Genomic DNA, 144179 nt, shown 5'->3' with positions numbered 1-144179 from the left:
CACCCATGTATCTTCTTTTTTATCTGTCCCATACTTGTTACTACACTACCAAATATATCTAGAGTATAGTTGGGAGAGAAAGAAGTATGAATGCAGGATCAGACTACACACTGTGTGTTTGTTGTCTGTTACCATGGAGACAAATAGGTTTGCAATGCTGTAGAAACAAAACTGTATTGTTGCAAAGTTGTTTTGCTTTTCATATATTGGTACAAGAGATACAAAATTGGTCGCAAAGGTGGACATAGCTTTAGCAACCGAGAACAAAATAATGAATATGAAAATGTGAGGAGATGCTGATAGCCGTGAACACATAAAGTGCATTTTTAGCAGTGTAATTTTTGTGTGTGATGACTGTGTTTAAAATTTAATTTTAGCATATTATGAGCCTTATAATTTTAACATTGCTGATTTCTTTTAATGGGATATTCAACATTAACTACATAATAGCTTATTCAAATTAGAATGTCATACTATCAGCTTACCAATGAAGAATGAGATATTTCTGTAAGTCAAAGGAACAAAACAATTGTCATTCATTGTGAGAAGCTTTATGGACCATTGCCAGCATGCAAAATAATGGGAGATGTTGACCTTTCTATGATAGACTTTTTCTGTCTATTTGCCCTCTTTTCATATGCATCTCTCCTCGCACCCAGCCCAGGTCTCAGAGCTGTATGTTATCTCAAATAATTACCCCGTACTTGCGCATGTCCCTAGTGACTTATGAAAAAAAAGCTCCTCATTGTCAATGGGAGAAAGAATTTCAAATCGCCTTCCTGTAGGCTAGTGGATCTTAATTAAACCACCCAGGTATTGAGACGCCCTGCTGATGCCCATATGGCATGACGAGGTTTGTACTGGAAATACATATGGGAAATTTATTTAAAAAGATTCACAGTTATCATTTTCTAACGTTTTAATTTGTTTCAATGGAAATTGCTATGTGATCTCATTATTATAATACAATGAAAATCAGGGATTATAAAAGATTGTATGATGTCAGAGAATAATTACTTATCGTGTTACGGGACTAAACACACATTAATTTTTCATGTTTTACTGGAAGAAAAGCAAAACTTTTTTTGTTGTTTTTGTTATATCGTTAGTAAGAGTGAAAAAGACAGAGTCTATTAAGCTCAACCTCTCGTTATGCTATGATAATGCATGTAAAACTCCACCAGTTAATTATCACAGGGCTTTAAATCTGGGGATAATGGAAGAATAATACGATATTAATAAATCAACTCAGCAAACATTGTTTGTCTTTTCTCAATGAAACCTCCAGGATTAGAAATGCATGGTTTCCTTCTTCCAAGACAGAGCCAGTCTTATGCAGGGGTTGGGTCTGGTATTGCAGCTCAGTTCCATTGACGTGAATGGAGCTGAGCTGCAGTACCACACACAACCTGTGGACAGGAGTGGCACTGTTTTTTGAAGTGAGCAGCCAGGTTACAGTTTTCAACTTCCCAATACAGCAGGTGGATGGGACTCAGGGGCGTAGCTAAAGGCTCATGGTCCCTGGTGCAGGAGTTCTGCTTGTGCCCCCCTTCCCTTAGTGTTTTGTGGCCAGGGGCAGGGAAGCATGTAGCCTTCTTGCTGGCAAAAATTGAAACGGCAACCACCCCTTCCCCCATGCCAAATTCTTAACCTAACCTCCTTTTTCCAGTCAGGTGTCACTTGACCAGAATGCACTTTCTATAATACGGGTGTCTTCTTATGTGGCACAAGGGTCTTTGCCCCCCCCCTCCCCCCAGGCTCCTGGGCCCGGTAACAACTGCTACCTCTGCACTCCCTATAGCTACTCCCCTGATAGGACCCATGCTTGTGCAAAGATTGGGACTGGTGAAGGTCAAACCCTGAAGACTATTTTAAAGGGGTTTTCCAGGATTACTATGGTTATTAAAAGATATGCTTATGTAGTTGCTTACATCATGTACATTTTCCTCATGCTTTTTTTTTCAATTTGAACTTCCCTGTCCTGTTTTCTCCATGTAAACCAATGACTTTGGTTGGTTTCCATCCTGTATGTAGCACTTCCTGTTCCTGTATCCAACCAAACCCATGATGCACTGCTCCTTTCTTTGCCACAGTTCCAGCACCACCCCTAACAATGCCCAGCTAGATTAGATAGACACTCCCATATCACTGCCCCGCCCATGGACATAACATCAGAGGAAATAAGAAAGACGTGGTCATGTGACCCCAGCCCAGAACAGAAGATAGGAGCAATGAAATAAAGGAAATACATTACAAAGTTATAGCTACCTTCATAAATTAGTATTTCAAAGGATGTTGGTGGAAACTGGAAAATCCTTTTAAGGCCTCATGCACATGGCCGTTGTGCGGCCGTTCCGTGCATTGCGGTCCCCAATGCACGGGCAACATCCTTGCAGCTGGCCGGACTCATTCAACTTGAATGTCCGCACCGCGAAAAAATATGACATATCATATTTTTTTGCGATGCGAAACTACAGAAAGAAACACCACGGAAGCACTCCTTAGTGCTTCCGGTGTTCCGTTCCGTGACTCCCTTCCGCATCTCCAGAATTGCGGACCCATTCAAGTGAATGGGTCCGCATCCGTGATGTGGGGTGCACAGGGCCGGCTGCCGTGGATTGCCGACCCACCGTTTACGGGCCGCAATACGGCTACGGTCGCCCAACGGCCGTGTGCATGAGGCCTAAGGCTGTTAGTTACCAGACATTTTAGTCATTAATATCCTCATTAATACTATGCCAATGTCTATCATCCTAGATTATTAAAGGGTTTCACTGGGAATTATTTAAAATGGCCTTCAGAAACCTGTCCTAGAATTGGAGCAGGACTGGTTGCTTCCATTTAAAGAGCTGCCTGAAGGAGGGTGTGGGGTGTGCTCTCACTACACTACTCTACAGTAGATAGTAATGCTGTGATCCTGCCAACCATATGCCATCATGGCTGAACAGCCTGACAGGAAAATCACCTAATATATTTACCCCACTAGGCAGCTCTGCAAGTGGTGGAAACTAGTCCATCTCTTGCACTCTGGGAAGGGTTGCTGGTGGCCATTATAAATCATTCCCTGAGAACCCCTTTGAGAACTAATGTCATCTGTAAATGTGGCAATACAGTTCTATAAATACAGGGTGAGGCAAAAGTCTGGAAACTCCCTTTTAACTGATGTGATTTGTAAAAAATTGCCAATGTGTGAAAGTATTAATTGGGAAGGAGATAGCATCATTTGGTGGAGGAAATGTTTTTGGCAGCCATTTTGAAATCCAATTCGGCAGCCATATTGAATTCAACTCAGGTTTTCTCAATGGGTATAGAGTCATGTGATATATGATTCTAGGCTAGAATTTAGGAGTTAATCAAGGTCAAAAGTTTCCTAAAGTGCTTTACATTACATGTATGATGTGTCCACCAGTATGCCGGATGCACATGGTTTAACATTTAATCCAGTCTTCGTGAATACGATGAAGAACCGCAGGTGACAATTCTTCACAGCACTAAGAAGTATCACCTGTAGTTCTTCACAATTGATGCCTCTTCTTCAAACAGCTGATTAGCAAAGGTACCAGGAGTCGGACCCCTGCCTGAGGGTAGGTTATCAATATGAACCCACTACATAACCACTTTAAGTCAGAGTAAACATACTCCTGGGCTCAACGATTATCTGAATGGCCACCATGAAATATAAGATTTCTAAATGGCAGAGATAACTCATACATTGCAACTTGCCCTCTGGAGAAGCTCTGATAAACCCCAATAAATTTGATTTTGACTTGGGATCCTGGGAGCTTCTGCTGAGTCTAAAGGACTTGTCTGTGATGAGACAACATCTTTAAATGGGGCATGTGTGAATTTTAGAAAAGTGTTCAACCCATATCTCTTTTATACTACTTTCATATGGATAATATATCTAGTGATTTATACTAATTGCCATGTCTGGAATCACAATCCAATCGCCAACCTTACATAGGATGAGCATAGTGATAATGATTTTGTTTTGTCTTCTTCTAGATCAACACAGAACAAAACAATAGGTTGAACTTGACCGAACTGTCCTACATGAAAAGATCTCCATGCCAAAAAGTTTTAGGTTGAGAGTATATTGCTCAATCTTGATCTTGCAGATCTGTTAGGCCTCTTAGAAATAGAATCTTTATTTACAAGGTGACTTAAGGAACACAGTTGAAGGATATTTCTGATGCTCCTTGCTTAAAGTTTATTTAGGCATAGGCACACAGATGTAATAGTGACACGCTAGAACTGTGCCTACTTGAAAAAATAATTGCCTTAGGCTAAAAGCTTCAAAGATATGGCTCCTTTTGAAAAAAAATATTTCCCCTTGATAAATATGCTGTATTTGTTCAGTCTGTACGTAGTCGGTATGTCTATATGTGTCACAACCTGTAATTGCATGCGTTTATAACTAGCCTTTATCTGTATATATATTTAATTATAACATATGGAAGAGTCGAGCTTGCCATGCCTAGAGCAGTATCAAGTCAACTGTGGTATATACAGTATACATCTAACATTTCTCTAGTCAGATCTTTTTGTGATTTCTGATATTAGCATAACATCCGAAATTATTTGCTGTTGCTTTTATTAATCTTGTAGGCCCTGGGTAATATACTGTATGTTTTCTTATTGCTTCTTGCTTTTATTAACAAGGTATTCCAGTATTTTAATATTGATGGCCTATCCTCAGGATAGGCCATCAATGTCAGATTGACGAGGGGTTTGACACTCAGCACCCCCGCCGATCAGCCGTTTCATTGTAGCTTCAAAGTGAATGGGAGCAGCACTACAGTTACCGGCTCATCCCACTGCACAATAATTGGTGGGGATGCATCGTCAAGGGTATGGAACACCCCTTTAAGGTTTTATCTAATTGGCTTCATAAAGTATGTAAAGGCAGTGTCGGACTGGTCCACCAGAGATCAGAGGATCTTCTGGTGGGCCCATGCTCTGATATCATAGTGGACCCAAAAGTCCAGAGCAAAAAAATAAAAAATATTTGGAGCCAATTGCTACTATAGTCTGTTTACTTCAATTAAAACCTATTAGACTTTATTGATGATATCGGGGTTTGGACCCCAAGCATAATTTCCTCTGGTGGGCCCAAGGAACCCCAGTCCAACACTGTGTAAAGAGTGTTAAAAGGAATGTATAGAAAAAACTAAAAAATGTTGATATTATATGTGTTACTATATATTACATATATAGTAACACATAGGAGGAGATCTATCAAACTGGTGTAAAGTAGAACTGGCTTTTGGATAGTTTTCTCATTGATTTCTATCAGAGAGTTTTCTAGGCATGCTCTGTGAACTGTGCAGAGGTCGATGTACAAGGAAAGAATCAGCTATTGCGCATGGTTGATCCTGTTTTTATCTATATATAGATGATATCTGTCATTGTAATCCTGCTTGTGATTAAAATGAGATGATTGCTGAGGAGTGATCTGTACAAACCAAGATGTAGCCCCTATTTTTAGGCTTAGTGGCCAGTGGGAAAACTGCAGAATTTTAAGATTTTTTAAAATATAGACCGTGACATGGAAAATTTAAAGGGAACCTGTCATCAACTTTATGCTGACCGTACTGAGGGCGGCATAAAATAGTGACAGAAATGCTGATGTCAGCGGTGTGTCACTCATCAGCTAAAAGTAAGTGGTTGCCGAGAACCAGCATCATAATCATTGCAGCCCAGGCCTGGAAAAGAGTCACATCTACCTGAGAAGAGTCATGGCTATTCCTAATCTCCTGCAGTCCCCGTCCATCTGCTGATGATTGGCAGTTCTCTCCTAGAGAGAAATGAAAAAACTAGGTAGAAGAATGTCAATCGTCAGCAGGTGGGCAAGGAGAACAGGAATTCATGAATAACCATGACTCTTCTCAGGGACCTCTGGGATGTCATATGAGCAGAACAAAGCAAACATGCCAAGGACCACGGAACACATAACTATTAACAAAGGAACCAAGACACGTGACAATGACTATAACAGAAGACCTCAATGTACTGAAACGGATCAGTGGGTGTGAACCCACTGCACCTCAGACTAGCAATACTCTGGAGGGGCGTAAGTAAGCAGCTACCTGGTCATCACTTGAGCTTCAGATGGTGAGGATAGGCTCGGGTAGTTTCCAGGGGCTACTCCAGAGCGTAAATCGAGTCAGTAGCAGTAGGATCAGGCGGCAAGGAGATAACAGACAAGGTACCGACAGTATATTGAGACCACAGACAGGCAGGAAGAACAGAACAGAGGCAGAAGCAGGTACCTGGGCCCCAAGCAATAGAAGCAAGGCGGCCAAAGGAAGTGCTGCACAGAACAGGCAGAGCAGAGACAGAAGCAGTTACCTACGCCCCAAGCACCATAGAAGCAAGGCGGCCCCAGGAAGAGCTGCACAGAGACAGAGAAGGGGCATTCCCCCTCCGGGGAACACAGGAACCCTCTTCTGAAGGCAGACATGGACAGACATAAACGGAACACCAAAAGCAGTAAGGACTGCCAGACAGATAATAACAAGAACATAGATCAGACACAGATAAGCTTTGCTAGGCTATACAGATACAGGACAGACATCAGGCAAGGTACAGGGCCAGAAGACAACAATACAGAACCAGGCGGAACACACCGAGGTGTAGATGGTAGGACCCCTTGGGTCAGCAACAAAGGGCAAAACCTGGCAAAGCAAACGTAGACAGACAGACTACACAGAGCACAAGGGTGAAACACCTACAAGACAAGACAGAACAGACTGACCTCAACACTCCACGCTCAAATGCAGAAATAGCAGCCTAACGAGCGCACCTGAAAGGACCCACCCAGGAACCAACCAGGGGAGGTTAACCTTATCAGAATCAAGCAGGGAGGTACCAAATAAGGTCAGGTGTAACCAGAAACCACATCATACCAAGCTGCGATACAGGACATTGCCTCTAGCAACCAGCATGCACGGAACACAGCAGCCAGTACGCAAGAGCGCAACCAACCTGACATACCCACAGGGAAACGATACAGGCAAAGGGGGTACACACACACAAGGGCAGGTTCACACTAGATACCACAGCCAGCATGCGGCCAAAAGCAGCCAGCCTACACGGAATCACCAGCAGCCAGTACGCAAAAGGCGTGCAGCCTGCACGGCAAACCATGTCACGGTGAACCGCACTGTGACAGCCGTGACTCTTTTCCAGGCCCCAGTCTGCAATGGTTATGATGTTGGTTCTTAACAACCACTGACTTTTAGCTGATGTGTGACACACCGCTGAAATCAGCATTTCTATTACTACTTTACACTGCCCTCAGTACGGTCAGCATAAAGTTGATGACAGGTTCCCTTTAAATTTACATAACCAAAAATGATTTACCAACATAAAAAGGTGATTCAAACAATAGTCAATTTTTTGATGACACATTCTCTTTAAAGTCTTGTTGTGGGGAGACATCATGACATCATAAATTGTATGGGTACACTGTGTAGACATGGCTCAACCCAAGAACAAGATGATCCCAAAAGTGCTCTCAGCAACACTTTAAGTGACATACTCATATAATGTTATAAGGAAATTGGAGCCAATGATGTAATGTAAAGTCCTGCCCTTTGTTCAGTACAGGCTCTTCACCAATTGTATGGTGGGTCATTCCACTGATGGAGAGCCATATGACCAGACCCGTCCATGAGTGACGTCCAAAGGCTTGGAGTCTTTCTATTGAAGTAAACCGGAGTAGCACTGCAGTAACCAGCTCCATCCATTTGGGTGCTGGGTATCGGACCTTCACCAATCTGATATTAATGTACTATCCTGAGGATAGGCAATCAATAAAAATCCTGGAAAACCCATTTAATTTGCTGAACGTGGAATACCGCTTTAAGGCAGTTTACAGTCGTTATCCATTGCCATTCATATCTTTTTGCTAGACAGATTTTTAGATTCCTAATGATGATGATCTATGGAATTAAGGCAAAGTAATTCCCGTAGTTGGCTACTGCTATTACAAACCAAGTCACACGGAAATTGTTCTTACATTGTACTAATGAGGACTTATATTTATACATGTGTTCATGAGCATTTTCATACCACTACGAAAGATTGCATTAGATGGAACAATTATGTGGGTGTAGTATTAACGACTATTGTCTTACAGTAATGGCAATGTTTCACTAATCTATTCTTATGAGAGGAACTCATAGCTTTAGCAGTTTTATTCCCAACTAACATTTATTTAATATAAAGTACAACTTTAAAAAAAAATACCGTACAATACAAGAAATGATAATGGTAGTATAGCAAAGTCGGGTAGCCTATACAGTGGAGAATCACAACATAAAGGTAAAGTCCAGGTGTAATATTGAAATATTAGGTTTTCAGAGATTCTGATTTTGATGACCTATCCTCGGGATTGGTCATCAGTATTAGATCTTCGGGGCTCGGACACTTTGAACCCCTGTCGATCAGCTGTTTAAGGAGGCTGCGGTGCTCACCAGAGCCTCTTCTCAGCTTACTAATTACAGTCGCTATCCAATGGATTGTATCTCAGCCCCGTTCACTTGAATGGGACTGAGCTGTGCCTAGGCCATGTGACTGATGCGATGTCAGATGGTCTAGGAAGAGGCCTAAGTGATCATCGGGTGCCATGGCCTCTTCATACAGTTGATCTGCCGGGGTGCTAGGACTCAGACCCCGGCCAATCTGAAATGAATGACCTATATTAGCATAGGCCATCAATATCAGAATCTCGGAAAATCCCTTTAAGACAATAAACAGACCAAGGAAGTAAAACTTATAACTAGACCTGAGTCCAGCATGCTAGTGTCTTAAATAATGTACCTTGCAATCTGAATGTTGTTGAGCTGTGGCCTCTCTGTCTGCCCTACCTGACATACGTGGCAGCCCCATCAAGAGATTAATTGCAAAAGCTTCTGGCAGACAGAGACAGCACTGGATTGCATCAAGGTAAGTGTGCAACACAATAAACATCTTCCCTGTAGAAGGACATAACGAAACTGTACAAGCAATCCTAGAGAAACATGTTACTCCTTGAATGTAATAAAACTAAAGTTGAGTATGAGATTCAAGAAAGCCATGTGACGTTCAAATCCACTCTGGGTTCATGTGTCAAACATGGGAGGCAAAGTCATCTATGAGATCGGTCATTTCTCAATGAATGACGCAATGTCGTTAAGAGTTTCCAATAGCTAAGAAATAATAGGTGTTTAAGGGGTGCACCGTCACATGAGTAGGCAGGCTTCATTTTTAAAGATAGATGTCCTAGTGGAAAGGCCTTGCCTCAGCTCTGAAGTAGAAGATCCCCATTTAGAAAGACTTAGGGCCAGTGCCGGATTCGGAAAAGGGGTGTAAGCAACTACCTAGTCTGTCACTGGGGATGGGAGGTACAAATAATGGTAAAACACCAAGCAAACAATTCTCTGCTTCCAATTTTTTTTCATACTGTCAATAGTACATTGTAAACTAGTAGCTGATGGTGCTGTAAGTCTTGGTGTACGAATTTCTCCCAAACCATATAGTAGGAAAAAATACATTATTAGGCCAGGTTCACCGTTTTGTTTTCCGTTCTTCTGATCCATCAGAACACACAAAAAACACCCCCAAAAAATGGATCCTGTATTTTAAGCACCAGTTATGCTCAGTTATGCACATTTTGCATCCATTTTAACCATTTCCGTCTGAGATCCGTTATTTTAGATGGAAAAAATAGTCTTACACGAAGTATATATAAAATAAAGGATCTCAGACAGAAAATGTTCATAACTGAGCATAACGGATGCTTAAAATACAGGATCCGTTTTTACTTGTTTTTTTCTGTTCTTCTGATGGATCAGAAGAACCGTCAGGCCTTCACTTTACTCTTTACTCAAGGGATACACGTTTGGTCCTACTATTGGGTATTCTCAATCAATCCATTTTCTATGTACCTTAACAGCATTGAACCTTTTAGATATCTATTTATTTCATGACATCACCAAACCATGGTAAATTGAATATATGAGGTTGCAACGTGATTCAATTCTTCTTTGCTCCCAGTTTAGTCAATGTATTCACATCTTAGGAGATACCTTGCACATGACCCTCCATTTCTACAGATGATGTGTCCTGGAGACGGCTGACAGCACATCAGGCCGAGATATTGCCTGGTCTTTGTTTGGGTTCAACCCTAAATGCTAATTTTCCTTTTCTTTTATGCTGTCAAAATGTATCACCATGCTTAAAAAATGAGAAGTTCAGAACCCGTTACCACAGAGTAAGGTTCCTGTAACAGCTTCTCTCTGACAGTGGCTGGGCTGTCACATCACAAGGAGATTTTCCTGCGTATCAAGGTGGGTTAGATGTGTGATAATGAGGGGAGAGCATACACATGCTAATTTAACTATTCATGCGAGCGGGCCTTGTCTTCGTTAAGCAGACCCAGGTAGCAGCTGCAAACTGTCAGACTCCTCTGGGCCTTACGCTTTTTGATTCCCATTTAAGTTCAGATTCTCTCACTGTCTGTCAGTGAACTCTCCTCTCCTAGGAGGCTGCGAGATCTCCACTGATTTGCTGCCTTTTGACATAAGTAAATGTCAGGAGGGGTTTAACCCCGTCTGCTCGGCATGAACTTTTACGGAAAAATTAACTACATGAGGTAATGTTTCCATGTTAAAGTCATATAAATATGTGAGGCGCTCAGCAATGATCTCGCTAGTGCTACAAGGAATACGGACACTAGCAATAGCAAACTGCTAGTAACCGTAGCCAGGACAGGACCTTGACATCCAGATTTTATACTCAACACATTCATTTTGCCACAGACTCCGCCTCTGAATTATCGTTTAGTTCTTCCGATTTTAAGGTACAGCCTCACAAGTCGGATATGCGGTTGATTTATCGCAGTGGATATGTGAGTGACAAATCCGGAATGTTTTACAGTAGTATGTCAATGATATTGGACGCACTGTGCCAACTAACCGGTTTGGCTTTAGGCTAAACCTAAGGGCATTGTCCTGGCGCCCCCAGGTATTCACCCTTTAACCCCTATACAGGGATGTGCAGTACACTGTGGAAAACCAGCCAGTCCTCTCCCTCCTGGAATAGTCCAATACTTGTAGTCAAGAAACAGATCAAGATCAGGGCAGGCAGAGTTCATGTGTATCCAAAAAACAATGTATCCTACATATCCGTGAAACAAGTCCTAGGTCAGGGCAGGAAGCAGAGAAGCAGAGTCGGTAAACAGGCAGAATTCAAACACAGAGACAAAAAGAACAGGCACACCTACACTAGGACTAGCAAACACTGGAATATTTAAAGATCAGGCAAGGAAGCGAAACAAACAGCCCAGCATAAATAGGAGGCCTGATCAGCACCTTAGTCAGTAGCTAGACGGAGAGCAAGAAGGAAAGAATAACTTTAGCAGTACTACAGAGTAGTTCACTGAGCGCTAACACAAATACACACAGGATGATTGGAGCGAGACCCCCATTTACCTTGGATAAGGTGCCAGATATTTAAACATATCACATCCACTTTCTGTTAAAAAAATTAGACTCGCCATGCGGATTTTAAATCTGCTGCATGTCAATTTATGCTGTGAATTTCCACCAAAGATTTCACCCTTTGCAATGCAGATGGTGAATCGGTGACAAATCTGGATGTAAGGCCTCTTTCACACGAGCGTGACGGATTAGGTCCGGATGCGTTCAGGGTGCGTTCAGTGAAACTCGCACTATTTTGCAAGTAAGTTCAGTCAGTTTTGTCTGCGATTGCGTTCAGTCGTTCAGTTTTTTCCGCGCGGGTGCAATGCGTTTTGATACGTTTTTCACGCGTGTGATAAAAAACTGAAGGTTTACAAACAACATCTCTTAGCAACCATCAGTGAAAAACGCATCGCACCCGCACTTGCTTCCGGATACAATGCGTTTTTCAAGCAGCCCTATTCACTTCTATGGAGCCAGGGCTGCGTGAAAAACGCAGAATATAGAACATGCTGCGATTTTCATGCAACGCAGAACTGATGCGTGAAAAACAACGCTCATGTGCACAGACCCTTTGAAAGGAATGGGTCAGGATTTAGTGCGGGTGCTATGCGTTCACGTCACGCATTGCACCCGTGCGGAAAACTCGCTCGTGTGAAAGGGGCCTAACACAGGCAGATTTTACTACAGGTTCCTCGAGCAGCACTGTGGCTCAGTAGTTAGCACAGGTGGTTTGTAGTGCTGGGGTCCTAGGCTGAAATCTGGTTAAGGCAAAACAAAAAAATTCTGGAGTTTGCATGTTTATCCAATGTTTGTGTGGGTTTCCATGCTAATCGGGAATCTAGATTGGGACCCACAAGTGGCGCCAATGTCTGTAGAGTGTTGTGGAATATATTGGCGCTACATAAGCAAGAGAAATTGAAGATTTTGCCTCAAAAACATGGCAAAATCCACTGCAGAAATTTCTAGTAATGATGAGCGAATTTCTGAAAATTTGTTTGGGGCCCGAATCATGTGTGTGATTTGATTCGGCCTAGAATTGACAGTGCTTCAAGCAGCATGAAAAGCAATACATCTCTATCTCTCTTTCCTTTGCAAAAATTCGCCAGAATGGAATGAATAGAAATTCTGATTCTATAGATGAGATTGTCAGCATGAATCACTATTGAGCCACCAAGTCTTTTGGCCTTTCATGAATGAATATCTGAAATGTGTAAGGCCCTAAAGGGGTTTTCCAAGACTTTTTAACTGATGACCTGCCCTCAGGAAGCTGCGAGAAGGTGCACCAGCGTCTTCTCAAACAGCTGATCGGCACTCTTGGAATACCCTTTAATGATAACAAATAAAAATCCAAATCTTACCTTTTCTTTTAATATCTATTCCTTGCTTTAATAAAGGAGTTTTCCAGGATTCTCATATTGATGGTGTATCCTCAGACTAGGTCATTAATATGAGATTGTCTGGGGGTCCGTCTCCTGGCCTCTTCCTAGGCTGTGTGATGTCACATGATGGCCAAGGTGCAGCTCAGGCCCATTCAAGTGAGCTGCAATACCAAGCACAGCCTCTATACAATGGACAGCACTGTGCTTGTTAAGTTGCGAGGAGGTGGCAGTGCTCACCAGAGCTCCGGTGAGAGCCGTGGCTTCTTCAAGCAGCTGAAAAACAGGGGGTATCGGAAGTCAGACCCCGCCGATCTCAAATTGATGACCTATCCTGAGGATAGGCCATCAATATAAAAGTCTCGGAACACCCCTTTAAAAAATAATGTCACTGTAGACTGGAAGATAACAGCACGGTATGTTCTGTACAATTTTAATTAATGTGTGTATTATCAGATTCATCAGATAACAGCCAGTCAGCTAGTTAGGCCTGTATATTGCTCATTTCCAGCCTTCAAACTTGATAATATGGTATTTTAGTTGTGCAGTTACATCATCATCACTGTCTCATAAATTGCACGTACCTGTCATGTGTATTGTAGTAAACAAGTCCATGTTAGATCGAATAAAATATACAACTAATTGGCAGTTTAAATGATTAGGATTTTTGGTAAATTAGCAATGGGTGATTTTTTGCTGGCGAGTTTAGTAATTGGCCGTTCCTCATCTACAATGAAGTTTTTGATGGCATTAAAACGCCATAGAAAATCACAGGTTTTTTATTTAAGGGTGTATTTCTATATTTAGTAATGGAAGAATTGTAACGCCTGTAGGTAAGGACAGACAAGGGCAGTAAGCCCTAACCTAGAACCCAGGCAGCTTTCCCTTCCTACTTGCAGTATAAGCCCTACTTGGCAGAACCGCAACTGGACGATGGTCTTTACTCTAAATAAGTGCAGAGAAGGACAAACACCAACAGACAAGCAAGCACCAAAGCAGAGTCGTACAGAAATGGGACAGAACCAGACGGGCTACACAGTACTGAGCAAGAGACAGAGGGTGGTCAGAAGACAAGCCAAGGTCAGAAGCACAGAGGAATCAGTACGCAAATGCAGGAAGAGGGACCAAAGCTGGTGAGCCAAACAAGACTATCACTGGCAATTGTGTATGGCCAGGAATGGATGTAAATAGAGCACCAAGTCCCTGGATCAGAATCTGATATGTCCATGACTTGGCGCTCCATTCGTCAGAAACATTAGTACACAGTAATAGAGCAGCTGAGCACATGCCCCCAGCACACACTGCAGGGAGAAACAATTATGTGATACATATAGTGGTAAACCTGAGAACAGAGCGACCATTCACTCAGTCACACTGTACTACCACCCCCATTCATCAGCTGCTCGCCTTTCATTCAGTTCACTGTGTCAAGTGCAGGATGTGTTTTGTTCTTTTTGTTTAATTTTGGAAATTCAGATGCCAGAACCAGATCTTCTTTTGCTAAAGTATGTCATCATACAGCAATCGTCCAATATGCTAAACCTCTAATTAACCCCTCTGAGGATTCCTGCTTTGCTATACATTGAATGAATATTTGACATACAGTATCTAAATAGACCCAATGCATAAGATCCAAGTAATCCACAATAAAACCATCCTAAAAATTATCGAAAATGTAATGGGTAGATTTACTATTGCAAATGCTCCTGGGGGTGAAGGGGGTTTGGCTTTAGATATGCCAAAAATGCACCATAATCCGGAAAAAGTAATCCACCTAATAGGTGGTAGAAACTTAGACTAGACAGTCTAGAGGTGCGCCAGATTTGTCATCCTGCCTTAGTCTCTGTGATCACTTGTTGCCTTTTTACACTGTCTAGTCTATGTTACTGCTAAGCCTTCTTCACACATCTCTTTGACATTAGTGAATGAATGGTCATTGTTTCGTCCGTGAATTGTCCATCTTTGGTCCATGTGTCTGTTTTGTGACCTCTGTGTCTCATTTGTGTTCCATGTGCCCTCCTAACCGAAAGGGGTTATCTCATGATTAATGTAACATAGTACATAAGGCCGAAAATAGACATCTGTCCATCCAGTTTGGCCTGTTATCCTGCAAGTTAATCCAGAGGAAGGCAAAAAAAAAAAACTGTGAGGTAGAAGCCAATTTTCCCCACTTAAGGGGAAACAATGCCTTCTCGACTCCAATCAGGCAATCAGAATAACTCCCTGGATCAACGACCCCTCTCTAGTAGCTATAGCCTGTAATATTATTACACTCCAGAAATACATCCAGGCCCCTCTTGAATTCCTTTATTGTACTCACCATCACCACCTCCTCAGGCAGAGAGTTCCATAGTCTCACTGCTCTTACCGTAAAGAATCCTCTTCTATGTTTGTGTACAAACCTTCTTTCCTCCAGACGCAGAGGGTGTCCCCTCATCACAGTCACAGTCCTAGGGATAAATAGATGATGGGATAGGTCTCTGTACTGACCCCTGATATATTTATACATAGTAATTAGATCTCCCCTCAGTCGTCTTTTTTCTAAAGTGAATAACCCTAATTTTGATAATCCTTCAGGGTACTCTTTCCCCCCATTCCAGTTATTACTTTTGTTGCCCTCCTCTGAACCCTCTCTGCTATGTCTGCCTTGTTCACAGGAGCCCAGAACTGTACACAGTACTCCATGTATGGTCTGACTAGCGATTTGTAAAGTGGTAGGACTATGTTCTTATCACGGGCATCTATGCCCCTTTTGATGCAACCCATTATCTTATTGGCCTTGGCAGCAGCTGCCTGACACAGATTTTTACAGCTTAGTTTGCTGTTCACTAAAATTCCTAGGTCCTTTTCCATGTCAATGCTACCCAGTGTTTTTCCATTTAGTATGTACGGGTGACTTGCATTATTGCTTCCCATGTGCATAACCTTACATTTGTCAGTGTTGAACCTCATCTGCCACTTATCTGCCCAAGCCTCCAATCTATCCAGATCCCTCTGTAGTAGTATACTGTCCTCTTCAGTGTAAATTACTTTACACAGTTTAGTGTCATCTGCAAAAATTGATATTTTACTATGCAAGCCTTCTACAAGATCATTAATAAATATATTGAAGAGAAAAGGGCCCAATACTGACCCCTGAGGTACCCCACTAGTGACAGTGACCCAATCTGAGTGTGTACCATTAATAACCACCCTCTGTTTTCTATCATTGAGCCAGTTACTTACCCACTTACAGAAGTTTTCTCCCAGTCCGAGCATTCTCATTTTATATACTAACCTTTAATGCGGTACAGTGTCAAATGCTTTGGAGAAGTCCAGATATACGACATCCATTGATTCGCTGCTGACAAGTCTAGTACTTACCTCCTCATAGAAACTGATTAAATTAGTTTGACATGACCGATCCCTCATAAAGCCATGCTGATATAGCGTTATTTGCTTATTTTCATTGAGGTACTCCAAGATAGCATCTCTTAGAAAACCTTCAAACACTTTACCCATGACAGATGTTAAATTTACCGGCCTATCGTTTCCGGGCTCTGTTTTTGGACCCTTTTTGAATATTGGCACCACATTTGCTATGCGCCAATCTTGTGGAATACTCCATGTCAGTATAGAGTCCTTAAATATCAGAAATAAGGGTCTGGCTATTGCAACGCCTGGACACCCTAGGGGTGATGTGCGTGAGCGTACTAGTAATAAGGTGCCGAGGATAGCAGTACTCACGGTTAAGTTGTCCATTGGGGCTGATGTGCAGTGGATGGGAAGACAGCACGAAATCCTCCGGAGCACTCTCTGTTACAGGGAACACCAGCCAGATGTTGGTTGAGGAGCCCTTGATGGTAATTGGGGTGTGAGGTGCTTTGGTGGCCCCTGGTTCGTGACGTCAGCAGCGCAAGGTGCAAATGTTTGCAGTAGAAGTGGAATGATGAGAGAGGCAGTAGTGGAACCAAACAGGAACTTTACTTCACAGTTGTAATCTTGCAGTGAATAGCAATTGATAGCAGCACTTTTTATTGCATGAAATTGGTAAAGATGATAAAGCTGCAAATTCCCATTAGCAGGCTCTGTGAGGCGCTGTATGTAGGTTCCAGCTCAACTTACTTATGCAGGAGTGGTGAAGATACTCTACTTGGTTCCTGTTCTTGCTCAGGCTTTCTATCCTTGCAATAATATGATTATTAAACACAACTTTGTACTTAGTTGTCAGGTGGTGTCCAGCCGCCGGAAGCTTCTCCTGGTCACTTAAACTTTGTACTTAGTTGTCAGGCGGTGTCCAGGCGCCGGAAACTTCTCCTGGTCACTTGGTGCTGTGGAGTCCTTAAGCTGGGAATGCTCTAACCTCCACAAGTTCAAGTAGATTAACTCCTGGAGCAAAGCCCAGGAGGACAGAGACAGAGTTTGTCTCCTAGACTCCTCTCCTGCCTCCTTCTAACTTCTCTCTCCCCACACTCTCTAACTTCCTGTGGCTAGCCTATTTTAAATTATGTAATAGAGACCTCTAGTGATGGCAAAGTGTAATGCGTTTGAACAGCCTGAAATAGGAATTTAGCAGTATATGATAAAGGAAAATACAGTAATGAGTGCAAAATTACATGAAATAGAAATAGCATTTTGGAGTGGCCCATACACACATAAGTGGGACACTACACTATGACACTACTTAACCATTTCTACCCCGGGCCAGTTTTCACCTTTCTGCCCAGGCCAAACGCTTTTATTTATCCAGGCCATTCTGAGATAGTTTTTTCGTCACATATTGTACTTCATGACAGTGGTAAAATTGAGCCAACAATTTTCATTTTAAATTATAAAAAAATACAAAATTTACCAAAAATTTGGATAAATTAGCAAATTTCCAAATTTCTATTTCTCTACTTTTATAATAGATAGTAATAACTTCAGAAACAGTTATTACATTACTAAAGCTATTAATTTTTTTTTTGTAAAACTTTCTTTTTTTTACTTATTTTTTCACTTAATTTATGTCCCACTCTGGGGCTTCAACTTTTGGGGGTCTGATCCCCTTTACAATGCATCACAATACTTCTGTATTGTGATGCATTTGCTGTAAGTGTATTACAGACTGTAATTCACTTACAGCCTGCTTCCTGTGAGATCGAGTGGGCTAGATCTCACATGCTGTCACGGAAAGCAGCCACGATGCCTAAGTGAGGCATCAGGTTGCCTTCCCTGGCATCGGATCCCACGTCACAGCAGCGCGGGGACGCGATGGAAGCTCTCTCCATCTCCACTCATCACACGTGCCATGGTCAGCGCTGACCGCGGCACATCAAGTGTTAATGCACCGTCATCTGTGTTTTCACCAATGCTGGCGCATACAGCAGAGGTCTGTCTTTCAGTTACTGCCGGACCTCTGCCGCTGATTGGGCGGGCGCAACTCCTGCACCTGCCCAATCAGCGCACTGTAATAGTACTGTGCTGGGCGGCAAGTCACGTCCCACTGCGCCGCACTATTACGCTGGGCGGGAAGGGGTTAATTCTCTTAGGATAAAGGGGTGTATGCCATCTGGTCCTGGCGATTTGTCTATTTTAATCTTTTTAAGACGCTGTTGTACTTCTTCCTGGGTCAGACAGGACACTTTTAATGGGGAATCTACTTTTACATTCTGCATTTCATCTGACAGTTTATTTTTCTCAGTGAATACAGTGGAGAAAAAAAATATTTAATAGCTTTGCTTTCTCCTCATCGCTCTCTGCAACTCCCTCCTCATTGCTCTGTAAAGGGCCGACACCTTCAGATTTATACTTTTTACCATTTATATAATTGAAGAACATTTTAGAGTTAGTTTTGCTCTCTTTGGCAATTAATCTCTCGGTCTCTAGTTTGGCTGCGTTTATTAGTTTTTTTTACATATACAATTTTTTTCCTTATAGTTTTTTAGTGCTTCCTCGCTACCTTCCTGTTTAATGATTTAAATGCTTTCTTTACAGTTCTATTTATCCACATTGGTTTCTTCTTGTTCCTTAACCCTTTATTCCTATAAGGTATGTACCTCTCACAATTAGATTTTAGAATGCTTTTAAAAATATCCCATTTTGTGGCTGTATTTTTATTTTTCAGTACTTTGTCCCAGTTAGTTAGGCCTATGGCCTCTCTTAGTTGGCTAAATTTAGCTTTTTTAAGTTTGGTATTTTTGTTCCTCCATGAAGAAACACTCTTTTGAATGATATAATTGGAAGGGTATTACTTTATGGTCACTATTTCCCAGGTGTCCCCCAACCTGCACATCCGTTGTTCTGTCAGTTCTATTGGTTAATTCTAAGTCCAGTATGGCCGTCCCTCTAGTCGGGTCCTAAACCAGTTGGGAGATGTAATTGTCAAGAACCTGTTTCCCTTATGAGATATACAAGTTTTAGTTTCCCAGTCTATATCTGGGTAGTTGAAGTCCCCCATAATAACCACCTCATTATGATTTGCCGCCTCGTCTATCTCGTTTAGTAGTAGATTTTCTGTGGACTCCGGTATATTAGGTGGTTTATAATAAACTCCTATTAGTATTTTATTATTGTTTTTGCCTCCATGTATCTCTACCCACAGTGACTCCACATGTTCATGTCCCTCACTTATATCTTCTCGGGCTGTGGGCTTTAGACAGGACTTTACATAAAGGCAGACCCCCCCCCCCCCTCTCTGGTTTTGGCGATCCTTTCTAAACAGACTGTAACCCTGTACATTAACCGCCCAGTCATAGCTATCATCCAGCCATGTCTCAGTTATTCCCACTATGTCATAGTCCTCCTCACACATCACTAATTCCAGCTCCCCAGTTTTATTAGTCAGGCTTCTGACATTAGTATACATACAATTAAGAGGTTTATGCAGTGGCGCCAATATAGGCCGACCACTCACTGGCTAAGGGGCCCCGTGAGGTTAGGGGGCCCGGCCAGGCTGCATGGCTCCGCCCCCTTCCCGACCTGAATTCACAAGATAAATACCAGCAATGGCGGATTATAATAGGGGCGTTTGGGTCGGCAGCCCCAGGCCCAGTGTCAACGAGGGGCCCATTGCCACCCCAAACTCCCCAGTGCCATTACATATTTACATTTTCATTTCTCACTATGCGCAGCGCTAGTGCTGAGCTGACAACAGCAGGCTGGGCCCCGAGTGGAAGGAGGGAGGGAGAGTGAGCAGCCGCTTCCTCCAATCAGGTAGCAGCTCAGTGCCTGATGTGCTCGCCCCTCTGTGATGTCTTTGGTGGAAGTTTGCTCCCACAGCTAGCTAGGGTTGACACCTGGAGCGCGGTAAAGTACCTGCACTGTGTTTACTTTATCAGCAGTGATAATTGCCGTGTATCCCACATGTTGACCCTCCTCTGGGTCCTCCTGCACTTCTCTTTGCTTGTTTACCCCCAGCACCGCCAGTCACTTCCTTCACACTATTCCTAGGCTGTGTGAGAGGGCAGAAGGAAGCAGCAGCAGAAGCGCTCTGCATGATGGAGCAGAGCTGAGGTGAGAGGAGCTGACAGCAGGGTGACTGTACTTACAGCTGTTAGGCTCAGAGTCAGACAGGAGCCTCAGCTCTGCCCACTGTAGTGCATATAATTATATATTCTTTTATATGGGACCTGTGGCATGTGCTGGATGCTCCAGATAGACGACCTCTGAGTGAAGGATGGGACATGACTAAAAATGCTCAGCTCTGCTCCCTGTTATTACCAAAGGGAGACGTTGAGCTGTGAGACAGAGATCTAATGCTGTGGACCTGCAGAAGATCTGTCCCAGGGGTCACATTGACCAGTGTGGACAGTCATTAACCCTATAGGCTCTCCTCTGCTTTACACCAGAGTATCTAAAAAATGTACCATTTATCTAAAAAATAAATAAAACTTAAAGAGTAAGGCCGAGTTCATATCCCATTTCTGCCATCTGTTTCATGTATTTATACAGTGGCATCCTTCATAGAGTTTGAAAGAAAAATGTATATGTTAACGTATAAGTTTTTTCCACTGGACTCTGCAGGACAGAATAGCGTTCGGTGCTGCACTTTTTTTTATCCATCCCCCCCCCAACATATACGTAAAAATGAATGGCAAAAACATGATGTGAACACAGCCTAACCTTTTATTTCACCCCTAATGTACCCCGCACCCTCACTAATCAGCTTTAATAATTGTACTTTTGATTTCTATGCACGCCCCTGGGTTTATGTATATTTTTTACCCTACACTTTTCCTTTTGAACTGTTCTAGTCCTTCCTTCCATTCCTCCCCCAGTCCCACTACCTTGCCTCCGGTCTCTATCTGCCCTATCTTCCCCTCCTATAATGTAATTTCACTCCCCCCCAGTCCCTAGTTTAAACACTTATCCAACCTTCTAGCCATCTTCTCCCCCAACTCAGCTGCCCCTTCCCCATTGAGGTGCAGCCCGTCCCTACGATAGAGCCTGTAGCTGACCGAGAAGTCGGCCCAGTTCTCCAGGAACCCATTCCCCTCCTTCCTACACCAGTTCTAGAGCCACTTGTTAACCTCCCTAATCTCCCGCTGCCTTTCTTGTGTGGCTCGTGGTACAGACAATATTTCGGAAAATACTACCTTTGAGGTCCTTGCCCTAAGCTTGCGACCTAAATCCCTTAAATCATTTTTAAGGACTCTCCACCTTCCTCTAATTTTGTCATTGGTTACGATATGGACCATGACCGCTGGATCTTCTCCAGCCCTTCCCAGTAATCTGTCAACCCGATCCGCGATGTGTCGAACTTGAGCGCCAGGAAGACAACACACCGTTCCACGATCCCGGTCTTTGTGACAGATTTCCCTATCTGTACCCCTAATAAAGTCTCCCACTACCAGCACCTGTCTGGCCTGCCCTGCTCTCAGTGTCCCCTGCCTGACTGGTAGAGGAAGGGTCCGGCTGCAGCAGTGCTCTCCCTGAACTGCCATCCCCCTTATCTTCTAACCTTGCAAACTTGTTGGAGTGTGTCAGATCAGGGCTAGCCTCCCTGGCACTCTTCCCTCTACCCCGCTTTCTAACTATTACCCAGCTAGTTACCTCACTTTCCTGAGCCTCCTCACTATCAGCCTCCCCCACATCTACCCCATAGAGTGCTTGCTCAGTGAGCAGCAAACTCTTTTCCAAATTTGTCAACGCTTCTCAGTGTTGAAATTCACCCGTTTAGATACTCGATGTGCGATTCCAAACGGGCAATTTGCTCAAAATTTGAACAAAGATATACACCCTCAAACAGCTGTTCCAGGACTGCATACATTAGACAAGATGTGCACTGGAGTGCGCTGTCAACATCCTCATATGCGCTAAACCATAAGGAAAAGACACCAGCTTTCGGACAGGTGTTTGCCCCTCGATAGTGGAGAGCAGGTTACTATTTGGCTATGCAAGAGACCTTTGATGTAAGTCTAGTGGGGTAATGTTGAGGGGCAAGAACCCCAAAACAGCTCACTGCAGATGAGTAAGCTCAAATTTTTTATATCTTAAGTCATGTTGCAAGGTCGTTGAATGATGATACATACGGTACATACCCCCCAGAAGGTGGCACTAAAGATGCAACTTCCTTCTTCCTGGATGAGACCTTATTTCCATTTACCTTTTTTCTAAGGAGCATTGTGTGGCTCCTAAGACTCCCTAACCCAACTGGTGGTCTCCACAAAGAGAAACAGAATCCCCTAGAACAACAAGAGGTTAAAACAAGTTTTTGGTGGACAATATGTTAGATCTCATGAACATATGTTAGATCTCATGGTGGTCATTAGATCTTAATGACCCAAATGTAATTGTCTGTGCAAGCAAACTAATAATAAAATGATAGATTTGATATTTTTATATGAAGTTAATACATTTTTTGGGACAAACATGAAAAATGTTTCCAGGTGTATCTGAATCAAAGCCAAGAATCTCTTACAATGTGGAGGCATACAATAGTAAAGATTACTAAAAATCTTGAAAACTCAACATCTAACAACTGTGACTATAATCCATAGTAAGTGTGCTTCGATCGCACGCTCGCGGAGCCTCCGAATGGTTTTATCTGGTGAAGTATGTCTTATTAAACATGGTCGTGGAAGCTCCAGAGTATTTCTCCCTGTTTTGTTTTCTTATTAAAATACCAGGTTAAGCTTTTGTCAATATCCATGTCAGAGTCGGTACTCTACCACGACAGCAATAATTTGATTTTAAAATTCCTCTGAAGCCCACTATTGACCATTCAGTGATAAAACTAATTGGTCAAAAAATAGGTGGTATTTCTGCAAAGCCTTCTCTTAGCTCTCTCTAAATTGGATTTAGAGCAATAGTGTATGCTCCATGTGAAGAACTGGCTTTTTGTTCTAGCTATATTACTAGATAGATAGATAGATAGATAGATAGATAGATAGATAGATAGATAGATAGATAGATAGATAGATAGATGTTAGATAGGAGATAGATAGGTGAACAGATGGACGGACAGACTGACAGACAGATAGATAGATACAGTAGATAGACATTTAGATATGAGATAGATAGATAGACAGACAAATAGGCAATAGATAAATAGATAGACAAAGGGATGGACAGACAGAAATAGATAGATAGATAATAGATAGATAGATATTAGATGGATAGATAGATAATAGATAGATAGATAGATAATAGATAGATAATAGATAGATAGATAGATAGACAGATAGATAGATAATAGATAGATAATAGATAGATAGATAGATAGATAGAAAGATAGATAGATAGATAGATAGATAGATAGATAGATAGATAGATAGATAGATAGATAGATAGATAGATAGTGATGAGTTTCTTCTTGGTATTTAGGCTGGTCATGCACATTATAGTCACCTGAACTCCATCCCTCTCAGCTCGCTTGGCAGCAATCTAACTTGCATGACAGCCTCCTGAGCGTTGGCAGATATCATTGGAGAAAATGATTGACCAGTTGGATTTCAACATGCACAATTTTTCTGTTTTTGGACAGATAAGCCACCTCCAGATGTGTCTGGGAGCTGTCTTCTCCCCTTGCCTTGAAAACACATGCATGCTTGGCACACCCTGGAGAGACAGCTGTCAGTCGAAGGAGGATTTGGCCAACAGCTATTAATTTTACCTACCATCCGCCATCTTTTTTATCCTAAATTTTAGAAAAATCCCTATGTCTATTCCTTACTAGGGGACCCGATCTCATATTAATCAGAGCAGAGGGAGCACTGTAGCAGTGGAGGTCTCCATGTATTACATGGTTGCATATTCAATGTGCGGTATGACATGTCCCCTGCATGTTCCCAGCATCTCCTGACGACTCCAGCCCATCATCAAGGGTTCTGGCCGCTGAACCCTCACTATGAGGCTCCCATGAGCGATGCTGAAGAATAAGGGGATGGGGATGGGGGGGGGGGGGGATGAATCCTTTTGGGATCAGCCCTTTACTTCTCTATTGTCATCATTAGTTCTCCATTCATCATTGCCTATAAAACGCGAGGACGTCCCCGAAGTTTACAAGGCGTCCATTCATTCCAGCGCAAGGGTGACCCTCCTCAAATGACAGACGCGTTTCCCGTCACTCATATTTTTTTGGGAAACTGAACAGAGGGGAGAATTGTGTCGGAAAGATGGCAAGTAAAGATCCATAAACATTTGTGCGCAGGAAACTTTCGCTGTCATGGTTTGACACAGGAAGGGTCTCTGATAGTACAATCTAGTGTCTAGAAATTATCTAAGGACCCCCTAATGTGCCTCATTGCAGCGGAGTGTCAGAAATGTCAGAATCTGGCAGTAATGAGAGGCTGACATTACCATGGGAGGGAGATGTTAGAATTACTGAGGTGGTACATGCATTTTCATGAGGGAGAGCACAAGGCGGCAGTCAGATCTCCCCGCCTGTCACTCTCCCTAAAAGAAAACATTGCTTATACCAAAGCACAATGGACAGGATTCAAGACTTTCTATGGGTAGCAAGGACGTGTACTATGTACTGATTTCTACAAAAGTTGCAATGAAACGGAAAAACTGATTGTACGCTCCTTTTTACCATTGTAGCTTCTAAACTCTTTCCTCGTTGGGGTATTTTCGGATGATTTTACTGCTTGATCCTCCCTAAATATGCAAGGGCAATGTAAATTATACATTGTGTACTCCATAAGGAACAATGGAAGGAATAGCATAAAATCCAGAGTGCTGGAAATTGAACGGGGTCTTGCATCATTACAACAAATCCCACACCGTAGCAGTTCTAGGGTATCTATATCGCCCCCTATGGAGGACGAAAGGCATTACCAAAGCATAAGAACCATGCCGATCAAAAGGGTAACCTATATTAGCAGTTCTATATGAGAATCATACACCAATGTATTATCCTACGTCCAGGTCACAAAAAACAGAGGTGACTAAAGTGCTTCAGTCGATAAGCCATTCTATAAGGCATTTCACTATGGAGGAAGGAGGAGAAGCTTGCTGACAGGCCTGATTACTGCCCTCAGATTATTGTGTGACATGTTGGCTTCCCAACATTTTTTCTGGCCTAGAAAATGTTGCATCTGACGTGTCATGTGCAGCTGACAAAGAAACTACACTTAAACAGGGAAATAAATAAATAAATAAATAAAAATAAATAAATAAAAATACATAAATAAATAAACTGCACCAGTTTTTATAAACTTCCACCATCGCTGATGGTTATCCACCACCTGGTATTGCAGCATGTTCTTTATGAATTTAGGCTAAAGCATAAACCTTATGAAGGCAAATCTCTTATATTCACAGTTAGTGAAAGGGGCTGTCCAGAATTAGAAAAAAAAAAAAAAAAAACATGGCTGTTTGCTGCCAGAAAACAGAAACAGCACCACACCTGTCCGCAGGTTGTGTCTGGTACTGCGTCTCAGCTCAGTTGAAGCGAACAGGGCTTAGCTGCAATGTCACACATAACTTATAGATAGGGGTGGTGGTGCTGTTTTTTTTTAGGAAGACAGCCATGTTTTTCTAATTCTGGAAAACCATTTTAACATACAACAGAAAATGTATAAAAGCTTTGATGCCACATGCAGGAATTTAACAGTAAAACATATGCCATGGAACTCCTTTAATCTAGTATCTATTCCAGTTTGTAGTGGATACAAGTGTTGTGTTAAAATGCTATAATATAATGTATAATATATTGCCATAATATAATTTAAAATATAATGCTATAATATAATGTATAATGTAATGATATAATATCATGTATAATATAATTTATGATTTATGCTATAATATCATGTATAATATACTTTACATTATAGCATTATATTATAGCAGATATTATACTAGATTATAGCATTATAATATCTGCTATAATATAATTAGAGATGAGCAAATTTCAGGTTATGAAATTCGTTCACACTTCGTTTGTTGGTAAAAAGGTGAATTGCGTTATGGATTCCGATATCACGGACCATAACGCAATTCTATGACGGAATGAATAACGGAATGCCTTTAGAGGCATTCCGTTATTCATTTGTACTAATAGAAGTCTATGGCCTGCATAACGGATCCGTCTCATTTCCATTATGCAGGGGAGGACTCTACTACATAACGGAAACGGGACGGATCCATTTTGCAGCCCATAGACTTCTATTATGATGGAATGAATAACGGAATCCCTCTACAGGCATTCCGTTATTCATTTCGTCATAGAATTGTGTTATGGTTTGTGGTAACGGAATCCATAACGCAATTCACCTTTTACCACCAAGCAAAGCGCATCTCTAATTGTAACCATATATATATATATATATAGTATATACAGCACAAATATTAATAAATATATATATAGTATATACACCACGTATATTAATAAATATATATATAGTATATACACCACGTATATTCATAACTATATATATAGTATATACACCACGTATATTAATAACTATATATATAGTATATACACCACGTATATTCATAACTATATATATAGTATATACACCACGTATATTAATAAATATATATATAGTATATACACCACGTATATTCATAACTATATATATAGTATTTACACCACGTATATTAATAACTATATATATAGTATATACACCACGTATATTAATAAATATATATATAGTATATACACCACGTATAGTAATAAATATATATATAGTATATACACCACGTATATTCATAACTATATATATAGTATATACACCACGTATATTCATAACTATATATATAGTATATACACCACGTATATTCATAACTATATATATAGTATATACACCACGTATATTAATAACTATATATATAGTATATACACCACGTATATTAATAACTATATATAGTATACACACCACGTATATTCATAACTATATATATAGTATATACACCACGTATATTCATAACTATATATATAGTATATACACCACGTATATTCATAACTATATATATAGTATATACACCACGTATATTAATAACTATATATATAGTATATACACCACGTATATTCATAACTATATATATAGTATATACACCACGTATATTAATAACTATATATATAGTATATACACCACGTATATTAATAACTATATATATAGTATATACACCACGTATATTCATAACTATATATATAGTATATACACCACGTATATTCATAACTATATATATAGTATATACACCACGTATATTCATAACTATATATATAGTATATACACCACAGTACATTGGGATTGTGATACAGTAGATGGTGAGAGAATATTTTATGTCCAGGCCTATTTATTTATTTATTTATTTATTTACTTTTTATTTATTTGCCTCCCTTATTTAGCACTACTATATTCCGCAGCGCTTTACAGACATTAGCATCACACTGTCCCCAATGGGGCTCACAATCTAAGTACCTATTCACCTGGAAGGTCAATCTACTAGGATTGTGACATCTCCTGACTTTTCTGCGGAGGCCACTTGCTGCCAGAACCCCCTAGGCCTCTTGATTTATATAGATTTGAAAGAGTCCCCCCTCCATTTGAAATCTCAAACGCCCATTCTTGCTAATCACAGTTACTGAAAGGGATTGTAATTCACAGATGATCATCAGTAAGTAGTTCACGTCTCAATAGGTTGACATGGTCTTTGCAGGGGAGAATCACAGGAAAGGGGGTGGGGGCTAACACAGCTTGTCTGACCCAAATTAGAGTGACGCACAAAAGCAAAGGGGTAACCCCTAACACCCTCTCTTCTTTAGGACTAAGAGGGATGGACAATAGAAGCAGCCGTGGGAAGACGAAAGAAAACCCAGGCTGCCCCATTCTAGTGGACCATATGGAAGTCTTGTTTTGTGTATGCGGGGAGAGCGGTGGAACACCGACCTTTAATGACATCTGCATATGGTACACTAAGGGAAGGAGCCTAATTCCTGACTCACAGCATATGCAATCAAAACAGCTATTCTTGCCACATCTCGCCGATATAAACCCCTTGGCTGCCACTCAGAGCTGCACTAAGCTGCAGGTTCACCAACAGCTCAGGGCTCCATTACTGGAAGACTGAGAATGATCACACAAATCACAGATCTGCCGGTCAGACAGCAGTAATACCGAGCATTGCCTGATAACTATTAGCTGTTCTCCTATCCTAATATCCTGTATGCTGGGAGTGAGAGGCGTGTGAAATAAGGGGGCACTCACTGACACGCTACATATCTATCTATCTATCTATCATCTATCTATCTATCTATCTATCTATCTATCTATCTATCTGTCTATCATCTATCTATCATCTATCTATTAATCTATCTATTATCTATCTATCTATCTATCTATCTATCTATCTATCTATCTATCTATCTATCTATCTATTATCTATTATCTATTTATCTATCTATCTATCTATCTATCTATCTATCTATCTATCTATTATCTATTATCTATCTATTTATCTATCTATCTATCTATCTATTATCTATCATCTATCTATCTATCTATCTATCTATCTATTATCTATCTATCTATCTATCTATCTATCTATCTATCTATCTATCTATCTAATATCTATCTATCTATCTATCTATCTATCTATCTCATATCTATCTATCTATCTATCTATCTATCTATCTATCTATTATCTATCTATCTATTATCTATCTATCTATCTATCATCTATCTATCTATCTATCTATCTATCTATCTATCTATCTATCTATCTATCTATTATCTATCTATCTATTATCTATCTATCTATCTATCTATCTATCTATCTATCTATCTATCTATCTATCTATCTATCTATCTATCTATCTCTACAGTGTTCAATGTAGAAAATTAGACATTTATGTTGTCAAAGTCTGATTGATGGGCTTCCAACCATTGCTTGTTGCCATAAATCCCACAGATGTAATGCAGAGTGCATTGTTTGCTCTGGCTGCTCTCATCTGCGTCTCCTTCCTTTTTTAAAGGGGCTATCCCATGAAAAAAATTCAGATAATGAAATCAGACATCAGATAGTACATGACAATTTCTTTCTAACAAAGCTAGAACCATCCCTGTACTTCACATGGATCCAGAGATCTCCCCATTCATTGCTGCAATTGCTCTGCTAGATTTATTTAAGGCTGGCAGCTCAGGGGCGTGTCCTTTCTTAGGAGGTGGACCTTTTCTTAGGTGTGTCCTTTCTGCTACAGCTGTCTCCCTATCACAGTTCGAGGGGGTGTGCTGTCTGTTGCAGTTCTCTCCCTGTAAGGCTCTAACAGTAGTTCCAGCTGCTGGCAGTTGAAGGATGGAACTGAGCACGTGTGACCACATCGCCCAGGTGGACAGAGAAATAAGGAAAAGAGCAAACAGTATGTGGCACTATTTTATTGACTCAGTGGCTATACTAAATTTTAAATTACATGCAATTTAAAAAAATATTCACATCCGGGTGTTTTTTTCATTGCACAACCCTTTAAGCAAATAGACACTTTAGATTGTCTTATGGGGGTCACAGTTCTCCTATTTACCTGATAGACGAGGGTCCCAGAGTTGAACCCCCAACCTACCAACAATTCATTACATATGAGTATGCTGTAAATGGTCAGAATACCCCTCTAACATATCTGGAGGAATGTCTGTATGACAGGTCTAGGATGTTTGTACTACATTACATTGCTGATAAAAACTGCCAAACACTTGTCTCCATATACCGCAGCTGCTCGCGTACAGTCGCCGCTAGAGATGAGCGAAGTTATTGGAAATTCGATTCGATGGCTTTGCTGAATTTTACAAAGAAATTCGCTTTGTGACAAATTACTTTGTCACAAAGCGCATTTCATTATATGTAGTGAGCGCAATGATGGGGAAAGGCGATGGAACTCTCAGATGCCACGTTCATCGCTGATTACGGCATCTGAGATTAAGGCCTCATGCACATGGCCATTGTCTTGGTCCGCATCCGAGCCGCACTTTTTGCGGCTCGGATGCGGACCCATTCACTTTAATGTGGCCGCAAAAGATGCAGACAGCACTCCGTGTGCTGTCCGCATCCGTTGCTCCGTTCCGTGGCCCCGCAAAAAAATAGAACCTGTCCTATTCTTGTCAGTTTTGCAATGGCTGTCCGTGCCATTCCGCAAATTGCGGAATGCACACGGACGCCATCCGTGTTTTGCGGATCCGAAATTTGCGGACCGCAAAACACACAACGGTCGTGTGCATGTAGACTAACATTGAGGGCTTTCGGAGGTTAATCCAGTAAAAAAATATATAAAAATTCTCACCTATTCCATTTGATTGCATAGAGGCCGCTTGGGCCATCTTGATAGAAGACGCTGCATGAAATCCCGTGCAGTAACATGATGACATTATCACGCCGGCCGGCGTGGTGACGTCATACATCACCAAGCGCGAGATTTCAGTATCTTCAATTAAGGTGGCCTATCCACGTGCAAATGGATGTGGTGAGTATGAATTTTTTTTGTTTTTACCGCCATTTGACGGAAAATTGATTAGTTACCACAAAGCACAAGGAGATTCGGCTTTGCAGTGAATGAAATTTTTCCTGAAATTTGGATAGAAATCCACTTCGGATACTTCGATTCACTCAACACTAGGCACCGATTAGCTACATGCTGACATGTATATATTGGAGCTCTATTACATGGTGAAAGCCAGTTTGGGCCTTAAAGGCAGATTTTTTTTGTTTGTGCCAGTTAAAAACCACATAGTAAGGCCTCATGCACACGACCGTTGTGTGCACCCGTGGCCGTTGTGCCGTTTTCCGTTTTTTTTCACGGACCCATTGACTTTCAATGGGTCAGTGGAAAAATCGGAAAATGCACCGTTTTGCAGCCGCATCCGTGATCCGTGTTTCCTGGCCGTGAAAAAAATAGGACCTGTCCTATTTTTTTCACGGCCAACGGTTCACGGACCCATTCAAGTCTTGAATGGGTCCGTGAAAGAACACGGGTGCACACAAGATTGGCATCCGTGTCCGTGATCCGTGGCCGTAGGTTAGTTTTTATACAGACGGATCCGAAGATCCGTCTGCATAAAAGCTTTTTCATAGCTGTGTACATGACTGCCCCCTGCTGCCTGGAAGTTGCCCCCCCCCTGTAGTTAACACATTGGTGGCCAGTGTGGCCCCCCTCCCCTGTAGTTAACTCATTGGTAGCCAGTGCGGCCGGCCCCCCTCCCTCCCCTGTAGTTAACTCGTTGGTGGCCAGTGGGCCCCCCCTCCCTCCTACTGGTAAGTGACAGGTCCGGCCGGGAGCTCCTCCTACTGGTAAATTACATGACCTGTCACTTACCAGTAGGAGGAGCTCCCGGCCGGACCTGTCACTTACCAGTAGGAGGAGCTCCCGGCCGGACGCAGAGATCGCAGCTCGCAGGTAAGTATAATGGTTCTACAAATTGCTAAGTAACCATGGCAACCGGGACTGCAGTAGCGTCCTGGTTGCCATGGTTACCGATCGGAGCCCCAGCGATTAAACTGGGACTCCGATCGGTACACTCCGCTGCCACCAATGATAGGGGGGAGATTTTAATTAGGAGGGGGAGGGAGGGGAGAAGGCCCACTGGCCACCAACGAGTTAACTACAGGGCAGGGAGGGGGGGGCCCACTGGCCACCAACGAGTTAACTACAGGGGAGGGAGGGGGGCCGGCCGCACTGGCCACCAATGAGTTAACTACAGGGGAGGGGGGGGGGGGGCCCACTGGCCACCAATGAGTTAACTACAGGGGAGGGGGGGGGGCCGGCCGCACTGGCCACCAATGAGTTAACTACAGGGGAGGGAGGGGGGGGGGGCGGCCACACTGGCCACCAATGTGTTAACTACAGGGGGGGGGCTGTCATGTACACAGTTCTTTTAGTATATTCTAACCTGAAGCGTCCCCATCACCATGGGAACGCCTCTGTGTTAGAATATACTTTCGGATTTGAGTTTCACGATGTAACTCAAATCCGACAGTATATTCTAACATAGAGGCGTTCCCATGGTGATGGGGACGCTTCAAGTTAAAATACACCATCGGATTGGAGAAAACTCCGATCCGATGGTATATTAACTCCTGACTTTACATTGAAAGTCAATGGGGGATGGATCCGTTTGAAATTGCACCATATTGTGTCAACGTCAAACGGATCCGTCCCCATTGACTTGCATAGTAATTCAGGACGGATCCGTTTGGCTCCGCACGGCCAGGCGGACACTAAAACGACTTTTTTTTCATGTCCGTGGATCCTCCAAAAATCAAGGAAGACCCACGGACGAAAAAACGGTCACGGATCACAGAAAAACGGAACCCCGTTTTGCGGACCGCAAAAAAATACGGTCGTGTGCATGAGGCCTAACACACAGCTTTCTTTTCTAATCTATTTTAATTTTCGATTGCACATTTTTAATTCCTGAACATGAGTATATGGCCGACCATCTTGCCTGAGCTGTTCCTACCAGCATTTAGAGATATGTTTTACAGCAGCCACCATGGGCCATAGACTAGTGTTGAGTGAACTTCTGTTTTCAAGTTCGGCGTACAAGGTTCGGGTTATCTAAGAATTCCGTTATGGATTCCACTACCATAACTTATGGTCCGTGGTAGAGGAATCCATAACAGAATTCTTAAATAACACGAACCTTGTACGCCAAACTTGAAAACAGAAGTTCGCTCATCACTACCATAGACACACTGGACAGAAGGGGACCTCATTGACTTCTATGAGAGAGGCATGCTCTGAGACCTGTGCAGAGGTCAGGAGGGAGTAGATAAGCTGTGATATCACCTATTGTGAATGGTGAATCCCATGTTATCTTTACATATAGGTGATATCGGTCATTGCAATCCCGTCTGTAATGACAAGCAGATAACTGTTGTAAAGTGATCTGTACAGCCTAATAACAGGCGCCAGTGTGAAAACTGCAGGGTTTTATGTTTTTTAATTGTTTTTTTTAATATAGATATTGATGTGGAAAGTTTAAAATAACCACCAAAAATTCTTTAAAAATAAAACCATTAAGGGTGAAGTGCTGGACAATCAGATGCACTTAGCATAGGATATTTTTTATTTTACATGATAAATTGTCACATTTTACAGACCCTAAGATGCCAGACTCAAGGATTTTTACTGTACTAATTTACAGTATTTCCAGGACAGTTGTTATATTTTTTTTCAGTCATGATCAAAATCATTTTCCCACCTCCCTGTGAAGTTCAAGCTGCCATAACTCATAATGAGTGTCTAAATGACGCACAAAGCATGTTAGAATAGATTTGGCAATTCTAGACGTGGCCGTTATCCCCAGGGGGGTTGGTGAATCCCCGTGGAAGAATACACCCATGCACCTCCACCCAAACAGGAAGTTATTCTCTGCTAAATTGTCGGAAACTCTTTTATGTGCTATAATAAAACCGCTCTATCCTTCCTTTTATTATAAGGCTTGATGTTTAGCACCGCACATGGCAGATAGACCATTGAACGTCTATAGTCGGTCTCCTGAACTCCCTGTTATTGTCAGCACAGGAACAAGAACGGAGGAGGCCGAGGAAATGGGCATTCAGGAATTGAGCTGGTAGGCTAGATATGTAGGTCTTTGTCCTCTTCTGACCCTCACACGAGCTTCTCCCATCCACCTTCCTCACAAACCAACTCTTTCACTTTCTTGTTAAACCCCCGAAGGATCCATTCCTAACCTTGCACAGCCCTGTGTGTCCACATAAAGCATGGGTCAGTATTAAGCGGCTGGCTCCGTCATGTGATATTTTTCACACGGACATGGGTGTGGACCACGTTTGACTCATTTCTACAAAGTATGTATTCACTCTCTGTCTTCTTCTCCATTCTATGGGATAAAGAGTCCATTTGTTTTGGCCTTTCAATGCTGTGTTTACCAACCTTTAAGACAATCATTTTATTGAGATGCGCAGTAAAACACTTAGTGTAATTGGTTTTGGATTGGAGGTGAGAAAATGTTGTTATTCCACAAGAGCTGGAAAATAGTCGCATTGTTCTTTGTGTTCGGGTGAAGATGAAACTTGTCTGGGAACGTCCTGGCTGAACACGGGATGTGTAAGAGGATCAGCATTACAGTATACTGCGGTGAGGTATGTACTACATGTGTGGAGAGAGAAAGGAAAAATAACATTTTTATCACTGTCAATAGGCAAAACTCTCTCATAAAAATGAACATAACATAAATCCCCCCAAAAAGAAAAAATAAAGAATTAAAATTATAGGTAAAAACCATACTCCTGCTTCCATATCAATCTCAATAAGTACCATTAGGTGGGTACTGCAAACGGACCACTAATTTATTGCAGACGGGACCAATGTCTTACCACATTCTTGGTCAGTTTGTTGAACAGGCGGGTCAAATGATGAGAGTAAAGATGATATGCAGGTTGTGGATGATGGTGATGATGATACCACATAGCCAGGAACACAGGCTCCTGTTCCTTCGGTGTCCCTGCACTACACCTGCCGACAGGCAAAGCACCCTCCCGGAAAAGAGCAACCCCACTTCTTGGTGGCTAAACCCTTACTTGATCCTTTAGTATCCTTGCCTTAAAGCTGGCTCTCTGGGTGTGCCAATGCATTTCCCTGACATTCAGCTGCTTTATCAGGGGACTAGATGAAAAAGTATATCCATAGGTCATTATTTCTTGAATCAAAACGATGTGAGTAAAGATACGTGGATCAAATGCACAATGGCATGTCAGATGTAGGTGCAGCCCTCAGATGTAGAGCTCATAATGTCATATACAAATATTCAGGCCAATTGGAGCTCTTTCAATTCAGCTCCAGACTGAATTGGTCAACTGATTGAACCCCAATCTAATTCTCAGGGTTTTATTCATCTCTAATTAGGAGTTTAAAAAAGCCTATAAATGAGACCTGGGTGATACATAAAAGGCAGACGTCAGCAGAAGTTGCAGATATCGGCAGGATTAGCTTACTGTCTTGCGTATGGGGCCTCTTAACTCTCCCTTGACACATAATTTTGGAAAGAGAAGGATTGGCCTGCTGGATTTCAACACCCAATACTTTTTATTTACATAGGAAATAAGCCATCCCTCCACCCATGGAGATTACATGCAATGTGCACCCATGTATGTGGAGAGTTTGAGTAGAATAACTGATCAAATTGAATGTTCATGGGTAAATTAAATTATCCACCAGGGCCATAGAAATAGGGAGTGTGGAGTGGAGAAAAGCGAACTTCTTAAAATTTGATCTGTGCCTGTTTCGGTCAAATCACCAGTCTGGTTCGATTGAGGTCTAAATAAATTCTATCCAAATCAAAAGTGGTTTGATTGCCTTGAAAAGTCTCTCTTTTTCTCTCCCTCTCTATTTCTCTCTCTCTCTCTCTCCCTCCTCGATTCTACCAAATTGAATCACACAAATTCTAATGAATCCAATTTTTGGGAAAAATTTGAGTTGAATTTCAGTATTAATTCACTCATCTCTAGTGTAGAGGTAGGAGGTATAACCAGGTCCTGTGCCTAACAGGTCTCAGATGCTTCTCTGACACATACAATGACAGCAATATTATACATAGCACATGGCAAGGGGGAGCTCTACTTTGCACATTTTGAATTGGGGCCCAGATTCAGGTTATCCCTTTAATATGTGCCTCTTGCTCTCCAATATCTCCTTGCATTGTGAACCATTAAATGAATAAGCTAACAAACTAAAAGGCAGAAGCTGATTTTAGGGTAACAGTGACCCCTCTTATGTATTAGGCCATTGTGCAGCTGCAAAACTTGCACACACGGTATGGCCATATACAGTGCTGCCCGTAATTATTCATACCCCTGGCAAATTTTGACTTAAAGTTACTTTTATTCAACCAGCAAGTAATTTTTTGATGGGAAATGACATAGGTGTCTCCCAAAAGATAATAAGACGATGTACAAGAGGCATTGTGGGGGGAAAAAAAATTCTCAGCTTTTATTTACATTTGAGCAAAAAGTGTCCAGTCCAAAATTATTCATACCCTTCTTAATAATCAATAGAAAAGCGTTTATTGGATATTACAGCAATCAAACGCTTCCTATAATTGCAGACCAGCTTTTTGCATGTCTCCACAGGTATTTTTGCCCATTCATCTTTAGCAATGAGCTCCAAATCTTTCAGGTTGGAGGTCTTCTTACCATCACCCTGATCTTAAGCTCCCTCCAAAGATTCTCAATTGGATTCAAGTCTGGACTCTGGCTGGGCCTCTCCAAAACGTGAATGTTGTTGTCTGCTAACCATTTCTTCACCACTTTTGCTGTGGGTTTTGGGTCATTGTCATGCTGAAATGTCCACTGGTGCCCAAGGCCAAGTTTCTCTGCAGACTGCCTGATGTTGTCGTTGAGAATCCTCATGTATTGCTCTTTTTTCATGGTGCTGTTTACTGTGATTAGGTTCCCTGGTCCATTGGCTGAAAAACACCCCCAAAGCATTAGGTTTCCACCACCATGTTTGACAGTGGGGATGGTGTTCTTTGGATTGAAGGCTTCTCCTTTTTAACGCCAAATGAAGGAAACATCATTGTGACCAAACAATTACATTTTTGTTTCATCTGACCAGGGATGGACTGGGACAATAAAGTGGCCCTGGACTTCAGCCAGACCGGCCCACTTTATTTTTCCCAAACACACTCAAAAAAAAACATGTGAATGGCGCTGTTATGGAGGGGATCTGTGAATGGCACTGTTATGGAGGGGATCTGTGAATGGCACTTTTATGGAGGGGATCTGTGGATGGCACTGTTATGGAGGGGATCTGTGGATGGCACTGTTATGGAGGGGATCTGTGGATGGCACTGTTATGGAGGGGATCTGTGGATGGCACTGTTATGGAGAGGATCTGTGGATGGCACTGTTATGGAGGGGATCTGTGGATGGCACTGTTATGGGGGGATCTGTGGATGGCACTGTTATAGAGGGGGATCTGTGGATGACACATACCGTATATAGCATCTTATGCTATGTGTCATCCACAGATACCCCTCCATAACAGTGCCATTCACAGATACCCTCCATAACAGTGCCATCCACAGATCCCCCCCATAACAGTCATCCACAGATCCCCCCATAATAGTGTCATCCACAGATCCCCCCATAACAGTGTCATCCACAGATCCCCTCCATAACAGTGTCATCCACAGATCCCCCATAACAGTGTCATCCACAGATCCCCCCATAACAGTGTCATCCACAGATCCCCCCCATAACAGTGTCATCCACAGATCCCCCCCCCATAATAGTGTCATCCACAGATCCACCCCATAATAGTGTCATCCACAGAACACTGTTATGGAGGGGGATCTGTGGATGACATTGTCATGGGGTGGATCTGTGGATGACACATATAGCATAAGATGTTATATACGGTATGTATCATCCACAGATTCCCCATAACGGTGCCATCCACAGATCCCCCTCCATAACGGTGCCATCCACAGATCCCCTTCCATAACGGTGCCATCCACAGATCCCCCTCCATAACAGTGTCATCCACAGATCCCCCTCCATAAGTGTCATCCACAGATCCCCCTCCATAACAGTGTCATCCACAGATCCCCCTCCATAATGGTGCCATCCACAGATGCCCCCCATAAGTGTCATCCACAGACCCCCCCCCCATAAGTGTCATCCACATGACAGACCCCCCCCCATAACAGTGCCATCCACGGATCCCCCTCCCTATAACAGTGCCGTCATCCATAGATCCCCCTCCCCGCCACTCACAGTAGTATACATTAATAAATCGGTATCCTGCAGGCTGCAGACAGTAACTTTAATTTTAACACAGCGCTCATCTCTTTACTACCTTACATTCAGCTCCCTCCAGCCTCCAGTAACAAGTGCGGGCGGCAGCGCTCACTCACTGACGTCACGCGCCTGCGCCGCCTAGTGGGAGGAGCAGGCGTGTGACGTCAGTGAGTGAGCGCCGCCCCCACACTGCCTGCTGTTACTGGAGCTGAGTCAGTGTAAGATAGTAAAGAGATGAGCGCTGATTTTAAAGTTAACACACTGACAGCAAAAAAATTAAAATGGCTCGGGACCGGCCGGGCCCCCCCGGGGTCCGGGCCCCTTACTGGGGTATCGGCTTTACCCCCCTGATGGCGGCCCTGGCCGGCCCATAATTCGATCGGCCCACGGGGATTCTCCCGGTACTCCCGATGGCCAGTCCATCGCTGCATCTGACCATAACACAGAAGACCAGAAGTCGTCTTCTTTGTCCAGAAAAGCTTTTGCACAAGCTTTTGTGTGCCTTATCTGGAGAAGTGGCGTCCTCCTTGGTCTGCATCCGTGGAACCCAGCAGTGTGCAATGTCCGTTGGATTGTTTGCCTTGAGACATTGCCACCAGCAGAGCCCAGATTCACCAGGATGGCCTTGGTGGTGATCCTTGGATTCTTTCTCACCTCTCTAACTATCCTCCTGACCTGCACAGATGTCACTTTTGGCTTCCGACCACGTCCTCTGAGATTTTCCACAGTGTGGAACATCTTGTATTTTTCGCTCAAATGTAAATAAAAGCTGAGAAATGTTTTTTTTTTTTCACAATAATGCCTCTTGTACACCGTCTTATTATTTTTTGGGAGACACCTATGTCATTTCCCATCAAAATATTACTTGCTGGTTGAATAAAAGTAACTTTAAGTCAAAATTTTCCAGGGGTATGAATAATTATGGGCAGCACTGTACCTGTATTTTCATGAGGCTTTGTTCACATAGGCATTGTGGCTTTTTTATGATAATAGCTAGGTTACTGTTTGAGATCCAGATTGAAAATGCATTTTGATCTTTTGTATCTATCTAAATCAGAGGCCCAGGTGTGTTGAAACCTCACACATAAAGATTTGGCCAAAAAAAGCAATCCTTGTTGGCATTGGGGCATACACAAAAAGATTTTTCTCACGACATGAATAACTGGAAGTTTAGGTTTCACAGGAGCTTTGTTCATTATGTAAAAGCACAAAAACACTGTTTAGGACAAATCCCTTTCAGAAGACCTCAGAAGTTACTTGCATAACAAACAAAAACAAGCAGCACCACATAACATGATCAAACTCCTCAAGGATTGATACTACTCTCCCTAGAAGATGTCACCCTATTAAGATCACTCCAAGAGCAAAATGGACAATCCTGGAAGAGATGAGAAAGAAAGGGTGACAGCAAAAAGATCTACAGAAGACTCTTCAAACTGAAAAATCTGTACACTGTGCAAGAATTATGCTCATGAAGGACCCTACAGAAGAAGCCGATGATGTCCCAAAAAAATATTGCGGCCCTTCTCAAGTTTGCTCGAGACCACATGGATGTCCTTTAGTGCTTATGGGAAAATGTTCAATTGGCAGATGAGGCAAAATTGAAACTTTTTGGCAAAAAATGTACTGCATACCAACATCAAAACCTTAAGCATGGTAGAGAGAGCATCATGGTTTGGGCATATTTGCTTGTCAAAGGACGGCCATACATAGTAACATAGTAACATAGTACATAAGGCCGAAAAAATACATTTGTCCATCCAGTTCGGCCTGTTATCCTGCAAGTTAATCCAGAGGAAGGCAAAAAAAAAAAAAACTGTGAGGTAGAAGCCAATTTTCCCCACTTTAGGGGAATAATAAATTCCTTCCCGACTGCAATCAGGCAATCAGAATAGCTCCCTGGATCAACGACCCCTCTCTAGTAGCTATAGCCTGTAATATTATTACGCTCCAGAAATACATCCAGGCCCCTCTTGAATTCCTTTAGTGAACTCCCCATCACCACCTCCTCAGGCAGAGAGTTCCATAGTCTCACTGCTCTTACCGTAAAGAATCCTCTTCTATGTTTGTGTACAAACCTTCTTTCCTCCAGACGCAGAGGATGTCCCCTCGTCACAGTCACAGTTCTGGGGATAAATAGATGATGGGATAGATCTCGGTACTGACCCCTGATATATTTATACATATTATTTAGATCTCCCCTCAGTCGTCTTTTTTCTAAACTGAATAACCCTAATTTTGATTATCTTTCAAGGTACTGTAGTTGCCCCATTCCAGTTATTACTTTAGTTGCCCTCCTCTGGACCCTCTCCAGCTCTGCTATGTCTGCCTTGTTTACAGGAGCCCAGAACTGTACACAGTACTCCATGTGTGGTCTGACTAGCGATTTGTAAAGTGATAGGACTATGTTCTTATCAATGGCATCTATGCCCCTTTTGATGCAACCCATTATCTTATTGGCCTTGGCAGCAGCTGCCTGACACTGGTTTTTGCAGCTTAGTTTGCTGTTTATTAAAATTTCTAGATCCTTTTCCATGTCAGTGTTACCGAGTGTTTTACTATTTAGTATGTACGGGTGACTTGCATTATTCCTTCCCATGTGCACATTGGGAGAAAGTCAACACCAAACACTTCTGGGACTTAGCTCCCAGGAGAACAAATGAATCAGGTGAAAATATTAATTTCATCCAATCCTTCTCTCACCCGACATCATCTGTCAGGGGAAAGTCATGAGTTCCCCACACACATTAGACTGTCTTCCAAACTCACTGTTCTCGATGGGTTCGTCTGACAATACACTAATGTGTATGGGGACCTTGCGATCGTTGGGAGGACAATAAATTCTAAGGTGTAAAAAAACATTTTGCAGTAGAATGTAAGGATGTAACAGTCCATGACCTCAAGCTGAGGTGTGATTCTGACCTGAAGCACACAAATACAGTAAATCGAGTTAAGAATGGTTGAAAAAGAATATTTTTGGGACCTGCCGTAAAGGGTCACTGAGATTTGGTAAAACTTGTGATAAGTCATAGAGACATATCAAAAGTTTTGATTAGTGGGTGTCTGAGAGCTGAAACCCCAACCAATCGTGAGAATGAGATGAGAGAAGTGAGTGCATATTACACTGTCTTTCCTCACTGCAGAGGACAGAATCAAGATCGGCCCATAGACTTTTATTGAGACAGTCTCCTGCTGCAAGGAGAGAGAGCAGGATGTGCACAGGCTTCTTATTCCTTGTTCTAGCGATCAGTGGGGGTCCTAGTGCACACCGCCCATTGGTTCAAAACATTTGATGTCTCTCTGAAATATGAAAGTTTTTACCAAAACTCATTATAACTCTTGATATGCTGTGGCATCCCCAGAAGAGGGCTGTGCATGCAGGAAATCCCAGAAACACTGACAAACTGAAATACATTTGAAGGGAGGAATGGTTCGATATCTCTCGATAAAGAGGTTTTCAAAGATTTTTAAACTGATGACCTATCCTCTGGATAAGTCATCAGTATCTGATTGTGGGAGTCCGACACCAGTGACCCTCACCGATCAGCTGTTTGAGAAGGCACCGAAGCTTGCAGTAGCCTTCTCGCGGCTTAGAGTAGGCCATGTGACATCACGTTTATCGGTCACATGACCTAGGCGCAGCTCAGCCCCTTTGTAGTAAATAGTGTCTAAACAGCGATCTGCTGCCCAGAAACAATGATTCTGTATGCTGACGAGTGATAGCTATAGCGACCCCTCGTCCTCATACTGTGAAGGAGGTCGCTGCATGTAAATGCTCGGTCTCCTTCACTGAGCAAGGAGCCAACTGTCGAGAAAGAACGCTTCCTTCCCAACAATGGGCTGTACATCGGAGCGTCTAAACCCGCCTTTAGATAACAATCAGACCACAGTTTAATGGTAATCAAAGTGATTCACGTAATTCCAATGGGTTCACTTACATTGTCTTTTAAGACGACTACAAAATGTAAAAAATGTTGATCTAAAGTATGATAACACGTTTTTCAGATACACTGGTGATAAGGTAGAGAAGGGGTAGGCAACCTGCGGCACTCCAGCTGTTGTTGTCAGCAACCTTCGGCACTCCGGCTGTTGTTGTCAGCAACCTTCGGCACTCCGGCTGTTGTGAAACTACAATTCCCAGCATGCTCCATTCATTTCTATGTGAGTTCTCAGAAGAGCAGAGCAAGTATGCATGCTGGGAATTGTAGTTTCACAACAGCCGGAGTGCCGAAGGTTGCTGATCCTTGAGGTAGAGAAAAGCCTGTATTACAAAGGACGATTGAGCAAGCGATTGTCGGAAGGGAATCGTTCCCTCCTGGCAATCGCTTGCTATCTAGCGGAGTAGACCGCTGCTATTTCATGCAGCGATCTCCTCCGCAGTGTGGGGAAGAGTGATCGCTATGCCATCGCTCGTCCCCATACTGTCTAGTGGTTTGCCTTAAAAATCAGAGTTGCCAGATGAACGAGCGTTTGCTTGTTCATTGGGCAATCAGCGGCAGTATTGCACTACAAGATAATCGCTAACGAGCGTTCATGCGAACGCTCATTAGCGATTATCGGCTGAAACGTCGGCCAGTGTAATACTGCCTTTAGGGAGAAAAGACAGCAGCGCGTCTATATCCTAACAGCTCACCAGATTTCCATGGCCTCCCAGTGAAGATTTCTATGATCTTTTAAAGTGTCGCTTTCGGGTGTCGTTTTTGTCAGAGGAACATATGAAAATAATTTACTTTTATCTCCCAGACCTCAGGATGAATAAACCTTTGATGCTTCCCAGTTACAAACAAGTGGCCAGTTGTGAAAGCTGATATCGTGATGACAGAAGAGGCAGAGCAAGCTCACTAAATCTGTCATTACAGGAAATGGTCGAATTTGGAGAAGAGTTTACTTTGGTTTTGCTCTAAGACACAAAAAGAGAGATTGTGTGATCGATCTGTGCTGTAATCCACTCTGTCTTTGTAGGGGACCAATAGATCGGGTTATATAAACATCCAGTGGTCATCAATGTTAGGGCTTGTTCACACGAACGTGCCGTGTTTTGAGGACAGCAAATTGCGGATCCGCAAAACACGGATGCCGCCCGTGTGCCAGAAAGGAACGGACGGCCCTTTATAGAAATGCCTATTCTTGTCCGCAAAACGGAAAATGACATAATTTTTGCGGGGCCACGGAACGGAGCAACGGATGTAGACAGCACACGGAGCGATGTCCCCATCTTTTGCGGCATAAAATGCGGCTCGGATGCGGAACCAAACCACGGTCGTGTGAATGAGCCCTTAAACGGGATGGTCTCCATGTAAATTACCTGCTCACCTGTTTGAAAGAGACAACCTAGAAATGCCTTGTGAATTTTAATATAAGGCTACTTTCACACTGCGCGTTTTGGCTTTCCGTTTGTGAGATCCGTTCAGGGCTCTCACAAGCGGTCCAAAACGGATCAGTTTTGTCCTAATGCATTCTGAATGGAAAAGGATCCGCTCAGAATGCATCAGTTTGCCTTCGTTTCGTCTCCATTCCGCTTTGGTGTCCGTCTGACGAAACTGAGCCACAATGTAAGTCAATGGGGACGGATCCGTTTTCTATGACACAATCTGGCACAATAGAAAACGGATCCGTCCTCCATTGACTTTCAGTGGTGTTCAAGACGGATCCGTCTCGGCTATGTTACAGATAATACAAACAGATCCGTTCTGAACGGACGCAGACGGTTGTATTATCTGAACGGATCCGTCTGTGCAGATCCGCACCAAACGAGAGTGTGAAAGTAGCCTAAGACGACCCATTTACCTTGATGGTTATTGTTCTTTTGTCCTCTGCTAAGCCTTTAACATATAATTACCTTTGACAAGTGACATCCATACTTACTTATCTCACTTAAACTGATTGCAGGGACTTTCTTGAGAAAGTTTTCAATGGAGGATTGTGAACAATGCCTCGGTTATTCAACGTGAAGTTACACTTAGACGTATTATTATTTGGACAGATGTGAAGATTATCTGTGAACTTATCTTCCAGTGATCAAAGGAACTGATGATATGCAACACATTCATGGGCCATGTCCCATCAACCATTGCTTTACCTGCAATCCATCATTCTTGCCGTGCTGTTATTTTGCACCCTAAATACATGAAATTAATCATCTTTTTTTTTTTGTGGAGTAGCCAGGTGTTTCGCCTCTGGAAATTATTATCATGGTAAAATGAAGCTGAGCTTTTCTTTTGTTGTTTGCGACCAGGACTATACAGAGAGTTAAAGCTGATGTCATACAGCAAAAAATGCCTCATCGCTGTCTCTGATTTAGATAAGACAGAACAGGGTGAGATTTTTCATGAGGGGAATTTTTGAAGTCAGTTTTGCTCAAATCTGACATGTTAATTCATTTTCTACACAATGCCCCTGCTGGAGTGCTGTTGTTTGCAACTTTTTTTTCTTTTTTAAATCCCATTTGATAAATCTGGCGTACACTTACTCATTTAGCTAAGCATCCCCATCTACTTTTCAAAAGTGGTGAAAGTAGCATCAAATCACAAAAAGCGGCACATTTTTGCACCAAAATTACAGGCGTCAAAATTGTCCCTGTTTCTTACAAAACCAGCATGCAGGGGCCCCAATAATTAAGTTTACCTAATCTTGAAGAAAGGTTAAGGGTACATGCACATGTTCAGGGTTTACGTGCGGAGAATGAAATCTGCAGGTTTCGCAGGGAAATCCATGCGGGCAATCTGCATCGTGTGCATGAGAATTTCAAATTCTCATAGAATACAATGTGCACAACCTACTGTGCAGATTTTCCGCACGCAATCCTGATTGTCTGCATTTACCCCAAAGGGGTTGTCCCATCAAAGGCAAACCCTTTCACAAAGGAACAATTAGCTGATTGCCCCAGGTCCCGCTGCTGGCACCACATCAGACAGCTGATTGTGTCGGGGAAGCTGTGGCCACTGCAGGGGACATGCAGTATTACATAGCGGCCAATCAATTTGTTATTTTTGGGGTCTATGCCCAAGGGTGGGATTCAAATATTTAACAGCAGGTTCCCTACTCAACGGCGGTTAATCAGCGTAACGACACATGTTTACATATACATACACTATATATACAGTACAGACCAAAAGTTTGGACACACCTTCTCATTCAAAGAGTTTTCTTTATTTTCATGACTATGAATTCATCAAAACTATGAATTAACACATGTGGAATTATATACATAACAAACAAGTGTGAAACAACTGAAAATATGTCATATTCTAGGTTCTTCAAAGTAGCCACCTTTTGCTTTGATTACTGCTTTGCACACTCTTGGCATTCTCTTGATGAGCTTCAAGAGGTAGTCCCCTGAAATGGTCTTCCAACAGTCTTGAAGGAGTTCCCAGAGATGCTTAGCACTTGTTGGCCCTTTTGCCTTCACTCTGCGGTCCAGCTCACCCCAAACCATCTCGATTGGGTTCAGGTCCGGTGACTGTGGAGGCCAGGTCATCTGGCGCAGCACCCCATCACTCTCCTTCATGGTCAAATAGCCCTTACTTTCAAAGTTTTCCCAATTTTTTGGCTGACTGACTGACCTTCATTTCTTAAAGTAATGATGGCCACTCATTTTTCTTTACTTAGCTGCTTTTTTCTTGCCATAATACAAATTCTAACAGTCTATTCAGTAGGACTATCAGCTGTGTATCTACCTGACTTCTCCTCAACGCAACTGATGGTCCCAACTCCATTTATAAGGCAAGAAATCCCACTTATTAAACCTGACAGGGCACACCTGTGAAGTGAAAACCATTTTAGGGACTACCTCTTGAAGCTCATCAAGAGAATGCCAAGAGTGTGCAAAGCAGTAATCAAAGCAAAAGGTGGCTACTTTGAAGAACCTAGAATATGACATATTTTCAGTTGTTTCACACTTGTTTGTTATGTAAATAATTCCACATGTGTTAATTCATAGTTTTGATGCCTTCAGTGTGAATCTACAATTTTCATAGTCATGAAAATAAAGAAAACTCTTTGAATGAGAAGGTGTGTCCAAACTTTTGGTCTGTACTGTATGTAACACACATACACATAATACACCATATATATATGTAACACACATACACATAATACACCATATATACACTACACACATACCACCCAACTTTTAAAAAGCTAAACAATGGAAAGGAAGCGCTCATTTCCAGGAACCGCTGTACTTTTAACAACCGGATCTGGAGAACCCGAGGGAACTGGAGCTCTTGTTCGGCATGGCTTCCGGGTTACTCAGCAATTCCTTGCACCTTAGTCAGAGGTCCATGACCACTGGCAACAGTGGCGTAACTAGCACTGACTGGTCCCCACAGCAAATGTTTGAAGGCCCTAGCCCCCCCCCCCCCATCTTCCCCAGAAACCCACTACTTCTGTGCAACCCTCACTCCTGTGGCTAGTCAAGATTGCTCTCTCAGACAAGACCCGGCAGCCGCTCTATCCATTTCCTACACCTATATACTGTATGTCATGTCACTGTATATACCGTCATTGTATAATACCGTTGAGTGGGTCCTGACAATAAAATTATTCAGTCCTCCTCTCAGGCAGGCCCCTTCTTAGTTTGGGCCCCATAGCAGCCGCTTCCCCTGCTTCTACTATAGCTATGCCCCTAATTGTCATCCTCGTCTGCCTTCTTAGTGGGTACAGACGTTGGAGCACTCGCTCTGGGCTTTAGCTAGGTCTGTGTGGCTTGAATGCCCTTCTTGCAGCCTCTACTGGATGTGGATACTACTCTTGACTTCTTAAAAGGCCAGTGCATGCACACCTCCTGTGCTCCCTGGCAGACTTTCAATGGGTATTCAAGTCATCTTCCCACAGGGGCAGGTGTGTGAGCAATAGAGTTTCTAGTCTTCTAGTTTCTAGGCTTCTAGTTTCCTTGTGAAGGTGCGCTATATACGTTCTGATCACCTATGCCCATCCTCTGCCACACTACGGTATTTTGACGCTTTGCTACCTCCCCCTGAATCTTACTCAGTGCTGCCCGCTATGACCTTTGGCCTGATTATTGGACTGAATGTACTCTGCCTGCCCTGACCTCGGCTTGTTCCTTGACTATGGTTTTGTCTGATCTCTTGGTGCTGTGCACTTGTGCCTCTTGACATCTATGGGTCAGCAGTCACTTGAACAGAGACTACTCCAAGAGGTTGCGGCCTAGTTGTTTTCCTGCAGCGAAGTCCAGATCCTTGTAGATGGGTTAAAGAGTGAAGAAAAGGGTGGGCTACATAGATAATGCCCATAGTAGTAACCATAAGCCAAATTAGCGCATGTGACACAGCAGATCCCCTTCCATTACACAATTGAATGGTCAACCATGTAATTTATAGCAAGCACATGTTAACCAGAATGGGTGAGACTCCTACAGAGCAGATCTCCCTTCTGGCTTATTGCTTAAGCAGGGGATGCCCTTCTGTGACATCAATATGTTATTTTTTTTCCCTTGATTTTCAACATAAACATACACACTTGCCTGAGCATACATGTTTATTTCAATGAAGAGAGGTATGTATCTCCTATGGGAATAAAGGATCGGTTCCATTGATATTCAAAAAGTCTGACCCCTCTTTCCCCATTTAATAAAACAGTAAACCAGGCTGTCTGTCATTGAGTATAAGGCAATGATGATTCTATTTGTGTCAGACGCCACCAAAGAGATCAATGTAATGGAGGTATGGGAAACTGATTGGTTTTACATTGATTATTCCACACTACTGCATTCTGTAAGTGCTCTTACATTACGGCTTAACCTGTACATGCCATTCATACGTTCCTGCTCTACTGTGACATTGGCATCTGCAAAGCACTGGCATCTCTAATCAACTAGGCTTCATCCAATCCATACTGCTTTAGCCCCAACATGGACACACTTGAATATTACCAAATCTATATTAGTGGACCACATAATATGAACATCTATGACATTGGGAAGCAAAGTTACCAGTTATAAATGCAGCTTGTCTATAACACATTCAAAGCCTTCCAAAGAGCAATTTTCACACCTGAAAAGATGTACCTGCAAAACCCTGTCTAACCACATGGTTTTCTATTGAACTGAGACCAAAGGCAGTGCTCATTGATGAGATTCATTAGACTGTCCTTTTAAATGGCAAAAGTAGAGCAACAGAATTTTCGGAAATTCCTATGGAATCCTGAATGACCCCATTAAAAGGGTTCTGCAGTGCCAAGATATTGATGAATTGTCCTCAGGATGGGTCATCAATATCATGGTGCTACACGACCCCTTGCCAGTCAATGGATACACAACATCATGAAGCCATAGAGCTACTGTGAACATAGCCTTACATTTCACTTCAGACATGTCCAGTGCAACAATCAACTAGTTCCATGAATATTTTGACCCAACTTCAACCACTAATAAAATCCAGGCCAGACATCTGTGTTTATTCCCAATGCCTACTATGGCTTGGTGCAAGGTTAGTCTTCAGGTGCATTTTCAGTAAAAAAAAAATTGACTGGTACTCAGACAACATTCTGTAGCCAGCAAAGTACCAAGACCCAAAATTGTATCGTCCTTTAGGTGAACTGAACCGTCCAGTTGGGTTCTTCTCCGGAGAACATTGCATCTACACCTCTGAACTGACGACTGGTAGGATTATAATTCCGTAGATAGAAAAATGCTTCCTGACATTGGGAGTAAGAAATATGTTGATTTCATAGGTAAATGAAAGCAGAAACGTTATCTTCTCAGGGACAAATGCTGTGCTTTCCAGTCCATAGTGCCACATTAGGTTGCAGAAAAAATGTAGACGTATAAGCATAGATCAAAAACAGGGTCAAGAACTTAATTTCCCGGTGACAGCAAAGTCATCTGGCTTGGAACATTATTTTGTCGATTTCAGATTCGTTCTAGGAAAAAAAATACACAGCGGAGAAAAGGCTGCTGTCGGAGCCCTCAAGAGCGGCGTGTGGCTCTAGTATTTATGGGACAGTTTACAAATACATTAGAGATGTCAGAGTGAAATAAGTGACATACTTACATACCAAGGGAGGCTGGACCAAAGGTGTTGGCATCGGGGAGCTGGAGATAAGCAGAGGCGTAATTAGCACATTTATCTTTTTTATACTGTCATTTTTCAGGCATATACGATCGTAATGTAAATTAGAAATAAAAGAGGGTTCATGGAAAATAGAATTAATTGCTGGGAGGTCAATTACAATGTAATAACAGAGTTACAAGCAGCGCATAATTTATGGCAACATTGTTGCATTTTCGCTTCCTGCTGCCGGTGACAATCTTTCCTGATCTTGACTATCAACTGAAAGTCAACTCCTCAGACAGTAATCTCTGCCCTAATGAATTTCATTTGCCGTACAGAAAAAAAAAAAACTTGAGTGAATCACAACATAAGAGCTGTTACAGCCCTTAATGGCATTCTATGGATTATTGATTTTTGATTTACTTTCTGCACGCCAAAAGCCCATTTTAACAGCACCATTACCTCCATAACGATTAGAGACAAAAAGTTAATTATGTAATTATAAAGCCAATAACAGACTTGTCTGGTTTACTTTGCCTAGTCAGTTTAAACATTATCTCTGGCGCACACATCATAACAGGCGGGATGTGAGAAGAGAGATTAACGTCATAAAAGAAGATGTGAAATTTAATTTTCTAGGCCACGGCTGTCTCGAAAACCATTAAGTAATCAGAGTTTTGCCTCTATTAACAGCATCTTTGCTTGGTGAGGAGGAGGGCGGTAACAAATTATACAGTTATATATATTGCTTCTTACCCACTTGAAGGGTAATGCAGCATTTCATGTTAATACCATTTAAGTCTATCATCTACCATGGTATAATTAAATAGACTCCAGCTTATGTGCCTTAAAACCTAGAGCGCTCACAATGGCGATGTTTAGTAACATGATGTAATGCCGTTATTATATTGTTAAATATCAGAAGACAGCAAGAAGCAATATCATATCTGCCCTCTGTGGTTTCCAGTTTGATGGACTTTATCTATACTCTGAATTAAATTATTTATGAAGGAAAAAAATGAGACCGGGCCTTAGAAAACAAATGAATAAAAGTAGCCCCCGTGGTGTAGACAGGCCCAAATGGACAGCACAAGTAGACAGTAATTACATAGTGCAGCACAAAATACCCCCTAAGAAACTGTTCCTCTGTGGTGGCCATCAATAGTGACTACATTTTGTCCTCTTCCTCCTCTAATTGTCTCTAATTAAAGAGGTTTTCCAGGCTTTTAGTATTGATGACCTATCTTCAGGAGTCATGATAGGTCATCAATATCAGATCGGCAGGGGTCCGACACCCGGCACCCCCGCCGATCAGCTGTATGAAGAGAAGGAACACGCCGTCTCCTATCTCTCTTCCTGCTCACTGCTACTATGTCTATGGCAAGTAGGAAGAAAGACAGGAGATAGCACGTGCACACACCGCGTGTCTTTTCTTCATACAGCGTATCGGCGGGGGTGCCAGGTGTCGGACCACAGCCAAACTGATATTGATGACCTATCCTGAGGATAGGTCATCAATATTAAAAGCCTGGAAAACCCCTTTTAGATATAGAGCATGGAGCTTATGAGATGAGGTGCAGGCCACAACACCAAACCAGACCTACCTTCAGCATGCTGCCTGGACTGCCTCTAGTAATGACCCCTATAGTGCCCGTAGTAGTATGCTTCCCAAGTAGCCAAGAAAAGAAGAAAAAAAGTCCTGTTCCAAGTCGCCACCTGCCACAGATCTTTTACAGCCTGCAGCCATAGATGCTTGTGTCCCTGAGCAATTTGTACACTGCCTCATATAGTAGCCTGTGGTCTATGAGGGTGAACAGAAAGGAAGGGAGCCAAGTCCCATCACAGTATTCAACTACATCATCATACTGAGGAAATCAGGAGGGCACCTGCAAATGTACCTCATGTACCATATGTACCCGAAGTACCTGATGCTCCTATCGTTAAGTAATGCTAAGAACAGCCAATCAGTTATGTACCCGAGGAGGGCTGGGGCAGCCCCCTGGACATTGGCTCACCGGGAAATTTCCGTTTACAGTCTATGGCCAGTTCGCCCCTTCTGGGCTGCAATTCCGAGCACAGTTGCTGTACAATGAATGACACTGTGCTTGGTATGCAGCAGTCACCAGAGCACCATGGCCTCTTTAATCACAACTGATTGATGGTGGTTCTCGGTATCGGAAAGCTACCAATCAAATAGGTGATCCTAATTCATCAATATTTTCTTCTTTGCATTAACCACATTTCAACCCCTTCCAATATTACTTTGACAGCTGTGCTCATCACACACACACTCCATACAACCATATACAAACACCAGTGATGCCCACAAATGGCAAAAACACCTGGTTGCTTAACACCTTTGATGTCACAATCACAACAGTGATTGTGACATCAACAAAGGAAGGGTGCTCCCATTATAAGGACAGAGGAGCTGGTGGTTTTATGGAATGGCCCTCAGGACTTTTTTCCGATTAGGGCTGTTACATGTCAGCATGATGGAGATGTAAAAACGGAATATACTTCACCTGACATTGGTGGCTATGCCCTAAATTTAGAAAATCTTAGCATAGGAAATCTGTATGAAAGTGTGCAAAATGAAGATTCCTATCCCACATTGTTTGGACAGATGAGAATATATGAAATCCTTAGAATGATGGTTCTTCAGGCTTTTGACTCCACGTGGGATTGGGCACCAATAAGTTTGCACCTGAATTTTTGTCTATAATAAAAATATATTTTAGAAAGAAGAATAATGGTGTTAGGACATACCTAAGATTCTGTGTAAACTCTGCATTGCATTAGAATTAGATATTTATAAAGTTTATAAAAATTTTATTCTAGAGATGAACGAAGTATCGAAAACTTTGATTAGGCTGTTTCGCCGAAATTTACAAAAAATTAGCTTTGTAACAAATTACTTCTTTACAAAGCGCATTTCTTTGTAAGTAGTAGGTGCAATGACAGGGAGCGGCGATTGCCCCGCTCCCCATCATTGTACCCCTCAGATGCCATGTTCAGAACTGATTACGCCATCTGACAGTAATAATACAGTGTAAAATAAATAAAAAAAATTAAAAAATCATACTTACCTCCTTTGTTTGATCGCAAAGAACTGGCCATCGCATGGGATGTCGTGTAAGTATGATTTTGTTTTAAAAAATTGCGCCTTTTAGGGAAAATCGATTTGCTACCAGGAACCACAAGGAAATTCGGCTTTGCAGTGAATCGAACTTTCCCTGAAATTTTGCTTGAAGTCCACTTAGTGGACTTCGATTTGCTCAGGTCCGATTCGGTCAAATTGATTTGAGTCGGAATAAATTTGACCCAAATCGACAGTGCCTTGAAGAACCTCTCTCTCCTTTCTCTCTTCGATTTTCCCAAAACAAAGAACACAAAATTCAGGTTCAGTAGAGTCAAAACTTTTTAAAAACTTGGATTAAATTTCTGAATTTTAGAATAAATTCACTCATCTCTAATTAGAATACATAGATATTCCAATGTAATAAATAAAAGATAAAAGTCCTGTGTTGGCTCTCTCAATCCGGTAAGGCAAAAAGCTTAAAACTGTGCTGCCTCATAAAGACAAAAATGAGTCAGTTCCTTAAAGCGTTCCTTAAGCTTCATTTCACCCTTAAGTAATATGATGTGCAGTAGTAGAAGTGCTGGCCTTGCCATATGATGTGCATCATTACCACCTGCTTAACCTTCCTATAGGCTCTTCTGATATTGTTAAATTAATAGAACCTTTACATGACAATCCAGCCCTTTGCTCATTTTATGGCTAATCTTCACCGAAACCCTCATCATCACTTCAATTCAGCAGCTGCACTTTCATTTTGTGAAGACAGAAAGAAGGGTCCCACGGGCCCTCCTCCTTTATTGACTCATACAAGGAAACTACGCCTGTGGCACATACAGACTAAACTGCTAAATAGGCTGTGTCCTGATGCCTGACAGTCAACATATGTGTAAAACCTCTATGTTTAGAGCGTGCAGTGTGCAATGTGTCATGCGCCATTTTCACCTTCACCTTATATATTTATCAATGTCATGGAGAAGATATTTTTTTCAGTTTTTGGGCGATGCAGGCATGTCTTCCTTGGTATTTTACAGCAGCAGCAAAGTGGATGCAATTTAAAGAGTTATGCCATGACTGATATAAAAAATGATATATAGTACATGACAATATCTTTCTAACAAAGCTAGGACCAGCCCTGTACCTCACATGGATCCAGCGATCTCCCCATTCATTGCTCCAATTGCTCTGCTAAACTTATTTCAAGCTAGCATCTCTCCTTTCTGCTGCAGTAATCTCCGTATTACAGCTCAGGGGTTGTCACCTTTCTGCTGCATCTCTCTCCCAGTAACTGTCACAGTAGATACGCGGGTGGCAGTTGAAGGATGAAACTGAGCATGTATGACCACCTCAGTAGGTGGATGTGCATCTTGCTATACAGATTAAATCCAAGGGGCCTCCATTATAAGAAGTACAGTTCATATGTCACAGCTTAAAGGGGTTGTCCGGGTTCAGAACTGAACCTGGACATCCCTCCATTTTCACCCCGGCAGCCCCCCTGACATGAGCATCAAAGCAGTTCATGCTCCAATGCTCTCCTTTGCCCTGCGCTAAATTGCGCAGGGCAAAGGCATTTTTAGGAGTTCCGATGACGTACCGGGGCTCTCCATGGGGCTGACAGGAACCCCGGTGACGTCACCGGCACTGATGGGCGAGATTTAGCTCTGCCCTAGCCAGTAAAACGGCTAGGGCAGAGCTAAAGCCCGCCCCTCAGAGCCAGTGACATCACCGAACACACTGCCGGGCGGAAGTTACCGCCCGGCAGTGTGCTATTGAAAAAAAAAAAGCCTGTGCCCTGCGCAATTTAGCACAGGGCACGGGAGCGCATCGGAGCATGAGATGCTCCGATGCTAGGCTCAGGGGGGCTGCCTTGGTGAAAATAAGGGTATGTCCGGGTTCAGCTCTGAACCCGGACAACCCCTTTAAGCACTTCTGTAACAAAGTAAATTACAAAAATAACATTTGAATGATATCAAAATAACATTTAAGGGGGTTATCCAATAGTACAATAAAACAAATACCCCCCCACAATGCCCATCCTATAGAAGATACTTACCCACTCCCAGGCACCCATGTCCCTCTGGCTCCCTGCATTGGCCACCATTGGGGTAGGGGCAGTGGTGGGTGGATTTGGAGGAGCAGCCAATAGCAGGCCGCGATGGTGACCTACCTCTCTAGCATCACGGGTGACGCTGGGGAGGCTGGTCGCTGTCGCGGGCTGCTGTTGGTTGCTTCCCCCATTGCCGGATGTTTTGATCCACTCAAAGGGGAGATGCAGCGGTGGCCGTGCAGGGATCCGAAGGGACGCGGGCCAGGAAAATATTGCCTATAGGAGGGGCCCAGGCATTGTGGGGGTTATTTGTACTATTGGATAACCACTTTAATGGCACAACATTGAATTAACACACCTTTCATGATCATGATGACATAATTGCAATTGAGCTGTGAGCCTGAGGTTCTCCCCAATTCTGTTTCTAGAGGGTCCATGTCAGTCTACTCCTTGGGTCCCAGTTCTACAGGCCTTGTAGGAGCATGAGGAAATAGGAATTGCACAATCTATTGAGGACCTATAGATCTATCCAACCCAACTGAATAAAAGGACATTATGGGTCCTTTTACAGGAACTAATTGATGATATAGTATGTTGCTCATTTTGGGCTTTCACATATTTGCCTTAACAAATAGCGACATAAAATGTTTGTGTAGCTGGTCATTGTCGGCAGCACATCCCATTACTACATGGTAATATGTGCTGCCAGTAGAGGAAAATTGTTCTGCTGCCATAAAAGATCTGATCAGTGGATAAACGTCTGCTGATTGGCAGATGATTAGCAGGACGTTTACCTAGGCCAATCATCTGCAACAAATTGGCCCATAATTGACCCATTTAAAGGGCCCGTAAAGCTAGACATACACATAAATGTCGCAACTGATAGCTATCTCTCACATTTTCTCCATAAACATGCATGTTTGACTTGGTCAACCATGCGTGTGTTCAAAACAAGTAGAGGGGAGAAGGCAATAGTATCTTCCTAAGAGAAAAATGATCACACATGTTGAAATTACATATTCCTGACCCTTCTGTCCCCTGACATCTGTCAAGATGGGAGGCCCCCATACACAATGGATGATCCCATCAAAATCTGTATGGCTTGCTTAAGATGTCTAAAATTTCAAAACAAAGCTCTTTTGTCCAATCTAATTTGTGGGTTTGGTGTAAGGGTGCTCATACACGATCAAAAGATGTCAGCTGAGCAATCGTTCGACCAACAGCTATCTCTCCCAACTCCGGTACTGTAGTTGGCCAGTCCGTCCCTGCTCTCAACTCCCCCATATACTTACACATTCGGTTTGGTTGTGTATGTGTATTCAATGGGTAGAGGGGAAAAAGGCCCTGCCAGACAGTTCTAGTGGTGGCTTATCTCCTGAAAGAACAAAAGGATTGGGTAAAAATATTTGCTTCGCCCCATCCTCCTTTTTCCTGGCATCATCTATTGGGGAAGAGTCATGAGCACCCCATACACATTAGACTGTCGCTGGAACCACTGTTCTTGGCTGGATCTGATGATAAACCAATGTGTGTAGGACACTTTAGATATGAGACAACATTTTGTAGTAAATTATTAATTGCATTTAGATATGTACTGCCAGTCAAGAATCTTTGACCACGAGATCATCTTCTGAGATGAACCATAAGATTAGTTTGACCACTTAATACATGTTTGTTACTCTGTCTTAACAATAATTGATTGAGACAGTCTTGAATCCCCAACCTCCACGCCTCTTCGTAACTTCCACGTCCTTTGGTCAGCCCTAAAGACTTGCTGATAAGAGTCCTTCCCACATGAGAGATAAACCTGTGCTCTGCAAACAGACATTTCCTACAGGTTTGATGGGCCAATTACACTACCACTAATTAAGTGCTGGCATCTGTAACAGACTGAAGCAAACCAGGAGGTTGATGGATGAGGGTTAAGATGTATGTGACAAGATTTAGTCCCAGCCTTTGTGTCAGTGCTATTTTAGCTGTGACACCTGCAACACCTCATCTCAGAGCTGACAGATTCCGACAACACAGAATCCTTAGCCTTACGGTATAAATTACTGGGTTGAAAAAAACTTCTTTTAGAGCAGGATCACCATCTTGTCCATTATATCAGACTATGCAAGTAAAAAGAATGAACACATATCGTAGATATTGGTATCTATGAGAAAATTTAATTCATTCTGATCAGGGGTCAGAATTATTTGTATTACAATTCTGGTTTGGAGCTGCCTGTTTCAAATGTTACCTACTAATTTCTTGAAGACTTTTATTGTTAAAGGGGTTAGCACATCTGAAAAATGTATGGCATATTGCTAGGATGTGCCATCAATGTCTCCCTCTGGGACTGCGGCTCCCAAAGTGAACGCGAGCACACTGCCCATGTGCAATGAGTCCTGAGTGAGAACGTGGGTACAGAATGTGGATTCTGAAATGTGAGTGGCACAATCTTTTAAAGGGCTTGCCATTAAAGTCAAATCGGTGCAGGTCCCATGTCTGGGACCCACTCCTATCTAGAGAATAGAGCCCACAAATTGAAGGAGAGCGTGCCACGCATTGTTCCATCTCAAACATTGATGACATATTGCTAGGATATGCAAACAATGTCATATAGATGCAGGTTCCATCATTGCGACCCCCTCCTATCTCCAGAACGGACCCCCCAAAATTAAGGAAGATCAACCGAGCATGCACGGCCACCCTCTCTTTGACCACTATGGGAGTTCCGAAAATAGCAGAACACTGGCTCGGCTATTTCCAGGCAGTTTCATAGTGATGAAGGAGAGGTGGACATGCATGCACAGTGCAGTCTCCATTCACTGTTATGGGACTTCCAAAAAAAGTCAAGTGTGCTTGGTCGTCTATATTCGGATCTCCCACAGCAGTGAATAGTGAGCATACCATGCATGCACGGTGGGCTCGCCTTCACTTTGGGGCGCCATGTTCTGGACATAGATACGGATCTCAGAGGTGGGACCTGCACCTATCTGACATTAATCACATATCCTAGCACTAGGCCATCAATGTATGAGATGCAAAATTTTATAGCCATGACTGACTATGGTTGTTGTCACCTCTGGAAATGGAACGTTATCTAAGATATAGTATCCTGCTGAATATCATAATAAAGAATCAATATTAGTCTTGGAGATCCAACTGCTGGGATTCGAAGATTAGGACTGATTTAATCCCATTTGTAATGAGTGACCCTTAAGGAAGTCATGGATGGGATAAATTCTGTTCATTTCAACTGTCAAGATCTAGGGAACAGAAGTGTCATAATGGACCCCCAATGTCGATAACACATAGGTAATAAAAGAGGAAGTCTCTTTTTGGCCTCAATAATAGGCCTCCGAAATCGATTGATTGCTACATGCAACTTTTTCTTGATCCATCTCCCCAATGTTTTTTTTTTTTTACCAGATGATAAACCATCTAATTTTTCTTTAACTGAAATATAACTTGAAGCATCAAGATCACACAATAACATGAAGTGTAAAAGAATCCCAAAAAATATAACATTTTCACTTGAGTTTGACACCATAGATGCAAATATAACCATTAACAGGATTAATTAATGGTCACATTGAACAAAAAGAACCATTACATCTCAAAGCAGCTTTACCCAGAACTTGTCTTCTGGTCCAAGACAATAACTTAAAAAAAAAATGGAACCCTCTTCAACCAACACACAAGAATTACTCCCAAGGGCTTTTCTCCCAGGCAGGCTTCAAAAACACACTGGAGCGACATGTAGACATTGCAGAAGCTACCAGGAAAACGCTTATCTATAATGAGTTCATGACTTCCAATCTAGAAGGGAAAATTTCCTGCCCTCTGTCAAGGCATTTGTATGCACAACCCCAGGCAACCTCTCCTGAATGTCTCTCTTGTATACATGGAGAGCCTCCTTTGCGTAAGCAAGATCTTCAGGAGAATCTTGTCACATTTTTGACAAATAAGATTTCCATGGAATGTCCATTTTTAGGAACCCACGATTGACACATGTGATATAGTCTTATATTTTAGCCTAACCCCTGGATTAGATAAAAATCAATTCTTGTATGAATGATTTTCTAAAATGTCTGAAGGTAAAAAGGTCCACTGTTCTCATGGGACGTGCTCCAGACCCACCCATATGGAGGCATTGGATGTCTTTCTCTCTGTTATTACCACAGCATGAGACAATGTTCATTTTTATGTTATGTAACAGACTCCGGATGCAGGTACGTGGTGCTCGCATCTAGAGAAGTGGCCCATATAACAACAGTAGAAAGACTGGCACTATCTTGCAAATCTTCTTGGTATATTGTCATCTTGCATCAAACAAATAGGGCGTTTCGGCTGTAACTCCTTTTTTGTAAATCCTTTTTTGGAAAAGGCTCTTGTTAGACTCGAAATGCGTCACATGTTTGATCCTTTCTTCTAATGTTCAGTTTTAAGTCATATGTCCGGGCTACTGCTCCACATACAGTATGCATGGGCATGGATGTCAGGTTTCTCATAGGTTAGGCAGTGTTTACCATGCTGACCCCTAGTGTGAAGCCATGCCACCTTTAATCTGGGTGTATACAGTGTGTACAGTGAAAAAAATAAATAAAATGAACATTATTCCTCATAGAGTATGTGAACCAGTCGTGTACCTCATACGGGTCTAGAGCTGAAACTATTCATTGCTTAAATTGCTATGTTAGATGTTCTTCTGGCTGGCAGCTCAGGAGATGTGTCCTTTCTCAGAGGGGATGTCCTTTCTACTGCAGCTATCTCCCTATCACAGCTGAGGGTCTCTTCTTGGGGCGGGGGTCCTTTCTGCTGAAGCTCAGTGTAACTGTTACAGGATGAAACTGAACATGTGCGACCACCTCAGTAGGTGGATGTGCAGATTACGATACAGGATTGAACACCAGAGGGCATCATGGTAATGACACATATCTCACAGCTGGATTTTTATGCTGAATTATATTATAAGAGCATTTATTGGCAGCACAGTCCCTTTAAGACCAGTTGATAGTGATAACTATCAGGGCATTATTTTTGTGATTAACTGTATGCACTTATAACTAGGGGAATGATGATGGCATTGGAAGTCAAAAGGCAGTATGGTCTTTGACTTCCTGAAGAGGCCAGGCCAGTATATAGAGGGCTTTTGTCACGAGAGAGAGGGAATTTGCCTGTGTGATGGGTCTCCTGATGACAATTATTTTTATATTGCCATCACTTATCCATCATTAATATCAATCACTAGCATTCTTCTGTGTCATACATATTATTAATTAAGAAAAAAGGTAGAGCATTTAAAAAAAGAAAATTCTGAAATTGTGCCCTCCCCCTTAATAATGCCCTAAACAGTTTCCTACACTGCCTACCTCTCGCCCAACTGTATGAGGGTTCATCTAGTGATTTCTATAGCAGTTGTAATCTGGTTACCCGATGTTCCAGTAGCACAAAACTCGTCTCGACCAAGTGCGCTTGGGAGAAGGAGAAGAAGTTGCTGCCGAAACCTTGTGGCCTCGGGCAACTTTCTATTGGAGGAGAGTCTAGAGATCCCTATACACATAAGGGTATAGCCACACGTTGTAAGTACTGTGGATTTTCTGCAGTGAAATTGCACGCAGAAAATCTACAACATTTGCAGTAGCAGCAAACTTGATAAGATGTTTTAAAAATCAGATTAAACTCCGTGGAAAGTTTGTGCAAAGAAATCATCTGCTCATAAGTTGACAGGTTAATGGGGTTATCAGGTTAATAGGATTATCTAACCACTATATTGACACCCCAATGAACAGGCACCTCATATAGGTTATATTTACCCCACTCCCCGGGAACCCTTGTCACTCCTGATCCTTGTTCGGCAACCGCTGCATCTCCCCGTCGCGCGGATCAAAACACTTGGTAGCCAATAGCAGGCCGCAGCCGGGACAAGCCTCCCTAGCGTCACCCGCGATGCTAGGGATGTTCGTCCCCATAGCGGTGGCAATGCGGGGATTAGGAGCAACTCGGGTTACGGGGAGTGGGGTAAGTATAACCTATATGAGGTGCACGGGCATTGGGGGAATCATTATAGGCGTTGGATAACCCCTTTAAGGCTACTTTCAAAAATGCGGTACAGCCTTCCGGAAGGCTGTTAAGGCATAAATTCTCAGTCTATTTGCTGGGTTGTGGATGGATCTCTGCAGGACCCTGATATAGTTAGTGGTGCCGGGAGGCATTCTGGTAGCATCTGGCAATGCTGGATCCGGAGAACCAGAAGGCTGTGCCGCAGATGTGAAACTAGTCTTAATTTACTGTCAAATCCGCAGCATTTATGCATCAAAATGTGCAACAAATTCCACTGGTTCTGGTGCCGATTTTACTACTGTGAACTGGGGCCAATTACACAGAATTTTTTCAATTGTGATACTCCGCATCTGACCCGATGGCGTGGGGCTGTACCACTCATCACACATCCCGACATAATCATAGAGTCCCCCTGATTACGCACTACTGTACTTTTGCCTCTAAATGCAGATCAAATATCCAGAGGGGTCCGTCCGTCCCTCCCTCTTTTAGTAGACTTCCATAGGGGAAAAAACGCTGTGACAATCTGTGACTTTGCCATGTTTTCATTTTTTTTTCTTTTCGCTTTTAGTAGATACAACAGATTTCTATAGACTGTGAATACCATTTTCATTTATTTATGCCATGAACTAAGAATAAAATGTTAACCTACTTGCCTGTCCCTTAGGGTGAGGGTTAAGATGTGTCGAATATCGCTCATAATGCTTTTAAAATTCAGAATCAGGAAAAAAAATGGCTTGGCTGAAGAGCTTGTGACAATATCAATTATTTGTAGGTGCTAAAAGCTTAAAGACAAGACTTGCTGAAGAGAACTGTGGGGAGTTCCAAGCACTGTCAGGCAAGTTGGAATGAGATGGCAGGTGACAAGGACATTAACGCTACACAGACCATAGACCTTGAGCTGAAAAGACAAATGACAGCACAGAAAAATAACTGTTCCTGTCAGAGAAAAACTTGGACTCAAGCTCGACTCATATTCTTCCAGAGAGGAGCATCATTTTAATTATGTGGATCCACGCAGACCTAAAATCATTTTTAAGAGGACCTCTCACTAGGGATGAGCACGTTTAGCCGGCGCCAATCTGAATTCATTCTACCCGAATCAAAAGTGCTCCAATTTGCCTGAAAATTGGTGTATGACTCTCCCAGGACCCATATTTGTTCCCTATAGTCTCTTACTTTTTGGTTTATTTAAAAAATGTTCTCACTCTCTATCTCTTTCTCTTAACCCCAAAAATTGTCCTAATCAAATCACCAAAAATTCATATTCAAATTCAGCATAGGCCCTTAGTAGCCGAAAGTCGAAGCCCAAGCTACACAGCATGGTCAAAATTGGAGGGAGCCTGCCACTACAGAGCTGCTCCCATTGACTTCAATGAAAGCCTGAGGATAGGCCATCACTTACTAAAGGCTGGACAACTCCTTTAATCTTTAGCTCGACCGTTCGCCATACATTTTATAGGAGTTTACCAGAATCAAAATGTGTCACCTATTCATGCAATAGGTGATGTGCCTGATGTGGGGGCCTTACTGGTGATCATGGGTGAATTGGCTATAGACCTTACAGGAAAATTTCACTGTGGGCCAATGCCCAGGGGGCCACCCAAGCCTCTATCTCTGCTGATGGCTGGCTACATAATAAGTAGTAGTGAACGAAGCACACTTCGGTTCCAAGATCCAAGGTGGCTTTGTTCAAAACTTTGTTTGAATGCTGTACTGTGACGCGCTATTGATGGCCAACTCAGATAGAAAGCTTTTGGGACAATATACTGTACAGCACTGTAGTATGTGGTATTTTGCGCTATGGTATTGCTGACCCCCCTACTTTTGTTGCCCCGCCTACTGTCAATTTAGACCCTCCAACAACATGGGGCCACTTTTAGGTAGTTTTTCCAGGGCCACTTTAGGTTTCCAATCCACCCCTGCTGGGAATGATGTGTGGTTATGGTTTCCTGTCCTGTCCATGGTAATGGAGCCGCAGTCATGCAAGGTCTAGCTGAGCTCTGTCCTCGTCTATATCAGTCAGTCCCATAGAGACAGCATGGGGTGGCAGTGCACATGGGTGACCACTGCACCGTTAAAATGGAGGTACGAGAAAGTCATTGCTTTTATCGGTGGCGGTTCTAGCAGTGTGACCTCCCCCCCCCAGACTCTTATCACCTATCCTGTGATTCTGGGATAGCCGCTTTATTGGACAGTACTTACAGAATGATGCTTATTGTTACATATTGTTGGTAGGTAGACCATAGGAATAATCAATGTATGCTGAGCTCTGTGCAGACTGCAACTTCCAACACAAGCACAACATGAAAGCTAATAAGGCTGTGAGTGATGTACTCCAGGATGTGGAAGTCAAGTGCCTGTTAAAGACACACTTGATCCCAAGCAGTCTATTGCCCGCATGTCTCGCCCGTGGAATCAGCTGTTTGCCCAGAATAGAGCAACAGTATTCAAACACATTCCTTTCTAATATTTCATGTTATTTTACTGTTTGAATGGTGTTTCCAAAAATTAACCAAGAGCTCAGAATTGCGATCAAATAAAAAAAAAAAAAAAAAACTTTAAAGTTCAATCCCTTGCCACTTCTAGTGCCACTGCTACAGCCGTCGGGATTTGTTGGCTTGGCTGCATCAATGATGTGCCTGTATACCCTCTCATGTCCTCAGCAGTCGCATGCCATGGAATATACTGGCACGCCATCGCTACTACTAGGTAAACAAAGGTCTTGACTCATTTTTGAATAACTAACATAACCTCATGCGCACGACTTTATCCGTTTTGCTGTCCACAAATCGTGGATCCACAAAACACAGGTCATCAAAACACTCCACCACCATTTTTTTTCAAACTCCTCTAGAAATTTCCTAAAACGGACAACAATAGGTCATGTTCTATTTTTTTGTGGGGCCGTGGAATGGACATGCGGATCTGGATGTGCTGTCGGTATCTTTTGCAGCTCCATAGAAAAGAATGGGTCCACCTACGACCCCCAAAAATGCGGATCGGATGCGGACTAAAGCCACGGTCGTGTGCCAGAGGCTTTAGGCTGTTTTTTTGTTTGTTTTTTTCATTCGACAAATCTAATTGTTATCCACATTATTAAAGAGTTTATAGACTTTTATATGTCCATGCACCAGTTTATCTCCATATTGAAAGAGCCCATATACAGTACTTTGGGGAACAAAGGATAGTTTTGCCAAGTACCCCAGACAGAATATACTAGGAGACCATTCTAATTTCATAGACTGACCATATATTTTAGTGTTACATTTATGGACCCAGGGAGATATATGTTCGCGGCTGGCACGGTCTCCAAGCTGGGATGTCGCATTGATGAACTCAGTTAAGAAAGTAAAATGACTCTTAGAATTAAAGAGACATGAGCATGTGACTCCTTTTCAGATGGGAATGCGCTCATGAATGGGCTGCTTGTAATGCATCAGATAGAACCTCACTCCATCAATCAGAGGCACAATGATTACTGCCTGCAATGGTGCGATGAGTGAAGACCTAACCTATCTTGATTTCCCCAAGCATTTTGTGTTTGTATTTAGCTAAAGCCAGAGAAAGGCTTGTCTTGTGGTAAGATAAGCAAATGTGACACAGAGGACACAGGACAAAAAAAAAAGATTGATGTCAAATCAGGGGCATCGATTGTGGAGGTCTCATTTTGTACAGGTTTTTGCAGGTTGATTTTGAGGAAAAACAGAGAACTGACCTAGAAAATTCTGCGAAGTATTAATGTTATTACTAGTATGAGGCCTATTTCACATTGGTGGCAGCGGTTCCGGTAAAGAGCTCTCTGTTACTTGATTGCCCGTAGGCCTTACTCACAATAATAGGGTTCGTTAGAGATCACTGTCGGATCCCATTATAGTCAATGGGGCCAGCAGGCATTCTGGTAACATCTGGCAATGCCGGATCCAGAGATCCACGGTAGATTGGTCTCTGCTGGAACTGCTGCCGGCATTGTGCCTTTACATGGGATGAGGGACAATACAACAGGCGATTGTTGGGAAGGAAGCGTTCCTTCCCGACAAGTGAGGAGACCCCTGCATTTACATGCAACAATCTCCTCCACAGTATGGGGGGGGGGGGGGGGTGCGATCTCTAATGGCCATCGCTCATCCCCATACTGACTCGTTGATTGGCAGAAGATGCTGTTTGCACAGCACAATCTGCCGCCGGCAAACGACAATTTTTGTGTCTGCCTTAATGATCCATTACCCGATGAACAAGTGTTTCGCTCGTTCATCTGGCAATCGGTGGCACTTTTACACCACCAAATAATCGCTACCGAGCATTCCTATGATTGTTCATTAGCGATTATCTGGCGGATTCTCAGCCTGAATAAACCCTTAAGAAATCTGGGACATTGATGGAATATTGCTGGGATATGCTATGAATGTCAGTGAGGGTCTCACCTCTGGGACATGCTCCCTTCTAGTTAAAGTGAAGGAGAGCACACCACACATCTGTGGCAAACTCTCCATTTATCGCTGCAGGATTTCCAAAAATTGCCAAGAGAGCAGGCTCAGATATTTTCTGGGTCCAGACTCCAGTAAAATACAAGGCAACTGTGACGCAGAAAAATGAATCAGGCGGTATACTATCAGCACCAGGATCACTATTGTGAAGTTTTGTGTCTGTGATTGTGAATTATGTGATTATGTATACAGTGGTCCCTCAAGATACAATGGCCTCAGGATACAATATTTTCAGCATCCAATGGTCTTTTCTGACCCATCGTAAGTTGAAACCAGACTCAACATACAATGTCTCAGACCCAGATCCAACCAATCAAGTCCACTTCTCTGGTAAAATAACGGTATAAGTTACTACTTTAGCAGCTATTCCTGACTATTATATGGAAGGACTTGTTTTATATGTCTTAGTTATCTGCTTATTTTTTATTAAATCTTCATTTTCTCTTATTTTGGATGACATTTTGGGGCTTGGGAACCGATTACTCAGCTTACAATGGTTTTAACATACAATGGTCGTCCTGGAACCAATTAATATTGTAACTCGAGGGACCGCTTGAATTGGGGTAATTCATATTAATAAGAAAATTGAGTGGCATAGCTTTAAATGCTGCCGCAGCATCCACTGGGCATGACTGGCAGCCTGAGTAAAGGTTCTATTACACCAGCAGATGTCATACAGATCACAATAAACTCTTTAGCAACAAAAATTTAGCTTTTTTTACACATTGATAATCGTTTGTACTTGTGGTCGTTACTCGTTCGCTTTTAAATAGTTTCTTGTTATTACATGTAAAGATGGTGGACAGATGTTTGGTTAAGAGGTCGGTATGAGATCTATTATCGAGGAGCGTTAATTTTTTTAGCATGCTTAAACATTACGATGGACGAGAAACAAGCGATTTGTCGCTCATCTTTGATTCGTTCATACTTATTAAATCACACGATTCTCCTTCACTTTCGCTCGAGTCTGTATGATATTCGTTCCGTGTAATAGGACCTTTATACCATGACACACTGCACTGACTCCTATCCTGTCATCTCTCTGATAATGAATTCACCTAATGAGCAATTGTCTCATTATACTCTCCTGACAGTAAACTACATGTCTTGTGTGTTTAAAGATAAGATTTCTTTTCTCCCTCTCTTTGTCAGACGTCTTATTATCATCGCAATGTAAAACCCCAGAAAACACATGCATTTCCTGTTTGGGATCTTAGATAGCGCCTATGACACGTGTCTATATAACCCCTCCTGATTGGCCGAGTCTGACTGCAAGTCATTGTCATAATTTTATAATTTCTTTATCTTTCCTGCCCTGCGGTGCTTTCTTCTGATCTCAGGGGTAGATTGACCATAGAACCTACAGGGAAATTTCCCGGTGGGCCGATGCCCAGATCGCCACTCAAGCCCTTTTGATGGCCACAAGCCCGGTACATGATGATCTGATGCTCAATGGCCACAGGTGCTCTTCTGAACTCATCTGTATTGCCATACTCATGATGGCGATACAGTTGAATACTGTGCTTGGGGTGGCAGGATTTTGTGCTGCACTGCGGTATTTGGTTCTGCTGGAGCGGTATTCTGTGCTGCACTACGGTATTACAGGCCACGCCCACTTCTGTTGTCCCTGCCTACTTGTTTTGGCCCGTCTTCTGTCAATTTGGACCCGCCTACAAAATGGGGCCACTTTTAGTTTTTTTTCCAGGGCCACTTTAAGTTCCCAATCCTATCTGTAAAATGACAATACAACAATACACACTTCGCAAAAGTTTCTGATTCAAATTTTCGGGGGGGGAATTCCTAACGTTTTGAACCATTTGCTCATCTCTAGTGGCGATATTCAACGTTTCCATATTTTCTGAACGCATGTAAAAAAAATCTTAAGAAATACGATTTCTATCCTGACCACAAGGCCCGTCTGTGTTTCTAATGCTGCGAGGAAGAGGAATGCTGCCGTCGTAAACCGCTTAACTCTGACACCTCGCTCCCCCAGCACAAATACGTATCTATATAGATATATACAGGGCAGAAGCCAAAGTAAATTTTATCCGCAAATTGCATCAGCGAATCTCACATTTGTCCAAATTGTTTTACTTCTTTTGCCCAAGTTCCTTCTGCAGATTAAAAGCAAAGAGGCTGTGCTCTGGTGTGCGCGGCTAACGGCATTAGCATCGATTCTGGAAGCGGCTAAGTACTAAATTAGCAGCTACATGTGCAGAAAAGAGGTTGACATGTCAGGAGATATTAAAACTGTCCATTTAATGTAAAACTCAGATAATACATGAGTTAAAGTGAGAAGATGAGAGAAAGCTTTTAAGCATTCCCATAAGATTGATGGCAGAATAATATTATTGAACACACCATTGGTATATCCAGGATGCTGTTAGGTAGCACACTATGAAATAATTATAGTAAAAAGCATACGTTGGAGCCGAAGACAGATAGCAGAAACATATAATGAATTATCAATAGAAATCAGGAGATTCAGGTTACGTTCCACATAGACAAAATGCTCCCTGGTCCTGCCAATCTGCCAGAGAGATGAATATTTAATGCTTTCTTCCGGGACAGGCAATTTCTCATCATTTGATCAAGCTAAAAATGTTTCAAAAGCCTCAGTCTGGGCCGATGTTGTGGTTTTGTATGGGAGACAAATTGAAAATTAAAACTCTCAGCTTACAAAATGATTTGTGCTTTGTTGGTAGATGTGCGGAGAGAGTTTACAAGACATGCACTGCCGGTCTAACATCGGCCTTGGCTTCTAGATACTAGACTGTTCGCGCTCACTCCGCCGTATTGCTTGCCCAGGAAACCAACAAAATTGGAGGAGGATGTTTATGTTGTCCTAAATGTAAGTAGTTGAATGTGTAGAATCTTATTTTGGTCCTTTTTTTATACATTTTTTTTGGCTACTGGTGAGGCCGGTCTTAGGGCAAAAACATGGGAGGAGACCAGTTTGGGATGATTCAGATGGTGGTGTTGGGAGAGAAGGTCATATTTGAAGGAATTTTCTAAGATTTTGATATTGATGGCCTTGTCCTCAGGATATGGTTTATGGGTTTTGAAAAAGAATATGGTAAAGAGGGAGACAAATCTATCATTTTGAGGAGTCATATACAAAAACTACAGAAAAAATTGTATGAGTGAATCCTGCTGACAGCCTGCCCTCGGATTGACCATCCTGTGGCTCTATCTACCTACTATAGCTGGCACCCACTGGTGCATCTATATTATTGATAGAATTTTTGATGCGGTCGTGTCTTGTGCAATTTAGCCTGATTGGCTGCACACGTTTTTAGACATTTGACCTGTATCATCCCTTCTTTTGTACCATCTTCCCCCTTTCAATGGTCGCACAGGCCCCATCCATAGTCCTGTGACCACCATTGATCTCCCCTGATGATATTCTTTCACGAACTGAAACGTGACATGTAGGGAGCATTTTTTTAGGGACTACTAGGGAATCTGTCCCCACAGGGCCAGGTATCCGGACGGGGATGCTCCTTGCGGGGCAAGTTCCCCGTATAGATAGGTAGGGCGTACTAGCCCCTGCCCCCTTCTCAGGGCCGTCTAGGGTTTATTACCCTGTCACCCACCTATGCTGAAGGGGCACATACACCTATCCTCTTCCAGTGTGGCTATCAAGTACTACAGGGCCGTCTCCACCATCAACCATCTCTGTGAGAAATCCTGGTCTACAATCGGGTGAGAACGTTCCTGTTATTTACTATTACATCTTTGGCCACACTGTGTATATGTACAAGTTATGCCCGCTGGGCTGTCTTTCATTATGTTTGTTGTAGAGGCTCATCCTCTAGTGTCTATGTATTTTAGATTGTATCATTATTAAATGCTAAGTTTTATCCCTCTGTCCTATGGGATTAGTACATACACTAATTAATTTTGGGATTAAGTAGGCCTGGTCGTCAAATCTGGCCTTTTCGCTTTTCTATGAGTGAATCCTACCTAATACCGGACTTGTCCAAACAAACAATCATAGGGCAACTTTTTGCAACTTACTTCTAGAGTGCTTTAAGAGGGGCCCTTCTCACACACTGCGGGCATATCGCTAGGATATGCCACCAATGTTTGATAGGTGCAGGTCCCACTTCTGGGACCTACTCCTATCTTTAGAATAGAGCCTGCAAAGTGAAGGAGAGCGTAGCTGGCCTCCATTCATTTATTTTGGACTGCTGAAAATAGCTGAGCCCTGGCTTGGCTATTTCCGTCAGCCCCATAGAAGTGAATGAAGTGGCGACTGTGCTTGAGCGTTGTGCTTCCCATTCATTTTTATGGGACTCCCGAAAATAGCAAAGTTATTTCTAGCGCTCCCTTAGAAATGAATAGACAGCGTCCTCAAATATGCGGTGCACTCTCCTTCATTTTGAGGGTTCCGTTCTAGAGATAGGTGTAGGACTCGCACCTATCAGACATTAGTGGCATATCCTAGCGATATGCCACCAATGTGTGAGATGGGCCAACCCCTTTTTTGAGGGTGGTCTCATGCATAGCTTTTTTTTGTAAAATACCATAAAACTGCATAATTTTAAAAACACTGTTGGTAAAACCACCCTAAGAAATTAAATTTGAGCCTGAGACAGTTGCTGTGGGCAATATGTTCAGTGTTAATGTTGGACAGTTCCCATTTACCCAACCTGCGGCCCTCCAGCTGTTGCAAAACTACAACTCCCAGCATGTCCTGATAGCCGTAGGCTGTCCAGGCAATAATGGAAGTTGTATATTTCAGCAGCTGGAGGGCCGTAGGTTGGGAATCCCTGGATTAAAATGTTCCAAAAAAGTCAAAATGAAATTTTTAGAAGATCATTAAGACAAGCTCTTGCCATAGCATCTGTGAAATGACACTCTTCACGTTCTGTGCTAATAAGTAGGGTTTAGCGAACCCAAACTGCAAAGTTCGGGTTCGTGCCAAACTTTGCGAGTTCGGTTACCCAGACCCGAAACCAGACTTTTTCACTGAAGTTCGGTGTTCTGGTGATTTTATTATTTTCCATTATAACATGGTTCGAACTTTGACCTGAAGTTCGTCCGAATCCAGCGAATCCGAACTTCCACGGGTTCGCTTATCCCTATTAATAAGCCAAATGTTGGATAATGAGTGCAATGTATACAGAGGGCTATTATCTCAGAGCTATGCTCATCCATGTCATGTTGCCCTTATTAACATAATTTGCTTGTGCTTTACACAGCACTTACTTTATTTGGATTCTGGTTGTGTATCAATAGAATATTAGGCCAATTTTCGTTGCTGTCATCTAAGCACTTATGGAAAACCATTAACCTAACGGAGAAGACAAACAAGGATTACCTGCGTGGAATACCCTGCTCTCTGTGTATGCTTTGCACTCAGGTTTTGGCCTGTTAATCATTGTATTCACGAAGCAACAATGGAAAAATAATCTCCTCTCTGCTATCCCTGTCATAACACTTACAGGCTGATGTGCGCTTGGCACAGGGTAATGCTTCGCCATTTACAGCTGTTCTAGACCTTGACATTTACCTGATTATGATATAAGGCCAAATGTGTCTTTCATTTCTAAGTAGACAGTGACAAAAACAGAATCCCCTGCAGCCCGGCACTGTGCATCCATCAGGCGGTGTATTCGGTCGCTGTCACATTTGTCTTGTAAAGTTATACCTCTAACGTTGTAATAACAAGGCCCCGTGTTTTGCGTTCCCCCAAATCACAGATTTGCAAAATAAGGACACTGTACTCATCCACGTTTTTTGCTGACCCATTGACTTCACTGTGTCCGTGGTTCTCATTTTGCTGACAAGTATAGGACATGTTCAACTTTTTTGTGGAATGGGTCCGTGGTCCACATTTTGCAGACATATTCTGTCTTTTTTGCAGAACGGACATACGGATTCGGAAAGCACACCGTATGTCCGTTATGTAAAAAGACAGAATATGTCAGCAAAATGTGGACCACGCACCCATTGAAGTTAATGGGTCCACCAAAAAAATACAGATGTAACAAAGACTGTATCCATATTTTGCAGATCCGAGGTTGGCAGACTGCAAAACGGACATGGTTATGTGCATGGTGCCAACTTTCCCATAGTCAATGGAGCTCTTAGAACAGGCATCAGCAACCTTTGGCACTCCAGCTGCTGTGAAACTACAACTCCCAGCATGCACATTTACTCAGCTGTTCATGTAACCCCCAATAGACGTGAAAGGAGGATTCTGTGATTTGTAGTTTCAGTTGAGGGTTGCTGACACTTGTCGTAGAACATCATCATGGACATTTATAGCATATCCAATGGATCCTAACACTTGAACCCTCTCCGCTATCCTAACCTGGATGCAGTGACTGGTGGCCACTACACCAGAAGTTTTTCATTTTAACCAGTTCCCTACCTTCGCTCTACTATATACATTGCAGCGGTAGAATGGCAACTGTGAACCTCTGTATAAATATAACAGCTCCTTCACCTAATGCACTCTGTGACCCAATTGTTACTACACAGCCATGGGCACAGGAAAAGATCTGGAGCAGTGCTGATACAGTACCAAGTTATTAACCCCTAGATCCTGCAGTCAGTATTGAATGCGGCATTTAGATGGTTAGATGGAAAAAGGGATTCCCCTCTGTCACCCATTGGCTCCTCCGCAATCGTGGGGTGACAATGGTTGCTATGGAAGACGTACATCATACAAAGGCCTTGGTGGCTACCAAGTATGGAAGCCTGTTAGATACAGGATCTAATAGGCTGAGGAAGTGGTGGGCATAATACACTGTACTACATAAGTTGTACAATGTATTATGTAAGTTATCCAAGGACAGGACTAGTGTTCAGATTTGCAAGTTCGGCGTTCAGGTTAACTAAGAATTCCGTAATGGATTCCATTACGACAGACCATAATGGAATTCTATAAGGGCATGCACCACAGAAGCCTATAAGAGGCATTCCGTATTGCATTCCGCCATTAAAGAAGTCTATGGCCAGCATACACTTCTATTATGACGGAATTAAATACGGAATGCCTCTTATAGACTTCCATGGTGCATGGTGTCATAGAATGACGGACCATAACAGAATTCATTACAGAATTCTTAGGTAACCCGAATGCCGAACTTGCAAATCGCAAGTTCGCTCAACACTTGACAGAACTAGTAGGATGAACAGATACAGGCAACATAATCTCCTGTCTCTGCACATGCGCAGGATGTCTCCATTTAATGTACAGAATACAAGGCACCCAGGAGCAGCCAGAGGAAGCAATTTCCTCCTCTTTGCAGGCCATGGAGACAGTAGGTGACAGGTAAGAATGTTTACATTAATGACACTGAGGCAGCTGGGGGCCTCCAATAGGTCAGCTTGGGGCTGGTAGACAGTCATGGAGAATACATGACGGTATATGGCATTTTGACAAATTCAGTTAGAAATTGGCCATCCCTTTTAAGTAGACACTACACTTCCAACAGACTTTCAACAAACGTTGCATAAATCATTAGTACAAGAGATTATATGAGACTTTGTAATATTCCTTCTTCCCCTCCCCTCCCTACTGAAGTGTTCACTCATTTTGAATTCTCTGCTAAATCCATGTTGGACTGTCAAGATGAACTATCATCTCCTGAGGGATCAAGTTACATGCTGCCCATAGAAGTCTATTGAGAAGGCATGAGGAGGAAGGAATGAGGAGGAAGGACACACACACATAGTCTGGAGTAACTAATAGATTTTTTTTTTTCTCACCTCAAGTGCTTTATTCGCTTTATTCATCAATACACTTGAGCACTACTTTATAATGTCCCATATGGTGGTGTCATGGTTTCCTTTTCTCTGTGTGCAGTCTATGGGAGACATTATAGCAACTAGCCTCTGTCCACTAGTTCATGGACAACTGAGAATTAGCAAATAAAAACAGGATAAAAGTCAAAGAATGGGGATAAATAATGTTATTCTTCATGCATACAGATAGTAACTAATTATATAATCACAAGCAGTTCCTGTACAAGCTGTTGAATGGGGTCATAAATTTCAGAAAAAAATTCAGATTCTCAAAAACCATCAGAAAAATACAGTCTTCTTCTACTGCAGCCATGTATATCATCTTAGATGCTGTGATTGGTCATAAAATATCATATGTAATAAAATATTCAGCATAATGGAGCCCTAGAGTGTTATTACTGATTATGTCCTTTTATAAAGGAGAGTTACAGCATGATTGATATAGAGTAGAAGTCTGCCATCCTGTTCTGGTAATATGTATTATGGCAGCAGTTTTTTTTTAGTTTGATCCTTGAAGAATCCAATAGAATGAACCTCTGTATTTGATGTGAGGCATGCAGACCTTCCGTTGGACCCTATCTAAGTTTAGAGGAGCTGTATGGCTGTCTAGAAGTCATAGGCACCTGTACGGACGTACATTACACCTTTCATATATGTAATGTAATTATGCTAGTAATTTCCAACAAAACTTAAGATCACTTAGCATGTGTATTATCAACCTCAATGTAGTTCTCTAAGTCTAAGGAAAAAATCTTGATTAAGACTCCCTTTCACTTTTTCACTCTGTAGCTTCTCCTCGTCATCATCTTTCTACGAGGTCCTTAACTTTTTTATACTTTTCAACTTTGTTTGCTTTGTTGCGTTTTTTTTTTTTTTTTAACCTGTGAGACCTTGAATGATCAGAGTGGGATTGAAGGTGTCGTAAAGTGGATTTACAATTATTATGGGCACTGATTGCAGAGCCACAAGGTAAACAGTCCAAATCTACATAACCAGGGTATGTAAGAAGATCATCACTTTACTTACAACCACAGGTAGGCCATGAAATCACAGGAAGCTACAGTTCAGGTTCAGAGCTTGATTGTGCCTGAAATTAGAAAATTTTGTAATGTTGTATGGTCCTTCATTTTTGAAAAATTAGGTGAAAATCCATGAAAGACCAAGAGACAAAATATCAAATATGTGTGCGTCTCATGCCCACAGCTGCCCCACTCCCCCTTAAAGGCACAGGTGCCATGCTACTCACCCAGGCATGACACCCTGCTGGCAAACAGTGATCACTATGGGGACGAACAACGGCATAAGCGATCGCTCCTCCCTATACTGTGGAGGAGATCGCTGCATATAATAGAAGTGGTCTCCTTCACTAAAGAGCAGGCGATTGCCAGGAAGGACACTTCCCTTCTCAACAATCACCTACTAATCTGCAGGTCCAATACAGCCTTTACAACATGACCCTCAGACTGGTTAATGACAGTAGCTCACAATTATAGGTTTTATGTTGGAAAAAGAAGAAGTTCAGAGCCAGGACCCACCCTCACCACAGGTCCCCACATGGTCTGTCTCCATACCCTGCACAGCTGGTGAACGGGAGCCTCATTGTGCGGGGAAAAAACTTTAAAGGAGTGCAGCTCTGGCACCCTAGCAAGTTTCCAAGGTCCCAAAAAATGGAAGCCCCAGAAAATGATGGCACATCCCAGCAAACTACAGTCACTTTCTAGGATGGGAAAACCTCTTTAAACAATAGCCTTCAAGTGTATGCAACGACACACATGTTAAATCTACCAAGAAGTCAATAAAAAGAAAAAGACAAGTCTTGGCATCTGCACCGTAAGAATATCCTCTTCATAATCCCTCAACGTGCATCAATATTTACTGCGAACATTGACATTTGAAGACAAAAACACTTCAAGCCACTTCGACATATGTTCCCATGTACTCCATTGCTTCTTATGTACATTTTGTATAAATTTAAATATTCAGCCGGAGGGACTGTGGGGACGGCCAACAAAAGAGCTAAGGGAAGAGGCGCTGTTTATTTTTGTACTGTTTAAGTGGAATTGGCATTTTAAGGAGCCTGGGTGTATGGGTAGAACAAATGCTGTTTTCTTTCTCGAATTTTAAAGCTCGGACAAGACTTATTGTTTTCAAGCCTTGACTGTTTAGGAAACATATCTAATTTGTAACAACTGTAGGGCTGTCGGGAACATATTACTCGGATTCACACCTTCACAATGGCAATAGGGTAACTATCCTTGAATTTCAGCCCCTTTGTAATACTTCAATGAGCTTACAATGTGCTGAATTAGAGGCATATTAATGGCCAGATGCATTGCAAGCTCATTCATTCCAGCCTAAATCTTCTTATGCAAATACCCCATGAATCGAGTTCAAAGCGTAAGGTTTTAAATCGAGCTTCAGCACACACTAAGACAAGTCCTCCCTGCTTTTCAGCAGAAGCAGCAGGGCTTAGATGGAAAGTGACATGAGAAAAGTTTGGGAACTTGTTTTGATAACTGAACATGATCTTGTTATCATAATCTGGTGCTGGTAACTCGCACAGAATTTGAAACCTCAGAGAGCGAGAGAGAGATAATCTTGCCCATTGTAGTTGTATGTAGTGAATTCTTGGCTTGGTGAAAGCTATCATTGAGTAGAACAGTCTGAGGCTTTTCAAGCACATCTTTTCATGCTAAGATCTTTTTATCCGATGGTAATTACTGAAGCCATTCTAGCAAAGCATGAAGTGTTGCAGCATTCAGAAAAAATGGTCCAACGAAAATATCAAGGGAGCTATTAAGATGGTGGTCTATTTTATGAAGGAGAGCAACTGATAAAAGAGCAACGTAAATATTTTTTTGCGCGATCCCTGAATGACAAAGTCATGTTATTATACAGATTGCAGTGCGAGGTGACAATGACACAGAAGTAGTCGTGAACGTCGGCATCAAGAGGAAATCGCATTGGACTGTAAAAGGAGGTTTATACGTTTATTTTCATGTTGGTTATATAGTGCTAACTTATTGCTTTTGTCAATGTTCATGTCAGTCCTTGTCCCTAGTGGTGGTCGAAATTACATTTTCCTGTGGGTTCAGCTACAAAATATTTTTTTTAAATCAGGAGTGTCATGGCGTTGCTCCGTGTCCACAGCCGTCCTGCTGCCTAAGGCACACACAGCCTTGCTCAGTCTGCTCTGCGACCGTAGTCCCCTGCCTGGAGCTGGAGGCTGCTAGGCCTCTTCCTCTGTTCAATAGGACACGCACTTCCCTGGTCCTTAAGGACCCAGTGAACCTCAACTTTACTCTCATCCACGAATGGCTGGCCATCTATGTATACTTAAGGCACCTTTTATATGGAAAAGGTGCCTGAGCTTTAGGCTTTCTACTAGTCATAGTTATGGTGTGCTTATATCTAACTGCTCCTGTACCGAACCTTGCCAGTTTACTGTCTCTGATCCGCCACTGACCATTGCCTGTTCATCCAATTGACCCTTAGCTTCCTTCCCTGAGCTGGGACTTTTTTTTTACGGATATTCACAGAATGAAGTACCGCACACCGCTGTCGCTGGTGCTAGCAAAAGACTTGTTAGTCGTAATCTGTAGTAGAAAGATACACACAAACTCTGCCTGCCCTGACCTCGGACGGTTTATTGACTACAAGTATTGCCTGATCCCTTAGTGCAGGTATGCTCAACCTGCGGCCCTCCAGCTGTTGCAAAACTACAACTCCCATCGTTCCAGGACTGCCTACAGAATCAACCTACAACCTACAGAAGGGCATGGTGGGAGTTGTAGTTTTACAACTGCTGGGGGGCCGCAGGTCGAGCATCCCTGCCTTAGTGTTTTTCAACTCCATGGGTCAACTACCAACTACACTTAGATTATTCCAGAAGGTAGGGGCCAGGTGGCTTCCCTTCAGCGAAGGCCAGATCCCTGTATTGGGATTAAAGGGTGAAAACCAGGGGAGCACCAGATCAACGTCCTTAGGGATAGCCCAAAGTCAAACTGGTTAGATGGTGCAGTGGTTCCACACACACTGCCTGTTACAAGGAGTGGATCATAAAAGGAGAGAGTGTATAAAGATCAGATATGACTTCCCTCTTTTTTTAATTTACTCTTGGTTTTTAATTTCAAAATTTTAACCTAAATGTGCAACTGTGTCTATCTCATATACACCAATTTAACAGGAAGTCAGTAAGCTGGTCTGGAAAGCATGGAAGAAAAAATGGAGTACCTGGAAGTAGGCCACCAAATATGATAGGGAACTACAAACACTGTGCAGATGTTCCCTAGATGAGGGACAAGGAAGGTGAACATTTTTGTCAGAGTATGCCCAAATTTATAATATGAAATATCAAGGGTATGACTACGCAGTGCGGTCATGGTGAGGTTAGAAATGACAGTATGTAATTTTTCAATAGAAGTCAATGGCAAAATATGTTTCTGAGATAGACCTGGAACTTTCAAAGTTGTGATGACCTCACATAAAACATGTACTTCTGCTTGTGGCTGCTGACTGCATGAGATATACAGTTGAGTAGCCGCTTGAGGGATATGTTTTACCAAAGGTGTTATTATTTGAAGTTAATCAAAATGCTAAAGAACTGAAGAAAATTCACAGTTCAAACAACAATGGTTACCGATCGCATGCATTTCCTAACCACATCATGACTGCACCGTGTGGCTGTATCCTCACAGTGTCAACAAGAGAACCCACTGAAAGGGGTTTTCCACCTTTTATTAAGTAATGGTCTTTCCTCAGGATAGGCCATCACCAGCTGAGGACCCCACACACTCACAGATCAGTCGTTTGGCAATAGCTCAGGTGCCAAGAGCAAACAGCTTTGTTTACTTTGTAGTGGACTGAGCTGGTCACTGCAGCTGCTTCCAAACAAATGACGTTTGTGTGCTGTCCATTTTTCTCAAGGATGCATTCACTTGAATGGGCGAGACTATAATAAAAGCCCAACCACAATAGAGCCTGTATGAACCAATGGTCTGCACGGAAAATCAGTAATGAGAACTGACCCATTCATGGCTCAATTTTCAGAACATGTTCTGTCCATTCTACACTTGGACATCATACAGACATGAACATTGCTAATCTCTAATAGCCCTCAAAGAGAATCTGTCATCAGATTTTTTGTCATTAAACCAATGCCATAATGTTATAGCACTTATTAGCCAAGTTCTAAATATGCCCTTTTTTAAAATCATGGGTTTCACTATCTATAGGTAAAAAAAACTATATTGGTGCGCACTGTGTGCAATCCACATACCTGGACTCATCAGGGTGACACTGGAGCTAGAGTAATAGCTCTTATCACACTCATTTGTTCTTGACACCCCCTTGGGCTAGCTTGTGCTGAGATCAAATACCCCAGGGGTTGTCAATCAAGATGGAATGGAAGTGATAATAACAGCTGTGATTTTGCATGGCTCTACCACTCCCCAAATAACTTGAGATATATGATTAACACACAGTGCACCAATATAAATTGGGGTATAAAGAGGTAAACAAAATAACAATAACTTTTACAAAGACAGGTGCACTCTGCGGTCTTGCTAAACCCTCATACTGATGTAATGTTGAGATATTAGCCAACATATCCTACTGTGGAGGACATGTCTGAGCCCGAGCATCGCGTCAAGGTTTCTCAAGTAGCTCGGGACCTAACTCGAAACCTACCTTTGCCGTATGGGCAATACCTGGAGCCAGTGGGCAAATTACAGGCGCGCAAGGTCCAACTCACAGCAAACTCCCAGTTACCTCCAGCATGCAGCCATGCTTACAATGGGAGGAGGGAGAGAGCTCTGAGCCCCACCCAAGACTGGCTGATATAGCCCGGGCCTCACATGTGCACCAGAATGTTCCCTGTAGATGGAAATAAAGGCACCTTCAGACTAGGAGTTTTTCCACCTCCAAACAATTCTATATATAAACTAACTATAAAGCGGTAAAGCAAGGCCACACAAAAAACTAAAACAAAAAAATTCTAAAGTTGTATGGAACCATAACCAGGTCATGTGCAAATTTCCCAACAAAATTGAAATAGCTACAATAAAAGACTGACATGCAAGTAGATAGGGCAGGTTTAATGGTCAGGCTACATTTTGCAAAAACACATCTGAAGTCTCCCAAAAGCATGTGGCAAAAGGTGTTATGGTCTGATGAAACCAAGGTTGAACTTTTTGGCCATAATTCCAAAAGATATGTTTGGCCCAAAAACAACACTGCACATCACCAAAAGAACACCATACCCACAGTGAAGCACGGTGGTGGCAGCATCATGCTTTGGGGCTGTTTTTCTTCAGCTGGAACTGGGGCCTTAGTTAAGCTAGAGGGAATTATGACCAGTTCCAAATACCAGTCAATATTGGCACAAAACCTTCAGGCTTCTGCTAGAAAGCTGAACATGAAGAGGAACTTCATCTTTCAGCATGACAACGACCCAAAGCAAACATCCAAATCAACAAAGGAATGGCTTCACCAGAAGAAGGTTAAAGTTTTGGAATGGCCCAGCCAGACCTGAATCTGATTGAAAATCTGTGGGGTGATCTGAAGAGGGCTGTGCACAGGAGATGCCCTCGCAATCTGACAGATTTGGAGTGTTTTTGCAAAGAAGAGTGGGCAAATATTGCCAAGTCAAAATGTGTCACGCTGATAGACTCATACCCAAAAAGACTGAGTGCTGTAATAAAATCAAAAAGTGCTTCAACAAAGTATTAGTTTAAGGGTGTGCACACTTATGCATCCATATTATTTAATTTTTATATTTTTTCTTCCCTCTACCTAAAAGATTTCAGTTTGTTTTTCATTTGTGTGGTACAGTTTATAGGTCACATTAAAGGTGGAAAAAGTTCTGAAATGATTTAGCTTTGTCTGATTTTTTTACAGCACAGGAACCTGACATTTTAACAGGGGTGTGTAGACTTTTTATATCCACTGTACATTGGAGCACTCTATCTGCATATAAAGCTATTCTAATGTTCTGCCGTGCCAACCATTTTCTTCAGTCTCAGGAAACTTATACCAGCTTGAAAAATGTAGCATAAGTGACCCACGCCTGTATTTCGCACACATTACGCGAATATTACATTGCCGACTATCGCAATCAAGAATATAATCTCAAATTTGCGAATATATGATGAATATTCGACAAAATATTTGCGAAATTTTACGAATTTGAATATTGCCCCTGCCGCTCATCACTACAATTCACAAACAGAAATAATAATAAAAAAAAAAGCAAAATAAAACCTGCTTCTTGCATCTGAATAGGATTGTTTTGTCAGCAAACACATGGATTTCTGCAAGACTCATTCAGTTGTATTTGATAGATACAGAAATTTCTGTACAAAATCTGCAGATTTTTGTGCATTTGTTTTATAGCATTTTATTTACTTATTTATTTATTTACATAATGCTTTTAAATATTTTTTTCCCGGTGGGATTCAAGATGTGGCAGGGAAAATCAGACATTTGCCTGCAGGTTATGATAAGTAAAAAAAAAGTTGGAAAACGCTTGTACCACACAAGTCATCATATGCTGCGCATGTTCGGTTTCTGACCTGACAAAAATTGGCAACTGTCAGCCGTCTGTTAGGAGGATCCTAGGTGCTGGGCCTGTTTCTTGCTGTCTGAGAGGTCCAGAGGGTTAAGGCTTTGCTCCTTAAACAGCAGGGAAAAGAACATCAAAAAGGTGTAAATTTCATTTTCCCAGTTTTGATGAAGTCAGGCATGAAATGAAATGTAATTCTCTCAAGTGGTGAGTGTTTATACCATTCAGGCCATTACTTCTGCTTCACAGAGCCCAATGGGCTAACAGGCATTTGAACACGTTAACAGAGTTTTAGGATGGCCAGATGGAGTCCTGTGTGTTTTTTCGCTTTTTTCCCTCTCTTGCTTTCTTTTTATACTTGGGATGAAAAGACAGCTTAGTATTGGCCTCCTCCTGCCTTCCTTGTGCCAACTGTGTGAAATGTCAGCTTTACGGCTACTTCTTTCCTTTATCTTTCAATGCTGGTGGTAAGACTCTTAGCCTTCTTGAAGGTGGGAAGACACACACAATGTTTGATCTATACAACCACACACACACATAATAAATATATATATATATATATATATATATATTATAAATGGTATATATATATATACACAAAACAGTATATATATATATATATATATATATTATACATAGAGTGCAATATTTCAAATTATACTGGGATACATAGTTCTGTGCAAAAGTTTTGGAAGGTGTGGAAAAAATGCTGAAAAGTAAGAACACGTTCACAATTAGAAGTGTTACATAGTTTAATTTTTTATCAATTAACATTTGTTGTGACCACCCTTTGCCTTCAGAACAGCATCGGTTCTTGGTTGCACAAATTATTTTAAGGAACTCGGCAGGAAGATTGTTCTAAACATCTTGGAGAACTAACAACATATTTTCTGTGGATGTAGGCTTGCTCAAATCTTTCCATTTCTTCCTGTAATCCCAGAAAGACTTGATGATGTTGAGATCAGGGATTTGTGTGGGCCATATCATCACTTCCACATCTAGTTCTTCTTTACATTGAAGATAGTTCTTAATGACATTGGCTGTATGTTTGGGGTCGTTGTCCTGCTCAAGAATAAATTTGGAGCCAATCAGATGCCTCCCTGATGGTATTAAATGCCTTTATCTCGAGGACTGCCTGTATCCACGTTGAGGACTGTAAATGCGGTGGTCATCCAAGGAAACTTAGTGAAGAAGATGAAAGACACATCATGTTTACTTGCCTTTGAATTTGGATGATGTCCAGCAATGCCATGAATTTGTAGGAACCAGTGGGACCCAGGAACACTCATCTACTGTGTGGAGAAGTCTGACCAGAGGTGGTCTTCATAGAAGAATTGCAGCCAAAACGTCTAGAGGTTCAACTATGCACAAATACATAGAAACTGATGTGCGGAAACATGGCAGCAGGTGCTCTGGACTGATGGATAAAAATTAGAAATATTTAGCTGTAACAGAAGGCAGTTTGTTTGCCAAAGGGTTGGAGAACAGTACAATAGTGAGTGTCTGCAGGCAACAGTAAGTCATAGTGCAGGTTTCTTGCAAGTCTAGGTCTGAAGTTCAGCAAATGGACTTGGAGATTTAGTATGAATTAATGGTATCCCCAAAGCTGTGAAATACAGGCAGATACATCTTGCAATACCATCACGGAAGCATCTGATTGGCTCCAAATTTATTCTGCAGCAGGACAAGGATGAGTCAAACATACAGCCAATGTCATTTAGAACTACCTTCAGCGTAAAGAAGAACAAGGAGTTCAAATCTTAACATCATTGAGTCTGGGATTAAATGAAGAGACAGAAAGATTTGAGTAAGCCTAGATCCACGGAATACATGTGGTTAGTTCTCCAAGATGTTTGGAACAATTTCTCAGCGAAGTTCCTTAAAAAACCATGTGCAAGTGTACTAAGAAGAATTGATGCTGTTTTGAGGGCAAAGGGTGGTCACACCAAGTATTGGGTTGATTTGCACTTCTCTTTTGTTCATTTACTTTGCATTTTGTTAATTGATAAAAAATAGACTATTAACGTTGCTGGATTTTTTCCACACCTGCCCAAAACTTTTGCCCACCTGCCTAAAATAAATTATGAACACTTTTAGTTTTGAAAGCTTTCTTACTTTGCAGCATTGTTTTAATACCTGCCTAAAACGTTTGCATAGTATTGTACAGTTACATCAAGTTTTGCAATTTGCATAGAAATTTTTGAACACTATACCCCTACACAAATTGTTGCCTATGTAACAAGCCATAACAATCTTCTACTCCCTGTACTTAAATGGATACAAATGTCAGAGCACACCTAGGTTACCAAGTCCTCAAAATAATTTCCCGTATTACACAAGTATGCGCCGTGCATGATTACAATACAATGTGGAAGGAGGAATGTGAAGAAGTAAAACATTTATTGGTTTTAATGAGCTTGTTGATAAGCTCTTACATAGTTCTAGTTACTTTTAGCCGTGGTACATTGTTTCTTTCCATTCATCAGAGCTCTCTGTCTATAACCTGCAATGTCATATAATGACTCCTAATGCAGGACGTGAAGGGAGAGAGAGAATTTAAAATGTGCAATGAGTACAGGCCATGGTTAGAAGTATGTGGCCTGCATGGTCTGAGTTGTGAAACCTTAGAGTAATAGCTTTGGAAGACTCTCTCCAATTAGTAGTATTTTTGGAAGCATATTATGAACTGATTTCTGCAAAACCTTTGAGGTGGTGATGACCCAGACAGACTTTGCTTTCAATGCTTGTTTGCACAATCTGCAAGTTTTTATAAGAAAAAAATATAATAAAGAAATCTATGTTTTGCCAGCAGAAACACTTCATGAACCATAACTTACATAATGATATGTATTAATGCAAACACATAGGTTCACCTAGATGGGTGTGTGGTGTGGAGGCCACTAGCCAAAGAATTAGTGTAGTCACCCAAGGGCCATGTAATGTCTGTCTGTTGTGAGAATTTCAAATGTGATTATTTGAGGACAAAACTTTTTATTATAAGTTGCAGTTACTAGATTACTGGAGAAAGGCTATCAATGCAGGGGATTATTCTAGCCAGATTTGGGGTCAGGAAGGATTTTTTCCCCCCAAGATAAAGAACATTGAACTTTACATCATGGAGGATTTTGCCTTCCTCTTGGTCAATTTTGCGGGATACTAGGCTGAGTTGGATGGATGCATATCTTTTAGCAGCTTCACCACCCATGATATAACTGTATATCAGAAGTGCACAAAAGGCATATTGATCGGGATCACAAGCCGATCCTGCTCTGTACTTAACAGGTGTTTCAGTTGTATAATACATCTGACAGCAGGCCGCAATGACCAGGATTGGAAATAGCTCTGATCCTAGTCAATTGACCCCTCAACAGCGACCGTGGCATCTGGGCAGTTAAACAGAAGGAGAGTGATCCCTCTGTCCTCCAAATTGGATCTCCCATTGCAAAATTACAGCATTTTGTTGGAGCAGACTGGGGCCTTGTAAAGGCTCCCAGATCTGCCATAGCAAACTGCCTTTTAAGCTTTGCCTGAGGAAGAGCTTGCTAGGAATCCAAATAGAAAAAAACCCTCAAAAATATAAAAAATTCTAATCACTCCCCTTTCTTGATTTTACATATATAAAATAAAAGATAAACATAATTGGCATCACCATGTCTTAAAATACCCAACCTATTATAAAATGAAAATATCTATAATACCTGATGAATTCCATAACGGAAAAGATTATTAAAATAGATGATTTATAGTTTTCTTTTTAAAATCAGCTTGCCTCACCTCCCTCGAAAAGGGAATAAAAAGTGAACAAAAGCATGTTTATGCCCCAAAAATGATATCAATAAAAACCACAGTTCACCCTGCAAAAAATGGAAATGATTTTTTTTTTCCATTTCAGCCCAAAAATAATTTCCCCCCATTTTACAATACATTATATGGTAAATTAAATGGTACCGTTAAAAAGTACAATTTGCCCTGCAAAACAAAAGCCTTGATCTGACTATGTGAATGGAAAAGTAAAACATTTATAGTTTTTTTGTGAAAAAAAACAAAAACAGAAAATTGTCTGATTCCTGAGAAGGTTAAAAATTGTTGCTGTTTATTTCACTTGCTTATTTATGCCTCCTCCCATCAAAGTAACGTCTATGGCAATAAATGTATATGCTCAGCCAGTGGATTCGTTCTAGGTGGGGCATATGGAATGGTTCATTTTGTTTTTGCTTCTACCACATTTAAACTCTTTAACTTAGATTCAGCTTCAAGGCTGCATTCCAGAAAATAGCAGCAAGTTAAAGATAACATATACCTGCTCAGCAGGCTTTCTAGTATGCAAGTTCTATGCCCCCCAAGGTGTGGTCACTAAGGGTATAAATATCCAGGGCACATAGAGAGGAATCTCTAATTATAATGTCTTCCAATTATGCTACCTTATCTCTCTGTTATCTACCATCTTGGGTATCTACCATATAGAATGATAAATTACCAAGTTTTAGCCCAAAGCTAAGTGACTGTTTATTTTGTATACTTGTTACCTTTATATACCTCTACTTATTATCTGTATAAGCTGTATATGCCTTTTTATCATTGCTCTACACTGTCCTACTATTCAGTAAAATGACTTATTATTCACTTAGCAATTATGTGAGCCTATGTATTCCCGTATCCCAGAATACACTGTAAAACATTGGGGCATCAAAGTTCTGAGCTGTATTATCCATTCTTTGCTAAATATGAAAATGTTTTATACTATTAAAGATACACTAAAACACTCTTAAAATTTCCATGAGCAGATTGATATGTAGCTTTGTTGGAAAAGATTGAGTAAAACTTATATTTCATTCATTTAAATTCCTGTTGATTCTGGGACTTGAAGGAGGCGGACTTATCAGTGAGTGAACGCAATGTGTGTATGCATAGTCATAAAAGGAAGGCTGTCAATCACTGATAGGACTGCCTCCTTGATTTTAAAGCTCAGAACAAGCATAGATATAAATGTATAAAAAACACGTTTTACTGAATCTTTTTCCATAAAACTATATATCAATCTGCTCTGACTTCATGACCGGATGTACTCCTGTTTCTTCTTGTTCAGCTGCATAATGGACATGCTTCTAAACTGGAAGAAACAGGAGCACATCCAGTCAGGATGTCAGAGGATGAGCCCACAGCCAATTGGGTGACCTCATAAACCCAGCCTTGCGGAATCAACAAAGCATTGGAAGGGTAAGTACTAGTACTGCCTAAATGTATTCCCTCCACAGGTTAGCTGAAAGACCCATTTTAGGAACAGGCCCAGAAAATCCCTTTAAACTCCAGCCATGCTTTTAGCTGCATACATGGAGGATATTTTTGCACATGTGATACCTGCGCATATTTATACTCTGTTAGGAAGATGCCTCAAGTGCACATGGAGGAGAAATTTTGGAGTCTTCTAAAGTCAATTAGATGATTTTTTTCCCCATATCACCATTACTTAGCAAATACAACTTTTATTGCAGTTTAATTTATTTATTCCCCTTGGAACCACATGAAATTGGATAACCAGCCATCTTGTAATGTGACATTATTATAGGATTCATCATTCTAGCTACAGAAGCTCTTTGGTGATGACCTGCAGGACAGTTGAGGACACTGAATTCCCTGCAGGTTACTTGCCGATTGGCTAGCAGGTTGTTGTTTTTTTAAGAGCAATGTCTGCTGGGCAAATGAAGGGAATGGAATGGGAATTTATTTAACTTATAAATGTTTGCTAAAGACATATTAATCTTATAACCAGTTTTAAGAAGCATGTTAAAAAGCTATGAATTTAGCAGGTGTTATGGAGCAATGATGACTATGACAGATACGTTTTGCAACACATTCCAGGATTCCATCATGTGATGGGTCCTCCATATTTCTGTTCTTTGTTGCTAGTATTAAAAGGGTTGTCCCGTAATTAATGTAAAAATTAAAATCATACATTATATATACATGTATAGTAAATGGCAATCTCTTTCTAACAAAACTAGAACCATCCCTGTACCTCACATGGATCAAGAAATCCTCCCCAGTCATTGCTGCAATTGCTCTACTAGATTTATTTCAAGCAGGCAATTTAGGGGGGAAGGGGTCCTTTATATGAGAGGGGGTCCTTTCTGCTTCAGCTTTCTCCTTATCACAGCTCGGGGAAGGGGGGGGGTCTTGTCTGTGGCAGCTTACTCCCTATAATTGTCACAGCTTCTAACAGTAGATACAGCTGGTGACAGCTGAAGGATGGAACTGAGCATGTGTGACCACCTCAGCAAGGTGGACAGAGAAGTAAAGAAAAGAACAAACAGCCGGTGGGGCTATACAGATATAACTCAGTCTCTATACTATATTTTTAATTACATGCAATTACAAAAGTATTCGAATCCAGGTGCTGGTTGTGAAAACATAGAATATTTTCCTGGGACAAACTATTTAACACTGCACTATTCTGACATTAAAATGTAGTATGAAGAGTTATTTACAATATATTATATTTCTGCATTGAAACAAAAAAACTTGGATGCAAATCAATCGTATCTAAAACTCGGCTTATATGTGGAAGATACAAACTGTGAATCAATGAGGAAACATCACTACTAGTGTTGAACGAACCCGAACTGTAAAGTTCGGGTCCGTACCGAACTTTACGATTTTTGGTACCCAGACCTGAACCCGAACTTTGCCGGAAAAGTTCTGGTTCGAGTTCGGTGTTCGGGCATTTAATAAAGCTTGTTGAAAGGCTGCAAGGCAGCCAATCAACAAGCTTTTAAGCTGTGTGCCCTTAGAAGCCATCACAGCCATGCCTACTCATGGCATGGCTGTGATTGGCCAGTGCATCATGTGACCCAGCCTCTATATCAGCTGGATCACGTGTAGCACCGCCCATCAGCTCTCAGTAGTGAAGGGACAGAAAGCAGGCAGCTGACATGAGGGACAGTGTTAGTGCGATTTTTTGTAGGCTGTTAATTCTGTGGGTGACCTACAGCGACCTTTTGTGTGGGTGCAATGCAACATTGTACTTTGTACCCCTGACAGACAAATATAATAGTTAATCCGTCTGTTAGTTAGGTGCACGTCATATAACTATTTATTGTGTGAAGTACACCTGCACTGCATGCGTGACAGGGAAAATGATATAATTAATCCGTCTGTTAGGTGCACGTCATATACCCATCTATTGCGTGAAGTACACCTGCACTGCATACGTGACAGGGAAAATAATATAATCTGTCAGTGGGTGACCTCAAAGAATGAGGAGAGCATCAAATAAGGGACGTGGCCCTGGACGTAGTGCTGCTGGTGTTGGTGGAGCTCCTATTGCAGGGAGAGGACATGGTCGATCTGTGCCAGCTACATGCCCAAATAAAGCACCTTCCTAAGGTGCACGTAGGCGACAGAACGCTCAGCGTTATTGTGTAGGCCCGAATACCGGTGCATGAATGGTGAGGCCAGAACAGGTAGAGGCTGTAGTAGATTGGGTGGCTGACAGTGCCTCTAGTTCCTTCACATTGTCTCCCACCCGGTCCCCTGCAGAAAGCGTAGAATTGGCACCTGCAGCCCATGGGCATCTGTCTTTCACCTCACCCCCTTGCAAATCAGCCAAGCAGTCTGAGCCCCAAGTCATGCAGCAGTCTCTTATGCTTTTTGATGACTCTGTTGGCAGGGTTTCCGAGGGCAGTCCACATAGCTCTGCTCCAGAAGTGGAAGAGATTGAGTGCACCGATGCCCAACCACTTATGTTTCAGGATGTGGACATGGGAGGACCACCGCAGCACGTCTCTGATGATGACGAAACACAGGTGCCAACTGTGGCGGCTTTCTGCAGTGTGCAGGCCGGCAAGGAGGGCAGGGATGAAGAGTGGGTGGAAGATGATGTGGAGGATGACGAAGTCCTAGACCCCACATGGAATCAAGGTCATGCAAGTGACGTGTGCAGTTCGGAGGAACAGGTGGTGGTCACACAGCACCAGCTGCACACCAAAAGAGGGAGCATTGTGCAAAAGCAGAGTGGCCGTCCCCTAGCCAGTACGCCTGCTACTGCCCACCGCACCCAGGGACTGAGCACACCAAAGCCAGCTCCAAGGAGTTCCCTGGCGTGGCAGTTCTTCAGACAATGTGCTGACGACAAAACACAAGTGGTTTGCACGCTGTGCAATCAGAGACTGAAGCAAGGCATAACTGTTCTAAACCTGAGCACCACCTGCATGACCAAATGCAAAGCACGAGATGCAGTGGAGTAAACGTCCCTCTTCTGCTGCAGTCTCGGCCTCTTCCTTCCCCTCTGGAGTGACAGTTGCACCTGCCACCCCACAAACAGAGGATGTGGCAGCAACACCACTAGGTCCGTCACCGTCACCAAGCATCTCCACAATGTCCCATGGAAGCGTTCAGCTGTCCATCTCCCAAACACTGGAGAGAAAGAGGAAGTACCCCCCTACCCACCGGCGATCCCTGGCCCTGAATGCCAGAATTTCAAAATTCCTGGCCTTTGAAATGCTGTCATTCCGTCTAGTGGAGACGGTGGCTGTCCCACAGTACGTCGTGCCCAGCCACCACTACTTTTCCAGGCGAGCCATCCCTGCCTGCACAACCAACTGGCAGACAAAATTAGGTGTGCACTGCGCAACTCCATCTGTGGCAAGGTCCACATAACCACTGATACGTGGACACGTAAGCACTTGCAGAGATGTTATATCTACCTAACTGCACACTGGGAAAATGCTGTAGAGGCAGGGCCTGAGGCGGATAGCAGTTTGGCGCATGTCCTTCTGCCACCGAGGATTGCAGGATGTTTTTCTTTGCCTCCTCCTCCTACTCCGCTTCCTCCTCTACCGCTTCCTTATCAGGTTAGCGTAACACCTTCACCACCAACTTCAGCGCAGCTAGGGGGAAAAGGACAGCAGGCTGTATTGAAACTCATCTGTTTGGGGGGAAAAAAACACACCACACAGGAGCTGTTAACGGGCATGGAGCAACAGACTGATGAGTTGTTGGTGCCACTGAGCCTCAAGCCTGGCCTGGTGGTGTGCGATAATGGGCAAAATATCGTAGCAGCTCTGGGCCTAGCCGGTTTGACGCACATCCCTTGCCTGGCGCATGTGCTGAATTTGGTGGTGCAGAGATTCCTTAAAAATTACCCCGATATGTCAGAGCGGCTGCAGAAAGTGCGTGCTTTCGGCATTCTCACCCTGCTGCTGCTCACCTCCTCATATGCGACGTTCCCACAAGGTGGAACTCCACCTTGCACATGTTGCGAGCAGCAGCAGGCGATAGTGGAGTTTTAGCTGCAATACGCACGGGTGAATCGTTCTGCGGAACAGCACCACTTCACCACCAACGTTGCACTGTTTTGAGTACTCCACCAACATGGCCAGTGCCGATGACGCCGTCCTCAGCGTTACTATCCCACTTCTATGTCTCCTTGAAAAAACGCTTCGGGCAATAATGGAAGAGACTGTGGCACAGGAGGAAGAGGAGGAGGAAGAGGGATCATTTCCACGGTTATGAGTCCAGTCATTCACAAGTGGCTCGGAGGGTGGGTTCCTGCATCAACAGAGGCCTAGTATGCAATTGTCCAGCCATGGCACAGTTCTGGAGGATAAGGATGATGATGAGGAGGAACCGTGTTCACAGCAGGGTGGCACCCAAAGCAGATCATGGGCATTACTAGAGCGTGGCTGGGGGGATACAGAGGACACAGACGATACACCTCCCACAGAGAACAGCTTGTCGTTGCCTCTGGGCAGCCTGGCACACATGAGCGAATACACGTTGCAGTGCCTGCGCAACGACCGCTGAGTTGCCCACATTCTAACCAGTGCTGATTATTACTGGGTGGCCACCCTGCTGGATCCCCGCTGCAAGGACAATGTGCTGTCCTTAATTCCGTCACTGGAGCCTGATCGGAAGATGTGCGAGTATAAGCGCACGCTGGTAGACACGCTGCTGATGGCATTCCCACCTGACACTGGGGGCTCAGTGGAAGCACAAGGCGAAGGTAGAGGAGGAGGAAGAAGTCGCCAAAGCAGCTGGGCCACCCATAGCACCTCAGAAGGGAGGGTTAGCATGGCCGAAATGTGGAAAAGCATTGTCAGCATGCCACAACAACCAGCACCACCAGCTGATATGGAACATCTTAGCAGGAGGCAGCATTTCACCAAGATGGAGGAGCAGTATGTGTGCACACGCCTACATGTACTGACTGATGGGTCTACCCCATTCAACTTCTGGGTCTCCAAATGGGCACTTGGCCTGAGCTTGCCCTTTACACCTTGGAGGTGCTGGCCTGCCTTGCGGCCAGTGTATTGTCCGCCTGTCCACAGCCAATGTGGACAAGCTCACGTTCATTAAAATGAACAAGGTATGGATCCCACAGGACTTATTCGTACCTTGTGCAGAATAGATAAGTATACCGGCCGCACCCAACCATTATTATGCTGCAGCGCACTTTCTCTTTGTTTTCTTTTTTATATTTCCCAATTTGGGGTCTTCCCAAATTTATAAAAAAATAAAAAAATTAAAAAAAACACAAAAATAGTGTTGACTAGCACTTCCTCCTACACCACCGCTTTCACCCACATTGCCACCTCCACCGGCTCCTCAACCTCCTACTCCACTTTACCTCCGCCTCCTAGTTCAAGATTATAATTTTTCACTTTTTTTTATTTACCGGTAAGTTCTTTTAATTCATTTCCCTATCCACATTTGTTTGCAGGGCAATTGTCCTGATTTTACCCCTATTTTGCAGCCCTCTAGCCCTTTCTATGATTTTTTTACAGACATTTTAGTGCCCCAAAGTTCGGGTTCCCATTGACTTCAATTGGGTTCGGGGTCAAGTTCGGGTCCCGAACCCGAACTTTGCGGCAAAGTTCGGCCGAACACGGCGAACCTGAGTTTCCAGGTGTTCGCTCAATCCTAATCACTACCTCTTCAGACATATTTGAGAAGAATTTGTGCAAGGTTTCTTCTCTATTAGTCTTTCTTCATTTTCATCACCTATTAAAATTATCCCGTAGCTTTACTTGTAGATAAGATCACACTGTACTCGCAGTACAGTACTCTGCAGTATAATCCCTACAGATCAGTTGCAAGGAGCTCTATTACAGAATTTATTTGCAGCCTTTCTATGCGCCTCTTCTGAAGATTTTGCATTATTTTAGAAGATTCCCAGTGATGCAAAGTCTTTTTTTTTTTTTACAAAGCTTGCCAAATATATTAGACTATTAATATTTGGAAAAGTAAAAACTTAGGTGATCATTTACGAACAGACGCTGCAGGTAAGTACTGACACTCACTGTAATGCTGTAGCCATGGTGTTTATTGGCATTACAGTGATTGGCTGGCGTCATCGGGTGCTATAAGGCTCAGTCTTAGTCAGGGAGAGCTGTGCTGTAGAAGGGACAGATAGTGTAGGGAATTAAATTAAATTCTTTTGTTAGGCAAGGTTGGTGTTAGAGACCCAAAAGTCCTTTTAAGGACTACTGTTGTGTCTGGCAGCAATATATATTTTTGGGTCAACCTGCGCTAAATTGCGTGCAATTGTAGAGACCAAAAAGTCCTTTTAAGGACTATTGTTGTGTCTGGCAGCAATATATATTGTTAGTGCAACCTACACTAAATAGCTTGCAATTGTTTGGTCACTGCAGACAGCGACATTACCTGCGCTACATCTTCTGTGTAACGTGTGCGCAGCCTAAATATCAGTGACATCCAGTGTACTTTTTCTGTAGACGGTGTCCGCTGCGGACAGTTACATTACCTGAGCTACATCTTCTGTATAACTTTTGCGCATCCTAAAAATATCTGTGAAATCCAGTGTACTTTTTCCGTAGACGCTGCGGACAGCGAAATTATCTGCGCTGCATCTCCTGTTTAACGTGTGCGCATACTAAAAATAGCTTTTCCGTAGATGCTGATGACAGCGACATTATCTGCGCTACATCTCCTGTTTAATATGTGCGCATACTAAAAATTAGAGATGGGACAGGGGATTCGTCGAATCCACGAATCCCTTCGAATCTTGCTGGATTCGTGGGATTCGTGGACTCGAATCGCGACGTAATTTACCGGATACGAATCCGACGAATCCCGGTGGTGCCCAGACTGGTGGTGACGGGGGCAGGGCACTCTAGAAGATGAGCGCTTCGCTGCTGCGACAGAGGAGGGAGAGGCGTTTCCTTTACCTGTTCCACTGATAGGCTGCCGGCACAAGGCCCGCAGCCTATCAGAGGGCGGTGCAGGCGGCACAATGACGTCATCGCGCCGCCTGAGCCGTACAGCGCAGGACACAGGCCAGAAGAGGCCTGCATCGCAGCGGAGGTAAGTAAACGTGTTTTACTTTTTTTATCTGTTACTGGCACATTGGAGAGGGGGGGAGGTGAGAGGCACTATGATACTACTGGCACATTATGGGGGGAGATGGCACTATGATACTACTGGCACATTGGGGGGGAGGCACTATGACACTGGCACATTATGGGGGGAGATGGCACTGATACTACTGGCACATTGGGGGGGAGGCACTATGATACTGGCACATTATGGGGGAGATGGCACTATGATACGGGCACATTATGGGGGGAGGTGGCACTATAATACTGGCACATTATGGGGGAGATGGCACTATAATACTGGCACATTATGAGGAAGATGGCACTATGATACTGGCACATTATGGGGGGAGGTGGCACTATAATACTGGCACATTATGGGGGAGATGGAACTATGATACTGGCACATTGGGGGGATATGGCACTATGATACTGGCACATTATGGGGGGAGATGGCACTATGATACTGGCACATTATGGGGGGAGGTGGCACTATAATACTGGCACATTATGGGGGGAAATGGCACTATGATACTGGCACATTGGGGGAGATGGCACTATGATACTGGCACATTGGGGGGGAGATGGCACTATGATACTGGCACATTATGGGGGGAGATGGCACTATGATACTGGCACATTGGGGGGGAGATGGCCCTATGATACCGGCACATGGGGGGGAGGAGAGAGGCACTCCGCACTTGATACTGGCACATGGGGGGAGGAGAGAGGCATTTGATACTGGCACATGATTAGGGGGGCATCTATGGGGACCAGTGGCGTAGGGATCGCCATAGCAACCATAGCAGTGGCTATGGGGCCCTACGCCACTGGGGGCCCGTCCGGGCGGCTCGGGCCTGGCTGGGGAGGAGTCAGGACTGGAGCAGGGCGCACGCAGGGCCGGGCCGACACAGAGGCTGGGGAGGGTCCAGCCAGGCCACTGAGTACCTCAGAAGATCTGATGGTATATTCTAACCCCCAGGCATTCCCATGGTGACGGGGACGCTTGCCTTGGGGTTAGAATATACCATCGGATCTGAGTTTTCATGAGCTCAGTGAGATCGTAAAAACTCAAATCCGATGGTATATTCTAACCCCCAGGCGTTCCCATGGTGACAGGGACGCTTGCCTGGGGGTTAGAATATACAGGGCCATGCCACTCACAGCAGTATATTTATAAACTAATCAGTAACTACTTTAACTTTAATCATTGCTCATTGCTGATCTCTTTACTTGGATGGATTATTTGGATATCTTACTCTGTCTTAGCTCCGGTAACAGCAGGCAGTGCGGGCGGTGCTCACTCACTGACGTCACGTGCCTGCTCCTCCCACTAGGCGGCGCAGGCGCGTGACGTCAGTGAGTGAGCGCCGCCCGCACTGCCTGCTGTTACCGGAGCTAAGACAGAGTAAGATATCCAAATAATCCAAGTAAAGAGATCAGCAATGAACAATGATAAAAGTTAAAGTAGTTACTGATTAGTTTATAAATATACTCCTGTGAGCGTCGGGGAGGGGGATCTGTGGATGGCACTGTTTAGGGGGATCTGTGGATGGCACTGTTTAGGGGGGATCTCTGGATGGCACTGTTTAGGGGGGAGATCTGTGGATGGCACTGTTTAGGGGGGAGATCTGTGGATGGCAGTGTTTAAGGGGGATCTGTGGATGGCACTGTTTAGGGGGGAGATCTGTGGATGGCACTGTTTAGGGGGGAGATCTGTGGATGGCACTGTTTAGGGGGGAGATCTGTGGATGGCACTGTTTAGGGGGAGATCTGTGGATGGCACTATTATGAGGGGGGGGGAATCCAGTGGATGGCACTGTTTAGGGGAGGGGGATCTGTGGATGGCACGGGGGGGGCCAAACATTTTTTTGATATGGGGCCCATGCATTTCTAGCTACGCCCCTGATGGGGACACTTACTGGCACATTATTGGGTGGCACTGTGGGGCCACTTCTTATTGGCACATTATTGGGGGGCACTATGGGGGCATCTACTGAGGCCACAAAGAAGGGGTATTTTATATGGGGGGCTCTGTGTGGTACTAGTATTATCAGGGGTATTATCTGTTTCTGCAGTATAGTATTGGGGAGCACAGCGAAACAGTATTGGGGGTGTTAGGATGATTTGTCCAGAAGATGGGAGGATGATGGAAAAGTAGTAAACTAAGATTTTTTTTTTGTCAAACTGCAGAGACGAAAAATGGCTGAAAAATGGTGGTCTGGTCTGAAGGTCTGAAAGGAGAAGATGAGGAAAGAGAACATCTGCATCAAAGGAGACGTCACTGGATGTAAGAGGTATGTGGCGCTGTATTACCCTGTATGTTCTGTAGTGATAGGAGCAGGGGCGTAACGATCGCGGTCATATAGGGTGCGACCATGACTGGGAGGTGGAGGTTCAGACAAACTGACGCGGTCTGACTGTTTCTTACACCGTTCACACAATTATGTACAGGATTCGTAGGATTCGAGATTCGAAAGATTCGATATATTCAAGAACCTTTTCGGATTCGGATCTGAAAAAAATTGGATTCGTCCCACCTCTACTAAAAAAATCTGTGACATCCAGTGTACTTTTTCCGTAGACGCTGCTGACAATGACATTACCTGCGCTACATCTCCTATATAACGTTTCCGCATCCCAAATATCTGTGACATTGACTGCAATTTTTTCTTAGCCGCTGGTGACAGCAGCGCCATTGCCTGTCATACTTCTTCTGTATAATGTTTTCGCATCCCAAATATCAGTGACATTGACTGTAATTTTTTCTTAGCCGCTGGTGACAGCAGCGACATTACCTGCTCTACATCTTCTGTATAACGTTAGCCGCTGATGACAGCAGCGACATTACCTGCGCTACTTCTCCTGTATAACGTTAGCCGCTGATGACAGCAGCGACATTACCTGCGCTACTTCTCCTGTATAGCGTTAGCCGCTGGTGACAGCAGCGACATTATCTGCACTACATCTCCTGTATTACGTTAGCCGCTGGTGACAGCAGCGACATTACCGCAGCCGTTTTATTAACCAAAATTACATAATTTTATTTTAACAATAATTTAACCCAGGCGAGGGAGGTCCTAGAAGCCCCAACATGTATAAATCCACAAACCAAAAACTGGACAATCCACCTTGCCTCCAGCCGTAGAACACCAGCTCGGAGCCACGAACTGATGGACGCCTCACCGACTAACCAAGTGCCAAATCCTGAGAGTCCAGCCCCACCTTTGAGGCCCTCCCATTCTCAAGCACCAACCCATTCCACCAGCTCCAAGGACCTCCCACCGCTTCGACTGCCGCGACATAATAACACCAACATGCCTCCTAGCCAATATAGTCATGCACCCCGACTGCTACCAATCCTAAACACCTGCCTTTTACCTTAGAAGGGAGGGTGGGCGCTTTTCTGACCGTTATTAAAATGGCCACCAGACACTGATGCCCTATATAAAGACCTCCACTATTACCACACCCCTCCACCACCTTACTGCCAATTAACCCCATGCTTCCCGGACCCTTATACCAAAATTTCTCATGAAGGCCTACCCTTAGGGTAAACCTCTAGTACGGCCTTATTTGATCAAATTATTGTTGACATTCTCGGGCCCTATTAAACTAAAACCCTCGACCTATACTTTTTTCACCTTTTTCTTTATTTTTTATTTTTTTATTTTGTTACCCCCTAGTAATAATAACACAGAGACGTGAGTCGGATTTAATCGGCCACAGCAGCCGTTTTATTAACCAAAATTACATAATAATTTTATTTTAACAATAATTTAACCCAGATGAGGGAGGTCCTAGATGCCCCAACATGTATAAATCCACAAACAAAAAACTGGACAATCCAGGTTGCCTCCAGCCGTAGAACACCAGCTCAGAGCCACCAACTGATGGACGCCGCACCGACTAACCAAGTGCCCAATCCTGAGAGTCCAGCCCCACCATTGAGGCCCTCCCATTCTCAAGCACGAACCCATTCCACCAGCTCCGAGGACCTTCAGCCACCAACAACGTGCAACTTGACCACTCTATAACCCTCAGGCTTGCACGTTCCTCCAAACCCCTAAGGCCCTCCGGATCCCTCCCTGAAGACCCAGTGACCACAGATCAATCCCCACTGCATTAGGTGAACCTCATCTGCCCTCCAAAATTCCCCCACGCCCGACTCAAGTTCCACATGCCTAACTGCCACCGCCCCGCTCTTGGCCACAACCCGCCCAATCGCTCTGTTCACTTTTATATGGGCCCTGTTAACCCCTTCTAATGACCGTGCCTCCCGCCAGGTTTTTCTAAGAACAATGTCAGACCACACTGTTACCAACTGCAGAAACAATAACCAAAGCCTTAACAGATCAAATTTGATATCCCCTACCGGTCTAAGTCCCAAATCATTGCCTCCAAAGTTAAGCACTAAAATGTCCGGAGACCTATCTAACCTCAGAAAACTATGAACCTCCTTCAACACACTCCTCCACAACATACCTCGCGACCCCAGCCACTTCACGACCGCGACTTCTCTCTTAAAACCCAATTGGCGTCCGTTCAGCCGAACATCTGCCATCAGCACCCCCCAGAAAACGAAAGCGTGCCCAAGGATCCAGACTAACACCGGGGAAGAACCTGCAATTTAACCACAAAAAGAACACGTTACTGTACATCCTGCTATAACTACCCCTCATAAACTTCCTAGCCGCACGTAGGAATGAAACATGACGGATTCCCATCTTCCAATTCTTTTTATAAAATCGTCGCTCGTCCCTTACCTAGCTGCCTCAGTTGCTGCCCCAATTCTGAAAGAGTGACCCCTAAAGTCTGTTTGGTCCACTCCCACCCCTAATAAACATTTCTTAAAAACAGCCACAAATTGGAACCTTGAAAGAAACGACCCATCACCATGTCTCAGAAGCTGACCACAATTGAAACTCACACCTTCCCTATAAACCTGCAGAGACCTCAGGGGACACAACGAACACTCCGGCACCGAAAATAAGGTAACATACAGCCTTCTGCCCTCTGTATCCGTCTTATACGCTCGAAGCCAAAAAAACACCCTATCACGGAACAGGTCCACATCTACTCCATAAAGACACCCAGCAACGCTAACACTCTTGGACACCAACTCACCCAAACGAAACGCCCCAAAAAAGGCCAGAGAAAAAGCCAGCTGAAACAACCGAACTTCCCCATACGAACTACATAATAATTCGGCCTGTCGACCAATTCTTAACTGCAAAGCGAACGAAACTGGCCGTCTTCAATCTTCTGTTCGCTAACCCCTCCACTAACCCTTCAAAACCTGTCTCACCAGAAAAGCTTTAGTAACATTAGCCATGCTCTTTAACCTAAACCCGAATGCCAATCCTGCAACACATTTGTTTAATTGTGCCACTGTCCAACCCTGCTCCTTGCCATGACCCAGGAATAACAGCAATGGTATTTCACCCTTGTCTACTACCACCCCTACTGTTTCACACCACTTCTCCCACTCCCTCCAATCTCTCCCATACGCGGCCCAAGTACCTGCACTCCAAGAAGCCTGCAAAAACCCTTCTATGGTACCTCCAAGAGCTCCCACAATGACTCTACCTCCACGGCCCCACTCAAACCCACACCTAACCCCCAAGCCGGTAACAGGGATGAACCTGTTGAAATGGTCCATTTTCATGAACTTTAGACTGTGTCAGGTGACCTTTTCTTAGTTTCTATCGTCAAAACATCTTCTAGGCATCACTTCTTAGATTCAAGGTCCTTTTTTGGCCAGGTTTGGTCCTAACATGCAGATACACATAAGAAGAATATGGGCTGAAGCCGTCGATTTTGATGGAACTAATGGAACTAAATGACAATTTAATGTGTATGATGGTGTTCCGACTTTCCCTTGATGGCACATGTCAGTGAAAAGGAGGATTGGGCATGTTGGATTTCAATATGTCTAATCTTTTATTCTTATAGAAGATAAACCACTGCAGGAGAAGTCTTGCACCGGGTTCTTTAGCCACCACTGTTGAAGGAGAAATATCTGTTGACCTGGCACCTGATACTTGTTCTCCTCCGTGGGTCATTTGGGCAGACCCCCAGCATGACTCGGACATGCAGAGGAAATCATTCTTACCTGCCCCCCACCTCTGGGTTCCAGCTCCTTCACTCCACCAACGCTGCTGCAGCTCTTTGGTTTACATACGTCTACATCCATTTTGATACGGGTAACGTGGCTGCTGCAGCCAATAACTGGCGACAGTGGTGATATGTAGTGATGAGCAACATAGAAAATATTTGTTTTCGCAATATTTGGCTAATTTTTGGCCTAATCTCAATAAATTAGCAAATTCTAGAATTTGTGATCTCCAGTCATTATTTTCTTGATTGAGAAAATCGGCAATGTAATATGCGTGTATTGCGCGCACAATAAAGGTGTGGCTCAATTTTGCTACATTTTTCAAGCTGCTAGAAGTTTCCTGCACAGCACAGTAATTCCTATCACACTGCCTAACACCCTGCACTGGAACCTATCAGCTACACTATATCAGGATATAACCTACACTGACTATCTCCCACTAACTATCTGTATTATATATATGAGCTAACTAACTATGTAATTGACTCAGCAAAGCACAGAGCACAGCAATGACACTGATCTCTCTCAGAACTGCAAAAGAAAAAAAAAAACTGCAGAAAATGGCTGCTGGGGAGGTTCTTATCTAGTAAGGGGTAGGCAGCTTTCCTATTGGTTGCTAGGGATGTTGCTAAGCTCAGACAAAGACATTGCAGCCTTCTCATTGGCCCACAAGCAAGAAGGGAGGTTACTGATGAAAAAAAATCTAGAATATTCGTGATTACGAAGATATAGCATTATATTCAAAATCTTCGTGAATTCTCGAAGTGCCGATATTCGCGATAAAAATTTGCGATTCGAATATTGGCGATCAGCACTAGTGATATGTTCCCTATGTGCCACATGACTCAATTACCGCCACGGCAGCAACCATGTTACCTGGCGTCCAACCAGATGTTGACACAGGGACACCAGAGATCTGAAGCGACAATGAGGGAGAACAGGAGCCGAAACCTAGGTGTGGGGTTCAATTTAGCATGGTTCCCTCTACATTTCCCACCACCCTGGAGGCTCTACCAAAAAGGTACCCAGGGGTAAACAACCTCGTTAATGCTAATTGTATTTAGGCAAGTAGGCTCTTTATATTATTATTATTATTATCTGTACATTGTATGACATTGCACTTTAGAGAGGGGCTCCAACAGAAGTTACTCTACTGAGCACTATCCAATTGAAGACCTTCTGGTCTGGTCCATACTTGGACAATAACAAGTATTTTTTTTAAATTCCACAGTCACTTTTTTTTAACTTCTCCTTATATCTACTGCAACTTTAGAAATATGTCTTCTGCAGTTGGATTTTATCTTATGGCAAAATAGGAGCCTTTTTTTAATGTTCTTTGACCAACTGGGACCTTCTATTTCTGCATTTAGATGGTCTTCAGTAACTGAATATCGGAAGGTAAACTATGGCCAAAGGGACAGCGTTTAATTATTAACCTGAGTGTAATTAGTTATTCCACTTTCAGAAGTTGTGTGGTTACTACAGACAAGAGTTTCCTATTAACACTATACTTTTTGTGCCAAACCTTTGATACTAATAACATTTTTGTCTTACTAGAGTGGGAACAGAAGAGCTTTAGTAAAGGCTTAAAGTGTCATTAATGCATGTGACAATCCCGGGCCCATTGAAGTGCATTAAGTAGATATTATAGTAAAACAAAGACTTTTTCAGCATAAACATCATTTGGCATGCAGGGCAGGCTTGGAGCATTTTATGGCAGGCCTTATTGTTCCTCCGCTCACCAGGTGAGCTTTAACTTGCAAATTTTTCCCTCAAAGGGTGGAAAACTTTATACAGATCAAGTAACAAGTGCATTTTAGTGCATGATGTAAAGAAAGAGATTTGCTTGAACAGAAAGCTTCCACGGTGCTATACAAATTAACAAAGTCACAGCACGAGTATAAACTCTGACCTGCAGAGAGTGACTTATTTCTACGAACAAGGCTATGTAGTCAGATGCGGGCTGCAAAATCCCAGCGACTAAATACCCAAAACAAAAACAAAACAGTTTTTTTGGAGAGCAGAAAAATGTCTCTGCTCTCTAAAGGCGCTTATGGAGTGTATAATTAAAGGTTTTACCGCTTAAAGGGTTATCCCGTGATTAGAGTAAAAAAATAAATAAATCAGACATCCGATAGTACATGTCAATAACCTCTTTCTAACAAAGCTAGAACCAGCCCTGTACCTCACATGGATCCAGAGATCTCCACATTTATTGCTCTGCTAGATTTATTTCAGGCTGGCAGCTTAAGGGGTGTGTCCTTTCTGCTGCAGTTCTCTCCCTGTAACTGTCACACCTTCTAACAGTAGATACGACTGGTGGCAATAGAAAGGATGGAACTGAGCACGTGCGTCCACCTCATAGGAGTGGACAGAGAAATAAGGAGAAGTGCAAACAGCAGGTGGCGCTATACAGACACATTTTATTGAATAACTCACTGGCTATAATACACTTTTAATTACATGTAATTACAAAAGTATTCAGATCCAGGTTTGAAAAATGAACCAATCTGTAAACTTGTAGCAGGTTTTCTAGTAAGCAGATATTAATGGCCTATCCTTAGGATATATCATCAATATCAGATTGATGGGTATCCAACATCCACCACCCCCACCAATCAGCTGTCTTGGGCAGCAAAAACTATACAGAGGATGCAACTGGAACCAGAAGAGGGCCATGCTGGGATACCGTAGTATTCTGGTGCTGGATACTATACAGTGGTTGGAGCCTTCAGTTCACTGTATAGTTCATGGTGCCAGTGGTCAGACTTGGGCTGGCCCACCAGAGTACCATAGGATCATCTGATAGACCCAATCCGTGACACAATAATGGGTCCTTTATAAAATAGTGACCCTTATAAAGCAGGCCCCCTAAGGTCTAGGAGAGCATGGGCCTCCAGAATAATTTCCTCTGGTGGGCCCAAGGAAATCCAGTCGGATGCTGCCAGTGGCTGCCCAAAACAACTGTGAGGGTACCTGGTGTTTGACCCCAACATTCTGATATTGATGACCTATCCTGGAAAACCCCATTAAATATTGAGGGTCTATTGTCATGACTGGTGGGGGTTTGACTCCTGCCACCCTTGCCTATCAGCTGACTAAAGAGGTACAGCTCCATAGTTATGGCAGTGGCTGTATCTGGTATTACAGGTCACTGTCCTATACAAGTGAATGGTACTGAACTACAAACCAGGCACATCCACTAACAAAAGTATGGAGCAGTGCCTGGTAAACACAGGTATTGTAAGGAGAAGCTATCAATATTAGGGTATGGCCATACGTGGTCTAGGGTAAAGCCCAAATGCATGTGCTGGAATTCCACTGAGGAGAGCTGTGGGTTTGTGCAGATTTTGTTGTGGATATTTTCTGCAGCAGGTGGATGAGATTTGGTGTGGATTTTGTTACTGTGGAATTTCAGCAGACGCTTTTGATTTTTCATCATTGAAAAAAGCAGTGGATTTGAAAGTGTGGCCATACCCTTAAGGCCTCTTTCACACGGGCGTTGCGGGAAAAGGTGCGGGTGCGTTGCGGGAACATGCGCGATTTTTCAGCGCATTGTAATGCATTTTGCACACGTGTGAAAAAAATCTGAATTTTTGGTACCCAAACTTGACTTGGGATCGGTGTTCTGTAGATTGTATCATTTTCCCTTATAACATGGTTATAAGGGAAAATGATAGCATTCTGAATACAGAATGCATAGTACAATAGCGCTGGAGGGGTTAAAAAATTTTTAAAAAAAATTAACTCACCTTAATCCACTTGATCGCTCAGCCCGGCTTCTCTTCTGTCTTCTTCTTCTTTGCTGTGTGCAGGAAAAGGACCTGTAGTGACGTCACTCCGGTCATCACATGGTCCGTCACATGATCTTTTACCATGGTAAAGGATCATGTGATGGACCATGTGATGACCGGAGTGACGTCACCACAGGTCCTTTTCCTGCACACAGCAAAGAAGAAGACAGAAGAGAAGCCGGGCTGAGCGAACAAGTGGATTAAGCTGAGTTAAATTTATTTTATTTTTTTAACCCCTCCAGCGCTATTGTACTATGCATTCTGTATTCAGAATGCTATTATTTTCCCTTATAACCATGTTATAAGGGAAAATAATAATGATCGGGTCTCCATCCCGATCGTCTCCTAGCAACCGTGTGTGAAAATCGCACCGCATCCGCACTTGCTTGCGGATGCTGGCGATTTTCACGCAGCCCCATTCACTTCTATGGGGCCTGCGTTGCGTGGAAAACGCACAATATAGAGCATGCTGCGATTTTCACGCAACGCATAAGTGATGCGTGAAAATCACTGCTCGTGTGCACAGCCCCATAGAAATGAATGGGTCCGGATTCAGTGCGGGTGCAATGCGTTCACATCAAGCATTGCACCCGCGCGGAATACTCGCCCGTGTGAAAGGGGCCTTAACCCCTTAATGACCAGCCTGTTTTGGGCCTTATTTTTTTCACTGTTGCCTTTGAAGAACTATAACTTTTTTTATTTTATAACTATAGCTATAACTTATTTTTATTAATCCATATGCAGGTTTGTTTTTTGTGGGACACAAAGGTGCCATTTTGGGGTACACAAAACCTACTGATTTATTGACTCTTTTTGGGAATAGGAAAAAATGGCAGTTTTTTGCGGAGTTCATTTTTCGGCATAAATGACATGATAACTTTACAGGGTTATGATAATACTTCCAAGTTTTTACATTTTACTACTTTTGCGCAATAAAACCCCTTTTTTTAAAAAGAAGAAAATGTTTTTGCATGGCCGCATCCTAAGACCCATATTTCTTTTATTTCTCTTTCTACAGAGCTGAATGAGGGCTTGATTTTTGCAGGAAGCCTTGTAATTGTCATTGGTATCATTTTGGGGTACATCATTTTTTAATGCTTTTATTTATTTATTTTTTTGTGGTGAATAAGCAAAAAGTAGCAATTCTGACAATTTTTTTCAATTGTTTTACATTACTCACTGTACGGGATAAACTATATGGCAATTGCGTAGTGCAGGTCATTATGGACACAGCAATACCATATATGTGGAGGGGATTTTATTTTAGTAAAAAAAAAATTCCCACTAAAAAGTGTTTCACCAATGAAAAAAAGCTTTTTTATATTCAAAGATTTCATAGTTAATAAATGTTTTTTTTTTTTTTAACCATTTAATAACCCCACAAGGTGAGTATAAATAGGCAACCTTTTGATCGCTTCTGAAATACAATACACTATTTCTATAGTGCATTGCATTTTAATGTTAGCGATATACTGACATTGACCAGCATTAAGCAGCATACTGGAAAAACTCTAGAGGCAGGCCTGAGGCCTACACTAGGTCCCGGATTGCATGCACACACATTGGCAACCAGCTATCTCATTTTTGGAGTGCTAATGGGAGACAGAGAGAGTCTGCTCCCTCTGTAAATGCATACATGTCAGGGGAGCTATTTCCTGTGGCATTTTATGGATTAAAAGGCCCAGATCGTCGCTCCTTCCGGTCTCTGGGCAATTATAGCAGGAGTTTGGCTCTCATGTGAGGGCTGAGCCCCCGATGTCCACTGCATGGGAGTCCTGTGCAGAACTTAGACTGGACCACTGTAAAAAGGCGGCGGTCCAGCCTAAGCCCCTCGGTGACCGCCGTAAAAAAGGCGTATTGGTGGTAACTAAGTGGTTAAAAGTTTAAAAAAACAAATGCTATGGTATATATAAAAAAAAAAAAGGGCCAAGTGTTTAGATTTAGATAGATCGATAGATAGATAGATAGATAGATATGAGATGGATGGATGGATGGATAGAGATACCGTAGATGGATAGAGATAGATAGATAGATAGATGATAGATAGATAGATAGATAGATAGATAGATAGATAGATAGATGATAGATAGATAGATAGATAGATAGATAGATAATAGATAGATAGATAGATAGATAGATAGATAGATAGATAGATAGGTAGATAGATAGATAGATAATAGATAGATAGATAGATAGATAGATAGATAGATATGAGATAGATAGATAGATAATAGATAGATAGATAGATAGATAGATAATAGATAGATAGATAGATAGATAGATAGATAATAGATAGATAGATAGATAGATAGATAGATAGATGATAGATAGATAGATAGATAGATAGATAGATAGATAATAGATAGATAGATAGATAATAGATAGATAGATAATAGATAGATAGATAGATAGATAGATAGATAGATAGATAGATAATAGATAGATAGATAATAGATAGATAGACAGACAGACATGAGATATGTCAGACAGAATATGTCGGTGCTTTATAAAGGAATTATTGCAATAATAGACAGAGCGCCGAGATTTACAAAATAAAAGCAATTTCACTCCAAGATTTATCAGCTTTACATTTCCTCGAATCCTTAGCGTCCTCCCGAGTACACTCCGCATGTACAGCACTCAATATACAAGTCACTGGAATGATACCGTCCTCCAGTTCTGGGAATACTCCGATCAGTGATATTACGGATCCTAAATTCTGTTTCTTAGTATTTTAATCAGCATTACTGGCTTAGAGAGGAGATTACACGGCTCCGTCGTATCCCCTGCCCTTCCCTATGATCCTGTATATAAAGCGCAGGCAGCTGGGGTTCAGAGGATTCCTGAGCAATCATCTCTGTAGCCCACGTGTCCATATTGCCTCATTATAGGAGCAGCACATGACTTTCCGGAAGGTGAATAATTTCTTTACATTAAACCTGCCATAAGCTCCTCCGAATGTTTCCCTACGTGTATGCGTCACCTCACATGGCTCATTGTAGAATATGAGGTGGATATTCTGCAATTTCCCTTTAAATGCATTAAGTAGCATGTGATGAATGGCTGTGAATATATTAGGGGGGCGTCAGAGGAGTGGCCCAGTCTTCTTATGGATGGTATTTACATCAAATGTTACAATAACCAATTTTGACTTGGCTGTTGCCATGGTAGGAAGAGATGAGGGAATTCCTTATGAATAATTTAGCCTGCATAATTTCAAAGCGATATTTCATTTGATATTTATCAAAATAAATACTGAGCGATAACGGAAATCACCTAAAATGCTATTTTTCGCACATAGATGATTTCAGACAGCGTGAAGCACATGTTTATGCAGCAGCCTCTCCTGAAATCCTATTTGCTTCTGTCAATATTTTAGGATAATGACGCCTATAAAACTAAATATATTTAATGGAACTGAAATGCATCATTTAACGGGGTTGTCCCACGAAAAAAAAAAAAAGTCAAAATTTTTCAAACCAGCACCTGGATCTGAATACTTTTATAATTGCATGTCTTTAAAAATTTACCACAGCCACTGAGTTATTGTATAGCGCCACCTGCTGTTTGTTCTTGTCCTTATTTCTCTGTCCACCTTGCTGAGGGGGTCGCACATGCTCAGTTCGATCCTTCAGCTGCCACCAGCTGTGTCTTCTGGAAAAGTTGTGGCAGTTAGGGTCCATTCACACGTCCGCAAAATGGGTCCGCATCCGTTCCGCAATTTTGCGGAACGGGTGCAGACCCATTCATTTTCAATGGGGCCGGAATGTGCTGTCCGCATCCGCATTTCCGCATCCGCATTTGCGGATCCGCACTTCTGCATCCGTGATTCCGATTTTCGCAAAAAAATAAAACATGTCCTATTCTTGTCCGCAATTGCGGACAAGATTAAGCATTTTTTATTGTAGTGCCGGCGATGTGCGGTCCGCAAATTGCGGAATGCACATTGCCAATGTCCATGTTTTGCGGATCCGCAATTTGTGGATCCGCAAAACACTTATGGATGTGTGAATGGACCCTTAATGGAAGAGAGCTGAAGCAGAAAGGATATGTTCCTGAGCTGTCATAGGGAGAGAGCTGAAGCAAAAAGGATGCGCCCCCTGAGCTGTGATAGGGAGAATGTTGCAGCATAAAGGACACCTCCTGAGAAAGAGCTGTGATAGGGAAATAACTTCAGCAGAAAGGACATGCCCCTGAAAAAGGCACGCCCACCGAACTATGATAGGGAGAGAGCTGCAGCAGAAAGGACAAGCTCTCTGAGCTGTCATAGTGAGAGCTGAAGATTACGAATGGACCCCCCTGAGCTGTGATAGTGGGAATGATTCAGCATAAAGGACATGCCCCCTGAGAAAGGGCATGCCTACTGAGCTGTGATAGGGAGAGAGCAGCAACATAAAGGAGATGCCATCCTGAGAAAGGACACTACTCTCCTGAGCTGTCAGCTTGATATAAATCTAGCAGAGCAATTACTGGGGAGATCTCTGGATCCATGTGAGGTACAGGGCTGGTTCTAGCTTTGTTAGAAAGAGATTGTCATGATTTTCCCTGTGATCAGTATGTACAGGGAGTGCAGAATTATTAGGCAAGTTGTATTTTTGAGGATTAATTTTATTATTGAACAACAACCATGTTCTCAATGAACCCAAAAAACTCATTAATATCAAAGCTGAATATTTTTGGAAGTAGTTTTTAGTTTGTTTTTAGTTTTAGCTATTTTAGGGGGATATCTGTGTGTGCAGGTGACTATTACTGTGCATAATTATTAGGCAACTTAACAAAAAACAAATATATACCCATTTCAATTATTTATTTTTACCAGTGAAACCAATATACCATCTCAACATTCACAAATATACATTTCTGACATTCAAAAACAAAACAAAAACAAATCAGTGACCAATATAGCCACCTTTCTTTGCAAGGACACTCAAAAGCCTGCCATCCATGGATTCTGTCAGTGTTTTGATCTGTTCACCATCAACATTGCGTGCAGCAGCAACCACAGCCTCCCAGACACTGTTCAGAGAGGTGTACTGTTTTCCCTCCTTGTAAATCTCACATTTGATGATGGACCACAGGTTCTCAATGGGGTTCAGATCAGGTGAACAAGGAGGCCATGTCATTAGATTTTCTTTTTTTATACCCTTTCTTGCCAGCCACGCTGTGGAGTACTTGGACGCATGTGATGGAGCATTGTCCTGCATTAAAATCATGTTTTTCTTGAAGGATGCAGACTTCTTCCTGTACCACTGCTTGAAGAAGGTGTCTTCCAGAAAATGGCAGTAGGACTGGGAGTTGAGCTTGACTCCATCCTCAACCCGAAAAGGCCCCACAAGCTCATCTTTGATGATACCAGCCCAAACCAGTACTCCACCTCCACCTTGCTGGCGTCTGAGTCGGACTGGAGCTCTCTGCCCTTTACCAATCCAGCCACGGGCCCATCCATCTGGCCCATCAAGACTCACTCTCATTTCATCAGTCCATAAAACCTTACAAAAATCAGTCTTGAGATATTTCTTGGCCCAGTCTTGACGTTTCAGCTTGTGTGTCTTGTTCAGTGGTGGTCGTCTTTCAGCCTTTCTTACCTTGGCCATGTCTCTGAGTATTGCACACCTTGTGCTTTTGGGCACTCCAGTGATGTTGCAGCTCTGAAATATGGCCAAACTGGTGGCAAGTGGCATCTTGGCAGCTGCACGCTTGACTTTTCTCAGTTCATTGGCAGTTATTTTGCGCCTTGGTTTTTCCACACGCTTCTTGCGACCCTGTTGACTATTTTGAATGAAACGCTTGATTGTTCGATGATCACACTTAAGAAGCTTTGCAATTTTAAGAGTGCTGCATCCCTCTGCAAGATATCTCACTATTTTTGACTTTTCTGAGCCTGTCAAGTCCTTCTTTTGACCCATTTTGCCAAAGGAAAGGAAGTTGCCTAATAATTATGCACACCTGATATAGGGTGTTGATGTCATTAGACCACACCCCTTCTCATTACAGAGATGCACATCACCTAATATGCTTAATTGGTAGTAGGCTTTCGAGCCTATACAGCTTGGAGTAAGACAACATGCATAAAGAGGATGATGTGGTCAAAATACTCATTTGCCTAATAATTCTGCACGCAGTGTATATATATTACACAAAATTCCAGATACATATCATCTAACATGCCCATAGACAATCATTAGACAAACATACACGAAAGCTTCCTTTGGCATACATTTGGTAAGTATACATCAGTGTTACCTTGCCTCTAAAAAAGTATTGTAAAGTACAGTTTTCTCCATCCCATGGGATACATTCTGTCCAGTTAGCAGCAGTCATATCAAGCATGAGGAACACAGCTGAATATGTCCAGGCAATAGATTACAGACATAGAATCCAAATGCGTTATCAGTCGAGCCTTCCACAATAGTGGTTTCTAGTGAAAATGGCACAATCTATAGAAGATTTTTTAGTTACAATTTGTTATATTTGTTACATATTTTATTATATAATTTACAAATTGAAACAAAGGTAAAATTGCTACAAACACTTATAGAAATTGTTGCAAATTGATGTCCTATCCTCAGATCTGCCTCCCAGCACCCGAAACCAATCAGCCTACCAAGCACAGCGCCGTACATTGTATAGTGGTGGTACATGTTACTGCAGCCCTTGCATTTGCACTTGAACGGAACGGAGCTGCGCCTAGCCATGTGACAGATGAACGTTTCATTAATGGCCTAGGAAGAGGCAGGCCGCTGCGCTTTCAAACAGATGATGGCAGGTGTGCTATGAGTCGGACAGATATTGATCCTGGGGATAAGTCATCAATATTGAATTCCTGTAAAATCCCTTAAAGAGAGTCAACTTTTTTTGTCTAAAACAGCGCCTCTTTTGGCTGTGTTCACATTCTTACAGCTTTGTCTGGAAATCCAGCTCAGCCCTATTCGGTTGATTGGTAAGATGGGTTCTATTCAGATTTTTAAAACCTGACTGCTTTCTTTCTGAAACTGCACCACCCATGTCCTTGAGCTGCATCTGGTATTCCAGCGCTGCCCCATTCATTTCATGGATCCGCCAAAAAAACTGAAGGTACTCCGTATGCCTCTTATATCCGTATTTCCGTATTTTCGTTCCGTTCAAAGATAGAACATGTCCTATTATTGTCCTCTTAACGGACAAGAATAGTACTGTTCTATTAGGGGCCAGATACTGAAAAATCCATACGGTCGTGTGCAGGAGGCCTAAGAGATTTATGTATATTTTTTACCCTACACCTTTCCTTCTGAGCTGTTCTAGTCCCTCCTTCCATTCCTCCCCCAGTCCCACTACCTTGCCCCCGGTCTCTATCTGCACTATCTTCCCATCCTATAACATAATTACCCCCCCCCCCCAGTCCCTAGTTTAAACACTCCTCCAACCTTCTAGCCATCTTCTCCCCCAACTCAGCTGCCCCTTCCCCATTGAGGTGCAGCCCATCCCTACGATAGAGCCTGTGGCCAACAGAGAAGTCGGCCCAGTTCTCCAGGAACCCAAACCCCTCCTTCTTACACCAGTTCTTGAGCCACTTGTTTACCTCCCTAATCTCCCGCTGCCTTTCTTGTGTGGCTCGTGGTACAGGCAGTATTTCAGAAAATACTATCTTTGAGGTCCTTGTCCTAATCTTTTGACCTATATCCCTAAAATCATTTTTAAGTATGCTCCACCTACCTCTAACTTTGTCATTGATTCCGATATGGACCATGACCGCTGGATCTTCTCCAGCCCCTCCCAGTAATCTGTCATGTGTTGAACTCGAGCACAAGGGAGACAACACACCGTTCGATAATCCCGGTCTTTGTGACAGATTTCCCTATCTGTGCCCCTTATAATTGAGTCTCCCACTACCAGCACCTGTATGGCCTGTCCTGGTCTCCTGCTTACCGGAGCTGACATTCCCCTGACTGGCAGAGGAAGTGTCCGGCTGCAGCAGTGCTCTCCCTGAACTGACATCCCCCTCATCTGACAACCGGGCAAACTTGTTGGGGTGTGACAGATCAGGGCCAGCCTCCCTGGCACTCTTCCCTCTACCCCGCTTTCTAACTGTTACCCAGCTAGCTACCTCACTTTCCTCTCAGCCTCCTCGCTTTCACCCTCCCCCACATCTACCCCATAGAGTGCTTGCTCGGTGAGAAGCAAATTCTTTTCCAAATTGTCAACGCCTCTCAGTGTTGAAACTCGCCCGTTTAGATACTCGATGTGCGATTCCAAACGGGCAATTTGCTCACATTTTGAACAAATATATGTACCCTCAAACGGCTGTTCCAGGACTGCATACATTAGACACATTGTGCACTGGACTGCGCTGTCAATTATGGAACACATACTAAATGGGGATTACGCAACAAAAGAGAAAAATACAATATAGCGCAGTGATAAGAATCTAACTTACTGTAGTCCCCTCCTAAAATCCCTGAAACTGAAGTCAGGTAATCTAAAGTCACACACTAGTGATGAGTGAAGTTATAAAAAATTCTATTCGGCTGCTTCATTGAATTTCAAAAAGAAATTTGATTTGTTACGAATGACTTTGTCACAAATCGCATTCCATGTATGTAGCGGCCACAATGACTGGGAAAGGCTATCGCGCTGTCCCCTGACATTGAACCCCTCAGATCTTTCAGGGGTTAATCAGGGTAAAAAAAAACATACTCACCTTATCCATTTGCTCGTGGAGAGGCTTTTGCAGTGACGTGATATCGTCATCACGCTGACCGGGCGCACCCGGCCAGCGCGTTGACGTGGTGACATCACACATCACCACGCGCGAGATTTCTATTAGATTCTTCAATCGAGACTCTCTGCAAGCAAATGGATGAGGTTAGTATGTTCTTTTTTTTTTTTTTTACCACCATTTTGTTGGAGATACAACAACTTACAGCTTAGTATATTGCTGGATTGACAGCAGTTCACAGTTATAACATTAGATGTTGCTGTTACTAATGCTCACTTGTAGTCTCTCTATGCATTTCTATGATGTGTTGTATTTCCTGTACATTGTGGTGAACTCATTCGGCCTATTTACGGCCTATCCACGTTAAAAAGATGGAATAAACCTGCTGTGGATACTACCCTCTGTAGCGGAGGCAACCGTCTCCTGCTCCTCCTCCTCATCATCATCCAATTTGCGCTGAGAAGACGAACTGAGGGTGGTCTGGCTATCACCCTGTGTATTGTCTTCCCCCATTTCCACCTCTTCCACATGCAAAGCGTCTGCCTTCATTGTGAGCAGCGAGCATTTGAGTAGACAAAGAAGTGGGATGGTTACGCTGATAATAGCGGCATCGCCGCTCACCATCTGTGTTGATTCCTCAAAGTTGCATAAAACCTCACAGCGGTCAGACATCCATGCCCACTCGTCGCTTGCGAAGAACGGAAGCTGACTGGAAAGGCGACGACCATGTTGCAGCTGGTATTCCACTACTGCCCTCTGCTGCTCACAAACCTGGCCAACATGTGGAACGTGGAGTTCCAGCACGTGCTCATGTCGCAAAACAGTCGGTGAGCTGGCAATTGCAAGCGCTGCTGCATCGTTGCCAGAACGGCGGAAGCTGTAGATGACTTGTGGAAATGGGCACACACATGGCACATCTTCACCAGTAGCTCAGGCGAATTGGGGTAGGTTTTGAGAAACCGCTAAGCCACTAGGTTGAACACATGGGCTAGGCATGGTATGTGTGTGAGCTTGCCGAGCTCCAAAGCCACCACCAAGTTACAGCAATTATCAGACACAACCATGCCTGGTTGTAGGTTGAGTGGCGAGAGCCACAGCTCTGTCTGATCCCCTGCCACAGCTCTGTGGCGGTGTGCTGTTTGTCACCTAAGTAGATCAGTTTAACCACAGCCTGTTGCCACTTCCCCACCGCAGTGCTACACTGCTTCCAGTTACTGGAAGACATCTGTAGGCTGCACTGGGACACAGAAGTGGATGTGCTAGCTGATAGTGCTTGCGAAGGTCCAGGTGCATGGCTGGAGGCATCCGGGCCTGCGTCTTGGACAGGGAATTGGCCAGCACGTAACACAGGGGAAGAGGAGGCAGTGGTGTGACCCGCAGACACTGGTTGTGGACCCAGTCGTATGGCCCACCTATTAGGGTGCTTTGATACCATGTGGCGGATCATGCTGGTGGTGGTGCGGTTGCTAGTGGTCATGCCCCTGCTCATTTTGGTACGGCACAGGTTGCAAATGACAATTCTTTTATCTTCCGCACTTTCCTCAAAAAAGCGCCAGACTGCGGAACACCTACCCGTTGGCAAGGGAGATTGCCGCAAGGGGATGCTCCGGGGAACAGTTGCGGGCCTGTTTTGTGTGGCGCGCCTTCTCTCTTTTGCCACCCCACTGCCTCTTCCAGCCTGGTGCTACAGTTCCCTTCCCTTCTGTACTGCTGTCCTCGCTCGGCTTGCCACCTTCCAAGGTTGGGTCAGTGATTTCATCGTCCACTAACTCACTCTGTTCATCCTCCTGACTTGTTGACCTAACACAACCTCACTTATTGACAACTGTGTCTCATCCTCATCATCAACCTCTTGAGACACTAATTGCCGTTGAATTATTGGCAACAGTGCCTTATCATCATCATCCACCTCGTGAAACACTGATTGCTGTTCCCCACCGTCATCCTCTTCTGACTGTGGATGCTCCAGAGTTTGGGAATCAGGGCACAAGATCTCCTCATGTCCCTCTTCAAGCGGGCTTGGCGAGAGTCCCAAATTAAGGAATGGCGCTAAAAAACAGGTCCTCAGAATATGTGAGTGTGGGATCACTTGTTTGCAAAAACTCTCCATGGTGGGTGGAAGGAGCATCAGGGTGAGGATTCTGTTGACCAGACTCTTGGCTACTAAGACTGGACTTTGTGGAAGACAGGGTGGTGCTTAACCGACTGGAAGCATTATCTGCTGCAATCCAACCGACCACCTGGTCGCACTGGTCTGACTTCGAGAGTGGTGTCCTGCGCCACCCTGAAAACTGGGACATGAAGCTAGGTATCGTGGATTATTGTGTTTCTTGTGCTCTGGCAGCAGGCACAGTTTCACCGCGCCCAGAGCCACAGCCTCTGCATGCACCATCAGCAGCACGGCCACTTCCCCGTCCCTTACTGCTCGCCTTGCGCATATTAGATGGTATATATGCTTGCAAGTATTCACATGTACAGTAGCGCAGGTTTTGTAAGTGTATGCGCAAATAAATTTCACAGAATGTCACAGATATTTTTAGGATGCGCACACGTTAAACAGGAGGTATAGGGCAAGTAATGTCGCTGTCACCATCGCCTAATAAAAAATTACACTGAATGAATGTCACTGATATTTAGGATGGGCAAACATTATACAGGAGTTGCAGCGCAGGTAATGTAACTTTCCGCAGCGGACACAGTCTACGGAAAAAGTACACTGGATGTCACAGATATTTTTAGGCTGCGCACACGTTACACAGGAGATGTAGCGCAGATAATGTCGCTGCCTGCAGCGGCCAAACAATTGCAAGCTATTTAGCACAGGTTGCGCTAAAAATATATATTGCTGCCAGATACAACAATAGTCCTTAAAAGGACTTTTGGGTCTCTAACAAGTTTCAGCAATTTAGCGCAGGTTGCGCAAAAAATATATATTGCTGCCACACACAATAGACCCTAAAAGGACTTTTGGGTCTAAAACAAGTATAAAAAGTAAAATATTGCTATTTCAATCCCTACACTATCTCTCCCTTCTGCTCTCCAGCTTTCCCTGACTAATACTGAGCCTAACAATATAGCACCCGATGACGCGTTACGGCCAGCCAATCACTGTAATGCCAGCAGCCAACATGGCTACGGCATTACAGTGAGTGGCAATACTTATCTGCAAGTTTATTGGCTGCGTAGCAGCCAACAAACGTGCGGGCAGGAGACTCAAGCATCGCGATCGATCACACGCGGTATTCGGCCGAACACCGCGATGTGCCAAGCATCGCGATGCTCGAGCCGAACTAGTGTTCGGCCGAGCATGCTTGCCCAACACTAATAGATAGATATGTGATAGATGATAGATAGATAGATAGATAGATAGATAGATAGATAGATAGATAGATATGAGATAGATGATAGATAGATAGATAAATAGACAGAAAATGCAAATGTGATCGCACACTACATCCAGCACTCTGCCCTCCATGCTGGACGAGACATTGGCCCATGAACAGGTAGGTATTTTAACAGGTATGGCCCATGAACAGGTAGGAACAAGAGTTAGGGACCACTCATGAGACAACCTTGACGCGGTGAGTGGCTTACTATGCTTTGGCCAAAATATAAACCAATGTCTCGTCCAGCATGGAGGGCAGAGTGCTGGATGTAGTGTGCGATCACATTTGCATTTTCCGTTTGTATATGTATTTCGCCATAGTGATGTGCACCTACAGGCAGGTTGTGCTGACCCAACCCCTTATTTTTTTCTTTGTAGATAGATAAATAGATAGATAGATATTAGATAGATAGATAGATAGATAGATAGATATGAGATAGATATGAGATAGATAGATAGATAGATAGATAAGTAAATAGGCAGCACACTCCAAAATGCAAGTGAAAAATGTATTCACCCATGTGGACGCAATGTTTCGGCTCCAATACTAGAGCCTTTCTCATATTGAATCAGAAGGATAGATAGATAATAAATAGATTTTAAAAATTCAGCTTCGTGGAAAATCTAATTTTTCCTGAAATTCAGATCGAAGTCAATTTGTTTGACTTTGATTCGCTCAACTCTACTTGTGACATTTATATGACATTGTGCGATTTTTTTTTACTTTCTTAAATTTGGCCAACACCTCAAGTGGTTTTGCACCAGTGAGCTCAGTGTTTACACACCATATTTCAGATTCCCCATTTTTCTAGTGTAAGGAAGAAGATCCATGACCCCTAGTGTCTTCCTAAGCATCATCATCATTCATCGCCCTAGAAACCTCTCCTAAGAAAATTCTATTTCTATGTAGCGTCTCATAAGCCTCTCTTCCAGGACGGGGGAATATTTTGCAGAGCTTGACTATTTTCTTCCCTTGTATCAAATTGTAACAGGAAATAAATAAATAACATATCAATCAATAAAGGTTTATCATCTCCCTGCACCAAATCAACTCCTCCTAGCATCTCATGAAATCAATGAGCGCAGTTAGTACAAGTAGCTGACTTATCAGTCCTGCGATCAGAATATTCACAAATGCTAAGGAATGGGTCTCTGAAGAATTGTTTGTAACTGCAAAGTGATGCTGTGGCTGACATTAAGATGCCGAGATGCTGGAAGCCAGGCCTCCTGTGTCACCTTAGCAGTGAATAATTGGGCCTCTGCATATTCCTTGTCATAAATGGCAGGAGTGAAGGGGCCCCAAGGATTTCACCAGCAGGACGGAGGCAGCGATAGCAAAATAAATTAAACCACGCTCTTGAGAAGCATGATTGTGGATGACAGTTCAGGGCAGTTGTTTCAGTGCCATTTGTCCTGATGCCCATATGGTCCTTACCAAGTGGCAGGTAACGCAGAACTTGAAGATTGACCACTTGAATGCCAAGCGTTATTTAACACTTTGTCCAAGTTTAACTTTTTTTTTATTTGTCTTTTCTACGACCCGAAGTTTTTGAATCTATGTGTCCTTATTAGAAGAGATGTCCTACTACCGTAAATGCCATCTATTTGTGGAAATGTTTAGTAGTCTTATCTTCTATTTCTGTACTAGGAACAAACTGGTCAGAGAAATCGACTGTTACGATTAGTCCTGCATGCGACCATATTGTACAAATCCATAATGCAGAGCCCATAGCCTCTTTCAGCCCATGATATAGACCAAAAATTGCGGCACACAACATAAAATGTTGTATTTAGAAGCATTCACGATGCAGAAGACACTGAAAACCTCTAAATAAAAATAAAGCTTACCTAGAAATAAACTAGACGCCCATGTCTGAACACTCTAATTTTTCCAGATGTATGCTAGAAACATCCAGGATCATATCTAGGGGGACATAGTGAGGAATTTGCCCCAGGTGATGGATACTAGGAGAGACAACAATACTGCCTGGTCCAGGTTATTGAAATACAGAGCAGTGAACTGAATCTGCCTTGGAAAGTATGTCTCTGAGAAGATTGGTTTAAAAAATTCATTTTACGAGCAGAGTTGTTGGCTGGCAGGGTATATGGAGTGCAACATGTTTGGTGGTCTCATGGCAATCACTCTGTATGGGGCATGATGTAGTATGTCAGACATGGGGGTTTCTGCAAATCTTTGTAATGTTATTGTAACATCCCAGAGTTATGTTACTAAACTCTTTTACCCCGCTACAACCTGTTAAGTGTATCTGCATTGTCATCCTGTGTAATTTAACATAAAATTCCTCACAAATGTGCATATTCTAAGCCTGTTAAATGTATTTTGCTGTAATTTTCATGTACACCAGCAGGTGGCAGCAATGCTTAGCAAGGCCTTAGTTCAGTTTAGCATATCTAGACTGGAATAGTGCATTCCAGTTGAGCTCCCCCATCTTTGAGTAGAGTGGGCTGACCCATGTCCTGCCTCATGGGGAGGGAAGGAAGTTTCAGTGAGTGTGCCAGCCACCCCGGCAGGGGGAAGGCTGTGCTGGTAGGAGCTCCCAGAAATAGGGATCCCAACCCAGGATCTTGTCTCGGTTGAGACCAAAGATCACCATTCCCAGTCGGAGCCCTTCAACCTCAGCTGGTTGACAAGCAAGCAACCACCTCCAGATCTCCAGGAAGAGCCATTCCCTGTGAGCTAACTGTGAGTACCATCCAGACACCAGGAGAAGCCAAATTCCTCCTCAGCTAGTCAGTCCCATACACAGCAGAAGATAGACAGAGCAGAAGACAGATTCCTGCCATATTCTCCAGGCACATGATAGGAGCAGAAGAGATATTGATCCCTGCCATATATTGCCAATACCTGCTGGGACCCAAGACTATTGCTGTATCTCATATGGATTAAAGCTGCAACCAGTAAAGACAAGTTGAATTATATTTCAAGTCTGGATCTCATTCATTACTAGCAAGTTCCTCAATTACTCCTACTAGCAACACACTCATTTATTGCAAGTGAGCCAGGATCCAGGAGTCCAGCCGTACCCAGGTAGGAGACACCGTTGACACTATGCCTACTACCACACAGAGACATTATACCACTCTGGCATTCCTAACCTGGTACGTGAGTTGCAACACCTTAAAGGGCCCTGAGACTGTACCCTGCGCACGCTGCAATTGGCGTCACAAACAAAAACTATAGACTATTATACCCATATCCGGACCCACTGCATATTTTGGCGTCCGCCTAACCGTACCACGGTCCTGCTCATTGCATTTTGTATTTTTTATGTTTGGCCATGCATTCCAGCAGAGGAGGAATGGTTGGCAGGAACAGGGCAAACCACACTGTTCTGCCCCTCTTGGTAGAAGTGGTCCGGTCCTGCTTGGCAGTCTAGTGAGAGAGAGGAGAAGCAGATGCTAGAGCTCCTACTACTTGGATCCTGATATCCAGTTTCTCCTGTGAGACCAATACTCCAGAGAGATTAGCAAATTCAGCTTCAAGAAAGCAGCAGAGTGATCAGCGAAATACAGCTTTACAGACACTGCTGCAAGGTGAGGGGCTACGGCTCAGACACCCATCATCTAAACCACCACTAGGCTATACAAAGCTCAAGTCTGACTCTTATGAACTCTCATCTCTACCAGTGCTTGCTTTTGCCAATCTACAGTCATCCACCCTGCCACCCATACCTCCTCATTTGGTGTCAGAAAACTGCACTTTGTATTTATTGCTGCTGAATGTGCTACAAGGTATATTTTGCACTTTGCCACTATCACTCCCATCCTCTGCACTGGCTTCTCCGGGGCATGCTGTAATTTCACTATTACAGTAGGAGGTACAGTGGCTATCACTTTAATTGTACGTTATTACCAGCTGACAACATGATTATAAAATTTGTGGACTACAACTATGAATCTTGATGACTGGGCACAGCCATCCTCCTTGGAGGGGGTGTGCCTATATACTTTGTCACTATAAGCAATGATTCCACAAAGTTCAAGCATATATGCTTCATTAAAGATGTTTTCTGGTAATAATTACTTTTTAGCAAGTGCCTGTCCCTGTAGCCTGTCCCTGTTAACATCTGGCTGAACATGGGCACAGTCACATGCACCACTCCAGCCAATAATTGGCTTCAGTGGTGATGTGGCCACAAGCAGGCACACCATTGGTTGGAATGGTGCATATGACTATGTCCATAGTCATCTAGATGTAAACAACGTAGGGACTGGAAGATTGAGGCAGCGCAAAGGACTGGCGCCGCATGGAGCAGGTAAGTATAAAATTTCAGGGACAGGCACTTGCTAAAAAATAATTATTACCAGAAAGTATGTTTATTGAAGCATATACAGTACAGACCAAAAGTTTGGACACACCTTCTCATTCAAAGAGTTTTCTTTATTTTCATGACTATGAAAATTGTAGATTCACACTGAAGGCATCAAAACTATGAATTAACACATGTGGAATTATATACATAACAAGCAAGTGTGAAACAACTCAAAATATGTCATATTCTAGGTTCTTCAAAGTAGCCACCTTTTGCTTTGATTACTGCTTTGCACACTCTTGGCATTCTCTTGATGAGCTTCAAGAGGTAGTCCCCTGAAATGGTTTTCACTTCACAGGTGTGCCCTGTCAGGTTTAAATAGTGGGATTTCTTGCCTTATAAATGGGGTTGGGACCATCAGTGGCGTTGAGGAGAAGTCAGGTGGATACACAGCTGATAGTCCTACTGAATAGACTGTTAGAATTTGTATTATGGCAAGAAAAAAGCAGCTAAGTAAAAAAAAACGAGTGGCCATCATTACTTTAAGAAATGAAGGTCAGTCAGCCGAAAAATTGGGAAAACTTTGAAAGTAAGGGCTATTTGACCATGAAGGAGAGTGATGGGGTGCTGCGCCAGATGACCTGGCCTCCACAGTCACCGGACCTGAACCCAATCGAGATGGTTTGGGGTGAGCTGGACCGCAGAGTGAAGGCAAAAGGGCCAACAAGTGCTAAGCATCTCTGGGAACTCCTTCAAGACTATTGGAAGACCATTTCAGGGGACTACCTCTTGAAGCTCATCAAGAGAATGCCAAGAGTGTGCAAAGCAGTAATCAAAGCAATAGGTGGCTACTTTGAAGAACCTAGAATATGACATATTTTCAGTTGTTTCACACTTGTTTGTTATGTATATAATTCCACATGTGTTAATTCATAGTTTTGATGCCTTCATAGTCATGAAAATAAAGAAAACTCTTTGAATGAGAAGGTGTGTCCAAACTTTTGGTCTGTACTGTATGCTTGAACTTTATAGAATCATTGCTGATAGTGATAAAATTGTGTAGGTACCCTCCCTCCAAGGAGGATGGCTATGCTCAGCGATCAAGGAGGCAGGCTGCGGGCACTTGATAAAAAGTAATCATTACTGGAAAATCCTTTAAGGGTGCCTACACATATGAATTTGCACCAGTGTTTTTTTACCACAAAAAAAATACGTGTTTTTTTATGCATACTATATGTGGTTTTTATGGTGTTTTTTAGCTGTCTTTTTTTCTATATCACTGCATGAATCACATTTGTCAAGCCTCCTGCTCCTGAATGATGGCAGCAAAAAAGTTGAAAATATTTGGGCAAGGCATGTTTTGCACAGTAAATTTTGAGCTTTTTTTTTTTCTTTTTGCCTTTTGTTAAAATGGGCAGAAGTAGGCATGGCCTAAGTAGTCTGACACATTTATAATTGCTTAGGTCAGTCTCATTTCTTCACAAATGACAGAGCAGCGTCAAAAAATATTTTTAAAAGTTTTTATTTCGTAGGGAATTCAAGTATTTACTGAAACAGATATGTTAGGAGATCTGATGGATCCTCTGCAACTATAAAGGGCCCATTGGAAGTTCCAAGCCCTATTACCTTGACTGATTACTAGATAGTAAATAAAAATTAAGAGAAGAGGAACTCAAAATCCCAAGGGGGGCTTTTCCGAATTATCATAAAGAGAAAACTGCTTTCATGCGTTAAAAATGCACAAATTATGCCTAAAATACTATAAAGCATAACAGAATCAAAACGACGAGAACAACACCATTTTTATTCTCACAGAAACTCCTTTAACTAAATGTCACAATTCTCAAAATGTAGAGGCCTGGAGAACAGCCCTTGCATTGCAGAAGTATGTGCACTGCATTTGAGACATAAGCTGGAACTTAACGTAATTTCTAGAAGTGATTTTAACTCCTTGGGTTATTAACAATGAAGCAATAATATAAAATGCAGAAACAGCTCTGATTACATTCATGGCCGCAAATCCACGGCTCAGCATTCAGCTATTGATTTGACATTCATCCAGCCAGAAGTATCTCATTGTCCAAGTGTTTTAATAATCTGATTTGAAAATAAAGTACTTTTCCTGCACAGGGCTGAATATGACCTCTTTTGCTTCCTGAAATCAACAGTAATGTCCTTCTAATGCAATCTGGAGGTGAGTGATGAATGTGAGTTGGAGTCTGACAAGGATATTTCGGTCTCAGTTACATAGCGGTTACATAGCACATACTACAAGGTACACAGACTTCTACAAACACTGATAATGTTCATTTGCAAAATTTGTGTTTATCAGATAGGGGTTCCAGCTAATTGTGCAATGCATTCAGAGCGTTTCAGATCCTTTCTTTTTTTTTCAAACTTTGTCACCTTGCGGTCTTGTGCTAAAATAAAATAAAAAGTTAAAATCTGCACTCAATACCCCAGAATGGGAAAGTGAAAACAGAATGTTGGAAATCTTTGCTAATTTATTGAAAGTGAAAACTAAAATCTTGCACTGACATAAGTTTTTAGACCCTTTACTCAGGACTTAGTTGAAGAACCTTTGGCAGTGATTACAGCCTCCAGTCTTCTTGGGTATGATGCCACACGGTTTGCACACCTGGATTTGAGGATTTTCTGCCATTTTCTCTGCAGATTCTCTCAAGCTCTGTCAGGTTGGATGGGGTCCTTTGGAGGACAGCCAGTTCCAGGTGTCTCCAGAGATGTTAGATTGGGTTCAGGTCAGGGCTCTGGCTGGGCCACTCAAGGATATTTACAGAGTTGTCTTTAAGCTATTGGCTGTGTTCTTAGGGTCATGATCTTGTTGGAAGGCGAACCCCCGACCCTCTCTGTGGTCCAGAGCACTCTGGACGAGGTTTTTATTAATAATATCTCTGTATTTGTTCCATTCAACTTTCCCTCAACTCTGACAGCCTCCCTGCCCAGCCGCTGAAAAACACCCCCACAACATGATTCTGCCAACACCATGCTTCACAGTAGGGATGGTGTTGGGCAGGTGATGAGCAGAGCCTGGGTTTCTGAAGACATGACGCTTAGAATTAATGCCAAAAAGATCAATCTTGGTTTCATCAGACAAGAGAATCTTGTTTCTCACAGTTTGAGAGATGTTTTTCCTTAGATGTTTTTTGTAAACTCCAGGCAGACTTGCATGTGTCTTTTACTGAGGAGAGGCTTTTTTTCTGGCCAGTCTACCATAAGGCCCAGATTGGTGGAATTTTGTAGTGATGGTTGAAATTCTGGAAGTTTCCCCCATCTGCACACAGGATCTTTGGAACTCAGCCAGAGTGACTATTGGGCTCTTGATCACCTCTCTTACCCAGGTACTTTTTCCCCAATTACTTAGTTTGGTAGGGTGACCAGCTTTAGGAAGAGTCCTGGTTGTTCCAAAAATCTGCAGTTTAAGAATTATGGAGGCCTCTGTGCTGTTGGGATCTTTCAGTGCAGCAGAATTGTTTTTGTCCCCTTCTCCAGATCTGTTCCTCCACACAATCCTGTCTCTGAGTTCTACAGGCAGTTCTCCCTTCCTCCACTTAGTTTTTGCTCTCTTATGCATTGCTAGCTGTGAAGCCTTATACAGACAGAGGTGTGTTTTTGTAAAGCATGTCCATGCACCGGTGGATTCCAATCATGGTGTAGAAACATCTCAAAGACGATCAAGAGAAATTGGAGGCCCCCAGAGCTAAATTTCAAGTGTCCCAGCAAAGGGTCTGAATACTTATTTTCTTGCAAAATTTTTATTTTAATTTTTTTATTAATTTACAAAAATGTCTAAAATTCTCTTCTCACTTTCTCATTATGGATTAATGAGTGCAGAATGATGGGGGAAAACCTTAGCACAAGGCATAATAAAATGAAAAAAAAAAAAAAGTGTACGGATCTGAAAACTTTCTGGATGCATTGTATGTCCCTTATGTATTCAAGCATACACTGTTATTTCTGAAACCCATACTACCATAGTACCAGTGTTTCCTGCAAGAATTAGGACAGTACCCTCAATAAGTGAAATGGAGGTATACATAAAAATGTTTTAATTGCCTCAGTTCTTTAGCATAGTAATATCATGTGCAGTTAGTATTTGGTGTTCAGTTTTTCTTAATTTAAATATTTTTTGGTATTTGTTAATAAAAAGAAGCTCTGCTATAGCCTTTTAGGTTCGTGTAGTGTTTTTTTTATCTTGTTATTAATCCTAATCAGGGGCATAACTACCATAGTGGCAGACTATGCGACTGCTATGGGGCCCAGGACAAGAGGGGGCCCAGTCTTAGTTGGGATTATCTCCTCTTCTACTAAAGGTGAAAACTTGGTCAGGACTCTACCCTCTAAAGGAACAACTTTTAGCAAATGAGGCAGTGAGAAAATGGCCCAAGGCTCATTGAAAAGGGTTTTGGCAGAAATCCTTCTGTCCCGTGTGGGGGGCTTTGTTTGATCTTTGCTATGGGGCCCTTACTTCTCTATGTACACCACTGATCCTATTTATAAGAAATCCTCCAGTCTGACCACAGGAACCATTGCTGTGATCTGCAGTGATCAGCTGTAATCTGAGGGATGAGCCTAGAAAGAAGTGATCAGTTTCCCTGCAGCACCACCTCAGGTAAAATGAAGAATTACACAGTCCCTATTGAAATCAATTTGCTGTCTACATAATACAGAAATGTGCTGGGTCCTCCAGAATGAGAGATTGACTTTATAGCCACTTTCTAGTCCAGCTTCCAGATAAGGATATGAAATAGGGACTACCCTCTCAATTCATTCTCTGCTGCGGCAAACTTAAAATTGACACCTTACACAATAAAAGGTATTAAAATGGTCAAGTTTCAGTTGGCGCAAACTTTGCATTCCATGCATTAGGTGTCAAGTTAACATTTGCTACATCTGCAACTAGAAATGCTGATGGCATGTGGTGAAGAGTCTAGTCACACTGCTAAAGTTCTGCTTTAAAGAGACCCTGTCCCCACTCCTGACATGTCTGTTTTAGTAACTACTTGCATTCCCCATGTAATAACAATTCTGAAGCATCTGCTCTTATGTCTCTATGTTATTCCATTGCTTTATTACTCCTGTTAGAAGTTATGAATGAATTACTAGCAGTTTGCAATGAAGGTCCTGATGGGTGTTACCAGTTAGGTGTGTGTCTCTGCACAGTCTGACTCTATCCTATCAGTGCTGCCAGTGTCAGACTGTTCAGAGATACCCTCCCAACTGGTAACACCCCTCTGGACCTTCATTACAGACTGCTAGCAATTCATTCATGACTTCTAGCCAGAATAAACAATGAATGACATATCATAATGTCATAAGAAGAGATGCTCTAGAATTGTTATTACATGGTGAATGCAAGGAGTTCCTGAAATGGACATGTCAGGAGAAGGGACAGGTCCTCTTTTTAAGGGCTTGTGTTGGCGCTTTCTAAATGTCCTGTGAATAGTGTTGAGCGAACTTCGGTTTTCAAGTTTGGCGTACAAGGTTTGGGTTCGGGTTATCTAAGAATTCCTTTATGGATTCCGCTACCACGGACCATGAGTTATGATCGTTGGTAGCGGAATCCATAATGGAATTCTTACATAACCCGAACCCGAACCTCGTACGCCAAACCTGAAAACAGAAGTTCACTCATCCCTACCTGTGAGGGCATATATATGACTAGGCGTTATTTCCTTGACAGTAACAAGGGATTTCGCTGGGATTCTAATTATAAATTGATCGCCATTTCAAAAAGGGGTTGTCAAGATGCGACAATCCCTTTGAGTAAAACTCAGTAAATAAAGTGAAATGTTTATCAAGTTGACAAGTCTGCAAAAATAAAATAATTCAGATATTTTTACATCATAACTCTATCTTGTTCCCGAAGCCAAAGCATTCCTCAATCTCATATTCAGAATGCATGCAGCAACAAGTGAAAGTCATTTTTCAATTTAGTTTTCAATCTTATTAGAAGGGAATGCAAGGAGGGACAGAATGTTTTATTGAATCCTTTTAGCCTCTAATAGGTAGAGAGAAGCACTTCCACTGCTTTCTAGGGAGTTTCAAGGATGGTCTGGAGGGAGAAGAGTTTAATCCAATGAACTAATCTTTGCTTTGGAGATTAGTGAGATAACACAGAGGGATCAGCAGAATTCAGACAACCCTGAAGCTTTGTCAGCTTTTTTTTTTTTGTTTCCTTTCAGCTCAAGAGAGAAGACGTGGAGGCAAAGGCAACACATATTAAAAGGTGAGGGTTACAGTCCTAGAGGTCATGTGCTGAAATGCAAGTATGGAAACGACCAGCTCAGAAAGAGTGACCGACTTGAAAACTCTTCCCAACCAAAAAGACTAAAGGACAATATAATTCATAAAATAAGTATAAAAAAAAAATGGCTACCGTTTATCGGCAAAAGTCTATTTACCGAAATTCTGAAATGAACTTTTATGGCATAGCTTATTGATATGCCATGTGTCCCAGATAGAAATATTACTTTAATGCATAAAGTGTCAAGTTTAGGTTTATCACATCTGTATAGCCCATAATGCCAAAGAAGGACTTTGCACACCTGGTCCACCGGGTATCAAACTGACCTATCCTCAGGATAGGTCATCAGCATCTAATCGGTGGGAGTCCAACACCCGAACCCCAATGATTAACTGTTTAAGGAAGTCGCGGTGCTCACTGAGGCCTCCTCCTCCTCACAGCTTACCAAGCACAGTACCCTTCATTGAATGGAACTGAGTCGCTCCTAGGCCATGTGACCGATGAACATGACGTCACTAGCAAATAAAGAGGCCTAATTGCTTAGGGAGCACTGCAGCCTCTTCGAACAGCTGATACGTGGGGATGCCAGGAGTGGGACCCCCGACAAAGTCATATTGCTGACCCTATCCTGAGGATAAGTCATCAATATGAAAATCCTCTAATACCCTTTTAAGTCCTGCTCACTGCTCTGGGGTGGCTGGTTTCACATGCCACTGACTTAGAAAACTGTCAGAGAGAAAGGAACCCTGGTCTAAGGTAAGCTGTGTGAAGGCCGCCGCTTCCTGAAATAGCGAGCGAGCGTCACGGATTTTGGACAGATACTGTGTAATAAAAAAGTAAAAAAAAAAACTTTACCAGATACAGTGTTTCAGCAAACTTTAACTTAATTTTTTAATGGGTTTTGTTGTGTTAAACTAAATTCGTCACCAAATTTTTTTCTGCCAGTTAAAATCAGATAATAAGTAACATGTCTCCTTTTTTACGTATTTGTTTTTATTTTCTGATGGCAGATTTATTTCTTCTATTTCCTGAATATGATTATGGGGGCGGCCATCTTGCCTGATTTGTTCTTAACAGAATTTATAATGCATTAAGAAAATTGCTTTACGGCAGCCCCATGGGCCATAGACACAATGGTCAGGAGGAGACCTCAGTGACTTCTATGGGAGAGTCTTCTAGGCATGATCTGTGACCTGTGCAGAGATCATTGTACAAGAAAAGAAGAGATAAGCTCTGACAATCACCTATTGTGAATGGTGGACACTGTCTTATCTATATACAGAGGTGGTATCATTACAGGCAGGACTAGAATGACAGATAAGCAGGTAACTGCAGTAAAGTGATCTCTACAGACCAAGAAGTGGCGCCTATTATTAGGCTTAGTGGCCAGTGCGAAAACTGGAGGATTTTATGTATTTTTTTGTCTAAATATAGCTATTTACATGGAAACTAAATAAATAAAATAACTTCATCAAAAATTCTTTAAAAACATGTTAAACATAAAAAAACATGATTTAAACAATAGAGGTCATTTTCTGATGACACACTCCCTTTAAGTGTCCAGTTGAAATTTGCTACATCTGAATGGCTGATGTCATCAGTTGAAATTTGCTGCATCTGTATAGATGACGACATCAGTATGCATAGCAAATTAGGGTAAAGACACCCGAATACACCTGAAATTGAAAACAATGGCTGGAATAATAGAACTGCGCGAATCATCTGCCTCGTTAGAGTTTCTATCTCCTGTTGGCTCCTCGCTCGTTGACAATATAGCTAAAAAAAAAAGTCAACAATTCAAGTTTTTTCTTAGGTGGGATGTTGTTCTTTCAGACCTCTTATTAACCCAGCTGTGCCCATGAGACCCTCGGGAGGCGATGCTAATGAAACGCATGTATATGTAAAAAAAACAAAAAACTGCTACACGTCTTATTATTTTCCAACCTCTTCAGTGTAACGCTAACTTTTCATTTAATGAAACGTGAAGGCAGCTGCAATAATCTCTGTCCGCACAACGAGGAAACACATCCAACAACTACTCCGTACAAAATCAAGTGGGGAGCTATGTAAAGAAAGAAAATATGCTTTAATGTCCTTTTTTTTTACATCGAGAAGTGCCTCTACCAGCTGTGATCTCACTTCACATTATCCAGCAATTAATTGCGCCTTAATCCGCTGCTTCATTCAAAGTCCTGAGATCAGAATGGTCAGCGAGGGTGTTTGAGTGACAGAGGCAACTTTGTGGTTGTAATTCAGATGCCTTTTTTTCCCCCTTTTTTTTTTTAATTTTCTCTATTGTTTTGAATTTCCGAACGTCGCTGCTCGTCGTCGGGACCAGGCTTTTTAATCAATCACCTAGATAATCAAGTGTCAGCGGCTATCTGCTCTGTGTAATTACTTTTGCAATTAAAAATCAACCTCGAGTCGACTGGTCTAATTAGAGGGTTGAACAGATTTTCGCCAAGATTGATTTTTTAATAAATATTGACTTAGGATGCCATAATCCCAACACATTCCTTCATTTTCTTTGTACCAAAAATCAAACAAATGGTAGAATTAACGAGATGAGACGGATTCTGATCACTTCAAAGGGTTTTCTTTTTATTCTTTTTTACATATGACACCCAAGCTGTTCAGAAGCCTGGCTTATCTCATGCTAATTTAAAGAAAGGCAGGCCAATTCTGGACCCTAATCATGAATATATTAAAGGGCCCAAATCTCTTCTTCACACATTAAAAGGTAATGTGCAAGTGAAAGTAGTAGACTTGAGATTTGCATTACTGTAGGTGTCATAGATTTAAATAACCCTGCATACCATTGAGGCATGGTATGGAGTGTCACTGCCTTCAATAAGCAAACATGCCCAAAGGCCCCTTTTACATGGACGTAACGAGGGCCTATTGACAATAAAAAGATGAGGGCTAATTTTAAAGGTCTTTTAGACAGGTCGATGGAAAGTGCATGGGGGATGAATGATCATTGCTGTGATTGTTTGCTCCCATATACATTTACATTAGTATCTGTGCTGCTAACCATGAATGATCATGTCACAAATAAGCAATTGGTCATTTGTAAGTTGATCACTGGTCCATTCACAAGGGCCAACCACCAAGAAAGAGTTTTTGTACAAACGTTCATTCCCAATAATTAAGCCCAATCACTAGATCTTGTACAAGGGCCCTAAAAGTACCATTAGACGTGTTGCTTTAGCCACACATTACCACTAATTGCAGGGATGCACCCAGACTTCCTACTTAAAGGGATTGTCTCATCTCAGACAATGGGGACATATCGCTAGGATATATCCCCATTGTCTTATAGGTGCGGGTCTCACCACTATTGAGAATGGATCCCTGAAAGTGGTGGAGGATACACTGCGCATGCACAGCCGCCCTCCATTCATTTTCTATGGGGTTGCAGAAAATAGGCGAGCGCTGGTGGCCGGTCCTGCATGGTGCCCTCCCATTCAATTCTATGGGGAAAGCCCTTGTTGGTGACCGGACCGGAGTCTTCCAGCCACCACTTTGCAGGGCACCGTTCCCGATATAGATGCGGGTTCCAGAGGTGGGAGCAGCACCTATAAGACATTGGGTAACCAAATGAATTGTTCTTTGGGTGTTCATTAAGTGTTAGGGTATGGCCACACATGCAGGAGAAGTGGAATCTGTCCTTATATGGTTTTCTAGGAGTTCAATATTGATGGCTCATAGTGATGGAAGAACATCGGCCGGGAAGTTTCGCAAACGCACGTTCGCGATCAACAAATGTTCGCGAACCGCTCGTTCGTGGGGGGCCCCATTCACTTTAATGGCAGGCGAACCTGAAAAACCTTCAGGTCATATTTGCAGCCACCAAATACTAGAAGTGCACAAATAGTCCCACAACATGGACAGTAGGACATACCAGACGGGGATCAATGGCAAAAATTCCCACAAAAAATATATATTTTAATCAGGTACCATTTTTATGCGCCTTAAAGGGAAACTCTCAAAAATGTGCCCTGCTGGAGCCTATAAGAATTTTATTTTAGGCCACAGGAGTACGGGCCCCAAAAATTAGGCATCACACCTCTCACTCAGTATTTTGTGTAAGCAGGTATATCGCACCCCTCAATTAGTATTTTGTGGAAGCAGGTATATAGAACCCCTTAATCAGTATATCGTAGAAGCAGGTATATCGCACCCCTCAATCAGTATTTTGTGGAAGCAGGTATATAGAACACCTGAATCAATATTTGGTGGAAGCAGGTATATCGCACCCCTCAATCTGTATTTTCTGGAAGCTGGTGTATCCCAGACCTCAATCAATATTTGGTGGAAGCAGGTATATCACACCCCTTAATCAGTATTTTGTGGAAGCAGGTATATTGCGCCCCTCAATCAGTATTTTGTGGAAGCAGGTATATAGAACCCCTTAATCAGTATTATGTAGAAGCAGGTATATTGCACCCCTCAATCTGTATTTTGTGGAAGCAGGTATATCAAACCCCTTAATCAGTATTTTCTAGAAGCAGGTGTATCACACAACTCAATCAGTATTTTGTGGAAGCAGGTATATCTCACCCCTCAATCTGTAATTTGTGGAAGCAGGTATATCAAACCCCTTAATCAGTATTTTGTGGAAGCAGGTATATATCGCACCCCCTTAATCTGTATTTTGTGGAAGCAAGTATATCACACACCTCAACCTGAATTTTGTGGAAGAAGGTATATCAAACCCCTTAATTAGTATTTTGTGAAAGCAGGTATATCGCACCCCTCAATCAGTATTTTGTGGAAGCAGATATATAGGACCCCTTAATCAGTATTTTGTAGAAGCAGGTATATCCCACCTATCAATCAGTATTTTGTGGAAACAGGTATATCGAACCCCTTAATCAGTATTTTGTGGAAGCAGGCATATCGCACCCCTCAATCATTATTTTGTGGAAACAGGTATATCAAACCCCTTAATCATTATTTTGTGGAAGCAGGTATATTGCACCCCTCAATCTGTATTTTTTGGAAGCAAGTATATCAAACCCCTTAATCAGTATTTTTCTAGAAGCAGGTATATCGCACCCCTCAATCAGTATTTTGTGGAAGCAGGTATATCAAACCCCTTAATCAGTTTTTTTGGGGGAAACAGGTATATCACACCTGTTGCAAATAGTTGTTCCAATAAGGCTTGTCCCTTTATATACCTGCGGTATCGCAGCAGAACCGCACACAACTGCTGCACAATACAAATGCACTATAATATACTTTGTATGTTAGAAAGTATATTATAGGTATGTCACACCCCTCAATCAGTTTTTTGGGGGGCAACAGGTATATCACACCATTAGCGTTTGTCCCTCTATATAGCTGCGGTATCGCAGCAGAACCGCACACAACTGCTGCCCAATACAAATGCACTATAATATACTTTCTGTGTTACAAAGTATATTATATCACACCCCTCAGTATATCACACCTATCGATAGCGCACCTATATCAGTTCTTAAAAAGACTTTTGTGGCCCTATTAGCTAGCAAAACACAGAATGTAAAATGGCTGCCAGATCGGGTTCTGTTATAGGGTGGGGGTGTGTCCATGTTCTGAAATGTCTCAATTGGCTGTCCTGTCCCACCTGATGGATGTGTCATGGGTCGATGTTTGGCGCAATGCAAAAGAATATGGCGCATGCAAACATCGCCATATGTTCGCATGTTCGGCGAGCAAAGTTCGCTGCGAATCGACCGCCGGGCGAACCGCAGGGTCATCTATAATGGCCTATCCTCAGGATAAATCATCAATATCTGATGACTGGGGATCCGACTCCCAGGACCCCCGTCGATCAGCTCTGGTAAGCACTGCGGCCTTTTCCTAGACCAGTAGTGTCACGTTCATTGGTCACAAATGCAGCTCAATCCCATTCAAGTGAAGAGGCCTTGGCTGCAATACCAATCACAGCCACTATACAATGTATTGCGCTGTTCAGCCTCCAAAACAGTTGATCAACAGGGGTCCAAAGAGTCACACCCCAACCAATCAGATATTGATGTCCTACACTAAGAATAGGTCATCATTATTGAACTCCTGAAAAAAACCTTTGTTTCCTTTTATGATCCACTCCTGATTTTGGTTTAAAAAACTACATCCTAAAGCCTTCATGTGTGGCAGTACCCTGACCCTGTGCTTATTGGAATCAGTGGATATTCCCTGAGTTCTGCAATCATCCATAGTGAATGCCATCACTTCAGCACTTCTATGGTCTGGTTACTAGAGAGACATGATATTGTAAATGCCTCAAGTTGCCCTAATAGTACATATGGAAAGCTGTTGAAGATAAACCATTGCTTTATTTCCAATATAGAGCATCTGAAACCTAACCATCGCAGATGTTAAGACTAGATATCCACTTTCACTTCATGAATTGCCCGTTTTATTAATAGCATTTCAAAGGCAGCGTTTAAAGATACAATAACTTTGTTCTTGCACTTCAAAAACCCATATCCTTAAGATGATGAGACACCCTTTTGATGAAATTGGCAAAGAATCAGTATTGGACACGACTAGGAGTCCTCGATTCCTCTCCTTGTAGTTGTGCTTGTAACAGCAAACTTTAGTTCACTGGGATATCCTGTAGACTAGAAAAATGTGGGGCACAGGCAAAAGGATGGCTTAAAATGACGAAAAATAAGCATGACTTACCAGTTGCATTGCCCGCCGTTCTAGCACTGTGGGCTGGTCTTTGTTTACAGGGCTGCAGCGCTGACATCACGTCGACATGTGGCCACTCCAACCAATCACTGGCCTCAACATTGAAGGCCATGCAATGTCCATGCCCCACATTTTCCTAACAGGACAACCCCCAGCCTTATATAGAACTTTATAATTTCACATATAATATTGATTCCCCAAGTTACAATATGAATTGGATCCAGGACGACCATAAAACTTGAAAATATTGCAATTGGTCTCTATGAAAAACTAGTAATATATTTCAAAGTAAGAAAACAATGAAGTTTGAAGACAAATCATCAGATTACTAACATTAGATGCTGAATACACTCACAATGACCCTCTTGGCCACCTGTTTCTCTTGCATTACTTTGAGGTATTGAGGTACCTTCTAGTTTAATGCTTTAGTTTAAATGTCAGTTCTTGTTCCTCTGTCCATGGCATCTAGGATTGCTCCAAACAACATTTCATTGTATTGTACATTGTATTACATTGTATTGTACAGTGACAATAAAGGCATCTTATCTTATCTTAGGTAATATTAGTTTGGACCAATACTATTTTGTTTGTTTGATCCTCCCACTGTATGCTATTCACTTATAGACCATTGTCCAGCCTCGGCTGTTCAAGCCTCGTGGTCATTCTTAACTAGGGGGACTCTTTCAGCACCCTGTCATTTACTTCAGGTTTACTTGAGCCCTTGGATATGTAATAGAGGTTATTCCTTGGTTTATCATATGGATATAGCAGGATCTGATTGAATATGGCCCATTGTCAGTCATTGTATACGTGTGGAAATTAGATGGCATCTTATTATTGACTCCCTACTGTATGTATTTAATGTATTTTATAAGTATTTAAATAAAGCTATATATTTTTTTAAAGAGATAGAAATAGATGCTGGAAGCCATAAATCCTCCTGTGGAGGACAGGAGCTTCTTCAGGTTGCACAGTGGACCAGAAAAATAAAATGTGGCTTCCCCCATCAACCTGGTGAGGCGAAAAGCAGCACAGAACATGCAGTAACTCATTGTACTGTAGAGAGGCGCTACTAGAAAGTCAATCACTACCTGCACTACAATAACAGAAATTTCTTGTCCAGTAAAAATGCGTATGTTGGTTGGTTGGATCTTCTGGACAAGGGAAGGGGGTAAAATTGCATAAAGTAATAATAAACCCAATAGTCACTTGTTAAATTGTCCAGCATTCCAGTGCCACCACTCCGGTACTTTCTATCGAGCTTTGTTTATTGGCAGCAGCGGTGATGGACCTGTCTACACACGTACTGGCTGCAGCCAATCACTGTCCTTGGCATTCTGGTGCCCCACAGAAGGAACAATGGTCAATTTAACAGGTAAGTATGGGGATTTTTATTATTTTATGCAATTTTCCCCCTCGCCTTTCGCTTCCCTTTTTCAGGCTAGGATCACATCTCTGTTGTGTTTGTGTTGTGTTTGTGTTGTGTTTTTCCGTCAGAAAGCCGGCATTTATGATAGAAACCCACCAGATCCCTTTATAGTGAATGGGCATCTGACGGCGCCCGGTGGAGTCCAGCTATGCCAGATACTGTGTATACGGTGTGTTCCTCTGATGGAACAGTCTTCTGGAGCACACAACGGAGATGTGAACAAAGCCTTAGCCACTTGAGTCCTCTACTTTCTGATGGTCCCTTTACACGGGACAATGTACAAGCAGATTGTTGGGAGAAAAGCATTCCTTCCCGATAATCTGCTGATCGCCAGCAGAGGACACCAGTGCACCAATCTCCTCCAGCTCCTCCAGTTTTGGGAGGAGTGATCGCTAATGCTATCGCTCTTCTTCATACTGTCTCGTTGTTTCCCGGCAGCAGATCGTGTTTACACTGCACAATCTGCCACTGGGAAACCATGATCTTTTGCATTGCACAATTACCCGGTGAACGAGCTTTTTGCTTGTTCGTCGGGTAATCGCTGGTGCATTTACACTGCCAGATCATCGCTAATGAATGATACTAGTAACCAGGGGCGGATTGGCTATAGACCCAACAGAGAAATTTCCTGGTGGGCCAATGCCCCAGGGAGCCACCCTAGCCCTCCTTTCTGCTGCTGACCGTTTACATAATGAGCTCTCAACAGTAATTAACGCTGTGAGAATTAGGTACTCATGTACCCGGCCAGCGACCGCACATGCCCGCCTGAACTCAACTACTGTGGCTCGCACCTCCTAAGCCTCCTGCTCCATAGACAACTGGAGGAGGAGGACAGAAGATGGTAGCTACTGATGGCCTTTAGTTCCCAAAATTTTCTCCATTTTCAAGTGTTAATCCTTTCAGTAATTTGCTACATGTTAATCGGGTCATTGAGGTGATTACAGGATTAGCTATAGTCAACACACAGCTAAGCATATGTTTAAAAGTCACAAATTAGAACCTTCAGATAGAATCCAATTAACTCCCACTGCTATTGTATTGTTTTAAGAAGACAAAGAAAACTATTTGGGCTCCAATTACATGGTGGAGCCTCCGTTCACTTCCTGGCTACTGCTGCAAACATTGGGGCAGATTTACTAATACCATCTAAGATTTAGACCTTGTATCCTCTTACACAGGCAGCAATAAAAAATACACAAGTCGGTCTGTACTTTTTTGAAAGAGCAGCAGTCCCCTCTCCTGACATGTCTTTTTTTTTTAGTAATTGCATGTAATACTGGGTTGCTGTGATTTTCAAGTAAGTTTAATTCTAATGTATTGATTTTTTCAGTAATTTCGTTATTCCCCATGTAATAATTCTGGAGCATTTATTCTTATGACTCTGATGTGCCATTCCTGTATTATTCCTGCTAGAAGTTATAAATGAATTACTAGCAGTTTGCAATAAGGGCCAGATGGGTGTTAACAGTTGGTGTGTGTGGGGGGGGGGGTCCTGCATAGTCTGCCACTATCCAATCAGTGCTGCCAGTGTCAGATCGTGCAGGGACACACCCCTAACTGGTGACACCCATCAGGACCTTTAATTTTCTAGTGCAGTGGTCCCTCAAGTTTCAGTATTAATTGGTTCCAGGATGACCATTGTATGTTGAAACCATTGTACGTTGAGTAATCGGTTCCAGAGCCCTAAAATGTAATCCAAGATAAGAGAAAATGAAGATTTAGGAAAAGTAAGCAGATAACTAAGACAAATAAAACAAGTCCTTACATATAACAGTCAGGAATAGCTGCTAACTAGTAACTAATACAGTTATTGTACCAGAGAAGTGGCCTTGATTGGTTGGATCTGGGTCTAAGGGATTGTATGTTCAGAGTGGCTTCAACTTATGATGGGTCAGAAAAGACTATTGTATGTTGAATATATTGTATCCTGAGGCCATTGTATCTGGAGGGATCACTGTAATTCATTCATAACTCCTAGCAGGAATAATAAAGGAATGACACAACATAGAGTCATATGAATTGTTATCACATGGGGAATTTAAGTAGTTACTAAAATGGCGACAGCTCCTCTTTTCAGATTTAATATGACCTGATGCAAAGTGAAAGGAGGATGAATGATCGTTCTTATGATCATTCGCCCCCCCCCCCCCCATTCACTTTGTGTATTGTTAGCAGCAGATCCCCAGTTTACACAGATCAATGTATTGCCAACAAACTCATTTTAGGAGCCACGTGAAAGATGTGATAACCTAACAAAGAAGCATTTTGCCCATTTGTCGGGTGATCGGTGACGCGTTTAACACACAGAAATTTGTTTGCGATAACTGTCCCGATCCTGGTAATTTGTGAAAGGCCCCTTAGATTAAATCATCTAAAGATGCACTTGATTTATCAAAATGGCTGATGCTGGATAAATTAGGTGGATCTTTAGACTGTCTTATTGGTTGGCTTACTAGAGTTAATGGGTTTTCTTTCTCAAACAGCTGATCGGTGTGGGTTTCAGGTGTCGGACCCCCACCTATCAGACACTGATGACCTTTGCAGAGGATAGGTCATTAGTATATAAGTCTTCGAAAGCACCTTTAAACCGTACCCCTTTGCCACTAAGCCACACCCTTTCCTGCTAAGCCACGCCCACTCATCAAGTGAGCCTTGGCCCTGGTGAAGTGAAGTGTCAGGGTGTACTCCCTCACACCGTTTCTCCCTGGGGATCAGTGCAGTTGAAATGTGGAACTGAAGAATGAGTCCAAGGTTAGACATGACCAAGTCTTTTTTTTACAAAGTGCAATGCAGAACTTGAAATACATACAGTAACAGCAGACTTTAGTGCAATTCTTCTCTGGCACCAGTAAGGATATAGAGGCAGGTTGTGTCCAGCAATATTGACCCTTTAAAACGTAACTTTTACTTATGAGTACTATATAAAATAATACCACTGTGGTGGTTCACCAGTGAAAATTGTAAAGCAGACAAACAATGGAAAAAAAAAAAAAAAGATAAAATATGTTCCTACAGGGAAGCCAACCGTTGATGCAGTTTTTAGAGGTGAGTGAACATAGGGCAGCTATGGGGAGTGTTGGGATATGTCTAACCTGTCCCTATACTCACCCTGAGTAATTCCTCAGCCCAGGGACGTCTCCTAATGGTGGAGACTCCCTGTCCTCGTACCTGGGCTGACTGCCCTACGTTTACCCTCCTCTCAAAGGACAATGCCACGGCTCCCCATGAACTGACGGATATTAATCTGTGTCCCAGGTAACCAAATACCCACACGGACAACAGCCCACAGAACTGGATAAACGAGAAGATGTATATAAGTAGGTGTAGAAAGATACGTATCACCTACAGCCTTAAAAGAAACCAATAACACAGGGGCATCATTAACGGTGCGTTCCCAGGTTGGTTCTCATAAAAAAAAAACTACGCGTTTCCCCTATCGCTAGGTTCATCAGGGGGTATTAACAGTCAAGGACAAACCGTCATAATCACAACATGGATAAATTACATAGATGGATATAGATACTCATGGTGCAGTAGAGGACACAGGACCGAGGACGAAAACCAAAACGTATCTAGGACCCGGGGGACCATTAGATATATCCCACTTATTGTCCTAGGCAGTTAGGTGAGGGCGCAGTCAGATAGAGCCCAACATATTAATCAGAGAGATGTGGGTTGCGTCCTGTTGCCATCCCGTTCCTCCTGCTGAACACCAGGCAGGTTGGTTGGTGGTAATTCAGCACTTAGGTGATACTGGTGATGGGTGGCTTGTCTGTATTCCCTCACCTTACAGCAGTGTCTGTAGATGCAGAAGTGGCTGGTCTCTCTAATGTCTGGACTCTCAAGACTTTACTTACTCTGTGGAGTCTGTAACAGGACCAGGAGCTCTGAAATGTGCTTTCTCTCTTCGTTGAGGCTTCTCAGGAACTCCTCCTCCTGGTAGGAAGCAGGACAAGCCATCTCCTACCCAGAGGAGATGAACAGGTTGGTGGTTAACCTTGTTCCTGCCAACCTTTGCCATACTTTGCTGGTAGTAATGGCCAGGATAAAAAACAAACAGTAAAATACATAACATAATAATACACTTTGTAGTTCTCCCAGATCTGCATCGGAGGCTCCGTTTGGGGCGTCCATCACCGAGTTAGTCAAAAATAGCAGAGAGAAAAGTCAAAGATTTAAGCTGAGCACATTAGACCAGCTCAGTGAGACGGACAAAAAAAAAAGGAAAATAACAAACAGCAGGTGGCGCTATACTGATACACTTTATTAAATAACTCAGTGGCTATACAAAAATTTTTATGACATAAAATTACAAAAGTATTCAGATGCAGATGCTGGTTTGAAATATGTTTCGTGACACAGACTACAGCCTATCATCTGCCTAGGGGCAGGGATGGAAGCCACGGGGAATTACGCTCTGCAACTTTGCTGTATTATTGCAATGTTCCCGCCGCTTAAGGGACCAATTCAGCTATTAACACAATGTTAAGGAATTTCTATTCATGCAATTCCCTCTAGTCTTTGCGCAAGTTCACAAAAGGTGAAGCTACATTTTCTAAGGTTTTGACACTCTCCAGACGCCATACCTGGACAATACAAAGTGTATAGGCTTGCATTTTGGCAGCGAGAGGGCCCAGAAGACAATGTGATCGTAGCCTTTAACTTGACCTGCAGGGGAGAGGGATAAGATGTGTTACTCATAGCAATAGCCATAAGAATACTTAAAAAAAAAAAAAAAAAAGCACACACATTGCTTCATCTCACTGACTCACTTCTAAAAAGCTCGAGTGCTCCCGCTCTCCCATCAAGTGTATTTACTGTTTGGGTGTTGGAATCATTAAGGAGAAGTATTATTATTTTTATATTTAGTAAGACCCAAGCAAGCAAACACTTCTAGTATGCACAGCGGGCAGAGATGAAAGGCAAACATCTTTTTTTTTTGTTCCCTTCCCCCAAACAGAGAAAAAAAACCCTTATCTTATTCCCTGATCCTTTGTTGGTTTGAGAAATCACAAGTGCTTCATTCTGGCGGCAAAGTTCAAAGGCGTTTTCTTTTCTAGATAACCCTCTGAAAAGTCTGTATCTGCCGAAATATTTTGAAGAACAAGATATCACAGTGACCTGCGTACACCTGCCGCCTCTCTGAAATAGTTTAAGAAGTGGTTCCTATTTGTTTATACTCCTTATCTCTAATAGGCTCCTTCATCGATCCAAGATTAATCGCGTCATAAGGGCTTTTAAAAACCCGAGCGCCGCGGCGTGACTTAGAATCATTCATTTAGTCAATGCCAAATCATCTTTCGTCTCTTATTACCTGCTGCACAGGATCATATTTTGGGCCTACTCTGTATTTTTTGAGGACCCATTCATTTCTATGGGTCTGCAAAAAATGGAAGGAGGTCATCCGTGGGCTGCCCTCATCCGCTGTTCCCGAATGATAGAACATGTTCTGTTCTTGTCCGTTTTTTGGAGAAGAATGGGCATTTCTATAACAAAACAGCAGAATGCACACGGACAGTCCGTTTTTTGGCGGATCCACAGTTTGTGGACCGCAAAAAAGATATAGTCATTTGCATGAGGCCTGAGTCTGTGTTTAAAGAAGGAACATATCTTATTTATAAATATTGACTCATATAAGGCGGATACATTGTTTTCTACATTCATTAGCGTACTGAGAATAAATAAAAAAAATAAAAAAATCTGATTTCTCTTCCAGGCTGCTGTACGTGTAAAATACAGAGATGTTTAAAGGGGTTCTTCCGGGACTAACGTAAATTTTTTTTAATTAGACATCATATATCATATATCATCTGTACCTCACATGGGTCCAGAGATCTCCACATTCATTGCTCCAATTGCTCTGCTAAATTTATTTCAGGCTGGAAGCATAGGGAGCATTTCCTTTCTCCCGCAGCTCTCTCCCTGTAACTGTCACAACTCATAACAGTAGATACAACTGGTGGCAGTGGACTGATGCCACTGAGCATGTGCGTCCACCTTATCGAGGTGTGCGAGAAATAAGGAAAAGTGCAAACAGCAGGTGGCGCTATGGAGATATATTTTATTGAATAACTCAGTGGCTAAACTACATTTTTAATTATATGCAGGGCTTTTTTTCTCAGAAAAAGGGCCCTGGCCACGCCCCTACCCACCCCTAGGACCGCCCCCTAAAACTGCCCCTTTAGAGAACAGGGATGCAAATAAAATTGCCAGTGACGGTCGTGACAGCCAGGCTGCCAGTGCCACACATGGGCAGCGCAGCCTGGCCTGGCCCCTTCCTTCCCTGTTCCTGTTCCCCTAATTGGCCAATTCAATCTTTTTTAATTTAAAAATGAAATAAATGAAAAATTACCTTTTTCCTTTTGTTTCCTTTTCCTGCCTGGTGCCGCTCTGCCTCCTGACTCCTGCTCGTGTCGACACCCACGACACTAAACTGCCGCCCGCGCCTCCAGCAGCCGCCCTGCCTGCTGGGCGGGCCTGTCAGTGGAGCCGATGGCGGGGGGTCCCGAGTCCGGGGCCGCAGACAGCAATGGAGTCGGCCTGGGGGCGGGGTTTGGGGCCACAGAATCGGCGTCTCCTCTCTCACTCTCTCCGCCACTGTCAGTGGTGGGCGGGAGCTGGGCGGGCCTGGGCCAGTGGAGAGCCGGAGGTGCCGGAGGCTGCAGGGACTGAGCAATCATGTAAACTGTAAGTAAGCAGCCTAAGCAGCGGGCAGGCTGGGCCCAGTAACCAAAGGGGGGGCGGGCGAGTCAGCAGAAAATAGGTGGCGGAACGCCGTTCCAGGGCGTTCCGCCAGAAAAAAAAGGCCTGATTATATGCCATTACAAAAGCATTTAGATCTAGGTCCTGGTTTGAAAAATGTACTGTAGACTAGGGTACAACCCCTTTAATTACATTACACAAATAAACAATAAAAACAAGCAAGTACTATGTACAGGAGCTTACTAAATGGTAAACTAGTATGGAATAAAAAATGGCCTGGCCTCAAGAGCTTAAGACCTTTTTCACGGGCAGCTGAATGAAAGTATGTTTGAATGTTGGTTCACGATCATTGCCTCATGTGCATACTTACCTTCCACACCGGTCTTATAATGACGCTCCCTACCAGCTGCCACTGCTCTACTCTTCTTGGTAGCACTGGTGGTGAGGCCATCGCAGGACTCCAGTTATCGTGTCCTATAATACGATGTGATAAGTTTGAGACTGTGGATCTCTATATTCCTGACCCGGCTCTCTCTTGACCACTCTTTTGGATTAACCATTCTTTATCTGTTTATTGACCTTGGATTGTCTCATTTCCCATTTGCCTTCCATTCTATCGCTAGTAGTTCTCTCCATGGATGATTCTGTTCTGCCGCTCTTAAGCCTATATTACACAGACCAATGCGGCAGATGATTGTCGGGATGGAAGAGTTCCCTCCTGGCAATCACCTGCTCGCGAGAAGAAGAGACCGCTGATATTACATGCAGCGATCTCCTCCACAGTATGGGGAGGAGCGATCACTATGCCATCGCTCATCCCCATGTTGTATAGTGGTTTGCCGATTAGATTAGACACCACAATCTGCTGCCAGCAAACAATAGTTTTTTAACATGTCAAAAGATTTGGATTGCCCAATGGAAGAGCTTTTGCTCATTCATTGGGCAATTGGTGGCAGTATTACACTGCCGACAAATTGTCAGGTGTAATACAGGCTTTACTGTCTCACCTGTATTAGATGTTCTCTCTGTAATAACCTAGTATTGACATTTGTCTTCATTTGGTTATGCTCTCAAGTCTTGACCAGCTGCTGATGACTCTGCAGATGCAGGGGTTAAATGTTCCTTAGGGTCTTCTAACCAGACTGGCTATTAGAAGGCTATATGTTAAAATAGGTGAGCTATAGTGTTACAAGATCTTTAGAGCGGAGGTCACCAAGGAGTCTAGGCAAATATGATGATGGCATGGACTTGAGGTGGAAAAAAAGGGGATTTAAAGAATGCTGTAGAGGTTGAGGTGCCAAGAGGTGGTAAATGCTCGGATGTGTGGTAGCCGACTGTGTTGTCAACTTTTTTTTATCTGCATATCTACTTTCTATGTTACTTTTTAATACAATTTTTTATTTAATACATTCTTCTTCTATTCTTCCACCATAGGTATACCTCCATCCAATGTGAGAACTCTGTCAGTGTGATCCAGCAGTACCAACCAACTGTGTCATTAAGTACAGCTGTACTTGATCAACAATGGTGGCCAACCATTATTCAGGATCAGAAAAACATACATAGCAATTGCCTTCCAATGTTCTTCTCGGTGGAACATAAAGGGTTCTGCCAAGGCAAGGCTGTGGAGTCGGTAAGCCAAACGTCCCACTCCTCTTTTTCCACAACCCGACTCCAACTCTGGCTCCTTCATAAATGTCTCATGTATAAACATGAGTAATTTTAACATTTTTTTTTCATCATCATCATCAAGTTGGAGTTTTGGTACTTTTCTATTGGCTGCCATTGCACTCGAAACTGACTTCAACTTCACAACTCCGACTCCACAGCCCTGCCCCAAGCTTTTGATTTCTGTGGCCCAATCTGAGTAAAAATAAAGACTAACAAAATATTCATTAATAATTCTTCCGGTATTTAATGTAGAACATTTTTTTTTCTCGGAGTCTTTTTGAAGATTGCCCAGCAAAAACTCCTCCCTCTTCATCCTGCTCTTTGTTCATGGTTTCCACGATCAGAATAACTGGTTTCAGGCCTCTATTTACATACAAAGAATGCTGGAGTAAATAGAAATGAGTAGATTTTAAAAGCTGAATTTTTCTTTTGTTCTGCCAGTTAGTGTTTTCTTTTGAAAAGCAGTATTACAAAAGGTCAAACATGGAACAGATGTACCATATAAAATACAAGCTGATCAAAGCTCAGGTTTAAGAGACAGATATGCTCTAAAATGATGATAAATCAGACCCAGCAGAACAGTGCTAAGCACCAGACAAATGCTGGTCTCCAAGGCTCAGCCTGTAAGGGGAATTCTTGTCAACAAATAAATAACCCTTATTTTAATCGGAGCCTTGTCCTCGTCCAGTTCCCACGTGTCTCTCGGAATCATTTTTCTTCTCGGTCTGTCTCCTTCCTCGCTGCTGTTGAGAAATACAGCAATATTAGACGCTTTACATGTATCAGATCACTTGCCATGTTTCTCATATGATGACAAAATTATGGAATGGGAGGCAATATCGCTTTTTATGTCTCCTAGAGATCGAATCAGGATCGAGATTCGTAACGAAACAGACTTTTTGGATCATAGTATATAACTGAATGGCTAGAACTCACTCAGCTATAGAGGTGGCAATACCAATATTGTCTCAGGGTAGAGATGAGCGAACTGCTTCTAAAATTCAGAAATTCAAAGCAAATTAAAAGGGTTGTCTCATGAATAATAATCTACAGTTTTCAAACCAGCGCCTGGATCTGAATACTTTTGTAATTGCATGTAATTAAAAATGTATTATAGCTACTGAGTTATTCAATGAAATCTAGCTGTATAGCGCCACCTGCTGTTTGCTCTCTTTCTAATTTATTTGTCCGGCTCACTGAGATGGAAGCACATGCTCAGTTCTATCCTTCAACTACCACTAGCTGCTGTATACAGGATGTGTCCTCTGAGAAACGACAAGGCCTCCTGAGCTTCCTCTTGAAATAAGTCTAGCAGAACAATTATATCAATGAATGGGGAGATCTCTGGATCCATGTGAGGTACAAGGCTGGTTCTAGCTTTGTTAGAAAGAGGTTGTAATGTACTTGACTGTGAATGATTTTCATTTTTTACATTAATCATGGGATAACCACTTAAAAAAAAAGAAGTCTGATTCTAATGAATCTGAATTTTCGAGAGACACAGATGTTTCTAGACAATTGGAGCATTTTTGATTCTGGTTCAATTTATTCAGACCTGAATGGAATCAACTAGTCAAATTTTAAGAAATTCTCTTATTTCTAGCCATTGTAATATCCTGATAAGAGGGTGATCCCTGCAGAGGTTCTCACTGATCATCAAAGGGGTTTTCCAGTTTAGGAAAAAGCATTTTCATCTATCCTATTAGGGAATTCTGAGTTAGAAGAGCAGAGAGTGGTTACAAAGAACGTTTCTCTCTGGAGGACCTGTTATATTCTACATTACCCAGACAAGCCATTTATTTTGTGTAATGCTTCATTTCCCCTCTAGTAGAGCTGTAGGGAAATTGATTACTTACTAACAGGTTTAACATGTTGATAACAGCTGATTGCTAAGGCTCCCAGTGGGAAGACATTTTGCAATCAGCTTGATGTCAAGTGACTCCTCCAGCAAGTAGGAATCATCAAGGTAGGATAACTCCTTTCCAAGGTTGTAATGTACTTGATACAAGAGTTTGTATGGCATACTGTAGATGCACACCAAACAGCTTGGAGGATCCTAGAGCTACTAAGCCCAGCACAGGTTATCTACATCTCCACATTGGACATTCCCTACTTGCTAGAATGGTCCTTTGACAATACACTGAATTGGCTCCTTCAGAGATAGACACTCTTTTAAACCTTTATCCTGGGGATCCTGGGGAGGGAACCCACCTCTACTAACTCAGAATTCCCTAATAGGCTGCATGAAAGTGTTTCAAAAACTTGATAACCCTTCTATGTATTGGAGGAATGTCAAAATGTTCAAGGTTTATAACTAGTGTTGAGTGAGTTTTTGAAAATTTTTATTTGTCTGCTTCATCGAATTTTAGAAGGAAACTTGCTTCATGAAGAATTACTTCCTCACAAAGCGTATTTATTTGTAAGTAGCGGGCTGAATGATGGGGAACGGCGATTGCGTTCCCCATCATTGAACTCCTCAGATGCCGCGTTCTAAGAATAATAGTGAAGGCTTCAAGCGGTTAATCTGTTAAAAAATATATTAATAATAATAGTCACCTTATCCATTTGAGTGCAAAGAGACCCCGCTGACATCAGGATCGTCAATCAAGATGGCCATGACGGCCTCTTTATGCTCAAATGGATGAGGTGAGTATATATTTTTTTCTAACTGCCATTTTAGGGAAAATGTATTAGTTACCATGAAGCAGGAGGAAATTCGACTTCAAGGCAAATCAAATTTTTCCTGAAATTCGGATCTAAGTCCTCTTCGAATACTTCGATTCGCTCAACACTATTTAGAGACGAAGAGTTGGATCTTCTACTGGACTCT

This window comes from Bufo bufo, chromosome 10, assembly GCF_905171765.1.
Source record: "Bufo bufo chromosome 10, aBufBuf1.1, whole genome shotgun sequence".
Lineage (NCBI taxonomy): Eukaryota > Metazoa > Chordata > Amphibia > Anura > Bufonidae > Bufo > Bufo bufo.
The sequence above is the reverse complement of the archived record's forward strand: the minus strand, read 5'-3'. Positions refer to the sequence as shown.